Raw genomic sequence first — 138,091 nt, forward strand, 5'->3', positions numbered from 1 at the left:
GTGACAACCAGGATAATGCCTTCTCTCTTCAGAGCCAATGATATCCTCTCCCTGATGCTGTCCGGGAGTACCAAATGACATCTAATCTATCTTTCCTGCTGTCTTTCATTTATGCTGCTCACCCAACTCACCATGAGATTCCCCATACATTTCCTCCGGCCCTTATTAGAATTCTGGGAAGGATTTTTCTTGAATTTTCCTCTTGAAAATCATATAGTGGAAACATTCACACATCAGGAATAATTGCTAACATAACCACCTAGATTTGCTGTTTTATTGCCATTGTACATTTTGCAATTATCTTTTTCTCTCCTCTACTAGCCAAACCATGAGACCGCATGTGACATCAAACCGTAATTTCTATGGTTGCCATCATAAATTTGTGAAAGCAAATAATAGTTTGTCTTATGGAAGAAAATAACACAGCATGAAATTATAATAGCTTATCTTCATAGTCCTTGGGCAGCACACCGTTACTCTCTGATGGGTTGAAAGCTCTTTCTTTTGATAAAGCCTACTACTATCTGCCTTTTAACTCTCCTAGTGAGATATTTTAGTGAGAGAAATATCCAGAAACTATTTCCCAGCATATCTCTATACACGACAAATCCCTACTTATCCCCAGCACTCACTGGGGTTCAGCTTTGTTTCAGGAAGGAATATTACAGCCATCAGAAAGCACAGCATCTCCTAGTGCATATTTTCCTGGGGTTTGCTGAGCAGTACGTTCTCCATCTCCCTCTATTTTTCCCCACATTGCCTCCCATTAATTTGTGTGTCACTGGCAATAACCAGGTGGTGCCTGAGCAGCTCTGCCCTAGAGACCCAGCACAGTCTAGCCCAGAACATGCTCCTGCGCATGATCCAGCCCAGGCCAGCAGGCACTTGCCCAGATCCCAGGCACAGCTTCTGGCTCCTCACTGAATTGTTCTGGCAGGTTGACTCAGTCCAAACATTTTCTTTCTTTCTCCCTCCCACCACCCTCCTCACCCAGTTACAAACGAGCATTCGTGCACAGCTCAGAGAGAAACACCTTTTGCAGCTTCATAAAAATAAATGTCAGCCTGCCACTGAGTTAGGAAGTTCTGATGAGCTGTTGAAAAGCTGCCATCATACAGTATTAATTAATCCTGCCTGTGTTAAGATCTGCTATCCTACAAACTGTGTGCACGGGCAGGGGAATTGGTAATGACACCCATCCCCCTGAAACTGCCACAAGACTTTAAGAAATACTATGGCAAGACATACTGTTGAAATCTGGATAGCTGCACACAACTAATGTTGAAATGAGAATATCACTCAGCTCTGTCATTCTTGCTTGGTAAGGGTCTAAGTCCAAATCAAACACATAGTGGGACCTGTGCTGCTCCCCAGCCAAGTGAAAGGAGTGTTTTGGGTAGGATGCCACATACTTTTGGTCTGAAAGAAAACAACGCTTCTTATTCACTCAGCACAACTTCATTAGTAATGAGGACTGAGAGTGCAAGTGACAACCTCATAATTTGATTTGATTGCTTATTGTGTTAATTTGGTATGGAAGCACTTCGAAGCTTATTAATCTATTGATTCATTCTTACTTGAGAACATAATTTAATTATTGTGGGGTTTTGCATTTTTATTAGTTTTGTAAATAAACTAAGTAGTATGCTTGCTCCAATTTATTTTTGCTCTATTATTCCTTTTGATAAAAGATATTAAAAAGGCCACTGGGCTAGTTAGGTTCGACCACACCAAGGACCATCTTCTTAATACGGCAAAGGCAAGCCTAGCCATGTGGGTCTTCTTCCACACCCTCTGTACACAGCATATACAGCTGTACACCCTGTCCAGCAGCACTACTCACTGCCCAGTGTATCCTATTCATAAATCACAGCTGACTACTCCAAACGCATCACAGTCCTATTTTTGGATTTATGAGCCACATTGCTTGCAGCTGCATTAACCAACCTTGGCCAGTGTCCCCCTAAGCCTGTAATAGCCCCAAAATACGCTGTGGTTTTTCTAGATGGAGCTCTGCTTTCCATTCATACATACATAGGTACATGCACATACAGCCATATAAACTAGGACAACCTGAATTCATACAAGCAGGCAAGCTGTTGGTGTTATTGTCTGTATTTAGCACTGCTGCGCAGCTAAAGTGCTTAAACTGATGCAGGATAGCCATTTAACTTCCTGCTCTCCAAACACAAAGCAATTTTCACCATTGCCAAGATGATAATTTCTGAATTCTAATTCTAAAAGAATCTAATACCAGTTGCAAGATAACATTTCTTGGTATAAATTTGCTCTTTACGAGTCTCAAAAGAGGAGCGCTATGTAAGCTATAGAGTTCAGGGCTGCTTCATAAACTGGCCTAAATTTAAGTTTCTTTGCTTACAGCTAGATCAGCAACGCATTTCAAAGCACTGGTCAGGTTGTACCTAGGAAATGAATGATGAAAGATTTGACCTTTAAAAATGTGACCTCTTTGTATAACAAAAGTACAGCCACCTTTTCTTTCTCCCTGTTATGAAGGCCGACCTTCACCCACCTGGCTTTGCAGCATTGTCACCTTTGGTTTTGCCCAAGAGAATGAAGCATACTTTTCTCTGAAGCCCATTGATATTTTCTGATCATAGACACTGACAGTGAGTGATCAATTAGGTCAGCAGTTGAGTAAATAGCTGGAAATTACTCAGAAAACAGTGGAGAAAGGTCCCCTCAGTATTTTTTCTCAGGAGACAGAGATCCTGCTCAGCCAGGCTTGCAGCCCTTTCCTTTGTTTTTCAGCAAACATTTGAATTGACACTGTTTAAGGGGTTATTTGGAGGGAGGCTGTAGTTCATCAGTATTTGTACACAGGCACACACCGCAGGAACTAGTACCAGCCAGTTACTTACAACCCTTAGTGTGCAGGTGGGGGTGTTTGGGAGAACGTGAGGAAGCACAGGGAGACCAAGGAACAAAGCAGCCAACACTTTTAGCTCAGACCCCCATGGCTGATGGCTGGTAGCAGTGTGGAAGAGGAGGAATCCTTGATATGTGCTGAAGTCCTTGATCACAGACAAGGCATTTGTGGTCCATCCCAGAAGAACAGAATTAGGTGTCTGAGCAGCAGCTGGGCAGAAGGGTGAAGCTAAAGACTCCTTATGTGAGTGTATGGACATATGCAGCTAAAGACAAATCCTTATATGCACATACCCACTTTCATCTCTGGCCTGAAAGAGAACTGAAATGGACTTGTTTGGGTGGAAGAGGAAGACACTAATAACTGTTTAGTATGTGGTTCGAAATCTGACTGTTCAGTGAATGAAATGGACAGCTACCAGCTTTGCTGTCCAGAGATAAGCATGGAAAGAGAATTGGGCATCTTGACAAGATTTCTGCTGGAGCTGAATTCAAACTGCAAACTAATACATAATTCACAAACTCTTCAATCCTTATTACCCTCTTTGCTCTGTTGAATCAAGGTCCTCTGTTTTCTGGAGTTCAATTCTTCCTCTAACTGAGACATTTTATCTGAAGAGCAGTTCTCCAATTAAGGAGGAGGCAAGAAATTAATAAAAAGATTGGTATATATCATCACCCATGATTTGGAATAGCTCTGCAATCATTTGGGTCTGTAAAGCTTAGCTAATGTTTCTAATGTAATCTTCTGCCATGAGATTTAATTTACCTTGTACAAGCCATTTAGTAATCTAAACACAGATGTAGTACCAACAAATGTCTATTAAAACAGTATGTCCTGGTCCGATGGGGTTGATTTGTCCAATGCTAGATATTATGGCAACAATATACAGATTATTTTAGATAGATAGCCTCAGCTCTAAACTCCACTTAATTACAAGTTTGCTGTTCTCTTATTGTATTTTTTTTCCATTGAGCCATGTGTATTGTGAGCTCTCACATGAGCTTTCTGGTTACAAACAACTAATTTACAGTAAGTGGTTTTCTTAGTTATCTGTCAATTATGTTGCTATCTGGACATAGTGCCACACCAAGGACTGGACCTTCTTCTGTGGATTTGGACTGTCTGTCATCAATCTGAGAGCTTATGATTGACGTATAAGAAAGAATACTACTGAGGTTCAAAAATAATAGTATCATGTAGCAACAATTACCATTCAGTTATTTTAATTAAATTTTCCATGACATTCCCAGCATTCCTCCATGTGCTGTCCTTTGTGTGTGTTAGAAATTATATTGGACTTTTCACAAGTTAATACCAAATAACAGTGTCATGGTTGTCAGTTACTTTAAGCAGGATTATCTCTTAGGTAAGCTTAGTTTTCTTCTCAAGACTTGAATTACTGTGGTATCTCTCTTGGTCACATGGTCCTTGACTATAAAACTGATTAAAACTGTTTTCAGCCAAAATAACTTGCCATAAAAAATATCTTTCAGTAAAAAGCAACGGGAAAGCACCCAGTGGTTGAAGAGGAGAATGTAAATGGAATTGAAATGAAAAAGCTAAGACAGGAGGGTATTCAGCCAAGACATGACATTTTCTGTACCTGCTCTGTGATTTTCTTTCTTCTCCAACTTTCTCCAGATAGGAAAAAATGATACACCTGCCTGTTACCCAGGGAGATGAAATTATTCAATACAAAAATGAAATGCAGGGCTTTATGCATTCAGAACTAAGTCTCATTATTTAAATTCAAACTCTCATCTTCAAGAAAAACAACATGCAGTATTTCATCTACAGACTTCTTATTCCCGTGTTTTGAATTAATATTAACTATGATCAACTTTACTTTTGGAAGAAAAGAGTGAATACTAGTGTTGCACAGCCAGCTCCTAGATGTGTTCAGGTTCCAGAAGAGACCATGAGCATTTCAATTCTTTGTTCTACTGTGCCTAACTAGAGGAAACTCCTAAATGCCCAGACAAGCCTGGCACTGTATGGCCCTAAACTCTTGTTGTCATTTACCCTCAAGATTTAATTTCTTTCTGCCCTCCCTTTACTGCACTTTAAAATAAAGCAGGTATAAATAACTTGTTTTTAATAAATGTTGGTTACAAAATGCCCTGATCCCATCCTGCTTAGATTGTGTGAATAGCCTAGTGCTAGACTGTTCTGAACTTGACCCTCATTCTGCATCCAAATTCAATGATACAGACATTCATCAGCTTGATTTTGGCAGTGTTATACATGCCCTCTGAAACATTATTTTTGGCAGGCTCTCAAAGCATGAGTGACTTTCAGCATACAAATCTCACTGACTTGCTGCATAGTCTCCTTTGTGATCCTTGATCAGCATGAGCTCAAGACCTCGGCTGACTAGCATAAAACCAAAAATAGTGTGTTTGACAAAGCAAGGCTGAATAACAATTAAAATGCAACCTCAGTGATAACAGTTTTCATGTGCATCAGCTGTGACTGCTTTTTTCAGCCTCTGTTCAGGTGAACTGTTCAGTAGGAAGAAGGTGCACAAGAAGGACCTGCAGCTGGTCCCTCAATGAAGTAAATGTTGCTGTAAGTTGACTCGTCCCACCAAGAACTGTCTGGAGACAGTAACTGCAAAGAGCAATCACCTGAATCAGGGCCTTTTTGGTTAGAGAGAGGTAGTAAGGACTCTGCATATTTTTGTGAGCTTTGGAAAATTTTAGAAGCATTTCTATTCTTTTTGACTGTCTATAGTTGAATGTTAGCTAGCCCTGGGCTACCAACAGGGAAATGGCAGCACAGGACAGGACAGGAGCTGACCCTGACACTCAAATTCAATACTTAAGAACCAGCTATAAGGCTTTTTCTAAGATCACTGTATGTCACTTCATTAAGTTCTTAAAGCCTCTAGAGAGAAGGGCAAGGTGCTCTGGGATCCTTGTATGCAATGTGTGAGTGTCCCTGCAGCAGTTTCTTGGAAAAGTGGGAGGAAGTATTTGATTGCTGCAGTGCTTCATATAATCCAGTAACTGAATATCCATATGCAAAGGCATCTAGCCCACCCACAACTGCAGAGGTGTTGCGGGGATCTGCTCAACTCCACTAAGACATAATTGATACCACGGCACCCCAAACACCCTGCTTTAGAAACCCCTGCAGGAAAAAAAAACAAACCTGGAGGAGCAACCTGCACCCTGGCCTCATCCCTTATTCCCTCAGAAGGAAACCTTGGGACCAGAAGTGATTCAGCAGAAGATGATGCAGTGCAGAATTTATTTCCTTGGCAGAGACCCCACTGCAGGTCCACTAACACTGCTCTACAACACCTCTTTCATTGATAATGAGTAAAGCCAAAACCTTTACTCTCATGGAAAGGAGATACTAAACATGATCTTCAGTCTAAACAGAAGGAGATACTAAACAAAAATCTTCAGTCAGTTTATCATTCTCTTCTGAAGATAACATCCTAACATAGCAAGTAAGAATCATCCTTCATAACAGGAACACACACCTTCATTCTTTCAGCCATGCCAACCAGAGTCTCCGTATTTCTCAGGGTCTGAGAGTTGAATCCAACCCTCACCAGGACAGGTCTTTGTGCCCTTTTCATGAAGAAGAAACAAGTTCTCAGACTACAAGCCTGATTCCTCAGTCGGTTTTACATATTTCATGCCACTAAATAACTGTAGTGAAATCTTTGTTGTAAGCCAGTAAAAGCTATTTTGTGATAATGAGACATCAGGCTTTGTAAAACGTATCCAGAAATCAAACAAGTAAAACAGAGCAAACAGCTCTGGCCTATCAAGGTAATTTATATCCTGTTAACCAGGAAAAACCACCATTGCAGAAGAGACATCTGGAAGTGAAAATTAACTAAAACCAGCCTAATAACATAAACAAGAGAAAAACACAGTCTCCAGATCTGTGTAGCTGAGCCTGATGGATATCACAAGCTAGACTGCTAAGAGGGTTTATTTTTAAAAGAACGTAACAAATCAGAGAGAACATTTTCCATTTAAAGCTGTAAGTACTCGATTCAGAGATTTGTGAGGGCATAAAAGACACAAGCACAAAGGAAAAAAATCATCTGACAAAAGCTCTAGATGCACATTGGTCCCAGACCTAACTAAATAATAGTTTGAGAATCACTTTTGTTGTCAAGATTCACAACTACTATTATTTACAATCTGGTTTATGACCACCACCTGCAGATCTAACTGAATTTAAAAAATACATACTCACATAGACACGCATATATAGTCTGGAACAGCTACCTGAAAAAAAAAATAGTGTAGAATATGCATTTAAAAATGCCAATTAAATAAGTGAATTTTTCCCCTGTTGCAATATAGTCTTGCACCAAGGGCATTTGCTCCTGGGTAGTGAAGGAATTTCTGGGTTTGGTGCATTTCCTTTAAACGTGTGAGAAAGGCTGTGCATGCTCCTAAATGAAGAAAATCCAGCCACAGTTTTCACCTCATTGCTGACCTTGAAACCACTTTACTATTCTCTTGTATATCTAGCTATGAAATCTTCATCCAAACTGCACTGGACTCTGACATCTGTTTGATTCCCCTGCAGATCTGGCCAGAGCAGTTTTATGATCTGCCTTCATGTCTATAGTAGAGAATATTTTTATAAAGGGGACAAATGTTACTGCCTAAAAAACTGGGGGGATATTGGTTAATTTTTTACTTTCAGTGTTGGCAAAAATATCTTTATAGAGCTTTTATTTGCTCATACAACCTCCAAAACCCACCAAACCAAACATTTCCTAAAATAATGGTAAGCTAAGCAAAGCAGAAAGGATCAGGTTTTAGATTATATACCATTATATTTTATGCATCAGCAATATTGCTTGCCAAATTCAGAGTCCACAACATTTCTAAGCACAAATGTAATTTTCAAATCTGAGACTAGGTTTGCAGTGCTGACAGATGAAAATGCTCTCTTTCTTTACTTCGAAGTTGACCAAATTTGACAGAAAAATCTTCAAGAGAAAATAAATGTAGAACTCTCAATTTTATTTGATACTATTTTACTGACTACAGTAGTGCTCTGAATGCCAGTAGTGCTGTCGAGGTGTTATCCATGTGCCTTAGTACAGTTTCCAGGAGGATCTGCTCCAGGATCTCACTGGGCACTGTGGTGAGACTGACAGGCCTGTAGTCACCCAGATCTTCCTTTTTCCGCTTTTTAGAAATGGGGGTTGTTTTTCCCCTCTTCCAGTCAGTGGTAACTTCATCAGATTTCACAGCTTCTCAAATATGATAGATAGTGGCTTAGCCACTTCATCTGCCAGTTCCCTCAGGACTGCTGGTCCCATGGACTTGTACACCTTCATGCTCCTTAGATGGTCTCAAAGCTTTCTTCTTCAGTGAGCAATTCTGCATTCTCCCAGTCCCTGCCTTTGCTTTCTGCTACCTGGGTGGTGTGGCTGGAGCTCTTGCCAGTGAAGACAGAGGCAAAAATGTTTTTGGAACCTCAGCCCTCTCCATGTCCTGAGTAACCAGGTCTCCTAGAGAGGGCCCACTTTTTCCCTTGTCTTCCTTTTATCATCAGCCTTCTTTTTCTTGTTGCCCTTAACATCCCTGGACAGATTTAATCCTATCAGAGCTTTAGCTTTCCTAACTTGATCCCTTGGCTGCTCAGACAATTTCTCTGTATTCCTCACAGGCTACCTGTCCTTGCTTCCACCCTTTGTAGACTTCCTTTTTGTGTTTGAGTTTGTCCAGGAGCTCCCTGTTCATCCACTCAGGACTTCTTGACCCATCGTCAGCTGCTCATACATCCCCAGGCAGAGCTCCATGTACTCCAGATGGTCATTGACATAAAGGGCATCACCCCTTCCTTATCTCCCCTGCCTATCCTTCCTAAAACACCTATATTCTTCCATTCCAACACCTCAGTCACAACAGCCATCTGTGTTGGTTTTGGCTGGGCTAGAGTTAATTTTCTTCACAGTAGTTGGTATGGGGCTGTGTTTTGGATTTATGCTGAGAACAGTACTGATAATAAAAAGATGCTTTCATTATTGCTGAGTAGCACTTACACAGAGCCAAGGCCTTTCCTGTTTCTCACAGCATTCCACCAGTGAGCAGGCTGGGGGTGCACAAAAAGTTGGGAGGTGACACAGCCAGGAGAGCTGACCCAACTGACCCAAGGAATATCCTGCACCATATAGGGCCATGTTCAGCATATAAAGCTGGGGGAAGAAGAATAGAATGGGGGATGTTCAGAATGATGGTGTTTGTCTTCCCAAGTAGCCCTTATGCATGATGGAGTCCTGCTTTCCTGGCTGTTGGGTACTTAGCTGCTGACTGGATCTAATCAACAATACCATCCCACCACATCTATGTGATGCCAATGAGTTCATAGCCCTCTAACTCACCATTTTTATTCCTCATGCAACGTGTGTTTGCATAGAGGCATTTAAGTTGGGCCACCAGTGAAGCTGACTCGGTGGCTGGAGTGGCTGAAATTTCTTAGTGCTGCTCTTCAGGTGCTCTCCTGCTGACCTGCAATCCCTCTCCAGGCTCCGGGTGCTCGCATCAAACTGGTAGGAGTGGGATGGATTGAGGTTTCCCTCAGCCAGCAACTTTAGTTTAAAGCCCTCTTCACCAGCTTGGCAAGTTTATGATTAACTGCTATAAAACATTATCATATATAGATATTTTAAAAGGAAAGCCCTAGCACATCCTGTGTTAATTAAAAAGTCCAGTTGCAGCAGGCCCAGTGTGATGTGCTGGGGACAATGGCACACATGCAGTTCCTGCTTTCCTTGCCTAGTTGCTTCTTACTGGTGCTGCTATTAGTTCCAGCTGCACGGTGGGCTAAGCAGGCAGCTAACACAGCAAGGGCACAGGAGAGACTGTAAGGCAAAGATGAGTGGGGGTGATGATGTCCAAAAGTGGTAAGAGAGAGGGGAAGCTGCCTATAAGCAGTAGCCACCTTGGGGGCAGGATATTAGAAGGTGAAGTGGAAGAGGAACTCTCTAGGAGCAGCCAGGAAAGGAAGTAGCTGTGTGCTATCCAGCACTGCCCTATAAGGAGGAAGGGGAGAGCATGAAGCAAGACATCCTCGTGCCTTCCCTGTACACCTCCTTGCTCTTCTGCTGTCAACTCCTTTTTCCTGGAGCTCGTCCTTTTGCTCCTGCTGCTTGAGCATATGGTGCTTTTTCTTCCAGTGCCAGGGAGACTTTGTGAACAAGCTGCATATTCTTCTTGCATTTCTTGACCTGAGTCCATCTAGGTTGGATGATCTTGGAGCACAGGCATGGGCATGGCTGCAACATAGCTGCGGTGTAGCTTCGCCAGAGAGCATGGGTAGAGAGCCCAGCTTAAAATCACCTTCTGACAGGAGGGAAGCCATTCTCATCAAGGCTTCTCAAACACCTCTTTGACTCAAGTCGTGATGCCTGCACCCATTACCTAAGGTGACCCTGAGCCCAAGCAGCCAAGGCCCTAGGAAGGGCAGAAGGGCTCACTAGGGGCCTGGCAGGCAGTGCTTGTTATGGCTGGGAAGGCTGACACGGACTGAGTCTCTGACTGTTTGCTGCTCCTCCATTTAGAAGAACAGACCTCCTCACGCAATGGCTCAGGAAATCACAAGAAGGTGTCCTTAAAAATCAAGACTTCTGCCTAGACTGGCAGCGAGGTAGGCACAAGATATGCTTTAAGTATCAGTCATGTTTCTTTCATTGTTTTAAGATTTGTTATCGTTATACTTTATCTGTAATTAATTATCTTTAAATGTTATTGCTTTATACAGCTTAACTATTTGCCAAAATATGGTATTAAATTGCTGTTAAAATGGTAAAATTGTTGTTAAAATACATTGTTAAATTGTATAATTGTTAAAATTGCTGTTAAATTGTTGTAAAATTGTAAAATAGTCATTAAAATACGTATTAAATTTCTATCACTAGCATGCTGTTGTAAAATATATGGAAGTCCTCTTGTATTTTGAAAGCATGAAGAGGAATCATTGTTTGAAGGAGGAGAAGGAAACACAGGCACCACAATCAAGAGAAAACACTGGCTCAAAATTCATGCAGTGTACCTCAAAGTTCCTTTCACTGTATACATGGTTTCACTTTGCTCCTTGAGCAATGCTACTGATCAAAGACCTCTTGGGCTGATCATGGCTTCTCTGGGCTCTTCATATCATCTCTTGCACTCCTCTGCACTGTATAACGTAAGGGCTGTTCTGAGTTCTAAGGGTATCTTCTTTCATCCTCCCACTGGGAATCGGGTCCTGCCAGCTGCACCCTGCAGTTAGCGACAGAATTAGCAGCTCCCTGATGTGACCCTCTTCCTACAGTGCTTCACCTTCTCCTATGCTGTTGTATTACAGTAATGCAGTTATCACTTTCCATTGCAGTGAAAGCTCCACATGTTGACTTCCCCAGGAGCGCTCATGTTGGTCATAGTCCACCAACTGTCTCACATCTGAGCTCTTCCCACACCTCTGTCCAGAAGATGAGGATATTCAGGATTCCCTTTCCACTTAGATAGCTGCACAAGGCATAGGTTACGGTCTGTCTTCTTCTGGAACTAGGCCTGAGATGAATGCTTGAAAAGCAAGCCTCTGGGAAAATGAGGGTTTTCCAAAACTGGGGGGAAAACCACTGCAAATCTAAGCAGTTATAACTGTTCAGAGTGGTATCTGCTCCAAACAAAGGATGTAAACACTGTTGCTCAAGGGCTCTTATAGCTGACACAAATTATCCAGTGTCTGCAGCTGGGGCAACAGACTAGGAGCACCCCAGGCTAGAGGTCTGTTAGGGTTCCCCCCAGGTACCTATTGGTACAAGGTACGGGACCGCGCAGACCCTTCCAGGTGGCCAGGATGACTGGTCTCTTACCCTGGTCTTTTGATGGGCAGAGAATAAAGCATATTATACAGGCACTTCCATGTCAATCAGGAAACTGCATCTGTCACATAAGGGGATAGCTGTACCTGCTTAACAGAAAAACTGGAATTTGCTTGCTTGCCCCCACTTTTTATATGAACACTTAACAAACCTCTGATGACGACAGGTGTCTTTTGCCAATGCTAAGGAATAGGCCAGGATCCCCACCTCTGCCTGTATTTGCTTCAGGGCAGACTTTGGAGAAACAAATTGTGGCACAATCAAGAAAGAAAAAGGAGGAAAAGCCAAACAGTACTGAACGCTGTGGTGGTCAGATTTTAAGGTTGCAGCTCCGCCATGCTTCTTGGCAGAAGCTAAATAACAGAAAACCATGGGCGAGGCTGACCTCACAGATGCTTCTTAACGCCTCACATTGATCTTTACAGAAGAACAAATTATCAAATTACTCCCAAAGTAAATTACCTACTGACCTTGAGAAAATATCCAGGTATTCCAGGGACATCTGAACAGAATCTGGCACTGGTATTCAGAGCTACAAAGAAAGAAAACAAAAGAGATGCAGCAACGCTTCTCTTGAAATAATATAGATACGTTCTTTGTGTATTTTTCTGCTTTCTGACCTCTTTCCTTTTCCAGTTCCTCACTCCTTTCCCTGTAATTGCTGGTGATCTTAATTTGTCCTGTTCTGGTAGTTAGGAAGAAATGCATTTCTGTTCCAGTCCCTTCAGAGAGGACACATTGCATAGCTTTGGAGTAATCAGGAAAGTCATCACAAGCCATCAGAAATGCCTGCCTACAAAACAGCTAGGAACTTCCCCTTTAAATCAAGGTACTTCCTGAGAAATAGAAAAAGTTATGAAAAGTATGCTTGTATCGACATTACTGATAAAAGACAGATATTAAATGCCTGCTCTGAGAGAAAACAGGATGAAGAATACCACACACTCCCCCCTGTCTCCACATGGTTGATTGGCTTTTGGGAGGGAATGAATCAAGAACTTCATCGTCCCCATGGCAAGGAACAACCCAGGGACAAAAGAAGATCACAGCATGGCAGAGCCCTTTCATTATACTCTAATGATTAGCACTAAAACAATAGTTTAGTGGATAGATATATGCATGGCAAATGAATATATCTAGTTGCCATCTGGCTTCTGGGAGGACGGAGTGTAACCTTTACCTCAGTTTTGCTAATCTCTGTACCAGTTTTTATCTTGTATCTGGTTAGTCTGTGTTGTTAGAGGTGTAAAGCTCACTACTTTTACCACTTTTTTTGTCCTAAACCCTCTTCTTCTGGTTCTTATTCCCTTGACATCTCTTTTTGGCCTAACATAAGAGCACACATGTACTGAGCATCATTCATCAAGCATGCTGTGGTTTCCTATAAAGCATCCTAAGTCTTTCTTAAAAGGTCTGCGATATTTTCCTAGTATTACTACTTCTTCCTCTGTAAACATGTACTGCTTGCTTATCAGTTGGAGGTGGCACTATTCTCAATACTACAGAGTCATCTCACAAGCTCCTTTTCCTGAACTGCTGCTGAATATGTTTCATCCTAACTCATACCTGTTGCTGAACTACTGAAACTGGTGACTATATTTGTTCCCTTATGTCTGTGCTGCAGGAGACCAGGTCTTCTTCATCGGTTGTTGTAAATGGGCATATCTTGGTTGACTTTATCAGCACTACATTTGTCTCTTTACAGGGTTTCTTCTGACAAATCATTATCTCACATTGGCTGTGTACTCCCTGTGGCTCTCCTATATAAAGCCTGAGGCTTCCTTAGAAGACATAAAGCCTTCCTTCCTTAGAAGACATACACTGGGAGAAAGAAGTTGGTGTAGATTAATAAACCTGAATGCCCAATAAAGGTCAGCAGAGGTTTCAGCGTTTTCCTTCAATAGGACCACAGGGAATCCGTGGAAGGACAGAGTGGGCATGAAGAGAAGAAAGCACCACATTTCATTACACCTGCTATATATAAGGATGTGAGGCCTTATCACACTTGATACAGTGGCTCTTTACATCTTTACACCCCTTTCCCCAGAAAGTTCCCATTTAACCATCAAATAACCAATATCAGCTTCAGGTAAGGATGGAAGTCATCATTTTCACTTTCTGTAATATGATGATCTCCTGCTGTGGAGCTCCTTCTAGACTAATGCTCTCCAAACAGACTTAATAAGGAAGAGGATATTCCCTGTGCATTATGAAGATTGTGAGAAGAATCCCCTGAAAACTGCTGGTGTTTTAAGGAAATATTTTCCAAATAATACAGCTAGGCAGAAATGTCCTGTTTTGAGTAACTACAAGAATGTTCTCTCTGCAGGGAGATGTGAAGAGCAATTATGTTCCCAAATTTGCAAACATGGATTAGAGAACTGAAAATGTATTTTGCTTTAGAAAGACTTGGTTTGATTCTGTTCAAGAAATACGTGAATATCTGCACTCCTAAAACTGCAAAAATACGATGATTTTAAAAGGTAAATGTGTTTCCAATGCACACATGAAGGCTAGGAATTGTTCAGCATTTTAAGCCTAAAATGTTTGATGGCTTGGTGCTCTTGACATATTTTAATGGCATTGCTGTAACCAGGCAAGATTTATGTCCAGCTCCCTTCGGATATTCCCATTTTTAATCCAAAATTTGTACCTACTTCCAATGGAGTATGTATGATTGACTCTATGTCAAAAAGCAACTCAGTGTTCCTCAGCAGGAGACTGTAGGTTTGAGTGGAGATAACATGGAGTCTCCATTTCCCAGTTCTCAAAACATCATCCCTTCTAGGCACTGACATTACTGGAGGAACTGTATTTCCTAATGTAAACTTTTCTTGCACCTCTGTTTTCTCTTTGGTTCCCTGGTGCAAGTTCCCTGATGCAAAACCCTCTGAGATTTAACAACATTGTAGAGGGAGGCTTTGTAGGCATATATACAGTTTAAATCCCCAGCACACCCTTGTGAGAAGGCTCAGGGGTTGTCTCTCAAATTGGGCACTACAAGATGGAATTACCTGAAATCACATGCTTATGTCAAAAAATGTGAGTCTTTGTCAAAATCAGAATAGCCACACATGCTTCCTGTTGGTTGGATATTTAAATTCTGGTTGATACTACATTTTGTTTCATGCTTTATTAAAAACACCTGAAGGGGAGGGGAGGTAAAACCACTGCTACTGAAATAAATAGTTACTGTCCTGTTACTGGCTTGTGACAGCAGCATTTCTCTTTTCTATAGCTCATATGTGAGGGGCAGGAATGGAAGGCTCTCCTGCTCTTGCCTAGCTATTTTCTGTCAAATTCCTACTGTAAATTTTGTACAATAGATATTTATAACTGCTGTTAGTGCCAACATCATTTTTTGCAGTTACTGCACTTATTTACATTTTAATAGCCAAGTCAATAAAGATTTATCCACCTGCCATCTGAATTTTCCACAAAAGTGGTGAATGCTTAAAAAACCCAGTACCTCCTACAAAATACTCTCCCTCCAAGCATCCTTTAAATGCCTTTATCGTTTTGGGAAACAGTGGGCTATCCATTCAAATAACCAATTCTTACAGTTGTAAGTCAAACCCAGCAGAACCTTGCGGCAATCTTCATGACAAAACTTTTGCATATTACAAAAGCACTTGCTCAGGGACCATTTTTTCTCTTTGTGTTATTAAATGCTGTCCCTTGAATGGCAAAGCGTGGTTTATCACTTTGATATGTCTCAGCTGCACAAACTACATTGTTTCTGTAGCTTGAGGAGATAATTGACGTTGTTTCAATTTTAATGAAGTAAAAGGTATAGTTGGGAGCACTATATTATATAGGGGTGGTGGTGCAGGGAGGGACATGCTGTGCTCCAGTGTTTGTCCCTATGCACACATACCTTCCTCCAAAACATGAGCTTCAGAAAGCAAACCCTGATGGTACTCCCTCCATGCCTGCCCGTGGTCTTGGCACAGCAGTTCAGGCTGCCAAGGTACACGTGCACACTCATTCTGGCCGTGCTTTCTCTGAAGGCAGCCACCCCACAAGCCTTTTATCCCCACTCTGAGGAGGCTGGTGAGACCCATCACTTGCTGCCAGGGCTCCACAGGATCAGCTCCCTTTCTATTCCAAGACTAATACAGTTATTTCCCTGCTGTCCATCCCTCAGTGGATTATGTGGTGGGCTGGTAGATGCAGTGGCGATAACAAGGAGAAGGCTGTCTCTGCAGCTCTGTGCTCTCACCAAGGTGTGCTGCCATCAAGGCCAATCCGGGCCTGGCAGAGACGAGCCAGGTCTGTTCCAGATGAAGCTCAGGGGTCTCAAAGTCATACAGAAGTACAAGGTTTCTGATAACTTTAGGATGGGGTTCAGTGCCCGGATTAGTTTTAGGATGGAGCTCAGATCTGAGGCTGAGGTGAAGACAAGGTTAGGAACCAGGCTCCAGCAGCATCCCAGCTTTGTGACCTGCTCCTGTAAGGTAACATCAAAAAATCCTACTGCCTCAACGCAACCAGTAGGGCTGCCAAAGGGAGGCATGGCAGAGATCTGAAGAGGGATGCCGAGCCTCCCAAATGGATTCAGTGCAGAGCTCTGGCTCTTAGACACAGCCTGCCTCACTCGTATGATCTGGCTGCAATCAAAGCACCGTTAAACCTACATTTCTCGCACTTGCCACGGTCTCCACAGCCTTACAGCTTCAACACAAACAGATTTTCACCATGACACTGAATGACGTTTCCTCCCATACTGGCAATTCCCCATCCAGCTCCCACTCGCTGAGCAGGTCAAGGAACGCCTGCGAGCATCTCCACATGAAAACGGGGCTGCTGGTGTGGGTGTATTTCACTGCATCCCTCAGAACCTCAAGCTTTTCCCCACTCCTTGAACCACTTCAGCAAACCTCGGCCGCCCAACATTCCGCACCCCTCAAGGCTCCCCCCCAAACCCCTCAGTGGCGCACCGAGGGCAGCGCCCCCTGGCAGCAGGCGCAGCGGGCCGGGCCGAGCCCAGCGCTGAGCTCACCGCCCACCGCCCCTCCTCCCTGTTCCCTCCCTCCTCCTCCTCCTCCGGCGCCCAGCCCGCAGCCGGGATCTCAGTATTATGGCATCGAGGAGAATGGAGACCAAACCCGTGATAACGTGTCTGAAAACCCTCCTCATCATCTACTCCTTCGTCTTCTGGGTGAGTGCGGCGCGGCGCGGCGCGGCCACACATCCACCCACCGACCCACCGGCAGGGCCCGGCACCCCCGGGGCGGGCTGCGGGGGGCTCCGCCGCGGTGTCACCGGTGTGCTGTACGGGGACGTAGCTCTGATGAGGTCGGAGTATGTATGTGTATACACACACATATGTGTATATATATATGCACATACACGCATATGTATATAAATCAATTTTTCTGCCTCTTCTGGGGACGAGCAAATACTCCCCGCGGGGGAAAGTTGCGGGGGTCTCCCCGGCTGCCGCCGTGGTCGCCCTCCTCTCTGCCGCCTCTCAGGCCGGCTGGACCGGGAGCGCGGGTCCCCCGCATCCCCGTCGCGCCGCGGGGCCTCCCTCCCGGTCCCCCGAGGCTCGGTCCGGTCTCACCTGGGTGCTGGCTGCCGCCCGCTGTGTCCGCCGCGCTGCGTTTCGTAACCCGGCCCAGGCTCCCGTAACCCATGTTTATGACCCAGATGCATTAATTGAGTTGCAGCACTTGATGGAGGGGGAGCCGGGGGATTTCAGGAGACCCCCGAGGCTGGGGGATTCTGCAACGACCTGGTTACTCAGCAGATCCCGGGCATGAGCAGCGTCTGGTGGCGGCGGTCTGCAGCCTGGGGAGCTTTTCGTGGTACATGGTAACAGCGGCCGATAATGGCCCCACCGTGTACTGATAGAGACCATCATCTGCACATCATCGATAAAACGCGCTGGAGCGGATTTGGCGCTTCTAGCAAGCGATGCTGATTGTGCGTTACTGTTTTAATAGCTTGCCGTGAAAAGTGTCAGTGAAAGGGAGTTAACTCACATTTTCATCACTCTGCTTAAAAAAGCATTCTGAACACAGAATTGCTTATTCATGGCAATAATGTTTTACATCTTAACAGCTAACACAGGACTTTAACTGTTTCAACTGTAATTTCCTAAACTAAGCTTTTTGAAGCAGTGTAACCAAAAGTCATTTTGCTAATCCAGACTTATGGCAGTACCTTTACGTTATCAACCCTCCCAACATTGAACATATCCCCCTTCTTTTTTAATGATTTCGATGGTAACTGCAGCAGATGTGTCTGATGACTGAAATGAATATGAAGCCGGAATCATCTGTTGGGGTTTTTTGCTGGCAAATAGATCCTTTATGCTAGTCTCGAGGTAGGCTGCTAGGTTTATACACTTACCACAATTCCAGTATTTACCCTTTCCAGCCCTCTGTTCTCAACAGATCTATAAGAAACCTCTCTTCTTCCTGTGATTGATGAGCAACTGCAGGAGCTCTGGTGAATTCACGCAATCTTTTCAAATGGCGTCTTTTTAGAAAGTGACCGCTGTATCCTCTGCAGCCTGACTAAACAGAGGACTTAAATCAGCATGCCCGTCGAGCTAGCACATTGCACGAACACTAATCTCATTAAAAAAGAGAGAATTGTATGTGGAGCCAAGCAGCTGGCTAAGGGCATCTGCGCTGTAGGTTGTCATGATGCCAGGCCAGGTTGACAGCTGGGACCTCATAGGCTAAATAACACAGCTGAGCTCCAGTCTGGGCGACAGTGATACATCTGCGCCGCCGGGATGCTCTACTGCAAATTCTTTTCCTCTGAACTGTCTGTCAGGCTCCCCTGCATCCCAGTCTTCTCCAAGGGCATGGCCCAGTTAATGTGGCTCTTCCAGTTACTTAATACCTGACAGCAGTTAGGGTGTTTGTCTGTCCTCTTCATTGAGCCTGGAAAAGGAGGAAGAAATAAATATTTGGAGACAGAATCCTGCAACCATGCAAAAGAGAACAAATTTCTTTTAAATCATTCTTGCTGTTGCATCTGGTTTCCCAAGGCCCCAACCTAGGAAAACCTAGGCAGATCTCATTAGGAGAACACAACAGAGAGCTTGGTAAAGGTCCAGAGTAGTGAACAGCAGACCCTACATCTTCATCAGTGGGTCTTCCTTTCAGCACAGAAGAACAGAATCTATTTTCCATTTTCAGTCCCTTTCTGGGCTTTGAATCAACCCATTTCATATAAATTGGAGCAAGCTGCCCTGAGTAGAGTAGAAACATGGTGTGCCCTGGCCGTATCCTCATTTTCTTTATACAGGCAAGTTTGAGAGCTGAGGGATGCAGAGAGTTGTCTCTTACTTCCTTTCCCACCTTCCTCCCATTATTTTCTGGGGTACTCTTTGTACCCTTACAAGCTGCTGGCTCTGGAGTCACTGTAATTCAGATTGGGTCCCCATGAATCCGCAGAGCTGAAAATATGGGAAGGATTCAATAGGAGGAACTATTACATGCACCCATCTGAATACCAGGAGGAAACCATGCCAGTGCCACAACTGGCCGGTTTGTAGAATTTTATTCTGATGGCTTCCCATGTGTTTTGGAGAGGTTGTAAGCTGATTTCTGAAGGAGAAAACCCTGCATTGTTCAGCTGCAGTTTGTACGGGTTTTCTTCTAGCTGTGGGGAAGGAGTTGCGGTATAACCCAGGGAGGAAAGCCATCCTGTGACAGGAGGTATGTGGTAGAAATCTTTCAGATATATCTGGCCAGGTGGTTATGGATTGTGATGTGAAGGGACAGGGGGAGAAGACGCTTTTTTGAATCCAGTGGGCTGTTTTGAAACATCCAGAAGGACTTCTCTGTGTTTACTCTGTTTATTAAAGAGATAAAAGAAGACAATACAGACTGATTCTGTCATGTGTGATTATTTGTCAGGGTTAAATATGAATTGCATTTGTATCAATGAGTGAGATGTATGTAGATGAAGGCTTTTAGTAGAAGCATTAAATGAGACTCCACTGACTACATGGGAGCTGCAGGGCAGTAATGAAGAGACATGGTTCATTCAAATTTGATACTGTGTAGCCTGTTCTTTTCCAAATAGGTTTTATTTAACGGTATTTGTTATTTTGATAGCTTCCTCTCCTCCCCTTCACCATGCTTCCTGACTTCTTTCCGTAAATGTATCAACACGGTAAAAAAATTCCATAAACTGAGATAACAAGCTTTTTATGTACTCATATGTATTGTTATTCATAGTACACATTAAATGCCTAGGGTTACCACTTTTGGTCCTTAAGGGACATAGTAATAAAAATTCTACAGCCATTTTTTCCCTAATCAGAATTCTGTACTGAATGCATCTGGTTTGTAACTAGCAGATTAAAAAAGGCAATGGAAAGCACTGCTTGGCTGTTAGGTATTTTTATTTTTCTTCTTTTGGGCATCATAAATTGCTTGCATAGAAAATCAAGATATAATCTGTCTTGCTTTTAAGGGAAGATGAATTTTGGATTAGGATTCAAAGTGAATTTTTTGTAGAGGACTAAAACCTTTAAGCACCCTCAGTATCTTACATTTACCTACTTCTTAAGTGAACTTATGTCTTAAAATGTATGTATACTTAACATTTCACTGTAGGCTTTAAAATATATTTTGTTGTCACATTAACAGCCTGTCTCAATGTGTTTTGGAGGAGAGATTTAAGGATGCATGCAGTGGTCCTTAGAGTTATGGGGCTTCAGAAAGTGTGTTTCAACTTCCATGCGAAGCTTGTTGCCCCAAATAGGCACTGTAGCAAAGTGAGTAGCTTCTGATTTTAGACACTGTGGGACACTTGGCTCTCAAATAAATGCTTTGTGTGTGCTGTCCTGCTGGTATGGGTGTTTCTTGCTGTTAATTAATGTAATAAAAGCATATGAGTAGAATTTCCATTCAGATATATTTCAAAGGCGGGTTACTGATCTGAAGAATATCTTCCGACCAAGATCAATATTTTGGATGCTGAATTAGGTTCTTAGAACTTGGCTTGGTTTTTGCTATGTGATATAAACAGAACTAAGATACCTATTTGCAAGAGTAAGAGTTTAGTTTTCCAAGGTTTTATTGCTTGGAAAATGCACCTGTGCATTCTGGTATGACCCCATGGAGGTGAGCAGGTGGCAGGAGGGCCATGGACTAGAGTGCGGTGGAAGCACCACTTGGTTGTGAGGCCTCAGCCAGCACAGTTCTAAAACAGCTTGAAACTGCATGTTTCCATAGCATTGTTCTTTCAGCTATTTTCGCTGGTGGCTTGCATGAATGTGGGTGTGTGGAGGGCAGGGTGGTCAGAAGATGGTCCCATGAAGAACGACGGACTCAGGCCCCCCTCTGGTCAGTAGGCAAGGGCAGAGCTGGCGTTCGATTTGGAGGAGCATCTCCCGCATCTCCCTCTTTTCTCAGGCTTCCTCAAGCAGGACGTCACTGGTGGGGGACAGGCAGCTGCATTGCTCAAGCTGCAGCCATACAGCAGAGGTGGCATTCACCCACCATCTCAGGAGCTCATAAAGCCATTTTCTGGGAAATGCCTGAGACAAAGAGCAGTCGCAGTGGCCTGCTCTGTAACAGAAATTTATGGCTGAACTGCTGACCCATCTTCACATGCAGCCGTTTGAGCTGTACATTTTAATATGGGATTCAATTTTCATGTCCCTTTGAGTTACTGGTGCCATTAGTTAGCTTCATTATGGATGTCCAGCTGGGTTGCTGAAATTACTGTTTTTCTCCCCAGAACTTCTTTGCAGTGCTTCTGCACTGGTTTCAGCATGTGTCTGGTCTTTTTAATAACTTTTGCCATGCTTAAGTTTTTTCTTTTATTTTTCTTAAATATCTGATAGCAGATGGTTTTAAAGGAAGTATTTTGGAAATGGTTTAGCTCTCCCATGTGGCTTAGATTGCTTAATATTTTGGTAGTTCCATTGACTGCAAAGTCATCATTGCTATATTTTTAGAAATAAGTTTTACCATTTGCACATAGTTACCTGGAATCCAGAAATATTACACTCTCAAAAATAAACAATATCCTCATTATGCTGGATTTGGAGTGCTCCGTTGTTTAGGCACAAACTTCATGCAGTTGCCTCCTTAAGTCGGTTGTTTTCTGTTCTGTTTTTCATAATAACATACAAGGAAGATTAAAGATAACTGTGTTTTCTTGTGAGCGTAGCCCCAGGTGAATTCTGTTGGGTAATAAATAACTGGATTAAAAGGGGAAAAAAAAAAAAAAAAGAAGGCTAGATGATGTTTAAAATCACAGCTCCAGATTAAGCTTTCCCTTTTGGGGTACTTACCCAACTTGGCTTACTTTTGTGGGTTTTTTTATCTCATCTGTGATATAAACCCCCTTAATAACAGTCCTGATAGCAGAGAGCCATGCCACCATGCCAGCTCTGCTAAGTGCAAGTAAAGGAAGAAGGTAAAGCTGTGATTTTCCTATACTGTGAAAATCTTCCCTGTGAGGGTGTTGAGGCACTGGCACAGGTTTCCCAGAGAAGCTGTGGCTGCCCCATCCCTGGAAGTGTTCAAGGCCAGGTTGGGCAGGGCTTTGAGCAACCTGGTCTAGTGGAAGGTGTCCCTGACCATGGCAGGGGTTGGATCTAGGTGAGCTTGCAGATCCCTTCCAAACCAAACCATTCTACGATTCTGTAATATAAAGCAGTAATAGACTTTGCTGTTGCTCCTTCTTTTCTTGCTGCTTGTGTAACTATGCTTACATCTTGACAAGGTACCTGCTACACCTTGACCTTGGAATTTGTGTCTGGACAGTTCTCTAGTTTGGGGATGGAATCTTTTTCACTTTAACAGATCAGTTTGGACTGGTGAAGAGGGATAGTAGATGAAGTTATGTTTGGGAAGATGTAGGATGCATTCATAAACAAGCAATGGCAGAAGTCCTTGCTTTTTCGCGAGCGATGGGATAGGGCTGTGGAGGAGTACTGAGGTATGCATAGGAAACACTTCGGCTGTTCAGCCTTCACTCCTGCTCTAAGCAACCAGTTGTGTGGCCTAAACAGTGTAGCTACAAATTCTAGGGAAGGGTTAGTACTTTTCCATGGGAAAGGCAGTAAAGCCCTTTTTCTTAGGTGCTGGTTCATGCCAGCCTTGCTTGTCAGGGAAATGGAGGCAATTATTGTAGGTAAACCAAGGGAATTTAAAGTGGCTCCAAGAATCTGATTTCATCTCTGATTATGTGACTATTTATCAATTCCCTGTTCTGTCAGGGTGGTAAATTAGGCTGCCTAAATTAGTTGTCTCCATCTCTGGATTTTTCTCATCATTTCTTTGGTTGTTGCAACTGTCCTACAAATTTATGTGCCAGTGAGTTAATCGATGAATATCCAGAAAGGTTCTTTGTGCATGTGAGCTTGCAGAAACATCCTCAATCTTTCTCATCCTTTTAAAGTGCAGTGATACTTGTTACAGAAATGCTAGCTTTAAACTGCAATACCAAGTCTGTTCTACATCCACCAAATTGTGGATGAAAATCCTTTTGACCTCAATGTCTTCCAAACCTAGGGGACTGAATCTTCAGAATAAAACACAAGACTCCAGAGGTGACTAAAAGGAGGAGATGACAGTTACTCTAATGCCAGTTTTATTTGCGTGTTGTTATTTCTTTAAGCTCATCATTGTTAATTAGTATTTAATCATCCTTTGGAGAATAGATCCTTCACATCAGTAGAGCAGGCCTCTTTCCATCTTAGATCTCTTTCACTATGGTGGGCAGATGGCTTACATGTTCTGTCTTTATAACAGTTCTGGGTTATGAGAGGGAAACATTTAAATTTCTCTTGTACTAGAGGGACTCTGAAGCATGGCATGCTCATGTCTTACAGGATTAACGTTATTTCATAGCTGAGCTGGTTCTTTGAGCTCTGGGAGTAGGCCACAGGATTTTTAAGAGTGTAATAAAAGAATGGAAGCGATGCTGTTAATTTTTCTGTAATTTCCATGTGGTGCTTTGCAAGATATTTTCCAGATGTTCTTTTTTCATCTATAAGATTCTGGGGACAGTGCTAAAATCCTTCAAAGAAGGAGGCAGCTCTTCTTCCCTCTCAATTTCTCACTTTTCCCATCTCTGGGAATTGCCATGCCGAGTTCAGGTTGTGGCTGGTTACTGTGCAGTGCCCAAGGAGACCCCCGTCTGGAAACTAGGCTGGGTTCACCAGAAGGCAGCAGGACCTGCAGAGCTTCCTGGGCTGGGCAGAAGGCTGAAATTGTGTCTTGTGAACGTTTATTTCTCAGAGTTATTTGCTGTGAACTTTGAGAAAAGGTTGGATTTGGTTTGGGCTGTATGAGGATTTGGATGGATCAGGTTGAAATGTTCTTTTTTAGGTTTTTAGCAGACTTTTAAAGAGTTTATTTGCTAGGATAATGTGATGGTGTTAATAATGATGTAGTGGACTTAATCTGCAAGTCTGTGGGCCTTGAGGCTAGACCTAAGGAAAAGGTTGGCATGCTTATATGGTGCAGCAGAGATGAAGGAGAGAAGAGGAGTGGATTAAACCCTGGAAATATCATAGGAAGAAGACCACTTACATTTCCCTAAAACTGGGAAGTGATAGAAGCCCTGCTGTATGGCCCTTGCAACCACTGAGTGCCTTAATGACTTCAGATAGAAATGAGTGGCTCAGGCCTGCAGATACCATATGACTGAAATTATCAATGAAACTAACAAGATCTTCTGTCTTGTTCCTGACCAAGTTACATGTGCTGCTTCAGAGAATACAGTATATGGGAACACAAATTACACTGACCACCACCAGCAAAGTACATTTACAACTCACCCACAAGAAATTTCTAGCCCACAAGGAATTATTCGTTTTACGAGGACCTAAGCACATTCCCTGCAACTGAATTTCAGCTAGACCAGCGTGATTTCATCCTTTGGTAAGTTTTAAAAACATTTATCTTTAGAATGGAGTTTCCAGTGGGTTGGCCTCCATCTGGCAACAACTTTGAAGTGCTTAGAATAAATTACTTAGCATTTTTGGCAACAGAATGTGAAAAAGTGCTCATTTTGTATGTTTCTAAAAATAAATAGGAGCTATATCAAAATCTGAAGTTTTGGTAGTTTTCTTAGGGATGGAAACTGTTAGTGATTTGGGAAATCCTAAAAAAATGAAGTTTTCAAAGACACAAGGATTTCCTGATTATGCCAGGTAACGTCGTTTTTGTAGGTAGACTTGAAACTTAGGTGAGTTTATGCCATCATGGGTGGTGTCATGGCATATGTTGAATCAGTCCAATTAGGCAGAACCAAGGCTTGCCCTTCTGGAGATCTATGAAGTGTGTTGGCTTCAAAGTCATATCTGGGGCTTGTGGCCCACCCAGAGTTGAAAGCCTGTAACAGAGGTAGGGAACCTTGGGTCTGGGGCTCATGCAGTCTGCAAGGATGTATGCCTGGACTGGGCTTTTTATCCATGTTATAAGATAATGCAAAGGTGAGTGACTGCCTGGGGCTCTCCAAATGCTCTGCTCTGACCTCACCAAAGAAAATGTGAAGGACATTGTATACAGTTTATAGAAATGCATGCAGATTAATTCCAAAAGCTATCTGAGGTGGAAGGATTGCTGCAAATTTCCTCAGGTGAAGGGAAGAGGGGAAGATAACATTATTTCTATTGTGCTCCTTAATAGTCTGCTGGCCAAAGAATTTTCATTACAACTTGCAGTTGCCACCACTGTGTCAAAAGACAATCAAAACACCAGAAATCTATCAGGAAAGCTGTGGCTTTTATTCTTGTAAGAGTAGGTTAAGATAAAGGAGAAGACACTTTCCAGGTATGTATTAAGAGAAGAAAGGATGGAAACTCAATCCTCCGCTATACGCTACACTTCAATAGTGCTTAACATCTGACTGGCTTTAATAAGGCTTGTAGTGATAACATAATTAAGTGCATGTCACTTCTGTTTCTCCTTGAAAACAAAGAGGAAACAAAAATACAGATAGGTTGTTTACCCGCAGTGCTTCAATTCTGATGGCTGCATCTCATCATTGGGATCATTTTTACTGCTGCAGCTCCCCTGTGCTGGATGTAGGATGTGCGCACTGATTGCATATAGAGCGTGATTCAAATTGCCTGCAAAATAATGTTTTATAGGAAACCAGAAGCGGATACTATTGCATGTTTAGAGACTTTTTTTTTTTTTTTAACTTCCTCGTGGTTTCCAGGTCATTGATACTATGTTAGAAATTATTTTTTTGTGCAGCTGCATCTTTGTGTCAGTTGAAGCAGGCCCAGATTGCAGTTGCTAGTTAATACTGAGATCAGTGTATGCATTATCTGGGACTGAGTTTCTCTTTCCGGTAGACTGCTGAGTTAAATTATGCAGGTCAAATGACCTAGAGGCTTAAATTAATTTCTCTTGTCCCAGAGCAACTTGCAGGCCATCTATGCATCACCTGTGGACTTTAGGGGTCTTTTTGTATTCAAGCACAGTTTAAAAGGTCCTGAAGAAAGAACCAGGATCTCAAGATGTCAGGGAGCTGGCTGTCAGGAGTATTTCAATGTTCCTTCCTGGAACACACAAGTCATGCCCTAGTGTATTCCTTGCTGTCTGTTCTCATAAAACAGGGGATGGTGAGAAGGGATGGAGTCAGGACTTACTAATGGGAGGTCACACCTTTAAGACATCAAAGAAGAAGTAGTTTATGAGGATGGCATTATGGGTTTATTTTTGTCATGGCAGTAGGATTGGGGAAGCATACAGCCTTTCTAGGAGGCAGCAAGACCTTGCTGTATCTACTATGTTCAGGATCTTTGTGCAGCTTTCAGAGTGCCGGTGCAGAACTCTCACTGTCAGGATGGGGCAACTTTTCTCTTTGCCCATGGCCTTGTAGACAACTACTTTCTTTCTTAATTTATGGAAAATTACTCCTTTTTTTTTATTTTTCCCCTTTGGTCTCCCTGCTTCAAAGCAGTGTTTTTTGCTGAGCATCGTTCCAGCATGGAGAAATTGGATGAGGCTTTGAGCTACCTGGTCTAATGGAAGGTGTTCCTGCCCATGGGAGGAGGGTTTGAACTAGATGATCTTTAAGCTTCCTTCCAACCCAACCCATTGTATGGTTCCATGAAAGGACCACCCAGTGCCTTCTGTTCACTCACAGTCCTGAGCTCACCTACTCTTGGCCATGTTTACCAGCACACTCACTGGAAAGGCATGCCAGACAGGACCACTGGTCCTTGCTCCATCCAAGGTGGACCCTGCCATAGCCAGGGACCAGCCCTGGGGCAGCTGTGGGGTGGGAAGTCCCATGGAGCTCACCAGCCCATGAAATTACAAGCTGCAGGAGATGTGCTGGACCAAGCAGTGTGGTAAATAAACCAAGTGTTTCACCCAGCAATTGCATTATTTTCAACTGAAACCAGAAACAAAAATAAACCCTCCCACTTCCAGGAGGGTTGTGTTTTGTAAGCAATGGCTAGTTGCTTTCTGATGTGAAAGATGGCTGTACTTAAAATAGGTACCTCTGTGGGAGAGAGAATTTTCACCTAGTGAAATTGTGCAGAACAATATGGAAAAGTTGCCTCAGTTTCTGTGAGCTGGCAAGACACACATGGGATACTTATGCAGAGAAACAGAGAAATACAAAACAAACCCGGTCCCTGTAGGGAAACCTGAGCATGCTGCACCATAGCTATTTTTTAACAGAAGTATCAGATTTAGTGTTCCCTCCCCCCTCACTTGCTGGCCTCAGAGTGCCAGGGGACCAGACAGGATTAATCCGTGTACCCTGAAGAATATCCAGTATTAAAAGCAAGGAGCTGGGCTGTTTTGTACAACAGAGCAATCTCTTCAAGATGAAGGATATAACCAAGCCCCAACCACTTAGTTGATTTATTCTTTTAATTTCATGAGGTGCTTGGCTTTGCAGTTTCATGTTGGAGTTAAACCAAAATGACTTCCTATTTTTTCCAGCACCATCAAATATGTAAAGTACGTAAGATGGCAGACCTCTAAATCTGAAGGACATCAAGAAGAATTTCATGCTAAGTCTTTGCTCTTAGGCAATCTGTCATATATAATGATATAAAAATGAGAGCCACCTCATTAGTGAGAAACATTTAACCAGTTTTTCTTCTAGTACCATTCACCAGTTGATCAGTTGTGCACCCAAGTCCAAGTCTACGTGGCAGTAACATTAGCCTTTGGAAAGCATATTTTCTCTATATTGTATGTTAGTGCTACACTGGTAAGAAAAATGATATGATATAAAAAAGACATTTTAAGATTAATTAAATCAGCTGAGGTTGATGAGTACATATGGGTGGACTGAGTTTGCTCTGCTTAAAATCAGTGAGAATCATAGATGACCAGACTGTTTTATGCAGTCAGCTCATTGTGTTTTAAACTCACCTGTGCTTAATATTCAGGTTCAGTGAAACAGAAGGTTGTTCTGGTTTGGAACCCACAGAATTCCCATAGAGTTGTGATTGATAAGGTCTGTCACTCATTCTTGTGCTGGCTATCTCGGAAGAATAAACTTTTTTTCCCTTTCTCTGTCAAGACAGAAAACTTGTCAAGTTCTGCCTCCTATCTCTATACTTGCTTTGGTTGCCCTTCTGCTTTTGCAGCGCAACATCATTTCACAAGAAGATGGCTGCTCCTCCATGGTGGTGGTTCCATTACTCCAAAAGAGGTAGAATTACCTTTAAAATTTTGCAGCTGCTATAGACACAAAGCCTAAACTAAAGAACATGAGAGCAAAAGACCCACTATGTAGATGTGATTATGAGGTAGTGTGCTGTGGGATCACACGTGAGTCAGCTGGTGGATGAATGAATGCTGAGTATTATGGCCAGAATCAGAAGGCATGTCAGAGTGCACGTTGTTTGGATTAAATTCTGGAAAAAATGGGGCCTGGCTGTTTCCTGTATGTTAATATGGTGGGGTTTTTACATTGACAGTTGTGTATTGTGTTTTCTCTGTTCTTTAAATGCTGTTGTCCTTAAGAAGCATTGTGTAAATACTCATGGGAAAAAAAGATGTTTGGATTTATTTAACAGTGATAGTCCTTCAAAAGTAATAGTTGTCATGCCCATTTTATAGACAGGCACTGATGTAAGTCAAGCAATATGTCTAAGGAACAGCTGTGTCAAATTTGGCACAGCTGTTAATCAGTTATTTTAAGTCCCTGACTGTAATAACTACTACATTGTAGCACTCACATAGACATCTTACTTCAATTGCCGAAACAGCAAGCTGAAATAAAAATTGCATTTTACCTACTGTTAAGGTAGCTTGTAGAGTATGGGAGTATTTCTGTGAAGTCTAATGAATACTGCTGTTGGAAGGAGCAGCTGGCTTTATCTGAACCATGAAATTAGTAGACCATCATGTTCTTTATTCTGGAGTTGCATGCAGAATGCACTGGGAAAAGCATTTCAGGTTGCCCAATATGTTGCAAGAGGGATCAGAGCTACCAGTGCATGACAACTGGCCCCCAGGTGAGTGGGCTTTCACAGCTGGGAATGATCCAGGCAACTTTCCTGACTTCATAGATCAGGCAAGCCCTTTTGTGGGGGAAAAAATAACCCAAATCCCCTCATGCAGAGTATAAGAGGGCATAGGTTTCCTTCAAGGAAGTAGGTGCACATTTCTGTAGGTGGATATCCACCTCTGTTTTGAAAGATCATTTAGCTTGGGAGCAAGCATGTTGGCCTCAAAGGAGGGAAACTCGATGTGCCTGCTTAAGAATGTCTTCCTCATCCTCTTTGTGCTAAGTGTCAGTGATTTGTTATCTCCATAGTATATACCAAATGTGGCAGGCAAGACAGAGTTTAAATGCTGACCTCTAGAACAAGCTAGTTTTCTTACTTTTACTGTGCTTTGTGGTATGGAGAAGGATGTTGCTAACATGGAGCTCTGGTTAAACACTAGTATGCAGAATTTTGTGATTAGTGGATTCTGCCACATTTTCTAACTGAGGTTGTCAAGTGATCCTAGCAATTAGACTGACCTCTTAGCTAAAGAAGGATTTCTCTCTAATTTATTCGTGCAGTGGATTCTGTGACAGCTGCAAAGAGTTATTAGCAGTTTTCTTTGCTAAATTTTAATTGAACAGCTACAAAGTACAGTCTATGTGGGGATGGCAGCTCTCAGAAGTCTCTTTTAGCACAGGAAAAGTACACTAACATCTACCAGGGTGAGGTTGAGTTGTGCTGGAAAGAACAGAGTGGGCTTCCCAAGCTGCCATTTAAGGCTAGAATAAGTTGTGAGGATTTCAAGTCACTTAATAGAGGAAGCATCTAGTCTGGGGACTTCTTCAAGAAGAAGGGGCTTTGTTCATGCTGACAGCCTACACTGTAGCCCATAGTGTAGGTCTTTGCTCTCTATACACAGCCCAGTGAGGCCCTTCTGGAAGAAGTTAATGCTGCCTGCCCTTGGCTTTGTGTCAGTTAAATTAAGTGTTTTTACTAGCCATAGATTAAGCTGGTGTTGTTTGGTGGGTGTAGGTGGGGACAGCTCACGGGGAAAGAAGTGACCATTCACCAGCATCTTGAGTCTGAGTGGCTTTAAGTGAATGACAGACTGGTTTTCTTCTGATGGTCCCTGTGCAGTTTTATCCTAACTCTTGCAATGGCTATTACTCAGCTGATCAGGCTGCGAGCAGAGCAGAGGAATTTAGAGCAGTCACTGTTTTGTTCTTATCCTCTTGCATGATCTGATGAACAAGAGGGGAAAGGGCTCATCAGGGACTCAGCAAAATGTCATTAATTTCTCTGCCATTCCTGGACATTGCTACCTCAATAAAAGAGAATTTTCAGGTAAGCTACAGCATGATTTCTGTTTCCCACTTCTTCTCCATATGTGGTATCATGCAGAGACAGAGACTGGCCTGTGTGGCTCAGCTCATGTTTTGGTATCTTTTATCACCTTATATGGCGCCGTTTAAATTACACTTTTCAAATGGTAAATTACAAGTTCCTTAGGAAAGACTCCTTAATGCAATTTTGCTGGTAGTTCATTTCATCCTTTTAGTGTAAGTAGTATCAGTCTAGTAGCTAGTGGGGCTGCCTGCTAAGTAGTAACAGATGGCCCATGCTAGCTAGGACAGGAAAGATCATAGGGGTGGGAGCCAGTGTTATCTACGTATGTATTTTGGATTGCATTGTGAGTATTTCCCAGGAGGGAGCACAGCTGGCACTGGAATTGTGGAAACCTGATTTTTGGCATTCTTTATTCCAAGTCTTGGCATACTTGAAAATCAACATATGTGGTTCATGTTGGGATATATCAATGATATTGAAATTATACATCTTCTTGGATAAAATTGCTGCGCTTGCTGGTTTTCTGCCCTTTTTTGACTTATCCTCTAATCAAAAGCACTGTGTGAGAAAGTACACAGAAGACAGCAGCCCATTTCATGATGTAATCTTTCTTCCGTTTACACTTTAACACAGAATAGCTTTAAAATGTAGTAACTAATGCAAAACTAAAGAAAGAAAACCAGAATTAGTTGTAGACATTTCAGACCTGCTAGCTTTGCTCCTGCACTAAAATGTTTAGGCACCTTGATGGGCAGAAGGCTAAAGAGAAGAGTATACATCAGAAAATGGCTGCTTTGCAGAGTTCCTCTTCTAGAGCCATCTCTTATTAATGCCGGGCTGGCAGCATCCTCTGTACTCTGCCTTGGTGTTCATTTGTAGTAGTAGGCACATCTCTAAGAGAGAGGGAAAAAGCATGGATGAAGAAAGCTGTGATCTTAAACATAGTCTGTGGAGGTAAATCTTTGATTCTGGTAAGGTGGCTAAGGCTTAGGCACAACCGCTGAAGTTAGAATTTGCTTTGTGTACTGCATTATGTTGTTTGTTTGTCAAGGTGGCAGCAGGCAAAGGCCAAGAGACCCTAGATGCAGCTGTGTGATTGTGATTTGGTAGATCGGGCCTTTCAGAGGGCTCTTAATATACAGATTATGATCTGTCTCCTCTTGGCGCTAAGAAAACACATATCTGGGAGGCAGGAAACTGTCCCTTTTCACATTAATAAAAATGTGAAAAACTTCAAATTCCCTGTCAGACATGGGAAAATCTTTGTTTTGTGGTTTGTTGGGTTGTCTTGTTTATTTGTTTGGGGTTGGTTTGGGTTTTGTTGTGGTTTGGTTTTTTTATTATTTTGTTTTGTTGTGGGTTTTTTTGGTATTTTTTTGTATATGTTTTGTTTGTTTGTTTGTTTTTCTGTTGTTGTCCTAGGAGAGTGCAGTTTAGAAGATAACATTTCATTCAGTTCTCCCCCTGGCACAGTTTGAACTTAAATCCTTTACCTTCCCCCTGGATGGACAGACACTAAGCTGTCTTTGCTTCATGTAAGGTAACTAGAGCTTATGTGAACCATGGGACAATGTAATGTTTTGACTTCTTTTCTCAACAGTAGGGTGATAACCTGTAGTAGATAAAACACATTACAAGTGCCCAGAGAATGATGTGGAAGATTAACTAAGGTGATCTTGTCGGGCTGAGACTTTATCCTTGGGCATCTGAGCAAGGAGAAAACACTTCTCCTCAGCCTGACCTGGAAGCATTTGTCTCACAACTTGGCTTATTAAAGTTGCACTTTCCTAGTGCTGCATCACTGCAGTGACAGTAGTTTCTGCCGTCTTAACATCTGTCTTTTGAGCATAAGCAGAAAAAGTGGCAATGCGTTATGAAAAGATCCATGAGGCTGCCTCTGAATTGCTCTGGGAGAGAAGAGGAAATCAAGTAAGGCAGTGGAAACTGCTCCTCTCCCCTTGCTCCACATACACAGACACTTGAATCTGGAGTAAAGCCAAATTCTGCATGGGCTTACTTAGAAGCTTTTCTGGTCATACAAGAAATAGGGATAAATATCTCTTGCCAAATTAACACGGGACTTCTTATTTTGGAAACTGCCTTCCCTACATTTAAAGCATCTATTGCCTCATTTGGTATTAAAGTAAAATCATTGTTCCACTATGTGTTTGTGAACTCATTTTCTTCTGTAGAAAGTAATCTTCCTTGAAGCAGTCACTTCAGCTTAGAGAACTGAATAGCTTTCATGACTGTAGTGACCATACTGTCTTCTGCTGAGTTTCCAAGGAATGGCTGAGATACTTCAGAAATTTCTCTTCCTTCTGTATCTCCCCTCTTTCAGTTTAAAGCCATTACCTTGTCCTCTCACTACCTCCCGTTTTAAAAAAGTCCCTCTTCAGTTTTTTTGTAGGCCCCCTTTAGGTACAGGAAGGCAGCTGTAACATGTCCCCAGGGCCTTCTCTTCTCCAGGCTGAACAAGTCCAACTTTCTCAGCCTGAATTCGTAGGAGAGGTGCTCCAGCACTATATATATCTACTGATATACCTATTTTTCATTCTCAGGAGCAAATTATTCTATAATTTAACTAATAAATCAGAGGATTTTAAAAGCTTGTATGAGTTTTTGGTTTGCTTTGAGGTTTTTTTCCCAGTTTGTTCAGAATCCCTCAACTGGTGTTTGACTGCAGAGTTCTTACTGGGAGTTCAATTTTCCTTTTCAATTGGCCAGGTTTAGAACTCATACGAGTTTGTCCCTCCTGTAGGAGCTAGAATTGATGCAGGATATTTTCAGAGCATTGAACTTAGATGATCACTCCAGTCCCATGCCCTGCTTTTTACCAGTGATCTCATTTGTGGAGACATGACTAGAAATACATTTTTGGTCTTTCAGGGGAAGAAAAGTTTGAGTTTATCCCCTCTTTCACCAGAGGCCACAGAATACATGACTGTGCAAAACGTTCAAATGCACTTAAATGGACATGCTGTCCATCTGGCTCTCCTGTTCTCTGTTAGCTCTGTGATGGAGTGCTGTGGCATACTTTATGGAGAATGACAAAGGAGGTACTCCCTGCTTTTGTACCTAAGCTGTTGAAGGGATCAAAATATTTAATGTTAACTCTCCCTTGCATTTCCCTCCTTAAGCTCTGCTCTTAAGAAATGGCTCATTAATTTGTTAGAGGCCTGGTGAGCAAGGAGGGGGTGGAAAGCCACCAGCAAATGAATTTGTTCTGGGTCGGGTCTTCTCACAGCAGTCAGAAGCCTGTTCTGAGCCTGCTCTTTCCCTCCTTGTTCTGTTGGGGAGATTAGGAGCTGGATGATAAGGAAGTTGTTATTACACAACAAGTTACTGTTGTGTAATATACTAGCTTGGGGGCTGCTCACACGCTGGCTGCTATATATAAAATCTCATCTTGATAGACATGAGAAGTTACCTAAGAAATTGTGGTAAGGGCTGCATAGCTTACATAGATTCCAAATTTAACGACCTCCTTCTTCCCAAAACAAGAGTTTAAATGTAGTTCCCTTCTTTCCTTTTCAAAGATCTGTGGATAGATCACAAGTTGACGGACAAAAAAAATATTATTAATACTTTGACCTCATAATTCAGCCTTGCTGCTAGATAGTAATTGGCAGGTTCCCTTTGTGCGGGCTTGGCAAGCACTGCTAGAGGAAAAGACATTTCATTACCTGCTTAGGAAGGAGAATATTGGTGTCATAACACTATCCATTGCTGGCCTTTTCTCTGGCTCACTTGTGAGGGCTCTTACAATGAACCATGAACATTTTATGACTTTGAAACTGGCAAGAGAATCACAGGATGACTGTGAAGTGTAAAGGTTTGCATTTGGTTCCTGCGGTAAGAAGGGACTGTGGATTTTTACATTACTGATACATATTTCAAATTGGCAGAGGAAGTGAGGATGAGCCTTTGAGGCTTCCAGCTTCAGGAATAGAAAGATAAATGGTAAACAGTTTGTCCTGAAATGCCTAATGATAAAATGGTATTTGTATGGAAACCTAACCTAAGTAGTAGTAATAATAATAATAATAATAATAATAAACATCCTGGAAGTAATCCTGAAGTTCAAACTTTCCTCTGCTTCTGATGGTTTGAGCTTATGTTCTAGTAGAATAAGGAAGCAAAACATATATCCCATTCTTAATACTTCTTTATGGCTAACTAGAAGGTTCTCTCTGTCCCATCAGGTAGTCCCTTCCCAAACAGCTGCCACGAAGCTTCGCCAGGACTCAGCGCTGGTGTCAGCGGGGCACAAGAGATGGACCTGTAGCATTTGTCTTTTGATGTAAGGATAGCCACAAAGGTTCATATGTCAGACTGCTCCTTCATGGTGGCAGCTTACTTTGGGTTTTTCTGATGCCTCCTCTGGCAGTTACTATTTGCCTTGCACTTACTAGATGTGTATGTTTAAACAATCTTGCCACATCCCACAAATGTATCACCTTTGCAGCTGCTTGTTCTCTTTAGTTTTCTTTCATACTGGCTCCCATGATTTGGGATCCTTATGGAGAATGGCAGTGGATTTCTTTGGCTTTTATAATGACTATTTCTACTTTTGGTCATCACATGGCTAAGGCAGTGCTATTTCCCCACTGATATAATCCAGTTTCTCTTTCCTAGGTAATACGTAGCTTGTTTTTAAAGAATCCCCATTACTACCTCCCTTTAACCAAGTTCCTGATGTGGGTAGTGTGTTGGCATCTTCATTTAAAACCAAACACTTCATCCTCCCCCAGTTTAGTCTTCATCATGCATTTTAGACTTCCACCATCTTATGTACGAGTATATATATTTGTTCTAGTTCCCTATTTTCCCTTGTCTTTTTTAAATGGGGCAATTCATTCAGACTTTATCCCCTCTGCATTTTGCCAGCACCTGTACTGTCCCCAGCTTGAGGCTGCAGAGATTTTATGACCTGGTCCACAGGTAATGCATCATCCGTGCTTTTGCACTTCCCTGTTGCCTTTCATTTAAAAACTGCTGGTGAAATCATATTTCTCTCTCTCATTTTATTATTTCTCCCCCCACCCAGTTTAAAGGTTTAACATATGTTTTTGGTTTGGTTTAGATGAACCTGCCTTCCCCTTTCTGGGCTCCCTCTATCTGAAATTCTACCCAGCTTGTCAGTAGCCCAAATGCTGCTGGGGCTTTTGGGCTGTGGTACAGTTTGGAAGTCCCAGCACTCACTGCAGGCTGTTTTCCCTGTGATTTTACCCTTGTTCAGCAGTTTTGGAGAGTAATGTGTTTGGGGAGGATCTGCCTCTTTGGCGCTGCTAACACATGGAGGGGGCAACTGCACTACAGTGCCAGGGGTTGCAGCCATGGGGCAAGAGGGAGTTTATGCCAGTGCTGAATAGCATAACCACACTAAATCCGTCCTGTGCCAGCTGTATCTTGGATTTGCAATGCTTTCCCAGTGAGGCTGTGGTTATTTAGTGTGCATGCTCAGTACAGCCACCTGCCCTGCCCTTGGCACCTGCGCCCTGAGTGGCATTGCTTGCCCTCTCACTCAGGTCCTCTTCTGCCCTTGAGATGCATTGGTTTGGGTATTTTTCCTACATTCAGCAGCATACAGGGGGAACAAAAAAAGGCTGCACTGCATTAAAAAAGGGAGGGGAGGAGTGAGGTGAGGTGAAAAAATGGAAAATAAAAGTGTGAAGGGGACTGCAAAAGCATAAGCTTTGGTGCAGTGTGTGCTGACGCACTGCATAGCATCAGATGAGGCACCGGCATGCGCAGAGGTGTCAGGAGTGCAAACTGGGCTGTGAGTCCTACAGAGGTTTCTTGTCATGTCATTCACAGCTAACCCTCCTGGACAGTATGGTCTCTCCAAACAAATGGGTGAATCCTTACTTGCTGTGTGGCTATCGGCAGCACCATCCAGGTATTCCCCAGAGGTGGTGTTGCAGGCAGGCTGCCTGTGGTGTTTGCAGTGATTAAGTGTTTCCCCCCATGCCCAGGCAAGGCAAAGCTCGTTTTGAAAACAAATAAGTCAAGCCCAGTGCTGCATTGTGTTGTGCTCATGCATTATCCTCCAGTGGCAGGCAGGAATGCTGCAGGTCTCAGGGTGTCAGGCGGCTGCCAGGAAGCAGCAGCTTACCCTTCCCTATGGGGTGGGAGCAAGGAGACTGGCTGCGCTGGGCGTCCCTGCCCTTCACTCTTTAAGACCGTGATAGCATGCCTTTGGGGCAGGGGTTGTTCTTTCTTTCCTCTGGGCTTTTCTTCCTTCACACAGCTTCCTCCACCCACCAGGAATGAGTGTGGTTGTTAGTGCTGCTGGCTGCCTGTTTCTAGCTGTGTGAAATGTAGACACCAACAGCTGACAGAATTTGGTGTGCAGGCAAAGATATAAAAGCAGAAATAGTGGGCTGATGGAAAGAGAGGAGGGGACATATGGAGGAGGAAGGTAAAAGTTAATGGAGAAGAGAAGAGCAAAGGGAAACTGATGCTTGAGGCAACCAACCAGTCAATTGATGGCCGGTAATATAAGTGAATGGCTAGGTAGAATAAATCAGGCAGATGGAAGAGGAGATGAGGCTGGCAGGGCATGTTGTTTTATTGCCCTCTGCATTTGCTTTCTGGTACATTTCACTTTTGCTAAAGATGCCTGTGTCAGTAGCAGAGTGCCTATGTGGATGCAGTGATGGGCGGTATATTGGCATGACGGGAGTAGAGCTGTTCTGCATGTATGAAACACCAGATAACTCTAAAAGGCTGTAGGATTTGGTTTGTAGCCTTCATTGTGGAGCCAATTTCATACCTCTCTCTGCTCCCCCTTCAGTTCCCCATCCCTTGGGATGAGAAGATTCTGCCCAGCTGCCCCTGCTAATTTTTTGGGGGGGAGGGGGGCGTTGGTGAGGAGAGATATGGGATTGGGGACAGGCTGGTCTGTGGGATCAGTGGGTCTCAGAGGGATGCGTTGGGATAGAAGCAGCCCTGGGAATAAGTAGGGGAAGACATCCCTGTGCTGCCTTACATCATGCCATCATGGTATAAAACCCCTTTGTCTGCAGGTCAGTCTGTGCAGCAGAATCATAGAATCATACAATAATTAGGGTTGGAAAGGACCTTAAGATCATCTAGTTCCTGCCCCCTGCCATGGGCAAGGACACCTCCCACTAAACTCTGTCACCCAAGGCTCAATCCAACCTGGCCTTGAGCACTGCCAGGGATGGAGCATTCACAGCTTCATTGGGCAACCCATTCCAGGGCCTCACCACCCTTACAGTAAAGAACTTCTTCCTTATGTCTAATCTAAACTTCCCCTCTTTAAGTTTAAACCAGTTACCCCTTGTCCTATCACTACAGTCCCTAATGAAGAGTCCATCTCCAGCATCCTTATAGGCCCCCTTCAGATACTGGAAGGCTGCTATAGGGTCTCCATGCAGCCTTCTCTTCTCCAGGCTGAACAGCCCCAACTTTCTCAGCCTGTCTTCATACGGGAGGTGCTCCAGTCCCCTGATCATCCTCGTGGCCTCCTCTGGACTTGTTCCATCAGTTCCATGTCCTTTTTATGGTGAGGACACCAGAACTGCACACAATACTCCAGGTGAGGTCTCACGAGAGCAGAGTAGAGGGGCAGGATCACCTCCTTCGACCTGCTGGTCACGCTCCTTTTGATGCAGCCCAGGATATGGTTGGCTTTCTGGGCTGCAAGCACACAGTGAAGCCAGCTCATGTTCATTTTCTCATCGACCAGCACCCCCAAGTCCTTCTCCCTAGGGCTGCTCTGAATCTCTTCTCTGCCCAACCTGTAGCTGTGCCTGGGATTGCTCCGACCCAGGTGTAGGACCTTGCACTTGGCATGGTTAAACTTCATGAGGTTGGCATCAGCCCACCTCACAAGCGTGTCAAGGTCCCTCTGGATGCCATTCCTTCCCTCCAGTGTACCAACCGAACCACACAGCTTGGTGTCATCGGCAAACTTGCTGAGGGTGCACTCAATCCCACTGTCCATGTCAGCGACAAAGATGTTGAACAAGACCGGTCCCAGCACTGATCCCTGAGGGACACCACTCGTTACTGGTCTCCAGCTGGACATTGAACTATTGACCACAACTCTTTGTGTGCGGCCATCCAGCCAGTTCTTTATTCACCGAGTGGTCCATCCATCCAATTGATGTCTCTCCAATTCAGAGACAAGGATGTTGTGTGGGACAGTGTCAAATGCTTTACACAAGTCCAAGTAGATGATGTCAGCTGTTCTACCCCTGTCCATCAGTTCCATAGCCCCATCATAGAAGGCCAGCAAATTGGTCAGGCAGGATTTCCCCTTAGTGAAGCCATGTTGGCTGTCACCAAGCACCTTGTTGATTTTCATGTGCCTTAGCATGCCTTCCAGGAGAATCTGCTCCAAGATTTTTCCAGGCACAGAGGTGAGACTGACTGGTCTGTAGTTCCCTGGGTCTTCCATTTTCCCCTTCTTGAAAATGGGGGTTATATTTCCCTTCTTCCAGTCATCAGGAAAAATCAGGGAAGAATCAGGGAGCTGACGGGGAGGGAGGGAAGCAGCAGGCTGTGGAGGGTGGGGGAGGGAAACTTCTGGTCAGGGTGTTACAAAACTCCAGTCAGCCCCTTTCCTAAATAGCTTTGTAGTGTTGTGGCTCTTGGAGGCATCGAGATTCATGGTGCTACAACCAAAAGCTATGGTGCCAATAGCATTGGCCAGTAGCAGTGTAAATGTGCAGGCAGAGCCCACTACAATGGCACCTGTGCCTGGAATCAAGCCCTGCACCTTTGGACTGTATTTTAAAGCTGCATTTTGTATCTTGGCTGTTAGGAAAAGGGAGCACATATCAAGGATACTGAGAAAACATCTCTGGCTGCAAAGACTTGTGTCACCTTCTGGGGGACTTGTCACAACGCCAGCTACAGCAACATCTTTGTCCGTCAGTCATGTTTCTGTTAGTAAGTCTAAACACTGAAACCCCAAGTGTGCCAGGAGGCACATTTAATATGCTTCTGGGCGGGCGGACACACACGACAGTGTCTCTTGTTTACAGGAGCAAATGATTAGATCTTTGCCAGACCATGCCCATTGCAGAGTTGCTTAAACAGATGTTTCTGGTGATAGTAAGGGACAGAATATGTTGAGGACGCCCAATAATAGTGAAGCTGGGCTTATGGTGGGCCAGCCTGTACTGACAGCAGAGGACTGCTTCAGAACATTTGTACTAATAAACTTTCTTTGTGCTATGCTTGTCTATCTGCTTTGTTCCCTTAAATGATGGCACATTTGTGGATAATTTCCTCTGCTGGTAAGCTACCCCCATCAAGTTGAAAGTTGTCTATTTTTAAAATGCCAGCTGCCTCTCACATAAAAAAGCCACTTCTGATGTACCGTTGCTTGCAATGCATTATTCAAAGTCCTTTTTAGACTCTCTCAGATAAAGAGCTTCATTAATATTTCAGCAGTCGCTGTGATTCTCTCCAAGGGGGCTCCATTCCTTTTCTCACTTGACACCCCTGTATTTTTGGGTGTAGCCAAGATGCTTGGATTTTGAGTTACCTTTGGTAGAGTGAGCTCATAATTTTCTGGAGGAAGTGAATCTTAAGAGAAAATTTGACCTTGAAATTGGTGCTAAGCAGATACCTGGAATACCCAGCCTCTTACACAGCCCTGGGAAACTGGAGCGGTTTGGGCTGGAGGGGCTACTTTTGTACAGTGAATGTCAACTGTTGTGCTCTGTCCATCACAGGGACTGATCTTTCTAGCTGTCTCTGCTAGCTTAGAGGGGAAACAAGAAAGGAGATTGGAAAAGGAGAATCAGAACAGGTTGGATTTTTTTGCTATAAGTAAAGATTTACTTAATAAGGTTTTCTTATTTAAATATTAGCTGCATTTGCATTGATTTCCAAACCATGCTGAGGGCTGTTTTCTTCCTTCTGTTAGGTACAAAATCTGTGGTAAGGCTGGGTTTGTGCAAATGTGCATAGTGATTTCCTCACTTGGGGTGGTGGTGGAAAATCAGTACCAGGCAGGTCTGGAAAAATTGCTTTTGGTTCTAAAGAAGAAAGGCTGAGACAAGAAGCACCAACCATTCTGCACTTGCTGCATAACAGCGGTTTTCTCAATTCATAGGGATTCTACTCCTTTCCATGCGATGCCACGATAAAAGATTCCATTGGCTTGATTGTGCATGACAGGTTTTGATGCTGGGAGATGGAGATCTAGTGATAGCTCTAGAGAGCTACATAATAATTTTAAAAGGTAGTTTCTTAATACATCAAGCAATTAAGTGTTTGAAGGGAAGACAAGCGTTCAAAGCTGTTGCTCAGCCATGAAACCAGAGCAAGAGTGATGATGCTTGCTAAAAATCAGTGCTGCAGTCGCCTGGGTGCACCAGAGCTATGGGCTGGAGTCTCCCCTGCAAATGGAGGCAGCACAGGGAGGGATGATGAAGAGATTGATCTAAGTAGAGTAGGGACCAGCAGCTGGTAAATAAAGCAACCACAAGCATCAAGGGGATTCAGGCAGTGGGTAACTGGACACTGTGTTGCCTGCCCATGGAGTGCCTGGTTTGCATGTGGGGCACTTCCTGCCCTGTAAGGCCTCCTGTCGGGACAGAGTGTAAGTGGAAGTCTGTGGCTTTGCTTCCAAAATACTGGAAGTGCTGTGAGCTGCAGTGGTTGAGCACCCAGAAACATGAATTCTTCTTTGCTGTTGAAGAAAATGATTCTGACCAGACTTGTTAAGGATGGTTTAATATTTCTCTTCTAAGTCAGCAGTAAAGTGATATTCTGGGCAAGAAATAAGTTTTAGGTTTTGAGGGTTTTGGTGGTTTTTTTTCTGTCGCTGCTGCTGTGCTTAAACCATAGTTCGTATTTGGTTATTCTATTGAGGGTGAAATAAAATTAACTTTTAGTTTTGTGAAGTAAATAATAATTTTAAAAAGTCCTGAACATGCTCTCCAAAAATGTGCGGGGGGGGGGGGCGGAGTGAGCGTTATTCCCTCAGGAGGGAAATAACAGTTGCTGCTCTCAGGAAACAAAGATTTCCCCCTCACCACCACCTTCACTGTAATCATTCATGACTTTCCCAGTGTAATTTGTTTAACATTTGGAAAAGGAGCCTAGCTTACAAGCTGTTCAGAAGGTACAGGAGAGAATGCTGCATGGTGCTGGGGAGATGGATGGGATACCAAAGCAACTCTGACCATAATACCGTGTCTTGGTGGGAAAGGTGGTGGGGTTGGCAGCAGACAATTCCATCAGCCTGGTAGGTCATGCAGACCCTGTGGGCTTGTGCTGCACAGTTGAGCATCTGAGCTGCAGGATGCTGGGTGGAGGGGTGCAAGCTTCAGTATTGATGTGTTGTTAATGGCAGACAGGGTGCACCCCTGCAGGCAGCACCTGAAGAGCGACCCCAGCATGTGGTAGCTGCACAGAGGCTGGCTGGCACAGCAGCTATCTGTGGGTACAGAGCTGGAGAAGGATGTGTGCCGCCTCTCCATCGCAGCCCCTTTGGCGCCTGCAGGAGATTATCATGTCACGCGCTTACAGGCTGACCTTAATCTTCCTAATACGAGATCGCCCTCCCTGAGAGGGACAATGAACAGCCCAGATTTTCCTGCTGATGGTAATGCAGTGACCAAACCCATAGCTTCAGGGAGGAAGTGTTCACAGGGTGCTGAGATGGTACTGAGATGTGGAGGATGGAAAGAGTGCCCTGGGGAAAACAGAGGAGAGGCGGGACTGTTTCCTACTTTCCTTGATGAGTGTCCACCAGGGCATTTGGGGTTAGCATTGTCTGATGAGAAGTTCCACCTTCTCAGGTTGATTTTCCTGGCCAAGAAACCTTTTCCCTATTACACTAGGACTCCCCAAGGCACTTCAGCTGGCTGCAGCTTGCTTTTTCAAATCACTGGAGTTCTCTGCTTTTTGTTCCATGTCCCAGGAGAGAGAGGAAGTGTCTCCCTCCTTTGTGTTCTGGCCTTGCTGCTGCTGCCTTTCCTTCAGCAAACTGGTAATTACAATTAAATGTCTGTTACCAGTCCCTGCTGTAAGTGTGTAAGAAGTGGCTTGCTTTTGCAACGGCTACAGAAGGGTCCCGGCCCAAGGGATTTGTCTGACCAGTGTTTGGAGCTGTTGCTCTCATCTGAAGTTAACACTCATTATTTTACCTGACTAGTGGCTGCTGGAGAAATTGGGGCCATTGTTTCTGAGGACCAGCAGGTGTAAGAGCAGATGCTCAAACAAAATAGATGGGTGCTTGGTTCCATCCGATCTTGCAAATGGCTTAGCTTGGAAAGCATGAGTGAAATTTGTTGTAAAAGCTCTTAAAATTTGCTATTAGTAAGTCTTTTTTTCAACATAGGAGGCGAGAGCTGTGTGCAGGAGAGGGGGGAAAGCCAATGACTAAAAAGCAGAACACGAGTTCAAAGCATCTGGAGAGATGTTTGATCTAGTGCCTTAGTGGATCAGTTAGCACATGAAGAAGCCTTTTCGTAGCTTTAGCCACTTCTTCTCAAAGTTGTGTGTTTTCTGGAAATGTCCTTCAACAGTCAGTATTGGTGCTTGTTAACTCCACACAGATTTGGAAGTTTTAGATTTTTATAAAGGGACAAAGGTGTTAAGATTCTTGTGGTGAGATACATTGATCTCTTACTCCTGTCCATTTTCCTTTCCTTCTTCCGAGTTAGTTCTGAAGAAAGTCTCCAAGATTCTGTTGCTCAGTCCCTCTCCCAGTGGGAGGAAGACTTTCTGCAAGCCTCCCGACTCTTATTTGCTCAGAAAGGGACCAGGAGATGTACAGAAAAGCTGGTTTGGTTGGTGGACAGCCAACAAACACTCACACAAATTGGTGCTACTGATAGAGTGAGCCACTGCTAGAAGTGACTCAGAGGAGTTGGCTAATGCATCCTGCAGCCACAAAGAAGTGTACAGAGCAAAATGTTGTTGTCAGCAGAACATCCGATGGTGCAGTAGGTAAACTTGTTTTTAATGGAAACTGGTAAGTGAGGCTTGGAAAAGTGTCAGGTGTAGCCGTCTAGGTAGAAATTGAATGCAGTATTCTTGGACTCTTGTAAGACTGTAATGCTTATTTAAGAGAGTAGAAAGTTAATTTGTTAATTAAATGTTCTGTCAGCTTGCTTCTCAGTGCCAGCTTGTCTGAGTCACCACTTATCAGCCCAGCCCTCCTTCCTACAAGTGTCACAAGCTTAAATTTTTACCACAGCCTAATCTACATGTACTGGAAACTGAACTCTGCTCATTTAAACCTATGCAAATGTAACTGTTGCCTGTAGCATACCCAGTGTGGTTAAAATTACCTCTTTTGTGGGAAGCATGTCAGAATTGTTGAGTTTGCTTGGATTTTCTTCTGGGAACAAGCATTGTACTGCTGATGGTACTGCATAAATGCTGTTGGGTTGTATCAGTGGACAGGCAGATAAGGAGAGTATCATAGAATCATAGAATGGTTAGAGTTGGAAAGGACCTTACGATCATCTAGTTCCAACTCCCCTGCCATGGGCAGGGGCACCACTAGTGTCCCAAGACACTAGACCATATCTATCCTAAACTTCCCCTGTTTATGTTTTAACCCGTTACCCCTTGTCCTATCACTAAAGTCCCTAATGATGAGTCCCTCTCCAGTACCTTATAGGCCCCCTTCAGATACTGGAAGGCTGCTATGAGGTCTCTACACAGCCTTCTCCAGGCTGAGCACCATGGTTTGGCGTGTCTGTAGGAGCACTAAGGAACTGAACCGCTGCTGTGCAAAGTGGAGAGATAGCATACTGCAAGTGCCTATAGCACAGTGTCTACATTTGCTGCTGGGTTATTGTGTCCTTGCCCTGGAGCTGTGGGTTTTGTCAGACATCAGTGCAGTTCAGTGCAGCTGCAGCCTCTTCACAGCCAAGTGTTTGGTGGAGGTCCCAGCAGGGCAGGCTTAAGGGAGACTCAAGAATGTACTTCAGAGCAATGAGAAAAAACATGAAGCACCTGTTGTGCTGCCTCCTGCCTGGACAAATGTCTGCTCTTAAATCTGGCTCTTTGGGAGGCTGCCACTTTGGATCTGAGCTCTCCCAGCTCCAGGATACCTGCGAGAGGGAGCTTTTGCTCAGAGTGCTGGCATTGCTCCTTGCTTGTGCAGGGGATAAAGAGGGAGGCCTTTTGATTCTGAAGCTGCACAAGGCGAGAGGCTTTTGCAGAAGGATGCTGAGAAGACCCTTCCCTTCTGATGCCCATCCTGGTGGGAACTGGGAGGCTTAGTGCCATCCAGAGGTGTCAGCACTGCTGCAGGCAGGACCTTGTCCACTGCTCTTGCCAGCTCTTGGACTCTTGCAGAAGCGAAGCCCTGCTCATTTGCCTTTTTGATAGCAGGTGAGGTGCTAAGCAAGTATGTGCACTGCTGATTTACAGCCCTTACAAGAGCATCTGCAAAAGACTGCACATAATTTTGTTAAACTCTTCATAGTTGCCTCAATAAAAGAGTCAACTGTTGCAAGGTTCTTCAAAACAAGAAAGTGAGGCTTTCCGGCTGGCTTTTCAGCAATGCCTTAAAGGGCATGTTTCACCAGTGCAGCACAAAATGGCTCTTTCTGGCTAAGTACAGTGACAGTGCTATTACTACATAGTAAATTAGGTCTTGGGCCTGAAATTAGCTATCTGGGCTCTTTAACACTATTAATAGGAGAGATTCAAAGGCTCCTTTCCCCTTTTTCTGCATTTTATCTCCCTCACTCTCCTTTTCTTGCTTTTAGATCTGAAATAATTTAAAATTGCCCCAGATGGACATTCTGGGCACAATTATCTGAAACTTCCTAAACGTGGGCAGCATAAAGAATATCTCCTTGTGCTTCTGCTCATTTGTCTAGTGGGAGTGAAGAGTGAAATTCTTGGCCAGGCTTTGCCAACACTGTCCTGTGTCTGTTTATTTTGTGTCTTGTGGAATCTTCACCTTCCACATGTGCCTTGTGCTCATGAGGGGACAGCTCACCATCCTGGCTGAGCTGAGGTCTCATACTGAGATGGGCTGGGAAAGCCAGTTCACCTGTCGCTATACCAAGGACTCTGCAAGCTGGTCGGCTGTGCAGAGATCTTGAATGAACTGCCTTGTACCTTCTCTCAGCAGCACCTCTCAGCCTACAGTGGCCAGAAAGAGCTGGCTGTGACACTGTGCAGGGCAAGGCTCATTTTCCGTGGCTGTATCAGATGTTGGGTTTTATGGTCTTTTTTTGGCTCCTGCCCTCCTCTGGATGCTCAACTGAGAGCAGTGTTTGCTTGGGGGCGTGTTCTGTATCTGTTTCTCACCTTCTTCTATAACAAGTTTCTTCATTTTGCGAGCATGTGTTGCTCGTTAGCAATTCCAGTTAACCTAGAGAGCCTCGGACACTGATTGTGCGACTGCTGATGTCTCTGTGTTTTGCTGGTTCTCCGGAGAACCACTAATTGCAGTGGATGATTTTCTCCAGGCATTGAGCTCATCTGTTGAGATGACGGCAGTGCCACTGTACAGGCTCCTGCCTACAGCACTTTGCATCACATGCCTTTTGGAAAATGTGGTTCCTTGATTGTGGTGGTAGGGGACTGACTGCCTTCGAAAGCTGCATGAATGTCTAGCTGGAAAGTACAATTTACCCTCAGTGCTCTTTTCTGCAAAACCATACTCCCTAGAATAATTTGTCCTCATATGACTAGTGCCGTTAACTTTAATGGCTTGCATAATCAAACTGTCACATTATCCTGTCCCTCACTGTATTTTACTTTGCTTCTTGTTCTCATCCAAGCCTCCAAGGAACAGTTTGTGCTGTTTTGGCTGAGGACAGACCCGTGCTGGTTGACACTGAAATGCACAGACACCACTCCTCCTGGCCATTTGGCCACCTTGGAAGCAAAGATAGTGGGTTTATTAATTTGCCCTAAACATGTTTTACATTATAAATAATGTCAGAGTTTGTGTTTCTGTTTCAGGCACTGTCAGCGTCAGTAAGAAATAAGGATTGAGACCAGTAAAGGATTTGCAATGCGCACCCAGCACTGGGGAATAACGTGAGCGCTGGCCTTAGTCCAGGAGAAATGTGACCCAGTAAACTTCTTAAGAGACTGTTCAATCGCTCTCTTTATTATGCAGGAGCATGCAGGCTGTATACAGGATGAACAGCATTTTCTCAACTGCTGCCAAAGGAAACATTTTCTATGCTGTGTATAGTCATTTTCTCCACTTTGGTGTCTTGACTGGCAGCAGAAGAGAGCTGCTTCTCACCTTTTCATGGAGGTTATTTGTAATGGTGCAGCTTAACTGAAGCGAGGCACAGAGGACCCTTCACAAGCAGTTTGCTTCCTTCAAACCTAAGCACAACTCAGTTGGTCCATGTATTTGCTGAGGAATCCACCACCTTGCTGTTGCCATAAAGATCAGGAGCAAAATAATATAGGAAAAAGTTATTTTGGAAGAAAAGCACCATAGACAGTGGGTAGCTGGATGGGAACAACAGTGTGGTTGCTTGGCTGTGGGTGAGGTGAGATGGCCTGGCACCCGGGGGCTGTGGCCTCCTCTTGTAGCTGTGGGCTGTAGCATGCAACTCCTGCAGGCTCCCTCACCAATGCTCCTTGGCTCCCACCACCTCCTGGGTGACAGGGGCAGCACTCAGACACCCCTGATCATACTTTACTTCCACTTGTGACTTACCCATCCTTACCATCCCCTGCCAGCATGCAACAGCAGGAGGAGGAGGAGACCTTCCTCTGTTTCCCCAGACACTCAGGCTGCTTACAGAAGGATGTGAGGCTTCCTCCTCCACAGCAGCACTGTGGTGACCAAGCACAGGCCTTGAGCCGCTGGACATGAGCGGCCTGCAGCGGGTCAAGCCATTGCACAGGGCTGTAGGATGTGTGGGGTGGCGTTCCCCACTATACACTGGCACACTCATTAAGTAATTCCTTTCACTCCCTTTCATTGCAGTTGCTCTACAGCAGATGATCCAGCGTTGGCTGCTATGTGTGAAAAGTGCTGTCTCTGAGAATCAGTGTTACTGCTTGACACCTGCAATGATGAAGCAACCAAACAAAAATCCTCAGTAATGTCAGGAATAGCGCACTGTCTCCAGGTGTTTTTTTTTAACGCCTCTAGGCTTTTCGCTAGCTTTTGCCCTTCCCAGTGGTTTATTACTTTCCCAAAATAGGTTTCCTAGGAAAAAAATTTCCATTAGATTCATTCTGAAGCCAGAGTGACAGGCTGTTTATTTATTTAATTGGTTTTATGTTCCAACCAACACATTAATCTTCTCTGTGTTTGATTTTTGAGCAAGCAAAGCTAAGAGAAGGGGGAATGAATACCAGAGATGTGGGGGTTTCTTTTTCATGTTTTATCAGTGCTTTCTTTAAATAACAAGCATAATTAAGCATACTTTTCTCATTGCAGCCTCTATAAATGTGGTGCCTAAAGAACATGAATTGGGCATGAGCGTAGTTTACTGTCCCTGTGCAGCCCATCATTTGCTTTAGAAAAATAATTCTCACGTTTACTTATTTTTTTATCTCAATATATTTATCTTTTGCAACTTAGCACATTGACTCTTAATGATTTTCCTGGCATTCTGACAGCCTGAGCTTCCCCAGTACTTGATCTTATTTTTCTGCGAAGCTTCTAAAACTGCATTAGAGGTTTTTTCTTACTTTTTAAATCTAAATTTATTTTTTATGCTTTGTAGGCCACAGTGTTCACAGTTGTATGTACACCCCATCTGCACACAAAATGAGAATGAAATATGCAGGGTTCATTAGTCAGATGTGGTGAATGGCTTGAAATGTTTAATTAAAGAGAAAACACAAAAGGCCCAGTGAATCAGATGTTCACAGAGTAATAGAGGTGGGGGGAAAAGCTTTATGAGTAGTAATGCTGTTTGAAATGTGGGCTCCCTTTTTTGCTCACAGTTAGTTCCCACTCACATCTTTCTGTAAGAATGATCAGCCAATAAAACATATGACATCCCCAACTTTTTATTTCTCATGGAAATTCTGCTGTGTTGATTCTCTTGCCTTGAAGGTAAACTTTTGGTCCTCAGTCTGTTTTTGTAGAGTCCAGGCATTTCTGGACTCTACAATGTACCTTTGTTTAGGACTGAAATGCCCAAATCTTTCCCAGCAATGGCAAGGCCCTTTTGTTTTAGAACTGAAGCTTTGAAAAGTCTACTCTCCCTTAGGAAAAGTCTATTCCCACTTACTTTTTATGAACTAGCTTTCATAGCCAAACTTGCGATACCCTTGCTAGTCAGCACTTGCAAGATCAAAACAAGTACAGAGATAGAAAGTGCTTTATTTCTCTTGCTGTTGCTGTAAAATGTTGGTGTATTTTTAAACCTTTCCTGACGATTCATGCGTCTTTGTGAGCTTCTCATCAGTAAAGAAGCTGAACAGAATAGAGGTTATTTCAGCTAATTACAGGGTGACATTATGGCTTGAAATGAAGGATAAGGAATGAACAAGCACTTTTGAGTGCTCTGCCCATATTCCATTTTGTGCAGGCATGCTAATAGCTGTATCGGTTAGTATATTTTTAAGGCTGTGTTCAGTCTTAATAGGGTGATGTTTGTCTGTGGGCCTCCCTCTTATTCTGTTTGCAGCCAGTGTATTTCTGACAATGCCTGCACTGTCTCTGTGCCGTGAGTCAAATGGACGACTTGTAAAGGGAACTGAGATGTTATACTGGCTTGTCACTGATGCTCTTCATTTGTATGCTGCTCAGGGGGCCAAGCCACTGAGGAAGAGACGTGCCAGAATGCTTTCCTTACAGGAGTCTCTGCCCTCTTTAATTTTCCCTTGCACTACTTAACCTCATGATCCATTCTTTTTCAAGGTGTAGCTGTTTCTGCATCACAGAGCTTGGCTTTAGATGATGAAATAGGTAGGATGCACAGTACCTATAAACCAGTCAGTTGTTTTGAGCTGTTTTATTTTTTGCTGTGAAACACAGCATTAGGAAACAGAAAACTGCATTGAGAACATCTGGTGCCTGCCCTCTTCCTGGCTGCGCAGGGGGATTCATGTGTGCAGAGGAATGAGAAGTATAATGTGGGTGCATATAATGGCCTGTGCAGAGCTGCTTCTGAGCAGCTTCAGCTTTTCAGGGAATGGCACATGCTTTTGGAAACTCATGAATGAAAAGGTCCCAAACTGCTGTTCTTCTAAATTAAAAGAGTTAATTTTGCTCTGAATCCAAGTGGCTGCATATTTGAGACTTGTTTTGCTAGTACAGTATGTTTCTCCTAAAATGATGCAGTGATGCATTCTCAGTGGTGATGAGGTAATGTGTAGATCAAGTGCGGAGTCCTTGCCTGCTCTGCTGCTTACAATAGTGGCAGCCCACAGGGCAAAGGAAAGACATTTTAACAATATGATGTTATTTTGCTTCTGAATTCTTGAATACCTGCTTGTGAAAAGTCTTCTGGCTTTGTTCTGTGGTTTCCTGGAAAGTGAAGGGTACTTTTTTACATGCTGTCATCCTAGCTTTAACTGCAGCAGTTTCAAAGTCTGTTATGTGATGCTCCCGTTTTTGGAACTGCTGGTGCAGTATGCAGCCATTGTGGGAGAGACTAGCCGCCCTTAGGTAATACCTTTGTGGAGCAGGGTCCAGGCAACCACACTGGCAGGGGCCAGGCAACTGCTGCTGATCTCCCAGCAGCCTGTGATTAGTGTAAAGTTTAATGACACCAACTTTCTGCAATGCAAGTCATCCCCACCGGTGAGAGAAAGGTCTGACTGTTTCAGTCTTATCTCCAGCCTGTGCTGCTGTCCACATGCTGGTGTGATTTTTCTCTCCTCTGTCCTTCCTGCAGCTCCCTTTGTGCCCCCTGCCCTTGAAGACTCCTGTGTAAAAGCCAGATCAAACAGACACCCTGGAAGGAAAATGCAGAGCAGAGGAAAGGCAATTTTGGTGAGGGTTGCAGGTCACACGTCAGGTCAAATCAGTCCCCAGTGGAGACAGCAAAAAAAATGTAACGTTGCAAAAGTAAGTGCAGTTTGCTGAGGCAAAGTCCATGGTTGGTTTTGATTGCTTCTGGGTCATCTGCATGGCTACCTGCAAACCCTCTCTGCACTTAAACTCATCTGGTGCCAAACTCTTTCAAGTGAGGAGAATGAAGATTAGGAGCAGGTTGCTGGACGTTGGCCAGGGCAGTATCTGAATGTTTGTGTGAGCCACGTTGGGAACAGTACAAAGTTGCTCCTACCTTGGTATCCCAGGGAACGCCATGACAAGAATGAAGATGCCCATTTCTTGTACTGTACTATTAATTTTCTTTGAAGCTCTCATTGTCTGCCTTCCTGCTCTGGAAGGTGTAGATCTAATTCTAGACTTAGACAATCACAGGTCAAGGCAAGGTCAGTAAAAACTCCTAAGTATATTCCTAAAAAACCCTGGTTTTACAGTCCCACTTCCCTGGTCCTTTCAATGTGTACCTGGGAGCATTCTTCCAGAGTCTCACCAGCTTTTGATATACTGGGTGCTTCAGGGTACTGATTATGTTGCTGCCGGTATTAGGAAGAGAGAAATTTCTTCTTGAAATGCATTTTGGACGAAAACTCTGTAACCAAAATAAAGTCCAAACAAATGCAGCAAATAAATGTATCCCATACCCACACTGAACAGACACATGTGGAGGCCCATGTCTTCCCAGGCTGTGAATGAATATAAGTGGTTCCTAATTTCAAAACAAAGGTGGCTATAAGGGGAAAAATAAACGCTGTTACGATTAGAAAACTATTCATTTATTGTATCCTAGCAGGGATGCAGATCCTATGTGCAAATCTTGAATAATGATGCAATATTCTCACCAACTACTACCCTGTAACTTTCATTGCCTCTTTGCATCATGACAATAAGCGAAATCCTGTTGCTCTTTTCCTTCATCAGTGATGGATGCAGGAAAAGAAACTTAAAGGAAGCCACATCAATGCAGGTGGGCAAGGTAAAAATAGTGGGTGTCTTTGGTCCCTGATTCATTTGGAACTGAGTATCAGAAAGAGATGTCACAGCATCCTCAAAACAGAGTAGGGTGATCTGTTGAGGTCCCAAAACACTGTTGTTTCCACGCACTATAGATTTATTCTTGTACTGAAAGTCACCGTGTCAGTGGAATTTTCTTACATAGTTAGGAGGAAGATCATCACCTTCAACCCTGAGAGAAAATTAATTTCTTCAGCAGCAATTCCCGTTTTTGTGTGCACTGCATACCAAGGGGATGAGGAATATTCATGGATTTTATGTGCCTAAGCAGAACACAGTCTGCAACTGGAAATGTCACTTCTTGTAAAGTAATTTTATGTGCTGGTGGTTTGATGTTTTTCATTATAAATTTTCATTTGAAATTAAATTCTTCTTGGCCCCTCTGCTTATTGGGATTTGGGTTGATGGGCAATTTCTCGCAAATCTGTGCATCATCTCTGTTATGCGTCTTCCTTTTCTGCTTCTCCCAACATGCAAATTAATGGTGAGAAGAGAGCATGACTCAAATTGTTATTTGTTAGGCCTTCTGGTTTTCTGTCATAGGAATTTTGCTATTTCAAAGCTAAATCTTTCAACCACAACTAAGCATGTGCAAAACTGATAAACAGGTAAAGCGATCACACTGCTTCATGAGTCCCAGTAATAGACCAACAGATGTGGTCTGTGGTAGTGGCTAAGCAAAGTCTGTGAATTAACTACATTTCAGTCAAGTGAAGTGTAGCTTGGGGTTGCTCTGAGACAAATGTTTGAGTAAAAGGTCAGCTCTGTTCTGCAACATTTTCAGCAGGCTTGGAAGACATGTTGGAACTAAATAGGCAGCTTTCCCCAGAATGCTCTCCTGAACTGCAAGTTTTCAAGACCCTTAAAGGTGATCTCACCGCTTCTTTCTAGTACTTCAACTTCTGACTAGACTGAGCCTCTGATGCAGATGTCAGCATGTTCATAATTACTATGGCAATGTCCTTGAGTGCAACATCTCCAGTCAGATAAATCTGTACAAGTTGAGTATAGCAAAGTGCTGTTTCAACCCTACTATCGGTTTCTTCTGGCTGATTTAACATTTGTTCCCAAAGTCAATTCCAGTACAATAATTTTTTTCCCTTTTTTCTTCTTTTTCTTTCCCTTTCTCTATTCCTCTCTCCTGAAGCCATTTCAGGGAAGAGAAGTCACATAAATTGTATTAGGATCTGAAAGACACAGCTGAATATTCATTCAGTTATTTTCCAGTTGATACTCTGTGTCATTTTTGGCAGAAATCTTTTCCACAGCCTCACCTATGGCAGGAGAAGAGATACCTGAATTCACTTTGTTTGGGATGTTTGCATTTAAAAGTTTGCCTTTCTTCCCCTCTAGAGCTAGCTGAGCTGTCTGCCTGGCTACAGAAATCCTGCTGTAATATATCTGTTGGCATTATTACACTGAAACCCAGGAAAGTGTCTTTGTGTTTTTGTGATAATGTTCTTCTGTTATGAAGAAATTTTGCCAGAGTCAACCCATCTTCTATTGCCATATGAAGTTTCAGAATAATAACATCTGCTGACTCCCAAATATTTGGACTTCTCTAAGTAGAAGAAATTATCTCTGTGCTCCACAGTAGGGGGATTGTGTATGCCTTCCTCACCCTCCTGGCCCTAAGGGGGCTGGAATGAATGCTGCGGTATAAGAAAGCAACTGCTGATCTCTTGTACCATGTGAAAGACCCATGAGCTGTGGGACTGCACTGCCCTGGCTTTGTAATGTTTTCCAGAGAGGCCATGCCCCACCAGGAGAAAATGCAGTGAAAATGAGCAGACCCCAAACCTGAAACGTAATCTGAAACATTATGTTTTTCTTACTTGCAAGAAGCTAGGCCTGATGGTTCAGTGAGGATATAACATGAACTGTAACTCCTTCGCTCGTACCCTAAGTTATGTTTTGGGGGCTGGGGGAAAGGCTCTAGAGCTAGGGCTAAAGGCATAACTAAAACTATGCTGACATCCCATACAAACTAACAGCAGTAATAACTCCGAAGCATATTGGGATGCTGTGCTCCATTATGTAGTAAAGGGTATAGCCAAAATCTTTTGATAAGGCTAAAATCCATCTAAGACATCAGGTACCAGTGCTGTAGAGCATCTTCTCTTTGTGGCTGGCTGCAGTTATCAGGGAATAACTAGTATAAGCCTGGGTTTCTGGGTAAGGTGCAGTGTACACAAGTAGATATTGTGGTGCATACATACGGTTCTTACTGCACTATTTGTACAATAAATGTGGTGATTTGTACATCCCATGTGGTTCTTACTGTACTATTTGTACAATAAATGTGGTGATTCCAGGCAGGCCCTGAGATAGCCAGCCAGCACAGAGTACACGCCTATCACAGTTTGCCTTATCCCAAAGTAGGCTCTGACCATAAGCATTTCTTTCCATTGACTCTACTGGGGGATGAGAGTGCTATGTAGCTGAAATTTCTCTTGTTCTGCTAAACGTCTGTCAGTTGAATCCTGTCCTTAGTAAAAGGCATTTCCCTCTCATGATGTTGACTAGATAGCACAGACCATTTGGTTTTTTTTCCTTAATTTTTCGTATTCATGAGGTACTAGATGCATGTAAACTTCACTGGGGTTTGTTGTAGCTCTTACAGTTATAGTGTTATTGTAGCTCCTAGTGCTTACAGTTGTAAAGCTAAGATTCATAGAAAACTAGGAAAAAAATGGGTTTAAGGGGGAATGCCAGGAGGTTATCAAGTTCTTATCCCTGCTCCTGGCTATGATCAGCAATACTTCAGTCATTCATCACTGGCATTAATCTACCCTGTGTTTGGAGAACTCTGCACAAAAGCTATTACTGTGCTTTATTGTCTTTATATTTAGTTTTTATAATGTTTGAACTGAGTCATTCTTGCTCCAGTTTCAGCCCATTATTCCTTATCTGCCGTGGTTATGGAGAACAGATTATTCTATTTACTTTAGTAGCATGTTTCTATGTACATAGAAATCCATTATCACCCTGCCCATAGCATTTTCTTCTCTAGATGAAAACAACACAGTTTTCTTTAACCTCTCCTGACAAGTCGTATTTTCTAGATATCTTTCTTGTTCTTTGACCTCTCTTCATCTGGTCCCCATATGGTTTTTTTTTTAAATCACTTGATGCAGGAGATAGTACTGGGGCACTAGGAAGCAGAGCAGGGCAGAAGGATGACCTACATTGTAGGTGATGTATGCTCCTGTTTATACATCCCAGTGTGTTCAGTTTTTGTAACAGTATGACTTCACTGAGTCACTCACCTTACACTCTGCTCTGTTCCAAATCTTCCTCTGAAGAGCTGTTGTCAGAACACTTTTCCCCAACCTCTATTTGTACAGTTGGTTGTTTCTGGGTATGTGAAATAATGGTACTCTTAGCCATGTTGAATTTCAAAGCATGCCTTCGAATGATGAAATAATCTCATATAATCTTGTCTTCAGACATAATTGCTTTCCCTCCAGACTTGTGTGCTGCAAATTTTAATAAGCATGTCCTTTACTTATTCCTCTCCTTTACTAATGTCGGTGTGGACTAGAACCAAGAGCAAGAGAAAAAGGGGTAACTTGCCATGTCTTTCTGATTTTACAGTGGCCCATTAATGACACTTGTATGAGTCCTCCATTTGTTGCATTAAGACTGTTCTTCCTTGATTGCTTACAAGAATGTCTGTGGATTCAGCATCCAAAGCAGTGTGGCTTTAGGGGTTAAAAAAAAAAAAAAGCAAAAATATTTTTGTACAGAGGGATTTGGAGCTTTCCTGTGGAAGTGAAAACTCATGGGATGCTGATGTACTAGCTTTCTCTTCAGTTTGACTACAGTCAAGTTGCAGCAGTGAATAGCTGTGCAAAATGATGTTGACGTAAGTACAGGCTCCTCACTTGAAAATCTTAATTTCACATAAAAATCGTGCAGTGAAACATAAATTAATCATAAATGTAAGCATTTTGGAAGCTGCTAAATAGCAAATACTGGTATGGTTACAATCCTGGCTCTGAATGTTCACAAACATGCAACTAGATGCTGACATTTGGGAACATTTTTTGGCCAGGTTGGATGGGGCTTTGAGCAACCTGGTCTAGTGGAAGGTGGGGGGCCCCCATGGCAGGGAGCTGGAACTAGATGATTTTTAAGGTCCCTTCCAACCATAACCATTCTGCAATTGTATGGTTCAATGAACATTGGCATTGCAAGTGCCCACGTTAAATGTCCCCATAGACTTGAAAGCTGATACATTTCATAGACTGAAGGTAAATGTAGGTCCAAATACTATATATCCCCAAATCCCTTGCCAATGCGTGGGGTTTACAGGAAGTACTTTTCGTAGTGGTTTTGCACTTCTTTATGCATGTCTTAGATGCGACAGCTGGTGAGAATGGAGATAGCGTGTATGGCACTGACAAATGCTCAAGCTGAAATAATCCTGAAAAAGAGAGTCCTTGTGCCACTTTGTCTTTGGGTTTCTGATGATAATAGCAGATGTCTGCAGGGATGGAAGATGCAGGCTCCTGCTGTGAAAGACTGTAATAATGAGAAGCATTTGATGAGCTCGCTCTGTTTCATTCATACTAATGAGTTGATACTTTAAGGATACAAGTAATTACAGCAACTTTGATCAGATTTAGTTTAGGTGCAACTGGAACTGATTCCAAGAGAGGCAGCTTGTGTGGACTGAAAAGTAACTAAGATGTGATACAGCTGGGAGCATAATCTTCCTGTCTTTATTTCTCATTCCTTCTCCATCTCTGTTTCCCCATCTACTTAGCACTGATTTTATGTGAAGTATCTCCTTAGAATTTACTTGCTCTGCAGTCTTTAAATTTTAAGGTTATATGGCATCATTTTGGCTGCATGATTATCCGAAGTATAGGGAAAGCAGTTTGGTTGTCATGGATGAGTCTCACACTGTTGTTCTGGCAGAGTTGAACAGAAAAACCACCTGCTTATTGCTGCAAACTGTGTGTGCCTGATTGCCTGTTTCTGGCTGCTCTGGAAGAAACATGGGTGTCCTGTACAGGATGAGAAATGCAGTGGCTGGGGCTATTGCTGTGTTCACAACAGCTGATTGGGGCTGGTGGACTGGAACACTTCCAGGGAAAGGGTACTGATACCAAAGTATCTTCACACATTGCTGCTAATCATGGGAAGGAAAATGCCTGAGGGAAGGACAAAACCGTGTAAACAACTCTGAGATGGAAAGACATACAGCAGCCCTTTTGGTTGCTTTGACCAAGGGTAGACCAGCAGGAGGTCTGTAGCAGTTGCTTCCTCCAGGTCAAGGAAAATATTTTAGGAGCAAACTCCCCTTGCTTTATTTTGCTTTTCATTCTTGTGAAACATTGGGGATTGAAGAATAAAATGGGCAGCAGTTATTGTTTTATGGCCAGTGCCCCTAGGAAGTGGGTGCAGCCTGGTAGCTGTGCTTGTTGCCGTCCTATGGAAACTGCAGGCAAGGGAACGCTGCAGGCAGAAGGTGCTCTGCCATCTCCGAGCTCTGGCTCCACTTTCTGTGAATGATCCCCCACATCTGTAGTGAGTTGACATAACATCCCTTTCCCCTGCTGTAAGGTCTTGCCATGAGTTTTCTTCATCAAGGACTGGGTATCACTGTGCTACCTGCTGTCAGCCAAGCATGACTGCTGGGACAGGAGGCTGGAGGAGCAGAAATGGGCCACTGCTTGGGGAGGGCAGACCGGTCCTTGCATGCCAGTCAGCAATTAAATGGTCACTGTGAAATGGAGGCGGGCAGGAGTAGGTAATTTTTGGAGAGCTGCTGGTGAATGTGTCAGGGAGCTGTGTACCTTCACACTGCCCTGGCAGCAGCGGCAGCCCTGGCGTGAGAACCGTGCTATAATTAGCTGGTGGCAATCAGCAGCAGCTTGCTTCTGTCACAGGGGTTCAGACCATCTGAAGCAGTAAATAGGCAGAGCTGTGGGGATTTTCCTTTAATGACTGTAAGTATTTTCCCAGTGCCAAAACCAGCTGGCTTTATTTACCTGGATTTCAGACTAGTTTGTGGCTTTATTTTTGTAATTCAGCAGTAGATTGGTCTTTGCTTTCCCTGCGTAAATTGCAGGAGATGTGTTGAAGCATTAAGAGGCCTTATTGATGTTTTGGTGCAGCCCCTTCAATTTATGGTAATCTTTCAGCTAATTAAAAGACTTCACTGATTGGAATATATGCAGATCCCTTTCTGAAGATGGTCTCAGTGCATTCCTTTAACCCATGCCTTACCGTGTTAGTCTGCTCTGCTTGAACCACTTGGGAATCATAGAATGGTTTGGTTGGAAGGGACCTTCAAGCTCACCTAGTTCCAACTGCCCTGCCATGGGCAGGGACACCTTCCACTAGACCAGGTTGCTCAAAGCCCTGTCCAACCTGGCCTTGAACACTTCCAGGGATGGGGCAACCACAGCTTCTCTGGGCAACCTGTGCCAGTGCCTCAACACCCTCACAGGGAAGAATTTTTTCCTAGTATAGGAACCTGTACGAGGCTGGAAGCTCCTTTTTCACGGAAGGCATTTTCTTTATGTAATAAGATCCTGAGTCATTTTGAGCTAAGATTTCTTTCAGCACTGGTGGATGGGCAAAACTGTGTACCCACCAACTCTTTGACTTGCACCATTTACCTGAGCCTGTTTTCTGGAGAAGAGATCATGACAGTGTACGCCACCAAATGTTTTTGCAGGAGCTAAAGCTAGGGGAGGAGTATACTGCATCCTATTCACTCTTTATTTACAACATGGCAGTCCAGCACATCAGAATTTGTACCCCAAAGACATGGGTCTTTGTGGGTGCAGTTAACTTGGATGGTTTGGTACCTGCCTGTCATGGTTTAAGCCCAGCCAGCAGCTATGTACCACACAGCCAGTCTCTCACTCCTTCCTGGAGGAGAATCAGAAAAAAAGTAAAATTCAGAGGTTGAGATAAGAACAGTTTAATTAAATTATGACAATAATGATGAAAGGAAAAAAAGAACAATAAAGCCCAATAAACACAAGTGACACACAATACAATTGCTCATCACCCACTGACTGATGCCCATCCCATCCCTGGGCAGCTGCCTGACAAGTCCCCCCAGTTTCTATACTGCATGTGACATTCTATGGTACAGAGTATCCCTTTGGCCAGTTTGGGTCAGCTGTCCTGGCTGTGCATCCTCCCAGCTTCTTGTGCCCCGCCTCACTGGCAGAGCATGGGACAGTAAGAAGTCCTTGATTTAGAGTAAGAACTACTTAGCAACACCTAAGACATTAGTGTGTTATCAACATTATTCTCAGACTAAATCTGTAACCAGTTACTAGGAAGAAAATTAACTCTATCCCAGCTGAAACTAGGACATTGCCTCATCTGACAGGTTTTCCATTTCCACTATTTTGTCCTGCGGTGGTAGGAAATCTGCTTCCCCTCTCTGGAAATGTTCATCACACTTAACGGTTGTGGGTTTTTTGTTGCTGGCATGTCATCCATGTCATCCTACAGCTCTAGCACTTCTCTGGGAATTTTAAACAACATGACTCTGGGAAAGAAAATGAGGTCTCACATCTTCTTGGTGAGCAGGGTAGGATCCAGAAGTCTGCATCGTATCAGATGGAGCAAGACTGATTTCGACCCAATTCTATCAAACTCAAATGCTGACAGCAAGAGCCTGAAACATGAACTCCTTTTGCAGTCTGCAGTTGCAGGGTGCGATTGGCTTGCCCTGCATTTGGTAATAGAGCTGGACAAAGAGCATCTGGAGGTTTACAGGGTACTACTGAACTCTGGGGGCTTTTATTTCAGGGTAAGTTTTTTCAGTCTGTCAAAGTGCTCAGGTTTGCTTTTCACCAAATTTGGGTTGTTCCCAATGGCCCTCCTTTGCGGCTGTCACCAGCCCTTAGTGCACAGCTGTCCAGGCTTTGCCTTTAATTCCAGTTATTGGTCTGCATGGAGTTTCATCTAATGGCTGCGTGTTTCGTACAGCCTCCAACCTTCTTACACAAGGGTAAGGCCATTTATATGAAAAAGCACAGAGAGGGCTCATCAGGCTGGTGCCTGGATCTCTGTGGTGGGACTCTGAACCATTAATCTCTCCTGTGCTTGCTGATGTGTGTCTGGAAGCCTGAAATGGCATCATGAGGCTTCAAAGCCGATGATGTCAGATAACTTACCAGTCTTATCTTTCGAAGTCAAATGTTTTTTCTTCAAATCCTTACATATGTTATAATCCTGAACACCCTGTTTGTTCCCATCTCTTCCCTTTGTCTGCTCTCTTTCATGAATTATTCCCAGTTCATAAATAAATAAGGGCACAAGTACATTTTGGGAGATTTTGCAAGTGCTGTTTAGAGAATAAATTTGTTCAGTACAAAAAATAGCTCTAAAAAACATTTGCCATCAGATAACAACACTGTAATCCTAAGCACCTGCATCACACCCAGGTTGCTGTAACCCAAAGGAATTTTTAGGAGGAAGTACTGCTTGCAGTGTATGATACTAGAAGTGTCTGCTGCCTGGCATATTGTGGAACTAAACGTACAACCTTAGTGGCTGTATTTATAGCATTCAACAGCCAGATACACCACAACAAGCAGAACTGCTCTTTAGTGTCATGGGAATTCCCTAGTGTTATGGCTCAACAGAAGGATGGAGCCTTCTTCTCACTGAGACATTTGGTACTCAGACTCTCTGAAGCAATTTTCATTAGACTGTACCATGTGCCTTGTGTAAGGAGTGTTTTATGCTGAGGCTGGCACAAACCAAATTTGTTGATGCTCTGTTTATCATGTACTCCATACCACGCTGTGTTCAGATAGCAAAGGAAAGCATTGCTGCACTCATCACCTGGGAGGGGGATTAGGAGGGGAAGGAGAGCATCCACTGTAGCTGGAACTGTTGCCCATGTATCTGCTGCTCACATAACCAATAATCTCCTATGTTCAGCAGGAAGCATCTGGAACAAAGTGTTATCCACACAGTTCCCCTGCTGACATCCAGTGTTCCAGTTTCCATCTGCTCATAGGTTTCTAGGGCATTAGCTGTGTACCCAGCTGCTGGTCCTCTCACATATGTTTCAGGTCCAGGGCTGGGCTTCATAAGGAGTTGCCCAGTATCTCCATCCTAAGGGCTGGCAAACGACCCTTTCAAAACGCAGCTTCTTAGATTTTTGCACTTGGATGCAGATGTGTATTCATAGTAGGTTCATCTTGTGCAATGTATAAAATGATACATGTGGAATTTCTAGAAAAATAATTATTTTGCTTTTCAGGCTTCTGTCTCCTCAGCTGATGTGCATTCCCAGCCCTGTTTCAGTCCCTGAACATCTTCAAGTGTTAGACATGTTTTTCAGTCATTCAACCTGCCATAGAATTTTTTTCTTTTCTGGACTTCCAAATTTCTCTGCTTGAAGCCAGTCAAAGGTGCCATATAAACAGCCATAGCTTTAATCACATCCTTAGGCTGCTCCTGAACAAGGTTTGCAGTGCAAGAGAAGAGGGAATTTTCCTTTCCCCTGGGACTTGTAGCACTTCCAGCTTAACTTGGAAAGGACACAAGATAGACATTTTTAACATTCTTACTCTCTCTTTACAAGAAAGTGCAAGTATTTTACATCCTGTATGAGACTTCAGCATCCCCCAAGCCTTGTAACCATCAAATTGAAATGATAAAAAAAAAGTTGTAGTAGGACTTGGAAAGCCATCTGATGTGTTTCTAGCAAGGTGACATATGGAGTATGCAGGGCAGTGGAGTGTAAGGTAGCTTATTTTTAGCATTTCTGCCTTGCCAATCAAACCCAATTGCGGCTTTACCACCTGTCTACAATCCATGGTTTCAGACTCACACTGCAATTACCTTGTATGCCCTCCTTCCCCATCACATATTGCAATTCATATCCTCAGACTCTGCTGCAGAGTGACTTAAAGGCAAACTTCAAATTTGGCAGGAAGAATGTGACTCCTACAAGAGTCTCTAATGCATCCTTCTGTATTATATTCATCACTGACAGGGGATTGGGGAGGGTGGGGATCTGAATAAATTGTGTAAAATTTGCTGCCAACAGCATCATAATTAAAAGAGAGGAGATAACAGTATATGTAATAATATTGTTACATGTGCACAAAGCAGGGCTGATCTTAATGTTCGAAGTTGGGTATTTCTAAACCGTGTGCCTTTAAGACCTACATAAAGCTGTTACATTACCTTAGGGTTTTTCTTTTGAATTTCCAGCTTCAGAAAACCCAAGCTTGCTTTATTTTTTTTTTTCCTTCCCTTCCTTCCAGACAGCACTCTCAAAACCTGGGGGTGTTTATTTGAAAGAAGACTCAGTGCATGTAAGATATGACTGTGTGATAAGACATGCTGCAGTAAATAGGGGCAGATTCATGTGGACATCACTGTCACAGAGATGGCACGGTTGAGCTGACTTTGTTACCTCCTCTTTGTAGCGCCCGGTTTTTTATTTAGGACAGTTACAGCTACTTTTTCTCTGTTGGTCTCTGACATCTGGTGGCAGCACCAGGTAATGCAGTTAATTTGCTTAAAATCCTGCCAAGAGGGTAGCTCAGACATTAGCTTTTGAAGCTTCAGTAACTTTGCTGGAAAAGAAACTAACTTGGCTCTTGGTAATGTATTTTGGTGTGCTTTTAACCTGGGTAGGAATTGCTTAAGTCTAGGGATGGGCTTCATGAGGAGCTGTCCAGTAGAAGCAGTCTTCTGAAGGATGGGATTTGAGTAGTCCAGACACTCCCAATAAATATGTCAATTATAGAATAGTTTGGGTTGGAAGGGATCTTAAAGGTCACCTAGTTCCAACCTCTGCCACGGGCAGAGATGCCTTCCATTAAATCAGGTTGCTCAAAGCCCTGCTGAACCTGGCCTTGACCACTGCCAGGGATGGGGCAGCCACAGTTTCTCTGGGCAACCTGTGCCATTGTTTCACCACCCTCACAATTAAGAATTTGTTCCTAATATCTAATCTGAATCTACCCTCTTTCAGCTTAAAGCCCTTCCCCCTTGTCCTGTCACTACCTGCCTTTGTAAAAAGTCCCTCTCCATCTTTCTTGTAGGCCCCTTCAGGTACTGGCAGCTGCTTCAACATCACCCCTGAGCCTTCTTTTCCAGGCTGAGCTAACCCCAACTTTCTCAGCCTGTCTTCATAGGAGAAGTGCTCCATATATATATATATAATTTTAAACTAAATGGTAAGCTTCCATTAACATGGTGCATTTTGATTTAAAATGTTACCAGTAAAATTCCACTAAGAACTGTTTTGATACTTGAGAGCATAAGGTTGATGATGGCAGTACTGGAAAAGGGGTGAAAGGCACTGGCTGGCTTTTTGGTATTTTCTTGCTCCAACAATTAATTCCCCAAATGAGTTTGAGTTTGCTGGTTAGCTCCAAGAAAATAGCCAAGTCTAGAAACAAGATTACACTGTCATTCTTAGCTAGAAAGTAACATATTTTTGCTTTTGCTAGAAATGACTGAGTGCTCCCCTTCTTTCCCTTTCCCTCTACTCTCCTCTACCCCTTCCTTCTTTCCCCTTTTGCCCCTTTCCCCTTTCTCCTTTTCCCCCTTTGTCTTTCTTTTTCTTTTTCTCTTTTCCTTTCCTCCCCTTCTTAAGTGCTGAGTAGAGACAAAAATGAGGATAAAACCAGCAAAATGGGCGGTAGATGCACATGCGTGTGTGGCAGGTTCTGCAATATACAATCTCACTGCAGTTCCAGCACAGGGACTTGAGGTTTGTGTTTGGCTGCCAAGAGGGTGTCAGTGAACCTCCCCCTGATACTTGCATGCTGTGTCACTAACCAATAATGTGGTTTCAGTGTGAAGAATAGCTGCTGGAATAGGTGGGTAAAAAGTTGTTAATAGGAAGGGCAGCTTCCTTGGTAATGCTTTGTTTTCTGTTAACAGGTTCCCCTTTTAATACTTGTTTCTTCCTTCTTGCCGGGTGAGAATAGTGTGACCTCTCAGTGGGGATGGTGCCTCTAGACTAAGCATCTCATCTTGAATGGCAGCTGCATGTTGCCTCTCTTGCTCTGGCTGGTGGAGCCAGGCTGTGACCAAAAGGACTGAGAGCTCCAGAGAAAGATGTCAGGGTATAAAAAGCAAGTAATATCAGGATACCTTGAGCTTATTGTCCCCATCCTTTGTGGTTAGCTTTGAAAAGTTTTAACAGGAATTACACCACAGAAGGGGGCCCAAATTAGTACTTCCTGCTTTGTCCTATCACTGGTAAGACCATGAATTTAATCCATTATTTTAGAAGTATTTCACACAGGAACTTTGGTGATAACATCCATAGAGCCTTTTTCTAGCTAGATTGTTACAGAGATATTTCATCCTTGTTCATAGTGTCAGTATGCCGTCTCATGTTGTAGGAAAAAAAGCCCCTAAAAATTAAAACCTGCGTTTTACAAGGATGCTTAGTAGAGTTATACCCAAGTCCATTATAACTTATTTGGTAAATTATCTACCATATGTGTTTTCCCATTGTGAAAGACAGCTAGACCTGATTAGATGTTTAAACGCTCAGATGTTTTGAATGAGGAATCGAGAAGAAGCTCCTGGTTGGCAGCCGAGGCAGCAAAAAGGATAATATGAGCCTGTGAACTGCTGCTAAATCTCCCCAGCAGTAAACTGCAGGCTGCAATCTCTTGCATTCAAGGTGACTTAAACTTAACCTACATAGCAGTAATTTCCTGCTCACCAGTGAATAAGTGATCATATGAAAGTCTTTGTGGGGAAGGAGCAAGTGCATAGATTTTGGGGTTTCACTGACCCCAAAGGAGTCTTGGCCTACCTCCTGCCTTGAAGAGTGGTGTCCCCTTCATATCAACTACTATCTCCTCTGTGTAGCAAAGAGTAGTTTCTGATCTCCTTCCTGTCAGCTGGAATTTGTGTGATTGTGAAATAAACTTGGTGCACTGAAATGTTGGCTTTCATGTAGTGCATGGCCTCAAAATTCTTCTGCAGTGAAGCCCGCACCTGATCAAAGGGGTTGTTCCAGGGAACTTCAGTGTTGTGTAGCACCCCTGGAGTGTTTTCACCTCTCGTTTCTCTACAAAAATGCTGGTTTCTTGTACTTTAGCTGCATTTGCTGCAGTTTAGCAATTGGATCGAAGTAGTGACAGGACAGCTTTAGGCTGTCATACACAGCTTATGAGTTGGGAGCCAGTAGCATGACCTATTTGTAAAAACGTTCCAGCTTGCTTTTAGCATCTCTCTGGGGAAAATGAGCTCAGGAGCCTGCCACCACTGAGCCAAGAGGGGTTTGCAGTTGCTTCCTTTTGTAGAGAAAATTTCTCTTCATTGAAAGATAAAATTTTGATTTAAAACCTTCATTTAACATTTGGGAAAGATTTCCTCCTGTCGAGTTATAATTGTTCAAACAGGTCAAGGTTGAGATCCAGATGATCGTGAATCACTTCCCCTTTAAAGGCAAATATTTTCCTCCGTGGCCTGAGGGTCTGAAATCAAGTCTGACAAGGCAGGCAGACCAGCATTTGGCTTTTCCACACTGCCTCCGTCACACTTTTCTCCACCTGGAGAGCAGTGCTTACCTTGCACTGCAGTTGTGGGGTTAATTAATCCCTCTAATTGCACAGTGTTCTGAACATGCCCCAACAAAATGCTGTTACTTTCATTGCCTGGAGGCTCTGTGCAGCCTTCTGTGACAACAGGGCCTGGGAGCCCAATGGATGGGCAGAGAGAGGCCCCTCTACCTGACAAGCAGTCAGGGCCACCCGATGTGGTGCCTCCTGAGGTCTGCCTTCCTCACCTCCCAGCCACCCCAAAGGGAGGGAAGCACCATCCCTGCCACAGGAGGTACCCGATCAGTGAGTTGGACACAGGCTTACCAGGGCTTATGGTACTTCTGGGCTGTTTTCTGTGCCCTGTGGCTGGAGCAGACTGATGGAGGAGCAGCCTGCTCTGGTGATGAGGCTGCCATGGGAAAGTCTTCTTCAACAAGACTGGCTTGCAGGTTGCTGTGCATCTAGCACTGACTGCTAGAAATTTGGACCTTAATGTAAGAGCCAAATGGTTGTATTATCTCTTGGTGTTTGGAACACAAGAGGGGATTTGGCCTTTGCTTAGAAAATGTCAGACCGCCACAGGATGATATCCTACATCATATGCAAATGTCTGAGGACAGAATGGTCACTTAGCCATCTTAAAGGTGGATTATTAACTTTATCTGTAATCCCCTAGGCATTTAAGGTCATAAACCAAATGACTGGTGCTGTCTTTAGAGGGCAACAGGGTTTCTGTACCTTTTTGGCGAAGGGCTGTCTCATGTACTTGACATATAGCCAAGCTCACCAAGACTATGGGCCACTGGCTTTGAGCAGCATTGTCTAGTGGAAGGTGTCCATGTCCATATCCAACCCAAGGGGACTGGAACTGGATGATCTTACAACACAAACCTTGAATTTTCTTTGTTAAATAGCTGACTGTATTGTTTTAGAGGGTAGTGTTGGTTCACAGTAGAACAGGGGCCAGTTAAAGGTACAACAAGGATATTGACCAGTTGTAGTTACAGAAATAAGCGTTTGCATACAGTGATTGATTTTCTTTATCTCTCGTCTTCCAAAATAGATGCACTAGTAAACCATATAGGGTTTCACAGATGGGCTGTAAAATATCAATAGAAACATTGTGGTGGTGTTGCTGTTTCATTTCCTTCCGTCTCTTAATTTGCTGCCTTACTTTGTTGCTCCTCTTTTTTTTGTCTTCTCAGTTTTTTATTTCCTCTATTCCTTGTTGGCAAAGTTATTTCCAAGTGGAACTGGCTGCCAGCATGGTGATGCATATGCAGTATAGAATCATAGAATGCTTTGGGTTGTAAGGGGCCTTAAAGATCATCTAGTTCCAACCCCCTTGGGATGGACATGGACATGGGCACCTTACACTAGAAGATTGTTCAAAGCCAGTGGACCATAGTCTTGGTGAGCTTGGCTATATGGAAGCTGCAGAAAATGCAGTCCACCCAATGGACAAGGGATAAGGTAAGGGATAAGGACAAGGTAAGACAGAAGACAGAATTTAGTGTGCTGTCATCATGGCAGTGGATCCTTTTCCAGAGATATATTCAGGACACTTGGATGCCAGTGGGAGGAAGCAGAGTATAAGAGAACACAGAGAGGAAAAGGCCTCCAGAAAAACATTTGAGTTACTAATCATGTGTCAGGAAAGGATGACAATGCTGCATGGACAGTGATGGCTGTGGTGACCTGCTGGAGGCTTTTCCTTGCAAGGAGGAGGAGGACTATGAAAAGGGCACCTTTCTTAAGTTATCTAAGCTGAAAAGCTGTTGCAGAGGTGTAGCTTTGAGAAAATTCAGCTCAGGCATGAGAAAGGAGCTGTGGGAAAGGTTTGAATTACTCCTAAGAAGAAGAAAAGCAGCACATGATCAGAGCTATAATAATCCATCCAGGAATACCACATTGCACTGGCATGTTTCTGGTGTGAATGCCAGTCTGCTCTTGAACATGCTTACTACACATTTTCTGAAAAGATGTATTTCGAGCCTATCAGAACTGCATCTCACCCATCTTTATTTTGTCAAGTCTATGCTGTATTAAGTATTCCTGGTAAATGGAGGATTTATTGGTGACTTACAGCCATGGGAACTGTGGTGTGAGACCGGTATGTTTACTGGAAAATCAGTGCTTGGAGCTGACAGACTCGGCCCAAATCTCACATTGGAGAGATGTCAGTGTGGTGTGAAGTACAGATCACTGTCATTTCCATCTTTCTCCACGGGCTTTGTCATAATGTAAAAGGCTTATAGATGGCATTTGATATAAAGCAGCATATGTAAGAGGGTGAAGGATAATGACTGATTAGCAGCACAACTAACTGCCTATGTATGTGTCACTTCAACATATACCGACCTGCCTCCTTAATTTAAAGCTTTTTGCCCTTTGCTTTCCTCCTGCCATGGGCTACATTACACAGAATAACCCAAAGCTTTCCTGAGGGCACTCCCTTAGTCATCAGGCTCCTCTTGGCCACCCCTGGAGCTATATTATACCTTCTTGACAGTATCCCTCCTGCTAGTTACTCTGGCATGAGCTCCTCCTCCATAAAAAAATGAACACAATTACCTTGGGTCATGTTCATTCTGCTAATGTGCTTTGCTGCAATACGAAGAATGATTGTCACTTGAGATAGCTGGAGAAGGAAATGAGGAATTTATTCATTTATTCAGCACAGTAGAAATCATATTGCTTTCTCTTCCAGGGAGCCAGCAGGTACTAGTTGTTGGTGTGAGGCTAAGGATTGCATGGTATCGGAGACATGGCTGTGATCCACATGCATGCTGTGCCCTCATCATTCATTGCATGCTCCTGCCTCCCTCTTTCTCCCAAAAGTGAGAAAATAGAGGCTGTTGTTTCTTGTTCTCTGGCTGATGGAAGAACAGCCTTAACACTCCTCTTCCTATGCATTGTGTCCTCACTGGTAAAAACTGATGTAGGGCCTTTCTTCTTCCCTAATCCTCTAATCCTCTGTGGACAGTGGGTTACCTTTCCCTTGGCTTTCTCTTTAACATGCTGCTTTTCCTTGGCTTCTTTGGCATATCTGCCCATGCAGTTTGTGCTGTGGGAGCAATACTCAGCCAAGCGGTGGTGGCACTGAATCCTTGCCATGGAACACTAGCCCTCCGTGACCCAAGCGAGGCTGCAACCCCAGCTTCCTACCTTCAGCCATCCAGTGTAGTTCCATACCTACGGAGTTTATCATGTGCTCGCTCGACCCACCAAGGCCTGATTTAAGTCCCTGGTTTCCAGGATATGAGGCCTTGATCAGATCTGTTCGTCCTGGGGACTATATATGACCTGAAGAAGGCAACTCCTTGCAAGAGAAGCAGCCCAACTGCAGCTCCACAGTGTCCAGCATAGTGGCCCTGGTCGTTTTGGCCCTCACCTGGGTCTCATCTGTCTGTGCCTTGTTTTGTTCCTGGTGGCCATCAGTGTTGGAGATAACGAGATGTGCTGGAGTAGTAGGTACACACTCTTGTAGGTGTTGCCTGGCATAGCTGCAACCTCTCTCCTGCTGCCCTATTTCTGCCTGCCTCCTCGTCAAACAAGACAGACTGTCAAGAAACAAGGCTTTTGCGGTTAGCAAATGTGCTGCTTTTGTCTTGTTTTCTTCTTCCCAGGAGGGCAGGGGGGAGAGGAGAGGGAAGAGGCAGAGAGTGGAGAAGCAAACTGGTAGGCTATCTGTGGTGCTACCAGCAGGATGGGCAATTTTTGGTGGGAACATTTTCTCCCACTACCCCTGTGCCACCCAGAGGTGCTTGTGGGGAAAAATCACAATTCCCTTAGAAGCTGGCCTGGGAACAGAGGATGGGAAACATACCTTAGTTTACAGATCAGGGTCCAGAACCAAGGCAGGAGCTCAAACCACTTGAAGACTCATCTGGGGTTTCACAGCATACAGAGCATTTCAGCGAAATGTACGAGGTTTTGTATGGGGTGAAGGGAACATCTTTGTGTTTAGTTTTGATCAAATTATTTTTAGAAGCAGGTGCTCAATTACATAGAGTATCCCTGAGTGTTGCCCTGCTACATGACGCCAGTCATTAGAAATGTTTGGTTTTTGTTGTCTTTCACCTCCAAATCAAAATAAAAAGAATAAATTTCATCAGAGCTTCCACTCAACATTTACTGCTCTCTCTCAGGACCTCTCAAACTCTTAAAGTTGATTCAGAACTGAGTATTAATAATTGCATTGTGTTAATTTATTTTTAACTTGACTCTAAGCCTGAAAGCAACCAAGCATAAAAAGTATTTAATAGCTGAGAAACTTAGAGGAGCAGAACACAGAGCCCAGTGCTGTCAACATCCTTTAGCAAAAAAGATTAAGTGCTGCTGTCGTCATTTAAGCTTGAGGTGGGGAGAGAGTAGGAGGGAACAGGAGAAGGGAGAGGGGACATGTCTGATCCACTTAATGTAAAGTATAAATTGATGTCATTTTAATATTCTTCTCATAAGATTTACCACTTCACATGTAAATACCAGGCAGCAATGTGGCTATGTTGGATTTTCTATTCATATGAAGAATGTGTTCATCTACTGGAACTTAACTGATCACACTGAGTTAAAGGGAGGATAATAAAAAGCTATGGAGTGAATAATGGAAGGATTTAAAAATGAGGCATGGGGGGCAGAAGATAGAATACATCGTAATTTTGGAGGTAAAAATACAGTTGAGATTAACAGTGTATTTTCTGGACATCTGGCTGATCTAAAGTCTGTCTGACAATTATCTTGTAATTGTTAAACCTGCCGCCTTTATGTATGGGGTTAGGTCTGTTAAAATATGTATGTAAAAAGCAGAATGGTTATTGATTCTGTGCAGCATAATTTGTGTGGGTCTCTGTTCAGAGTCAAATGGGTTATATTTCTACCTTAGTTCATGTGCTTTTGGTTCTTGGTCTGCTTTTTCTCAAAAATAATGTCAAAAGAGAGCATCTGTGAGAAGCTTGGTGATAGGAAAGAGTTTAAGATTAAAAAGTTACCATTTTTAGAGGAACCGATTTAGAAGGGAAAAATGGATGACTTATTAGTTACTAAAAATACATCTTCTGAGCAATTGTATGCAAATTAGCATCTAATAATGCTGCATCTGTATTTAGTCCTTTTAACTATTACAGATTTTTAATTACAGACTCTTTTGTCTTCACGCCAATTAATTTGCAATCCTAATCTCTGTTCTTAAAAATGGTTTGCAGGAGCATTGCTGACATCCTCACTACTATTTGTAAAGAAAGAAAACTACCAGGGAAAACACAATATCAGCTCCCATAGAAACACTCAAGCATTTCATTAGCAGTTGTAAGCTGGAGAGACAATAAGGAAGGCTTTATTAGGCAAGAGGTGGTAAATGGAAAATTGGCAGCAGAAAATCAAAGGTTAATCATGAATAGCCCCTCACAACTGCGACATCATCGTGTTGTTCATGTGTTTGCATTTCCATCATGCCCTGATCACAAGTGTAGAATGCCACATAATAAATAAATAAATAAATAAATAACCCAACCTTCAGGAGCAAGAACAAACAATACAATGGCTCCACACCAACAAAAACTGTTTGGAAGCCATCTGCTCAGCATCAGCCCAGCACCAGCCAGTGCACTGTGAGCAGGAAGTACAGTTCATTCCTCAAGGCTTGATGGTCAAAATGTCACTGATTTTATGTTCTTTGCAGACTGTACTTAATGTGATCTTTTCCTTACAGGAACTGTCTCTGCTGGTGTTTCTAGTTACACATCTATATTAAAAATCCACTCTATATATATTGTGTCTATATGAAAATGCTGATGGTAGGGAACTGAGATACCAAATATTTTTGCATGTTATTCTAAGATGGAGTAAATGAAAAAAAGGAACATATGTCAAGGGATGTAGGAAAAGAGACAATGCAGGCAAGAGAGTGTTCAGAAAATGTGATGTTTGCATAAAGACAAGTTTCTAACGGTGTTTAGTTTCATAAAGGTGCAGATGAGTTCTGGGATTTTCAGATGGTCTGGTTGGTGGGCTGCTGTGCAGTCTGGAAATTGGGTGCCTATTTTCTACTGCATTATCCCTTGTAAATATCTTGGTGTGTATGAAAATGTCCCTTTTTACATGCTGGGCTTCTTACAACTTCTGGTAATCTGGTTTATAGTACTTGCAAAAGCTGCTGTCTCTCTATTTTATCCTTTGTCCTGTGATGATGCCCATTCTTAGGCTCGGTCTTCATGGTTTAGCAGTGTTGACAGCCAAGTGTCAACGCTGGGGTTTTGGACTGAGAGATTGACGAAGGCAATAGAGGATGTGGGAGCTCATGTTCTATGATAGCTCTGGTTTAGTGCATAATTACTTAAAATCTGTTAAAGTAAGCGGCCTGTAGTCTACCAAGTGCCTCTGTGGATGGAGACTTCTGAGCCTTTATTTTAGTGTTTCTGCAGTGTCAGCCAGGCATTATTTTGTAGGTGTGGGTGTACTTGTGCTTGGAGCAGCTAAACACTTGCTTAGATGTAAAAAAGGAAAAGTGAGATCTGAAAACTCTGTTAAAGTATCATAGAATCATAGAATGCTCTGGATTGGAAAGGACCTTAAAAATCAGAGTTCCAACCTCGCTGCCACAGAGAGGGACACCTTCCACTAGACCAGTTTGCCCCATCCAACTTGGCACTGAACACTTCAAGGGGCGGAAGAAATGCTGGGTGGATTTAGACAGAACCCAGATGCTTGATGTTTCAGAGCAGGGGGATGAAATTTTAGCAAGCATTGTTAAGTTGGAAGATAAAATGTATAAACCAGAGTGAGATCTTTCCCACAAAAACACCCATGCTTTTCATTCCAGCCAGCTCTAATGTAAACTGGCTGTTTAGCCAGTTTTATGCATGATCCACATAGTCACATGGGTCATGCATTTGAAGAGTTAAGAGCATGACTGGAAACTCTCTTGTACTTTCACTGTTGTGTGACTCATGCTGCTGCTGGAGGAACCCATGGGGCTGCTGGGAAACTGTGGTTTTCTGCAGCAGTCATAATGGTTGTGGAGGCTCCCTGCAGGCACCAGTGGTGCTGGTGTGGAGTCACACACTGGGGTTTGAGAAGCTTCAGTATCCTGATGAAGATGTTAAAGAAGAAATATGAAGACCTTGCTTTTTCACACCACCTTTGCTCCCTTTCTAGGTTTTGCTGCCAGGAAATGCAAATGTTAGACTTATTGTCCAAGTAGTGTTGTGGGCATTTGCTGCTGTCCGTCTTGAAAACAGGATTACCAGGGGCTCCTAGGCAGCACGGACCACTTCAAGCTTTAGACCACTTCTCAGCTGAGGTTCTTCTTTGTGCTGAGTGCAGGTCAGCCAGAGCAGAAGTCTCTTGCAGAGAGATGGGATCTGGGGGCAGCTGGCCAGGTTAAAAGACTCATTATTGGTATGTTTGAACACTGAAAAAGATCTGACATGAATATGGATTCTGTGGTACGTAGGTATTTTTGTAAATGTAGAAATGTGGGATGGAAAGCACCTCCTGGAGGAAAGAACCTGACTCTGCTACCAGTAGATGCTACATTGTCTGATGCCTTCGTGTATTGACCAAACTCTCTCTCAGAGCTAGCTGGCTGCTGTCTCCAAAAGTCCTGTTGAAAGGTTATTCAGAAACTCATTTTTAGGAAGGGTTAAGCCACCTCATTTTACCCTTAGACAATATGGATGTGCTTTCGTACCCATGCAGTTGCCTGGGAGAAAAAGGGAAGCAAGCTGAGCCCAAAGACAGTTGGACTTGTTCTCAGGTATTGGTGTGTTCAGCAGAGCAAATCACATTCTTCTGTTCTTTCATCATGCAGTAGGCTTATCAGAGGTGGAAGAACTGAGCATTTATTCTCTAGATCTTCCATGTTATCATTATGCCATACTTGAACAGGGAAAGCCAGAAACACACTCTACTCCAGAGGAGATTTCATCAATACTGGAATACCCTATTTCCATGCGCCTACTGGAAGTACCTCATTTGCACAACCATTTTTCACACCTGCGTTGCATTGGCTTCTGAGCAGTTGGTACAGGTCTGTCATCTGTAATTCCCAATGACTCAGACCAGCATATGGCAGAGAGCCCTATTCATATGCTGAGGATATTACAAATGGAATCGTGTTCCTTCTGGTTTTGTGTGAAACGCCTTCATTTCCTCCAGTGTCCTCTGTGTGACAGTGTTGGCCAGTTTCATCACCAATAAACTTTCCTTAGGATATCCCTAATTTTTTGTGACACTTAAGTCAGCTCCAATGCTTCCAGAATTCCTCTAATAACTCCTATTGGCAAAGGTTATGGCAGCTTCCCCTTTGTTTCCATCTCCTTTATCATCAGACTGTTTCTGTACAGCTTTTCTTTATGTTTTCTGCATCAGTGCTCTGTCAGCAGGTTTGCTGAAGGGAACTTAGATGGTTCCAGCAGTATGGTTGTGTAAAAAGTGAGTCAGCTTTTCAGAAGGAGTTATTTGGGTTAATTTACAATAATTAAAGTTACTGTAACATCAGTAACTTCAGTGAGACATACTGCATGGCTTTATCCCACTTCCCACTTACCTCTGTGCCTTCATTTGATAGAGCAAGTGAGGCAAGATAGGAAAAAAAAAAAAAAAAGTTAGAAAAGGACATCTGTTAAATTAATAAACCTTTTTTTTTCCTCATTTAGCAGCAGTAGAGCAGGGAGTGCTGCTGAAGATGTGCACTACTGATCTTGATTTGAAAATTAATGCTGGTTTTAAGTTTTGAAAGCAACATTTTTGTAATGTTCTTGCATTTTAATGGGGCATTAGGAGTCAAGACAACACCTTGCTGATAGCTTGCTACCCGGTGCCAGCCATTTCCAAAGGAGGAGGCAATGGCTCACACCCAGTGGTGTGTCTGATCATAGATGCTTCAAGAATTTGGTTCTTTTCAGCAGGTGAGGCTTGGGTTTCCATATCTGTAGGCACTTGGATGGTGAAAACAATAATCAGCATTTTCAAATAGATTTTATTTCTTCTTACATTTCCTTTCTTAAACAGTGCAATTCCTGTAATGATGCAGCAGGGGCATATTATGTTGAAGTTAAAATATCCATTTGAATGAGAAAATGTTTTCTTCAACGTATCTTCACTGTCTAAATGTGTTCAATGTGTAAATATCTGTAAATGTATTTCAGAAGCCATTTAAAGATCTGACTTTATCAGCAAATTTGATCCAAGTATGTTTTGCTTACTTTGTCAGTTTAGCAGGAAGGGGAATTTGGCTGTGTTTGAGTAGTCCCATTGGGGGAGAGGATAAAGTAAGGCCATTTTTTCATCGTAGTTTGAGCATTGCTTTGCTTTGAGGAATACTTTCAAGTATTCTTTATATGGTCTAAGAGAGTAAGTAACAGAGTGCAGTGGAAAAGAGCCATTCTGTTCTACTGTTCTGTACCCAGGAGATCATCAGTGCCATTTGAATGACACTGCATGGAGGGAGGGGATCCAGAGGCACTAAAAGTTCTGGCAGCTTCCCCCTGTTTTTTGTTGGCTTCTCTTTGTGTTGGGCTGGCTTTTGGAAGAGAGCAAGCCTGCTTCTGGGCTGTGAAGCCCAAGCGCCTGGCAGCCATGCCTAGAAGGGGATGTCCAAGCACCTATGAGGAGTATGAAACACATAGAGCAAAATAGCAGACAAAGATGGAAAAGGATGAGCGAAAGATGGCAGATCCTCCTTAAAACAGTTTTGCTTATTTTTCACTGGTAGATGAAGAAATATACCAAAGCTGCTCCTGCTTGTCATCCTAGATAAAGAGTGAGCATCAGCTACAGCCACACAGGATGGCAAATTCAGGAGCTACATCCTTGCCTGCAGCCAGTCACAGTACAGTCCTAGTGACAGCTGCTGGCAGGGTGTAGCAAGAGCTGGTGATGTAAAATAGGAGAGCTTGGTAAATACATGTAAGAGAGTAATCAACAAGGAATTTGTATGGCTCATGCTCAGCCTTTTAATGCCTTCTGTTTTCTCTCATTAGTAGGTGGCTTCCCAAATTGGAACCTTTAAAGATCATAGATGAGGCTTGAACAAGACTGACTGGCGACAATGCAAACATGAATTTCACAACAACCAGTCAAATGAAATAAAACAGAACTATGTGTGTAATGATGGCAGCATTAGCTTGCCTTACTGCTATTATGAATGCTAGTAAGATAAATATTGAATATCTGTAAATAAACTATTATTATGCTAGCATGAAACCTCCATTCAAACTGTAATTCTTTTTGAGGAAGAGGCGATGGTTTTCTTTAATCTTTTCACATGCGCTCTACACTGAACCATTTCCTTTAATTGCTGTTCTAAAATATATAACAGGGTTTTTTATGCCAACTTTTTATATTTATCTTTTTACTTTCCATTAATTGCAGTACTTCCATTCAAGCTTGAAAATTAAATCGCTTTCTCAACATATTTCTTCTCTGCTGTATGTAAACATGGGCTTTTTTTATTAGCCTTGTTTCCAGTGAAGCTGAAAGTGCACAAGCACTCAATGCATGGAGAGGCTTTTGCCAGTCTTAGTTACAGATGCTTTTAAGGAAACTCAGAGGAGCTGCCACACAGAACAAAGCTCATGTCTTTCTCATACTGCGGGGAATTTATCTCATGTTTGGGGAACTGAGGAGCAGCACCAAGAGCCAGTGGGGTGCCTGCTCACCTCTGCCTTTCCAGTGGCTGCTCTGAGCAGCACAGCAAGGCTTGGCAAGTCAGAGTCTGAAACAGTGTGTGCCAGCACTAGAGATCATGATAAAGTTCTCCTGTCGTTTAAACAACCCATCTACTCCATTTATCTGCTTTGATTGCAGATTCAGTTAGTAAGCATGTTAATGGTATATCAAAACCTGATTAGAGCTGATGAGATGAATAAGAACAAAGAAGTGTTAAAGTATTTAAAAATTAATCATCTTTCATAACAATAAGATATGCAAAGTCCCGTACAGTCTGTCCCGTCTGTCCCATCTGTCATATAAGACATCTCTGTAGTTGTTCCAAGAAAAGAAAACTGGAAGGAGAAAGGGGCAAGTGAGCCACATGTATTATATGTAGAAATCTGTTTGATTAAATAAATAAGAAGAATCCATACCTTCTGCAAATCTCACACTGCATCTCAAATAGTAGGAGCTATTTTGGATATTTGTATCAGAAGCTTTTAGGTATTTTACTGCTTTCAACAAAGGCATTTTACAGGCCAGATGGAGGTATGTCAGTTGGTGCGTGGTCTGCAGATGGACTCTGCAGCGGTTGCCTCCTGAGGTTCTTCTGAAGGGCCTCACTTCAGCTTAGCCACGGGTCACAAGGGCGCTAGTCCCTGAGCTCCCATAGGAGCTGTGGTGAAGCTTCAGGGTGGAATGAGGGAATCCTGCACGTGCCTTACGACTTCTGAATCCACACCAGAACGTAGGATGAGTTTAAGTGGTGGGAGACCTATGGTTAAAAAGCTTTCCTGTTGGCCTGACTGTCCTTGTCCTGGTGGAGAATAGAGTTGCAGCTTAGTTTGTGTCTCAAAGGACCGTTAAAGTACCAGCAGCATAGTCACATGTGTGTTATCAGCAATCTGTTGGTGTCACTTGGTATTACGATTATCTGGTATTTTCTACAATCTTTTGAGAAATAAAAATAAAAAAAAAAAGAAAAAAGAAATAACACCACAGAACTTCACAACTTCAAACATCTGGGTTTAAATTTTTAAAGTTTTGTTCCTGCCCTTGCTGACTTCTTTTGGTTTTGTTTCAGCTGGAATTTAGCAGTTTGAGTGCAAGGCTAGATAAAAACACATTTTTTACATGAAAACGCATACAGTCATACACACACTCCAGAAGTGTCAGTATTTTCATCAAGCAACTCTAAAGCGTAGCAAAAAGCAACTTACATGTGAGGGGATATGCTTCCATTTTCAGACACGTATGCAAGTGCAATACCCACAAACAGGCACTCCTGTACCACGACCATTGAAACAACAGTATGTATGTATGTGTAGAAGTATAGACCACAATTCAGTTGTTTCTTCTAATGTAACCCAGGGACATTTGATGAAGGGTTACAGGTCATAAACTATTTTGAAATAGTATTTATAAGCTCTGGTGTGTCGGATGTGAGTGGTGATAGTATTGAGTTTTGATTCTTGAAAATATATTTATCTTTTTAAGATGGTGTACTACAAAGCCAGCTCACTGATGCATTGTGCTAAATGGTAGGAGCATGGTAGGGAATTGTAGCCTCTCTTCTGCTGACCATCAAAGCTGCCATGTGGTCACTTGCTTCTTTCTACCAGTCTGGCTTGCGGAGCAGTCATCTTTTTTTCCGCTGAGGGTAAGCATACTCTGATCATATAGCTTCACACGCACAATGGGGCATCACCTCCTTGAACATCCAACTTGCTTGTGGATAAAGATGTTGTATCCCTGTTAAAGCTGCAAAGAAGGGAGTCTGTGGTCACTGTAGCTGGCACTTGGCCTCACACAGAGGGCCCCTGACATCCACATGGTTGTTTCAGGGGTGATTTATCTGTAGGCAGGTGCTGATTCTAAGGATTGTACATTCTAAAAAAGCACACTTAACACGTTTCCAAAACCTTGTAGAAGTTGTGAGCTGGCTGCACATGGTGCCTGTCTGCTGTGTGGGCCCTGGAGGAACTGACAAATCTGAATTTCATCTGCCTCCTTCCTCCTCCTTTTAGCTGTTAGGAAGATAAGATTTGAGAGAACAGCCTTGGTTATTAAATCCATCTCCCAGCAATGTAGGAGAGTGAACAGAGCATCTGCACACCATGGTCTATGGGAATGCCTTCCTGTTGGGATTTAGGGCAGAAATTTCCTTTCTCTCTCTAAAAAAGCATGTGAGTGTTTAAAGTGACTTCTGACTTTGACTTTGGCTTCTTTAGTAGGAGAAGCACATGAAGAAACAGAGCCATACAGTAATAAGAACCAGAGCATTATGAAAAACTGTGGTGTAGACACAGAGCCAGAGTGTTGGACCTTGAGTAGCACAGAACTGTTATTTCAGGCTGGAACAAACTATACTTTTGCTCTCCTTAGCCTTGTTTTGTTACCTTTTTTTGCTTCCTTGGCTGTGTTGCTACCTGTATTTGTGAGGCGGGGCAGTAGCCAAGGTGTGGGTGAGAGGAAATACAGATGGTTATAGAGAACATCATTGGTTTTGAAGGACTGACTTGGGTATGCTGAAACAAGAACACTTGCTTCCTCATGATGGCCCACGTGAGCTGTACAGCAGCATAGTGAGTATCCGCCATATGTTCACTGGTTGCCGAAGGCAGGACTGTATATACAGGAGAAGTTCACTGCAACACAGTGCCTGGAAGATCTGGAGAGGAATACGTGGCTCATGCAAAAGGAGAAAAGGAAAGAACCAAAAATCTCAATTATGAAAGAAGCAGCAGTCACACAGTAGAAATAGCAGCTCTCAGCTCATTCCAAGTATCATTAGGAGAATGTAAATAACCAGTGATTTTCCATAAAATGGGCTCAGTACATTAGGGGTTTGGTTGCTGTGATAAAATCCTTTTTAAACTTTAAACAAAGCACTTATCAGATCATTACATGTGCTCCCAAGATGATTTTTTTGCATGGACTGAACTGAAATGAATGCTGCAGCTGATGGCCTTCTTGTCAGCAGTGGCCTGGCATTGCAGCGGTGGAGGCTGCAGCCTCCCCAGCCCCCTGCTTCCCCTTCACAGGTTCCAGCCAGGTAGCGATTGGACCCCCTCCTGATGGTGAAGGGATGAAAGCTGCCCAGCTGTCACCTGTTGCAGGCAGTGGTTGTGCTGCCAGCTTCACCTCCTTCCCTCTTCCAAGAGGAGGAAGCTGCTCTCAACCTCTTTACTCTCATTTCCACCCCAAACATATTTGTGGCCAGCAAGTGCACACTTGGTTGCCAGTGCAATTGTCCTATGGCTTAAGTAGCTCTCTCTTGCCCTTGCTGTGTAATCTCCTTACAGGCAGGTTCATATCCCCTTACCCACCTTTATCCACTTCATGCAAGTCTTTGAAAGCCACGCGTCTCACCTCCTGCTAGACAGGCTCTCCATTGCTTTGTTATCCTGGGAGTCTGTCTTTGAACCTGTTGCAGTATCACCTCACCTTTCCTGAACGGGGATAACCAGATTTACACCCGTGGCAGATTGCATTACAGCACTGCAGATGGATCTCACAGGTGCCTTGTGCAGTGGCAGCCCATGTGTAGCCTCTTCTGAAAGTAATTTGCCTTTGGAGATACATCACTAGGTTGCCCGTGCCTTTTTCTCTGTGTATGTGCCATGAGTGATTCCTCATAGGCACTGCGGTCAGCTAGGATTCAGAAATGCTTTTCCTCCACTATTATTTACAACTTTAGGAGCTTGAAACTTCTGGCATTACTCCCAGCAACACGACCTTGTATTTGGTACTATTGAATTTCATTGCATATCTGTTATTGCACATTTCAAAGCCGTATTCTGCTATTTCTGAAGGTTATTTGGTGCATAGACACTTGAATACAAAGTGGTTCTGAGAGTGTTTTACACCACTGGTATTATGTGCAGTGACTAATGAGTTTGTAAATAATTTTTTCATTGTTTTCGAGTTTTCTTACTGTTAAATCTTAACTTTGTACGACCAGATAAACAAACTGATAGCTCTGCTTTTCCTCCAATTCCCACAGCCAGCAAAATGAGAAATCGCTCTGGGTCTTGTGCTGCTGTGGATTGAATTACTGCATCTCATTATGTTCAGAAGGAAGCTATGTAAGATCAGCAAAGTCATAATTACAGAAACATAATAGCCATGTGGACAGGGGCATAATGATGCCTAGTTAAGGGTGGGATTGCACTCATACAGCTCCGCATCTGCCCAAGAGTTTGTGTGTGCCCAACAGGCCTGGTTGCTACCTTTGCCCTCTGGGCACACTGCTGGTGATGGTGCAGTGGAAGATCCTTTTTATATGGGCTGACTGTGTGTGTCTGTTGGATGTGAAAGTTCCCTGGAGGAGCTTCCTCTCCTAAACTGCATTGCGGCAACTGCCCTTTAGAGTTGTTCTGACAACTTTTATGGTGTCTGCTGTCATCCAACACTTGTGCTACTGCAAAAAAAAAAGTATGTTTTTTTCTGTACATGTGGCTCAGGATGCACACACTGTACTTTTTTCCTCTCCAGAGATGGATGAACTGCACCACATGGTCCCTGTGTGCTCACTGCATGCTGTTTTGTGTTTTATTCCTGTTGAGAGATGAAGTTCTGATGATACACTTGGGTTTAAGGTGGTGTAGTACAATGCTGTAGTGTGTTGCTACATGTCTGAAGACTGTTACACATGGAGGTAGGAATTCCTGCACTGACTGAGCTGCTGACACTACCAAAACACCTTTGTCAGAGACTCACTCAAAACTGGTTTCTACCCTGGTCAATTCTAAGGTACAAATGCACTGAACTCTGGATTATTCTTGTGCCAGCCTGTGCTTTGAATGTAGTGTTAGTCTGATGGCCGTGAATAGCACTAGAGGATGTTTTTCAGGGTGTTTCATTTTCTTCCTTTACATTCTTCACGCAGAGATTATAGAAGTTTAGGTTTTGCATGGATTTATTAGGAGGCAAGCAATCAACAAGAGCATGTAAGAGACAATAAAGGATTTAAATAGGGGATACTCCTGTTTCAAAACATCTAATCTTGATTATCTTGCATTTTTGATTTTTTGAAGTCTTATATCTCAGTAAAATTGGAGAACTGTTTTAAAATTTGAGGCCAGACTATATTATACCATGTAAACAACATTTGTGTCATCTTTGTGTATTGCTACTTCATGGATTTGCAAGTGTGAGAATGAGGGACAGCTGCTGCATTTAAGCTGCCAAAAACTTTCATGTCCCACAGGTAAATATTCTCTGGCTATATCAGTTTGCTGATGATCAGTTAGTTCCTTCTAGTCTGCTATATATAGTTATATAACTATATATAGTAGACAGTTCCTTCTATTCTGGTGTATATAGTACTATATATAGTAGCTATATATAGTAGACTTTCAAAACAACCACTATTTCTCTGGTTAGGAGTGTGCTTTCTCATTGATATTGAACTGAATGTACACATGTTTAAAGTTATTCTTGTTGAAGACTTGGCAATTTTCGGTACTATGTTAGTCACTGCAAGATAGATTTTGACATTTTTAAAAGCATGGAAATTCAGTGAGGAAGGAAAGACATCTCTAAAAGAGAGACATCTGGAATAAAATAAGCTTAGCCTGCATTAAGTATTTTTTAAACAAGCAAGTATACAGAAAAAAAGACCATATGGTGGCCACAGATTACAGATGTGAAAAGAGACTCATGACTTTGACAAGGACCTGCTGGTTTGTTTAACCAAGCAAAAGTGAAGGTTTTAATCATCTGAAGGGATAGAGATTGGTCTGTATCCACCTTGACAAGCTGTTGACTTGTGATGCTGCACCACCAGTGCCATCCCATGTGCTCACAAGCAGGGCAGGGCAAGGTCCCATCAGCTCCTAGTCAGAGCTTTTGTCATGTACAGGAACACCTTCTCTGCTTTCCCATTCATTAGCCTTTTGCTGAAATTCAATTGCAGTGTAGTAAACACTCCTTGAACACTGTGAGTTTGGTTGTCATAGAATCATAGAATAGTTTGGGTTAGAAGCGACCTTCAGAGCTCATCTAGAACAACTCCCCTGCCACGAGCAGGGACATCTTGAACTGGATGGATAAGCCATATCCAGACTTTGGGTAACAAAGGTATACCTTCGGCCAAATATCAGACAGACTAGGCCTTCTTCAGGACAAATACATGGTAGAGGAAAAAAGATATTCTGAATAAGAATTGAGGAAAGAGAAGCTAAGCTGCAGATGAGATTTCAGCCATGCCGGTGCAGCATTTGTAGAGCACTTTGGAGGTGTGTTGCCCAGATGCCTGCTGCAAAGATGCTGCCTCACTGCTGCATCAGGTCTGTGTGGTTAGCCTCCGTTGTCATCATGTGCCTCTTTGAAGGGGATGGAGACAGGGAATGTGAAATACCCATTAGTGCAATATCAAGCTTGAGCAGTGTTCTCAATCCTGGCTTTGTGCCTTAGACACCTGAGGTTCCTGCTCCATGCCACAGCTCTACAGAGCTCTGGCTGCTGAGCAGGTCAAAGCTGAAGTGGTCCAACCGCTCTCTGTAAACAGCCCATGCCTCTGCAAGCTCTGTCAAAAGCAGACTTGCCCCCAACCCTAGTTTTTGTTCTGGTGGCCAGGGACCACTGTGCAATTTCTTCACAAGTGACCTCAACTGACATACATAGGAGCCATGGCACATGCAGATAATCCGTACTGGGGAAGTGGGAATGGCCGTAGGGCTCTAAGACATGCTCCACAAGGTAACAATGGATGCTGAAGGCACCTCTTTTCTCTAATTACATACCTTAGCTTGCAGAGTGGGATGCCGCTTTTGATGTCTCCAAACTGTAAGTTCTTTTTCCTTAGACATTCAGTCGTGCATATTTAAAGCTACATTTCAAGAAATTAGGTCTGAAAATTCCCAGTAGAGATGCATTTTTGCATTCTGTTTTTATCCAAAAATGACCACATTTCTGTCTGCAGCTGACTTGAAAGATACATCAATTAATAGAGCCGCTGGTGACTAAACTGTAAAACCAGAATATTTTCTCTCATTTAATGACATGTCTTACATAAAAATAAGCATAAGCCTCATACAAAGAATTGAACTGTACTAAGATTTCCAGGTATTTTTCTGTAAGTGCAAGGTGTAATAAAGCCGAGTTTTCACCATAAGAATATAACCTTTTACTATTACCATTCATTATGTGTATGGTCTTCATGTGGACATCAGGCCCCAAACGTAATTATTCTTCCTGAATCTTCCTACAAGAGGCATGTAGTTAATTACTCTCTTATAGGAAAAATCTATAAGAATAGGTATTTGCTACTGTATTAGCAAGAAATTATTAGTTTTGAGCCATACTACAAGGGTATTTTCAAGCCCTTGTGTTGTGTCCCCACGCACACTGCAGTCTTTGTTAGTGCTTTTAGGACTTCTTGGGCCATATCTAATTCTTCATCCTGCAGCAAACAGAATGACTCTAATGTTTTCTTCCCTGCTGTTCATTAAATGATCACTGGCCTCTTCTGGTTTCAAGGAGAAGGTTGCAGTCACTTATCTGATTTTTAACCTGGTTTCCCTACAGAATCAGTTACACAGCCCTGCTTGTCATTTCTACCCTAGCCTGCATGGAAAGAGTTATTAAACCTTGCTGTATTAGTGCATGGATGGGTGGGGGTGCTGGGAAAACCTGGGTTGTATATAAAATGTTTAGTTCCTATCATAGATCATTTAACTGTACTTTCTTGTAGTTGATATAGGCACTGTTAAGGCTAAATGTGCACATTGTTTTCTTCAGAGTTGGTGGTGAGTAGCCAGATTAGCTCCATGATAGCTTCATATTCACCTTAGCATCTATCTGTCAGTATTTTACTTTCTTTCCATAGTTTTCTTCTGCCAACCCTACAGTTTGACCTCTGAAGACATCGATCTGGTGGCAGATCACTCAGAACAACTGTTCATATACTTGTAATAGTGTCCCAGAAAGGAAAAGCAATGAACTTTCAAAATAGTTCTGAAAAGAAAATAGGATAATAGTCCACTCGGAAGTAGCTATGCAAGAGCAGGTTGTTAAGCTTGACATCAGTGTGTCTAATCAAAATCTCCTCCACTGTGTTTCAGGGCAAATCTGGTGGCTGTCCCCTAACACTGGTGTAGTAGATACTCAGCTCTGACCTGGCGGTGACATGAGAGCAGAGGCAGCATCCCCATTGCGTAGCACATTGCTTGTGCTGGTATCCCTGATGACAGTTCCTGCAGGGAGAGCAGAGGCCAGTAGTTTTAATACATAGGAATTGCAGTTTCAGATGGAAACAGCAAGCTAGGGTGGATAATCAATCTTGTGACAGCAGCTAGTACTAGATGGATGCTGAGCAGCAGGGATCATAACTCAAATAGATTGCTGGGATGAAGGGATGCAGCAAGGCCAGTGAACATCCTGCACATGCAACAGGAAAATGCAACCCTGAGCCCAAGGGTTGCAGCCTACCCAGGTGAGACAGGCAATGATCATAGAGAGGAATGTAATCTAACAAATTAATCATACAGATTTTTTTTCTTTAAATTCTTCTAGCTGGATTTTCTGAGGAAGAAATTATTTAGATGGGAAGCTGTGGCCAGAAAAGAGAGGAAGAGGAAGGGAGGGCCTGAAGTAGCATAGCAGGGAGACAATTGTCATGCCAGGTACTAGGGGATGTATTAAGAAATGGTGAAGCCAGGGACTGCAAAGTGCTAGAGCAGTTATGTACCAGAGTGGCCATTGAAGGTGTCTTCTCCTAACACAGTGACCTTTACAGACTGTCTTTCCATTGGCAAATGGTGCAGAAATGGCTATTAGTTGGCTTGCAATTTTTTTCTTAAGTAGAGTCTTCACTGACTAGAGTGGATTTAAAAAATAGGGAAGTTTTACCAGAAACATCAGAATTTCTTTTTCAAGCATCTTCATTTTTAATGGAAATGCTGGCAGCACTGTTGGTGACTGCACCTTTGGTGATGGTTTTATGTTCGACTTCTTTCTGTCAATGGCCTTAGTTTTTTCCAAAAGGGAGATAAGGACACGAAAGAGTTGCTGTCTTCCGAAGGCACAGCTCATGGCATCTTCATTTCTCATTCGCTCCAGCAGAGGTCGATCCTGTGCAGAAGGTAACCCAAGCTGGTTTTGAAGTTGTAGTCAAGATCCCTAGATGTGAGCACAGAGAATTCAGCTATGTTGCTGGCTTACATGCATCTCCTTGTTGCATCATATCTTTTCTTATTGCTTTTCTCCTGCCTGTGAAGAACTGGCAGGGAAACTCAAAGGAGGATTTATGTTTGATTCAGTCGCCTGCCTGCCTGATGAGAGCCCAGTGGCTGAGGCAGGAGAAGATTCAAAGCCAGCCACTCCCTTTGCTTGGCAGGCTGTAAAGCAAGAACATTTTGAATGTGATCCCTTGCCTATTTTGGGAAAGTTATAAAATTTTCAGAGGTAGGTCAGTTATTTTTAAGCCGCTCTGGACATGCTTTTAACGTAGGAGTCATTCTGGATGCTGTCAAGGTCGATCGTTTTCTTAGTGAGAAAGTTTACCTCCATTCGGAATTGTGTGGTAGATCTACTTAGCTGTGTGCCTTAGTCCTCTCTCATTTCCTCACAGCCTGTTAAACCTATCACTAGACCTGTCAGCTTCAGCCAAGATGGATTGCATTAGTTCTTGTCTGCCCTGCCCTGGCTTCATCCATTTTATGTACAGACTCTTTCTCTAGCTGTTTGAAGAGAAGATTGCAGTAGAGGTGTGCAGAAACAGTGTGCCTTCACCAAAATGCAGAGAGGCTGGCGTTTGAAAAAGGAAGTATTGAAACTGAAAAGCTGAAAATACCAGCAACATGGGCATTTGCTTTGCATCTGACTCTTTGCTGCCACTTCGGATCAATTTTTAAGTTGCACACATTTTACACTTATTTAGCAAGGTTGCAAATATGAAATGGAATAGAAAAGTGACTACTAAAATGAGATCCTGATTAATGAATCTGCCCTCCTGCATCTCAGTACTGTGGATAAAGAACCAGTCCAGGGAAATGCTGAGCTCTTCCCACTGCTTTTGGAAGCAGTAGGGATTGCTCTGTGCTCTGTATCAATCAGGACTGGGTTCCAAGTTTTATTTTGTCATAGCTTAGGGATCAAAACAGCGGACATCTGTAATGAAGAGGAGGACTTGAATTATGTAGACATATAAACTAGCAATTACTGCTGCACATTTATCTTCACCTCTGTAACTGATAAACTTTTAAGTGTTCCATATGGAAGCCCTGTGTATATATGAGTTCCTCTGCATATGAGCCTCTTGAATCTTGAATATAGAAGCTTTCATGTCTCCTCTCTCAGTTTAGGGCAGCAGCAACCTTTTTACCATGCTGTCAGTGCCCTGTGAGATGTGGGGTGTGGAGAAAACAGACTCAATTAGGATGTTGTATGCATTCAGTTTAAAGGAGTACATAGTGATTTTCTGCCTAATTCAAACAGTATTAAAGAGAGTGCACTTTCAAAGTTATTCTTTGAATCCTCTTCTCTTATGTATGTATTTTGCTGCTGTTACCCAGAAGGAGGGGCTGTTCATCATTTAATCTTTGACATGGCACTATTAAAAGAAGTAATTCTTAGACATTTTTCCATTGCTCTTTATTTCAAAACTGCCTGTGTTTAGCATTAGGTCTGATTTCAGCAATGCCCAGTATTATCAGAGTATCACTCTCCCTGCCTCCTATAAAGCTGCAGCACATACCCTTGTATTAACACTGTTGGCCATATCTTTGTCTGTGTGTCTCTTAAAAGCATATGGTTTATTGGACAAGTGAAGTTAGACCTATCATTCAGTTCAGTCGTATTTCTGCCTGCCTGCAGCATGTTAACTTCTTCACCACATCCAATCAGCTTCAGAACAGGGGGCAATACTGGAGATAGGTAAGATCGGAAACATCTGTACTGCTGCTGAAGGAGGGCAAAAGAGGCAGAAAGCCTGTCTTTGACCAAAATCAGTGATTGGTAATGTGATACTATACTTGAGGAGAGGTAGGAACAAGGCATGGAGAGATGCTTTGTTGGGCCATGCACAGCCTTGCTGTCCTACTGACAAGCCCCAGTTCCTTCAGTTGTGAGAGTAAATGGGTGATTGGGGTGAGATGACCCTGGCTAGGCACCATGTACTCACCAAAAGCTGCTCTATCACTGCCTTCCTTAACTGGACAGGAGAGAGAAAATATAACAAAAGGCTTGTGGGTCAAGGTAATGTCAGGAAGAAGTCACTCAGCAATTACCATCAAGGACAAAACAGTCTAACTTTTGGAAATTAATTTATTATCCACCAAATCAGAGTTTGATGCACAGTGATACACAGAGTAGATGTGAGATACGCAGAGATGTTAGCTGGGAAGAAGCAGGGGACCATAACAGTGCTTGGGAGGCCATTGAGGTTTGGGCACAATGCACATGGCCAGGGCAAGGGGTAGAGCTGGTTGCGAGGGGGAAGGGGTCCCAGATATATATTTTTTGATGTCCAAACGTGCCAATTCATCCAGATTAAAGCACTGCATGGGAACATGTTGATGGAGTTTTTCTTAGAGAATCACCAGATGGCATACCTGCTTTATTTCCTGCCATCTCATCGGTCCAGGGTTTCTGGGGTGTGTTTGCTGAGCCCGAGTTCAGACGCAGTGAAATGTGAGACCAGCTAGCACTGTGGAGTCTTTACAATCCTTGCCCTGCTTGGATATCTGCTATGTTGTTTTGGTTTTTTAACCTTTAAAAAGTTTGACCTGAATGAAGGGCAGACCTAATAATGTTTTATTGAATGCTGTATCTTGGGTTTCCTGATTGAGGAAACATGATATGAGGGGCTTCCAGCTCAGAGAATGTTTGTAAGGAAGACATGATCTACCTTTGATGAAATCCAGGATGAAATAGCTTTCTAATAATGTTGAAAGCTGGAGAAAGAGCGCAGAAAAAAGAAATGGAAACTGCAGGTGGGTTGGTTGGGTTTTTTTTACTTTTCTTGTCCCCAAAAGAAACAGTGATTCAAGAGTGATGGTCTTGAAAGGTCAGTGCAGTGACAGTGTGTCAAAGGGTGTCTTACTTTGCCCATCTTCCCTCACTTTGGCGTGTCTCAGCCCATGGGCCTGGAGCAGGCACCAGTAATTTGCAAACCTTTGCTCTGCTGAGACTGACTGACTTTTCACACCCAGGGGCAAGCAGAAGATGTCTGTGCTCCCCAGTCTGGTGCATGCTGTGCTGGCAGGGGACACGAGTAGCCTGGGGGTCTCAGCCTGTGTCCCCCATGTCGGGAAGGGTTGCCCTGGTGTTGGAGCAGCATTTCAGCAATGCTGGCAGTCACCAAAGCAAAGCAAGAACTTCTTTGGTGGTGGCTGGGGTGTGGGGATGGGGAGTGTTTCAGGCAGGGCATGAGACTTTCATGACCAGGATGTTTCCTTGATGGATGGACTCCAAGGCCAGGGACTGTCCCATCAGCAGCCATATGCAAGGCTGAAAGAGGTGAAATGAAGTGTTTTGGCCCAGAAACGTGCAGAAAGGGAGCATTCATCACAACACTGTGAGAGGCAGGACAGTCTGCAAGCATTGAAAACAGCTAACAGCCACAATAAATCACTTGCAAGCCTGTTCATGGACACAAACCCCATCTGAGTTTCTGGGGTTTGTATGGCAGTAGGAATTGGCCCTAAGCATGGATAAACCAGGACTGCCCTGGATGCTGTCATGCATCTGTCTCTAATGGTGTTATCTGTTTCAGAATGGATGCATGCTTTGACTGTTTTGTACAGGTGTGGGCTGTTACTACTTAAACCAAGGTTTGTATAAAGTCCAAGGAAAACTTCAGAGCCCTTTTCTGAATCAAAGTATTGGGTATGTTTGTGACAGGCCTTAAAACCTGATAGTTTGGGGTTTTTTACTCTTTAGCTTTCCCTTAACCACACTAGAGGACAGGACAGCACAAAAAGCTGGATAACCTCATCAAGTAATAATCACAGCTTCTGTTTTTCTCTCCATTCTGTGAGTTTTACATCTGTGAGCACTGAGAGTGTGTTTCACCTGCCTGGCTCTAACTGTGTGCAGTGTAAGTGGCTCTGTCTTGGGCTCCCCCATCATCTGTGGGCAAGATCTCCCATGTCAGGGGTCCCAGCAATGACAGCAAGTGAAAGAAGCAGAGACAGACCCTTCACTAGCCTCTGGACAAGGGGATGGTGTGGTACAGGACAGCTGGTAAATACTGGAGAAGGCTGAGCTGTCGGGGCAGCCCTTCCCTGTGCATCCTTCCTTCTATCAGCTGCCTTTCTGCGTATCAGACTCTGAGCCTGAAATCATTAAAAACACAGCAACCCACAAAGTCAGAGGTGCTTGAGGGAGTGGGCAAAAGCCAGGGTTGGCTTCAGCTCATTGTGGTTGTTGCAGCTGGTGTTGCATAAAATGGAGCCGAGGCTCAGAGAGGCGGTCCTGATGCATCAGCCCCTCAGGAGCTGTGGGGAGAAGAGGGTCCCAGCCCTTCAAAGAGCAGCTACTGTTGGTTCCCCCACAGTTCCTTACATTTGGGCATGATCTCTTCTGCAGTCACTTTTCTGAAGCAAACCTTGTCTTTTCTTTTTTTTCCTTTGCTAATGCTTGTTTTTCTGTACCACTCCAGATGTCTCATACGGGGCATCATAGGCTCTGTGGTTGCCAGTTCTTTTCTCCTGGGTCTGTTGAAGATCTTGAGTGAGGCTGTGCCTCCCTTTCAGCACAGGCTGTAGTTGTCATACCATTTCCAAGACAAATCTTCATTTCTGGAGGGCCCACAAGAAGAGCAGACTTTGCTGTAGAAGTCTGCCAATAGAGTGGGACTGCTCTCTTGCTCCATGGGTGCTGACTGTTGCAGATAAATAAAGCTGCTCTGGAAGGTGAATCTTGGCTCAGAGGGGCTTTAAAAGTCAAAAGGCTTGTGGTGACTCTCCTCTGACTGCCAGGATTATTTTGTATGTGTCCAGGAGGAGATGTATTGATCATTTCCATCTATCTATCTGCCAGTGTTTATCTTGATGGTTTCCTTATGGAAAATAAGGAAATCCTCATGGTCTGAATGGAAACATTACAGTGGAAAGGCAGCAGGGATGACTGGGGAGAGACTGTGGATTGCAGGAGGTGCCCTGGATTTCCTTAGACCTTTCAGATGCAGATGGACCCACATCACCTAGCTCTTGCACCTATTGGGCCTGACCCACAGGTCATGCTGGACACAGAATTAGGCTGGAGTGATGGTTTTAGGAATTGCTTGATTAATCAGAGATCCATACAGAGCTCATTTCCACAGCCTGTTGGGGCAAGAGATAGAGTAGAAGATGCGTGTAATGATGGTGAGTGGCAGGAGCAGTACGTGTTCCTGCTGCCTTGTTTTTAGGCCAGCACTATCTCAGTCTGCTGTCTGCCCTTATCCCTCCTGCTTTTAAAGAAAACAAACCTGAACCCCAAACCAAACCAGGGACCAAACAAGATTGTTCCCTTGATTGCGTGAGGGAACAGAGAGAGAGGGAGAAAAAGCATGTCTCAAAAATAAAGAATCGAGGTTTGCCCTTGGGTGGAGGTGGGCATTATTCATACCACAGCATGCTCTCTGCTAAATAAAGGTCATGGAAAGGTTTGCAGAGGAGTCTTCTGTTTTCTCCTCTTCACGAGCAGAATTCCAGCTGGCGCTGCTGCAACCTGAGGTGCATCTGCAGCGTGTCTTTGTGGGAACGTTCCATCCCCTTTGCACAGTGCCAAGCTTGCTGGGGGTTTAGACCTCCCAACTGAACTGAGGGATTTCCATAAATCCATTTTAAATCAGAGCTCTATTAAGAAGCAGAAGGGGAATAAACTGCCAAGAGGCTTTGTTCCTCTTTTTCAAAGTCTGTGTGCACCATAAATTGGATAGGGCCCCCTGAGATGGGAGGAAACTAAACTCTTAAAACACATAGTAAAGGGTTAGTAATTGTTTCAAACAGCTGACTAAAAATGCTTTTTATTGCCATGCTTGAGTTCTCTTTCAGATGTGAAGCTGCTTGTTCCCTTTGGCAGCGAAGGCTGCTTTTACGCCTCCCTGGGGACAGTGGTAAAACTTTCAGCAGCTCAGGCACAGAAACCAGCCCTTTGTCGAAGTGGAGGCGAGAAACCAGAAGTTGTTCTGTGGGTTTCCGAGTCCCCCACAGCTCACTTTCAGACTATGCTGGTTAATGTGCGCCCTCTGAAAAAGCTTTTGTCAGAGAGAAGGACAGAGGTGAAGATAGTGTTGTGTGGGGATGGGATCAGACTCAGCGGAGGTGTTTCATGCCTGTGGGTAGGTAAGCTGCTGCTGGTATTTTTGATGTTCAAGAGCAAGGAATCAGCACTTTTCACTCAGTTGCATTGTGAGATGGACATGAGCTGGATTTATTCCTATTGCCACCGCAGGCAGGAGAGCAGAAATCTCTACAAATCCTGTCCCAGGGGTGTGACAGAAATGACTACGCTTGCCATGGGTGGTCAGGGGAGGAAGGGAAGGCTTAGGGGTGGAGACAGAGGGATATGCTGGGTTTCCCAGGTAGTGCTACACTCTGGTTTGCTTGGAGTGGGAGCCAGGTGGGGACATGTCTTCCCCACAGCTCTGGGAGGTATGGGAGAAGGAAGGGTGAGAAGGAAGGGAAGAAGGAAGGGAAGTGCTTTTGTCTACCTCGCCTCCTCTCCTCCTGTTTCTCTCTTTATTCTTTCTTTTTTATTGTTTCTTCTTTTCCCTGCATCTCTCTCACTGTATCTTTCTTCAGAGCATCTAGTTTGTACCCTCCCTCTTCCTGGTATTTTTCTTAGGTGTTTCTGATTACTCAGCACCTCTGCTGAATGCAGTAGGAAGGTTTGGGGGAATTCAGGAAGCATTTGCAGAGCTGGCACTCAGGGCTGGCCCTTCATGTCTCACCTTTGGTCACGCCATGGGAATGAGTTATGCGTGTACAGTCTTGAAGCAGGCATGTCAGCATCAGGTGATGATCAGCAGATGGTACAGGCGTCACTCACTCCTATTGTGGCCACTGCTCGGTGTCAGGGTACAGTACGCCACAGCTTCCCTCATGTCCCTGCTGCTGTGGAAGCTTGTGTGTCCTATCTGCCTTGTGGCATGTCAGCCTCTGCTTGTGCACCATGGTGCTCCGAGGGCCCACTGGTGTCCTCCCACCCTGTACAGTCAGGGAGGTCACTTGTATAGCCTCGGGAAAGCTCACTTGCCAGAGCAATGCACTGCAAGGGATGCTGGTATTCCTGAAACTTTAGCATGAAGAAGGATGGGATGTCAAGCAGCAGGATTTTGTGGTTCAGGCAGTTTTTGTGGCAAAACCTGGGAGGTGTGAGGTGGCAGCAGTTATTGTTGGCTTTTGTTAAGAGTTATGGAGTTGGTCCCTTTTCTCAGTGTGCTGTAGGAACAGAGATCCTGTTCCTGCAGATGGTACACTGCATCCTCCTTTGGCAGTCGTCAGCTTTGCAGTGATTAGTCCTAGATGTGTCCTCCAGTGGCAGTCTTAATGCATCTTCAGTTGCTGGAAATTAATTTTCTCTGTCCCTCCCTCTGGAGTTAGTAAAAATCCTGAGGCTTCCTTCTGCCAACACAACAGCACTGATAAATCTCTTCAGGATCACTGCACACTGAATTTGAATGCTTTCCCTGTTAGCTCCTGACAGCCTTCTCCTCTTCCTTGCAGATCACAGGTGTTATCCTGCTCGCAGTTGGCGTTTGGGGCAAGCTCACCCTTGGCACGTACATCTCTCTCATTGCTGAGAACTCCACCAATGCCCCCTATGTGCTCATTGGAACAGGTACCACCATCATTGTCTTTGGGCTTTTCGGCTGCTTTGCCACTTGTCGTGGCAGCCCATGGATGCTGAAACTGGTAAGTATGCCAAAGTGCCTTAAGCAAGAGGGGAAGAGATTTTGTTGATGTAGTAGGATTCCCCCCCACCCCCTGCCAAGCTTCAGCAGATGTTAACATGGGTTTTTAGGCACATAAGCTAGATTTTATTGATCTTAATGTTCAACATGTGTGTCATTTGGACAAAGAAGGGAAAAAAAATCTTTGCCAAAACCAGTCATTGATTGAGTATGAAGAATTTCACTACCACAGGGTGTGCAGGCCCATGCGTTGCTGGGAGAAGGGCAAAATGCTGCTGATGAATTACTCTGTGAGTAATTCTACAATCAGCCTGGTTTTCTGTGAGCAAGATAGGTATATTTATAATCTTAAAAATGGCCAAAGCATCATAAATATGAAGTTCATTTAAAGTATATTTAAAGGGTTCATTTTAATACTCTAGTGTAAAATCTACAGAAAAATAGTTGGTATCTTCTGAAAGCATACCAGCCTTTCTTTTTTTCCTAATTATTCAGTAGAATAAAAGCCAACCTCATAAAACAAAGCTCTGTATGATATGTTTGTCCTCATCTCAAAAGCAGCATGAATGTTAGGTACACTAAGCACAGGTACAGCAGCTGTCTCTCGGACCAGTTTAACTTTTCTCTAAGTTTCTCTCTTCTGAGTTTTCCAGCCTACATTAAAAGGGAAAATAACTAGAGGTTAAACAAGCCTCTATGGTAAACTGTGTTTCTGAGAATATTCAGGAGCAAAAGCCTACACGTGTAATGATTTGAAGGGTGGAAATAGTACTTGTGAAATACTGAGATAGTGGAAAAGGGCTGGACAGTACAATGCAGCTCCTGTTACAGTATTCTGGGGCTGATTTTCTAAGGAGATGGAACCATTCTTCTCCAATTTGAACTGGATTTTTAGAAAAGGACATCTTAAATAGAGTTCATTTTTTCAACTGATGGCACAGCACGGGAGAGGTACAGCTGCAGATACATGCTGGTGGCCAGTCAGCATGTACCTAACACTGTCGCAGGTACATCGCTGCTTTCTCTTGCTGTCAGGGCACTTGTAGAGGCTTGTCAGAGCTACTGCAGTCCAGATGGGAAAGGGATAAAGGTGAATGATTATATAAATCCATAGGAAATCAGGCTCTGGTAGTTGCTCTCTAAGTGACGTAACTTTTTTCAAGGTAGGACACTAACAGTGGCATGTGCTGTTTGAAGCACATGGTTTTATTTTCATTGTACACATAAGAAATACTTATATATTTAAAATCTTTCTTTCTCTCCTGAACAGAATGCAGGCAGTAATTTGACAGCTGCCTTAATTTGAGGAAATTATTTTTCTACTTCTGCCTTCACTGTTGTTCTCCTTTCCCCAGTGACCTTCCATTAAAAAATACCCCTTTTCCCACTAAATCCTGCTGGGACTGAATTTCATTCAAAATGTTTCCTTTTAGACTGGCATTTAGCACATGGAGAAAAAAAGGTAATTTTCCTTCCAGAAGATTAAGCCCCAACTTCAAATTTTGCCATTCTACCTTGCATTGTTTTCTTTACCTTCTTTATTTCTGCTTAGGTGTATTTTTAATAGTTTGTGAGTGTCTATACTGAAAGTACTTGTTTTCAAGGTTTATTTAGCTCTGAATCCAAATGCTGCTCCTGAAGCCAAACATGGGCCTTGGCTCAGCAAAGTATTTGAGGCATCTGTCTAGTATTATTGTGAGAATATTTCTGGAGAAGTCAGTGGTGCAGTTCATTTATTGGAGAAACTTCAGGAATTGGGCAGCAAATCCCAGTCTAGCAGTAAGACAGATAAACATGAAGCGAAACGCTTGGAGAAGCCTATTTACTTTAGCGGAGTGCCATGCAAACATGAAGGGTCAGCTCGTATTCCTTACTGCACCACCAAAACCTGAGTGACTTGGATCCATATCTGGCATGTGAGTGTGTTTTAATTTACCTGAGAACACTAGTAAATGTGGGAGCAGAAATGTCAGAAAAGCCAGCAATTAAACACTACATATCATTTGTGAGTTGTATGAACACATATTCAGGCAATAACCTATGTATGGTCTCTAAAAGACCTTTGGTTTGTTAACATTTTTCATGGGTGTCTAGAGCAGAAATGTAAATTTTATGTGATAACTGAGCAGTACAACTGTGCTGAGACAAAAGCCTGTCGTGTTCTGACTTCTCCTGCCTCCTTCCTTTTCAGTATGCCATGTTCTTGTCCCTGGTGTTCCTGGCTGAGCTAGTGGCTGGCATTTCAGGGTTTGTGTTTCGCCATGAGGTAGGTGGAAATGTGCTGAGTTGACACATGGCAGTGTCTCCCTGGGCAGGAGCTGCTGAGAAGTTCTCTGAAGCGTGGAGAATGTGTAGGTCGCTGAGCTCGGCAGCTCCATACTCATCTCTAGGGATGCAGCTGTTGTGCAACAATAACATGTACAGCTCTTAAAAACTGATGCGATTCCAAATGAAGGGATTTAGCCAAAGCTCTTGGCCTCAGCTGCCTGATAATTTACTCTGGAACTATCGTTTTCTGTGTGTCCATCATGTAAGATCTTCTTTACTCCTTTACATATGCTGAGGGCTGCAAAATAGATTAAATACTTTCTTATACAGCTTCTTCAGCCAGGCAAGTACTTGTTTATATAAGGCAGAGAGCACTTCTGCATCAGATCAGACCCAATGTTTTGTAAATCTTCTTCTTTTGTTGAGGGCGGGGAGAGAGTGGGATGGGATTTTGTTTCTATCCTGAGAATAAGGAGAGATTAGAAATAGAGTGAGGTAGGAAACGGGGACAGGAAGAAGCTTTAAAAAACCATGATGGTCTAGATTTGTAGTACCACTTGTGCTTTATCCACTGTAATCAGGTCTATCGCTGGCTTTAAGTCCATGGGCCTACATGCCATTAGTGCTGAACCAGAACAACCTCAAGAGACCCTCTTTGTCTCTTGTCTTTGTATTATCTGGTTTTCTGGCCTCTTCACATGAGATTTCTATTGCTATAGGCTTTTCTGATGTCCACCCTTGCGAGTGGTGGATAGATTTTAATTCGGTCCTGAAATACCGGTCCATCTGCTAAGGATTGAAATTTCATCTGGCGTAACCTGTAGCAACCTCAGTGTCAGACTTTGGAAAAGGCAGTCTCTTGTAAAGGTCATAGACATGTGGGTTGCCCAAATCATTGGATACCCAGCTCCTTATCACCCACTGCCTTTACCAGTGAAGTGCCTGACCTTCTCCAGCTGAGAAACCTTTCATTCCTTACCCAAATGTCTGATGCTGGGGACAAGGGCTGCCATCTACTTCGGGGATTTGTGTCTTCTTTTGGTGCCATTGGCTTTTGTAACCAAGGCATTTGCAAAGGCTTCGGCTCCTACTAGGCATCCATGAGCGGAGAGCAGCACACAGTCTCCTTCAGACTTAGTGCTGAAACAGAGTTTTGGGGGAAAAAACATCAAATGATATCTTTCTTGTAGGTTAAGTAATTTTCTGTATTTTTTTAATTTAGTTTAAAATAAAAGTACCCCAGCAAGCAGCTACATTAAAAAAACAAAAACAAACAAACGAAAAACAAACATAAAATTACTTTATCTATAAGAAACTTAACCTGTAAGAACTATGTCTGATAGACCCCACTTGAAAAATAGCATGAATGACTCCTAAGAGCTAAGAGGGAGCTCTGCCAGCTCTGAAAACACACTTAAAAACAAGTGGGAAGGGTTAGTTTGGGTGCCTTGTTAGGTTTGGAAATGCATTTGCTTCTTGTGAAAACTACTTCAGGTTTCAGCTTTTCATTGCTCAAGTGGACTTTTTTTTTCTCATCCTCATAGATCAAGGATACTTTCCTTAGGACATATACCGAAGCAATCCAGAATTACAACAAGAATGATGAGCGGAGCCATGCAGTGGATAACGTACAGGAAAGTGTAAGTCTAAAGCTGGATATTAAAAATTAATAGAGCAAAGCATACATTGAGATTTGATCACAGAACATGAAGTGTGGGTAGCTCAATCTGCAAGCTGTATACTGCAAGCAAAATTAGAGGCTGGCAAAACTGATCTAAAGAAAGAGTAGTTCAGCTGGTATGTTTGCCCAAGTTTCAATGAACAAGCTATCTAATGAAGGCAGGGCCTGTCCCACTTGCTTGTTGTTGGTCCCTGATCTTGAATTATGTTTAGAGGCCAGTTTTATCCCTTAAGAACACACCTTGTTCTTAATGGAATCTGTGAAAAGGATTAAGAAATGTAGATTTGTGCTGGATGAGACAGGTTTCTATAATTTAGCATCCTGTATCACTGATAAACTGCAGCAGTTCACAAGTACAGTAAGAAGCTAGCAAAGGAGACCTAGTAAGCTAAGGGGAGAAAGAGAGTGTATTTTCTCCAGAGGAAAAGGGGGTGGAAAAATGTGCTGCTGAGGTTGGAGATGCCAACCACAAGGAACCAAGCCCGCCAACTACAACACAGAGCAAATTCCTATTTAAATTCCTACTGGAAACCATACTATAGCAAGAAGCTCACAATACATTCTATGAGCCAATTTGCTTTTCATGTGATTATAACTTACTGAATGGCTGAAATTGCAGTGTAATTGTATTGATGACTTCTAGATATTCTTTAGAAATTACATCTATAATGTTGGACCCCTCTGCATATTTGAAACTGCCCCTAACCTGTCTTCTCTTAGCAGATTACTACACTGCTCTAAACTGAGTATATTCTGCTGTTAAATTGCTTGTTTGCCTAATGTTAACATGTATTTTGAACTTCTGATTCCTTGGAGTTGCTTAAACTACAGTTTTAAATAATTGTTCAGTGTTTCTGTCATAGCAAAATGTTCATTTCATTTATTTTTACAGGAACTGCATTTATAAGCCCTTTTCATGCAGAAAATTCAATGCATAGTGCATATCTTTGAGTGACTGTCTTCTAGCTTAGTATCTAGAGCAGAATATCCTTCCCAACTTAGTTGTTTTCAGCTGATTATGAAATCACTCTGTGAACATATGGTCTCCTTCTATTCATGGCTCTGTGAGTTTTCCTAGAAATTATTTTGGTGAGTTAGAGAGGCTTGCTTCACCTTAGCAATTTGTGTTAGTTTGTCCCTGCATGTGTTACATGTAGTTCTGCGTAATGCTTTGAAGTTTTTAAGGCCACCTTTCTTGACTGCATTGTGAGGCTCTGTCTTGAATTTCCAGGATCATCTTTAATTAAATAAACAAGCAAAGGAAACAAAACCAAAACCCAACAGACCTTCAAAGAACAGCTCTGCTCATAAAATACCTTTTTTTCCTGGGAGGTTTTCTGATCCAATCTTCTGTAAATGACATTTGTGATGTTTTGTAATAAATGAGGCAGGGGCTTGTATCTTCTTTCCAAAACTGGAGGCAACACATCTTTATTTTGATTATAAGCTTATTAAGTGGACAATGACAATTCTATCCTAGTTTTAATCCTGGTTTGCTTGTTTGTTTGAATCTGCATCTTATTCCTCTTAGCTGAGCTGCTGTGGCATTCAGAGCTACACCAACTGGAGCACCAGCCCTTACTTCTTCAAGTACGGCATCCCTACAAGCTGTTGCATGAACTCCAGTGACTGTAACACTCAGGATCTGCGCAACATGACCGTGGCTGCCACTAAAGTAAACCAGAAGGTATCAGTAACATTGTGCTAGAAGCAGTTGTTATGAAACTACCCAGTACACGAGTGGAGCATAGGGCTGCTTACAGTTGCATTTGTTTTCAAATAGCTGATTGATAACTTGTGTTTTGGGCTGGAATTATGGTAAGGAGCTTTCAAATTCTTTAAGCTGGCCTTACTCAAATGACCAGGTGAGCAACATTTCTGATGAGAAGGGATTTGTTTCCTCACCACAACACTGCACACAGACGCAGCACTGGCCAGGCAGAGGACCAGGAGTGCTTTGTGTGCTCAACTGCCCTTGAGGGTTAGGTTGGTCAGCACTTCTCTGCTCCTCTCTCACTCCTGCTGAATGCTGTGGGGTTTTGCTGAGGACAAAGATGTAGCTGGGTGAAGGGAAGGACAGGGTTTACTCTTGTTTGTGTTCAAACAGTAATTTCAGTGCTAGAGAAAAAACATGGATGACTGGCAACAGGCGTGGTGGTTGGGTGGTACATTTACAGTGACTTAAAATCTTTGAACATGTGCTGCTGCAAGCATAGCACAGCCAAAGTGACTCCTCTCGTGCAGTCACCAGAAGGAGCATTTGAGAAAAGGACAGAATAGGGTTGGGAAAGCAGGTTTGAGAAAACAGGAAGAAAAAGAATAATTGGAGAATTAAAATACAGAAAACACAAAGAAAGGAAGAATAAAGAGAAAACAATGCATCATGTATAGTAGACACTGCACTGCAGAAATACAACTCAAGTTATTGCTTTAAGTGTTAGTGCATCATCAATTATTTCTTTCTCACTTGAGATTTGCAAGAGGCAAGAGTTTGTTGGTAAAGGAATGATACTGTGGCCAAATCACTGTGCTAAATTGCAGCACAGCTTACTAAGACTTTAGGATTATTTTGTTTTCTGTTTTTGTTTTCAGGCTTGAATTTAAAAAAATAAATAAAAGTCCTAATAGGTAACAGGCAAAGTGTGGAAATGCCTTTCTGCCTTCTGTTTCTGTCTTTTTCACCTCAGTCATCTGTGAGTCAGGAGGTTGGAGTGGTAGCTGAGCACAGCCTGAAACATCTTCCTTTGAAAACAAGTCAAGTGGACAACATTTTCTAGCATGTATTTAAATAAGGTGCCAGAGGACTGTTTTCCACTAAGTTTTTCTTTTCTGCAATAGTTTAATCAGAGCCACTTGTTCCAGGCATGTGGAACATTAGTGGTGTCCATCTGTTAACAAACTCACAGTCACCACCAACAAAATAATCTTGCTGGATTGCATGAGCATGGAGGATGAGCCACTCCATTCAGTTGCGCCATGTGAACTTGTAGTAACTTTCTGGTTTTAGAAGTGGGCAGAAGGTGAGAGGCAGAACAGTGTGGATCTCGGGGATCTACAGTACAACCAGCATTCACAGCAGGCAGAGTGCCTCCTGGGCCGCCCATCCTCATACCCTGCTTCTGCTCACCTTCCCAGTAGGAACACTTTCTAGTGGGACTGGTACTTTACCAGCAGGTCCCAGCTTTTCAGTTTGGGATGTCCATGCACTCTGAACCTTTCCTGGCTACATAACTGAGCAGGTGCCATTTGTCCCCCCGCTACACACACAGAAATCCCTGTCCACTTGTGAGTTCCTCTGAGCAAATGATGTCTGCTGAATTGTGAGAAACAGCTGAGGGTTGAACGAGCTTATGCTAGTCCATGGCTGATAGATCACTTTCAACCATGCTTGCTCCTTGCTTCCCTGTCAAATGCACGAGTCATGTGACAAAAAAGGACTGATGATTCCTCAGGAAGCAGTTGACTTAATTACTTGATTAATTACTACTTAGGGGAAGTTTGGATGCCCTGTGATACAGTGTCCCATTTTCTGAAAGAGACAGCCATTTGTAATCAAAGGTTGTAAAGACTTCTGTTTAGCACTTGTGAGATCTCAGAGTTGTCCCAAACATTTAAACAAGGTGGGATGTTTCTGAAAGGGGCATGAGAATAAAAAGGAAGCAGGATGAAATGTTGTGTGACAATTTGCTTTGACTTCCAGTAGGAAGCAAATATCATTGCCTCTGACACAAGTCCACTGCTCATCTTGGAAACAGGAACTTTGCTCTCTGAGAATAAGGAAAAGATGTATTGCCTGTGTTGTGGAAGACACTTGTTACCATTCCTGTGAACGGGTATATTTGGAATATACATCTCTTTTGGTGAATCTTGCAAAACTGTCAGTAAGGCAAATTCTCTATGAGCTAATCAAATTACTAGCTCTTTATGAAGACCAATGATGAATTATCCAAAGAGGATTATACTGATGATCTAATGCCTGGACTAAAAGACAAGATTCTTGGTTTTTCTTTGCCAATTCTGCCACAGACTTGCTTAGTGACCTTGAGTAAATCATTTAGTCTGTTTCTTCATCTCAGATGAGACTAATTCCTAACTTGAAGGGCTGTCATTAGGATTAGCTAATTAACGTTCATATAGTGCTTTTAATCTTCAGAGCCCATTACCAACAAACCTCAAGAATTACTTCTCTCTAAAATCTTAATAAAGGAACAGATGCGTGGAGTCAAGAATTATTGGATACTTGCTAAATTGTTACTTCTGTCCTCTGGATCAGCACCCAGATGTGTGCACATGGTATTTCACATACTTCTCTACTGTATATGCAGCTCTTGGGTGCTTCTTGGACTCTCACTCTGTGCACAGAAAGAATTGAGCAATTAAGCCATATTTATGCAATGTAATTCAGGAAAGAGACTATTGTGAGTTGGAAAAACAGTCTTCAAATGAGGAGAGTGATCAAAACTCTCGCATGTTTTTTTAACGAGATATTCTGTCTCCCTCCAATTACCATTAGACGCTGCATCTCTTGAAGGCTGTTGAACAGAACAGATCTCAGAATTACTGGGGAAACATTAAGCTGTGTCAGACAGGCTGAAAGTGCTCCTTGAGAAACCTAATCTCATTTCATAACACACATAAGTATAGTTGCTTGATGTGTTAAATAAGCAGGCTTGAATCTGACATACTGTACACTCTTGTAAGATGCAATAAAGGATAAACATGTATACTTTCAACATTTCAGAAATGAATTACATCTGTGCTGGTCCTCAGCTACTATTAGGTTTACCACTTCATTACTCTCAGGATTAAATAAAATGTCTTCTTATATTATAAGAGGTTAAAGAAATGATACAATTTAGTTCACAAATGGCCTGTCTCTAACAAAGGACATTGTCCTTCTCACTGTTATTTCTCACAAGCATTTAATGCTTTGAGGTCATGTAAAGAGTTCCTTGCAAAAGTAAAGGGTATATGGATGGAAGAACAACATGGTGGCACTTCTCTTACAGAACAGGAGTCTAAACTGGAAAAAGGAACTCCCTGTTATGTCTGTTTATTCCAGCTTCTGATAAAGTGGATAAAGTTACAGCATTGTATAAAATGCCTTAGGACTGCCCTTAAGATGGGAGTGGTGATGGTCATTTGAGGAAGCATGACAAAAGGGGCTAAGAGATGGCTTTGGACTGAGTGGGCAGATGGGTTAATAATGAAAGAAAAAACAGATGTCATCTTTCTTCTTTTTCTTCAAGTATTGCATCCCTTGCTTAGGTTCATTTAGGCACCACAACCGAGGAAATCTAATTTCAAATGTTTTCCTGAGGGGCCGCAAATTGTCATACTGAGGGGAGCAGCTCAAAAAGCCTATCCAAGAGAAGGGCAGAAACGTGTATGAATCTGCTGGCCCCAGAGTGGGCTGTGAATTGAGGGACAAAGAATCAAGTCAGCTGTTGGAGTCGGCGTCTGAGCTAAAGAGAGAAAATTGGGTTTGGGAAGCAGGACAAGGAATTTATTGTCCAAGGGCAAATGAATGAAGAAACTTCCTACAAACCCCTTGGTAACTTTGTTACATGGTTTAAAGTCATATACTGCTCAATACCTTGCCTGGTGTCCTTTGACAGGTGAAGGCAAGAAGAATGCCTCACTGGATGCCTGAAGCATGCTTGTATTAAATACCTGGAGTATTAAGAAATCTGCATCATTTATTCATTTTTGACACCCTTGCTGTATTATAACATTACCCTATGGTTTGGTTTCAGGTCAAAGCTATTTTAATGTTTTTTAAAACAGTGTGAACTGACTTTCTTTACTAAGACCTATAAAAATGAGTGTGATCTCACAATTAGCTTTTAAAAGTACTGAAATAACATTTGTTTCTAAAAAGGACCGGTGTTGCCACCACTTTCCATCATTCACTGAGAACTGCTATTAAATAAAAAGGTGACACTGTTGGAAATTACAGCAGAAATACTGTCTAGTCCAAGTCCATTTAAAATGAGATATTTGTAATGTATGAGTTCGTGGCAGGGAAGGTCGATACAAGGAATGATTATGTTTGTTTTCTAGGGCTGTTATGACTTGGTGACCAGTTTTATGGAGACGAATATGGGAATCATAGCTGGAGTGGCTTTTGGGATTGCGTTCTCACAGGTAGGTGCATAAATGCTTCCCTTCCCCCTGCTTTGTCCCCTCTCTTTTTTTCTTTCCCTGGACTTCAAGGAAGGAAGCATTATGGAAAGGGACTGAACTCAGCATGCTCATTAGTCCCGAGGTCATCTGTTCATTGATTTTCTTTTTTTCAACTTAAATGAAGTTTCTCCTTGGGAATATCAGTTACGGTTGAGCTAATGACTAGCTCAAGGAAAACAACTTGTCCCTCCACTGGGTCAAATAGAGGTTAACCCAATAAAACATTGGCTTAAATGGAGCATAAACAGCTAAGAAGACAAATAGCTTATCCATTGTATGGATAGGCTTCTACCTTCTAAGCATTCTTATTTTGTCTTAAAGGAGTCTAGAGTTCAAATAAGAGTGTACCTTCAGCCCCCCCCCCCCATCCTGGACCTGGAGCCTAGAGGGAGCACTTGCTTTTGATGGCGGGTAGTTTTATATTTTTTCCCCTTTTAGCACAGAACACTGAGGTGAGATCTGCCCAAATTAGATTATTAAACCAATTCCCTGCCTGGTCCAAAAGGAGTTTGTCATGGGAGGTACAAGAGAAGGCTAAGAAGGTGTTTGCCTCTCCCTGATATTCAAACTGTCTTTTCTTAGACAGGAGCTGGAGAAACCACAGGTCTGGTCAGAACCTTCTGGTCAAGAAGGGGAGGGTAAACACCCTTCAATGAGATGCTCGTTTACTTTAGTTATTTGCATGTGGTGGCAAAGACTCGCCTTTGAAACATGCAAAAAGAGGAGGGAGGGAAACACACCAATGGGCCAATGCAAAAGTGTTTGCAAAACTGTTCAGCAAAGCACGTGGCAACATCTATGATGCCTAAATCGCTTCTACCTGAGAGGCAATCTGCCTTCTCTCTGCAGAGAGTACATCGTACAACTGCAAATATTATATTCAAAAACTATCCTGCAACTTTTATTTGTTTCATTCACACAATATTAAAAATTTGGGTCCTGAGGCAACACTGAAAATAGTAATGTGTCTGTGGAATGACTTATGTTTATCCAGTGGTTTGAAAAGATGAGGTGCTAGGAAAAATTATTTGACTTCTTAAACCTCATGAATTCAGTTAGCAAGCGGTAGGTTTACACTGTGATGTGCTGGAAACAGGCAATTTGCCAGTGTTGTTGCTGGTCATAGGCAAGTCAAGTAATGGGAGGGCTGTGGTTGCCCTTTTGCCCCTGCTGCCCCATGGCATCAGCCTGTGCTTGGCTGTACAGTGTTTTAGTTACATCTCTCTGAGTTTAATTTTCTCAGCAGTTACAGTGGCCTCCAGGATTTTTCAGAAGAACTGTCCCCAAGCCATATGGAAAATGGGCACCACATCTTCTCAGTCAGTGTATGCACAACTTGAAGGAGCCCAAAGTTAAAACTTTGGGCTTGGATGAGCTCGCTGCCTTGCCTTGGGGGTATCTGGAAACCTGATGCCTTATAGCCTATATGTTAGATGTGAGAAGCCCGTGATTTGCCCTGTCAGCCTGTTTCATGTGGGTGTTCATCATACCACCAGCCACCCAGAGCATTGGAGTCAGGACTTCAAGATCCAGAAGCGGTGAAACTACCAGTCTGGAGCTGTTGGTGCATAGATCAGGGGGAATTTGGGGGTTTTGTTTAATAAGCTGTTCTAGTTTTTGTTGAATGGTCATGGCTGTCTTGATACTCTTCTCCACTGTGGTTATGACTTGAGTACTGCTATAGGACTCTGAGCTGTTACTTCAGTTCAATTTCTAGACAGCCAGAAGGCTATAAAACATCTTTTAAAGTGCCTCGTGTGAAACTATCCAGAAGAAAAATGGGATGAGTGGGATTTTATAGTTCATATGCTGCTGGGGCAAATGCCTCAGTCAGGACCAATACTACCTGAAAGCCTTTAATCAGTGTCTTGTACGTGTGCTAGGCAAAGCATCAACTTATTTGCCCAAACATTGTTTGCAGCTGGAAGGGAGACTGTAGGAAGAGTGCAGCTGAAACTGTTAGTACTTTGGCATGTGTCTGGATGCTTACTCTAGGTCATTGGCTGCTTGTGAGCTCCATGCAGGAAGGTGGGTAAGCAGTACGGGCATAGGGTGACCTGTGCAATGGGAGCCCTTTGCACAAGGCGAGACCAGCATGACGGGCTGCAGGCAGCACACGGGGGAAGGTGCTGTGCTTCTGTGGCTCCAAGTGCAAACTGAGGCATGTTCTGAAGTGGTGTTGGCAGCTTGCACTGTCTGATGGCACCGTGCACCCTGCTGCCAGCTGGGGATGTCACTCCCCTGCCTAAGCACAGGGCTCTGGCACTCCGAGTAGACACCCAGCTGCTTGGGGTGTTTGCAAATGTGTAAAAGGGCAAAGAGAGGAGATACAGGCGAGACAAGTGCGGCTCTCCTGGGCTGTGAAGAATAGGAGGTGGCCAGTTATAATTTAGTGCTTAATCTGTTTTGCTGGACACAATTAGGGGTGGCATTTACAGATTGATTTCAGGTTAAAGGTAGCTGGCAGTCATGCCAGGCAGCGCTCCAGCTGTAGGCAAGATTTTGCTGTTCCTCCTGAGAATAGATTTACTCTAAATAAAAGACAAATTAGATCATGTTGCTCTTCTACAGTAAAGCATGCTCAAGGGCCTTTCCTTCATGTGATTTGTTAGGTGTTGACTAGCATGGGGAATGTGCTGGTTCCCGGAAATAGGGAAAGTTGGTGTACTGGCACTGCACATCTTACAGGCCTGGCACACACCTCCCAGGCAGAGTCAGAGCTTTAAAAACCTGCTGCATTGCTGACATTGTCTGTGCTGTTCCTCGGGTTTGAAATAGTAATAATAAAATACAATTTGGTTGGTTTTGGACTCAGATGCTAATGCTGACTTCCAGCTGGAATAATTTCAGTTTAGCAGGTGCTCTTCAGAGCAGCAAAATGATCGCTGCCTTGTGCCCAACAGAGAATACAATTATGAAAGCATCACGGATGATAAAGAGTTTTGCCTAGATAAAACTGTAGCGCAGGCACTGGCTTAAGGGATGCAAGAGACAGAGTCTGAATGGGTTTACAGATTGTGGTTGCGGTAAAGACTCTGAGTACGGGAGTCTCAGTATAATGTTAAGGCCAAATTTTTACCTCTTCTAGAAGGACACAAAGCAAGGTGCTCTCCACATGCTCAAAACAGGTTGTGGGGCATGCAGGGTTCCCATCATTCAAAGATACGTTCTCATGTGGCTGTAGTCCCTCTTTACAGTGCAATATCCAGCTGCCCTCATTACTGTCAGCATTAATGTGTGTAGCTCTGCCTGACAGTGGAAGCAGTTCTGGTGCAGACATCACCCACTGTGTCTGCTGCAACTCCTGAGACTTGGCCCTAGCACAGGATTACACCTCTGTCACCCCTTGCACCAGGGTTAGGAAGTGGAATCCATATTGAGATCCAATATGTGACCTGAAATCTAGTATAAGACTAGGTAGCTTCTAAATCAGGGCATTCAGCCTGCTTTTAAAGGTGACTCTGTGCCCTTTTGAGATGCCCAGAACAGTTCTGGTGGATGCTGAAACAGGAGAGGGAGTGAATTTCTGGCAAATGAAGTGTGGCCTGAGCAGGAATGTGACATCTTAGAGACAGAAAACAGTTTATCTGGTACCCTTGCTTGGTCTTGCTCTGGGGTGATGCCAACCCAAATCAAGCAATTGGCTGGTAGAGAAGATGTATACTTTGATGATCATGTTAACAGGGAGCACTGATATTCTTGGGGAAAGGACACACAATTCCAAGCATGAACTAGAAGGAGCCAGTTTGGAGGAGCACCCAGCCGGGCATTATCTATGCATGTTCTGCAGGGTCTGCAGGAGCTCCATTGCTGCCAAACAATTGTGATCCCCCTTCTCAAGCTCTGCTCCCTTGCAATGCACTTTGCCAACAGCAGAACGGGACCGGCAGAGGTGGTGCCTTCTGGGCATGGGCAAGGCAGCTGGAGCCGCTCTGATAACCCTTACTTGGAGCCCCGGCTGTGGAAGGCTGATTGGTTTACAGAAACAGCCCTCTCACCGCACCCCAATTGCCAGGGAAGAGCTGTAACAACCTGGATATGCTCATGAGTTAATTAATTGACCAATCCAAATGAGAAAAGCAAGGATGAATTATTTATAGAACATTAAAGCTGTTGGCATATGCAGGAAAAGCTAACAAACTGCGATAGGCAAAATGTTGAAATGACTGAGTGCTATTGACGACTGGAAGCCAGGGATCTGTTTTCAATAATCTGAGTGACAGCCAAGGGAATAATGAAAGACCTTTTTTTGATTTATTTTCAGATTGATAGCACTCATTTCTCTGGTGCTGCATCATTTGTAAAGAAAGCATAACCACTCTGGGGCAGTAGGAAGCTTTTTCCCAGCACACTGTTAATAAAGCTAAAGGGGCTGCCAGCTCTTGGTGGTGGCAGGCGACCCAGGTGAAGCCTGCAAGGGAAATGCAGCCAGTAGCATGCTGATACTTAAGCATGCTGACAGCTTATCCATCCACAGGCAGTGACAACGGGATGGAAAAGTAGCAAAAAGGCATGCTGCCTATCAAATAAATATCCTCTGATCAAAGTCAAACGGCACATCTGACAAAAGACGGGAGATTTTAATACTGTTTTTCTTATTAGAGCAGTCCTTGAAACAGGGCATAAATGTGTTGGAGGATCAGCCAGAAAGGGTCCAGTAATAGCTCCAGTAATAGCTCCAGAAATCTTTGCTTGCCAGGGCCTCTCTTTGCTCTGCATTCATTTAATTTAACTTATATTCTCTTCTACTTCTGTTCTTGTCTGGCACAGTTGATTGGGATGCTGCTGGCATGCTGTCTGTCCCGGTTTATTACTGCTAACCAGTACGAGATGGTGTAACAAGGTGAGCTTTGCCCACTTTCCATGCAGTACATATGCTTTATACACCCTGGTGTACTAGCCAGGTTGTGCTGCTTCTGTTGAAGATAGGAGGCAGGTTTTAGATGCTCAGCATTTCCATTGAGAATTAAGTCCTCCCGTGGGTTTCTTTGCTTTGGGATTTTCACCCTAATAGTCTGTCTGGTGGTGGAAAAAAAAAAAAAAGGAGGAAATGTAGTGTTGAATGTCTTATCATTTTAGTTTCCTTCTTGAAAAGAGAGGGCGCAATACCTACCATGAACACCGTTAGCATCCAAAGCAACCTCCTTCTTTATCTTTACTCCCCACCCTGCTCTCTAGTCTTTCAGAAGTGAGAAGTCCATAGCCTGTCTGAAGACCAGGAGCTGCAGCATTGGAGAAAGACTGAAATGAATGTTATAGCACACACTGTCTCTCGCACGCACGCACACCCACACCCCACGAGCAAGCACGTGCGCGCGCACACTCGCACCCCACCTCCTGAACTCTGTCCCATGCGTAGTGTAACCATTCTGTGAAGTACCGCGGTGCCACCGAGAGCAGCCGGGTCCCCTCGGCCTCCAGACCCAGACACCATCCCTGCGGCTCGGCGTAGGACGGCACCGTATGTCTGTTCTTGGTCACACAGTAGTTGCATCGTAAGTTAACAAAGGTAATTCATTAACAGCAGTGATCGGGCTGTGCATGTAGTGACTGGAGGGCGTAATAAGCCTTTCACCATGGTTAATAAGTGTTGCACACGTTCATATAAACCAATATATGAAATATATATTCTTTTGGTTTTATCTTAATTTCTTGTTTTGTTTATTGCTTTACTAAGGTTTTCATCCTTTCCCTCTTCCCTGCGCCTGGCCCCCCTCCCCCAAAAACAAAGGAATCAGTAACATAACATAAAGATACTTGAAAATGATGTTAAAATGTTGTGCTTGAAGGGAACCGTTATTCCTGATGTTCTTCTACATCTTTGATTCTTACTCAGTGTTGTATGCCTAGTGCGTATCCCGGTAGGCTTTGTCTAGTGCATTTTGCCTCTGAACCTGATCCTGTGTAATACTGTTATTAAGCTGTGTTGTTGCTTACTGTGAAGGCAGGAATTTTGCTCCCTTTATTTTTATTAGGTAGTTATGAACTAATTGAACTGTGCTGTACTGCGGCCTTCAGATTTTTTTCCTGTTCTTTCTTTTTCTTTCTTTTTGCATTGAGGTTGCAGCTACCAAATACATCATTGAATCCAATCGAAATAAAACCACACACATGCAAAAACAAAAAAAACACAAAAAAAAACCCAACAGGCATATGAAATATTTTTGGGGGAAAGCAAAAGTTTAAAACCTTTTTAAAAAAATGAGACTTTTTTAATAATGCCTCTGTCTAGCATGCCAACGAGAATGCATTGATATTGTGAGTATTTGTGATATACGTATTAATAAATGGAACCATTACAGATTTCTAGCTGCTTCCTTTTTGTTCTTTAGTCATAACAAAACTCTTTGGAGGGGAGAGTGAACATGAAACGCAAATGCACAGCTTGGAGTGACATGTCTTTATGCATATTTTAACAACTAACTTGCTTGTGACAGGAAAACGTTACTACCCTGGGAAAAAGAAAAAAAGAGAAAGAGCTGGAATTGTTTCAGAACTCCTAGAAAAACCTTCTACAGCTGGTTTCACCACGTGGCAAACACATACCCTCTGTATTGCAGGTTTGCTTCTTGTGACTGATAATGATCTGCAGTGTTTAATTATCCCGTCCTTAGAGCTGAGTGTGATTTTGGCCTTGAGAATTTCTCTCTGATTTTGGTGAGGGAGAGAAGAGGGATTTGGGGCCGAGGGGGTGGGTAATGGTAAGTCAGGCACTCACCTCTTTCTCATTTGAATACATGAAGTGTTGAAGCTCTCATAAAAAGCCCCTGAAAATTTAAACCTGGAAGTTTTGGACCAACCCCTTACATTTGCAACAAACAAGACTGGAGGAGGGAAGACCTGTAGCCTTCTTGCTGGGGAGCTGCTGCACAGTGCCTGTGTCCACACAGCCCATACAGCTGCCTGAGCCCCAGACCATCCTGCATCCATCTGTTCATCCATCCATCTGTGGCACCCACCTAGTTACTGCAGCCCTCTGCCCCAGCGATGCTGCCCTGTGTGGTGCCTCCAACATCAGCTCCTAATGAGCCTTTGCGTGGTGCTGGTGCAGTTGGTGTGCTTTCCCCCACAACTATAAAAGGCCTCGCACAGGCAAAAACCTGCTGGCATATGCCAAGGTGGCATGTCTTAAAATCCCTGGTGATATCTTTGGCTTTATTTGGCCATCTTGAAAAACAGGGAATGCCAAGACAGGCCCTGCATAAATGCTGGGCAGTTTGTGTGTGCTTTGCTAGGGACAAATCCACTCGGCTCAGGCTGCAGTGCTCACATTTGCAGTCCCTTCTGAGGGGACAGTTGCAGACACTCACTTGGTTGCTGGGCTACACGATGCTGGAACGATGCCCTTCTCCCTCAGGCACAGGAAGTTCACAGGGGATGTTTTTCCACACCAGAAAGAGCTGGTCCACCAGTTTCCCTCCCCTGTTCATCCCCGGGCAGGTCTCACCTACCCCACAGAGGGAAGGGAGAGGGGTGAGGCTGCCACCTACTCCCTCTGGAGCCACCAGCAACCTTCCGGAGTGGAAAAGCTCCAGCCTCTCCTTTGCTTGCTTGCTTTCTTTCTTTCTTTTTTTTGTCTTTTTCCCGAAAGAAAGCATTGTTTGTGCCAAGACTTCTTTCTTTTGAAGATGCTGATGTTGGGTGACAGGTCAGTAGGCCCCCAAACTGCTCCAGCTCGCCCATCCCCATTCACTAAAGCATGTGCTCAACTTTAAGGCATAAGTGCTGGATTAAGTCCATTCAGCAAAGCCTTTCAGTACATGCTCAATTGTTTCCCTGAGCCCAGCAGCACTCCAGCTTCTATGAGGTAGGTGTGTTAATTGGGCTCTTGACAGCTTCTGTGGAGAGGATCAGGCTGGTAAGGGCCTGCCAAGGGCTTCCCCAGTGAAATCCCCCTGGCTTAGGCTGTGTGTGCGTGTGGGGGGGTTGCTGCCTGGAGCCATGGCATCCCTTGTGCTCAGCACAGCATTCTCCTGCTTCCTCTCTCCTTGAGGGAGAAGTGAGGCAGTGGAAAGGCAATGAAGCCGGAGCTGTCACATGTGGGTTACTGTCAGCAAGCACAGATATACAGGATTTTCCTTCCAGAGGTAAAGCTGCCACAGGGTACACCAGGGGTGTGTGCCTCAGGGGCTGCGGTCCACTCTCTGGCATGAACTGTATCAGTGGGGACCAGCCCCTGCTGCGCTGGGCTGGCCCAGGCTGCTGGATCCCTTCCCAAGCAACTTTTGTTCACTGCAATCACTGTAGCAGAGCTGGGCAAAAGAAGGGTGGGCAGGCTTGTGAGTCAAAGCAGGTGATGGGGTGACTGGATAAGTCCCAGGAGGGGTGCGAAGAGGGCACGGTTGAGGAGCAAGGAGAGTGGGAGATGGAGCTGGACTGTGGGAGGAGGAAGTATGGGCTCTGAGACCACCTTGTTTTGGTCCCAGTAAGCTGCTAGCTCAGTTTGGCTGCAAGGTGGATCAGTGACCTTAGCTGGCATGTGCATCCCATCCTGAGCTGCCTCTCAGGTCTTGCTTTAGCTGTGGAGGACAGCCCTAAGCACTGCTGAGAAGATAATACACTGCTGTGAAGGTGATTGTTCATGGTAGCATCAAAGTGTGGAGCAGGGGGCTATGCTGGAGGGCCTGGCTGGGTGAGCATCACTGGGGAGGAGACTGGCTTCGCAGGACTGCTTCTGGAATTTTGGCCTGTTGCTCCTCAGAGGACCCAGCGCAGGGGCTAAAATGATCTGTCTTCTGTGTCTCATCCCCTGTACTGCACTGGCTCATTACTCTTTAAGATAACTCTAACTTTAGCAAATCAATTTGCTGCCAGCTGAGCCCCCTGCATAAAATACTTGGCATCCTACTGGAGGGGCAGGATTGAGATGTCAGACATCTACCAGGGCTGAGTTAGGGCTGCTTCAGTATGAACCTGTACAATAAAGATAGAAATTGTCATGATTTGACATATGAGTGACACTTCTGCTTTTTTGTAAGTGGAAGTGTTCTGGTCCCCAAACTTGTGAAATCCAGTCAACTTCTTGCAAGCTGCTTCCACCATCTTGGCCTAATTCTGAAGGAAAAATCTGATGCTTTTGCTTTTTGCCAGTCATTGCACCTGCTCCTTCTGCAGCCAGGGAACGCGTTACTCAAAGGATGTCTCCTTTTTGTCTGGCATGACCAGAGCTATTTGGTACACGTGAGCCTATTACAAGCAAGCTCCTCAAGCTCTAGAGTCTGTTCTGCTCCATTGTAACCACAGTGTGGCTATTTTTGGTCTCTGCTGAAGCTACCTATAGGTGACACCAACTGCTTATTTTAGATCGTGGTCCTTCTGTGTCATCAGTAACTGGTGGGTGTATACACACACACGTGGAAGATCCCTGGTGTGCTATAGAACACATTACAGTACAATACATTGTCCTAATGTAACTGTACATTCCCAATGCAACTACCAAATCACCAGAATGCTGTTTTTCATTCACCATGCTCAAATAACACAGTTTTGGCCAAGACTTTCAGAAGCAGTAGATGACAGGCACACCTTTGAGGTATTTCCAAAATGCTCTAGTGCCAAGTGATTTGCCTTTTGGGAATCCAGCCTTTTCAAACTTCTCAGGGCACTCAGAATTGAAGTAAATTTTGAAAGCCCTATCTGTTCCTAAAATGGACATTATTAATCTTTTTTAAATTGCAGTTATTTCCAGAGGGGAAGCAAGGACAGCTTTCTGACTTGCATGGCTGAAACCATGGCTTGTGTGCTTTTTCTTCTTGAGTAAAGAATCAGAAAACATGAAGTGAGAGAAGGCTGATGCCCAGAAGAACACTGGGGTGGGCTAGGGGGTGAAAAAACAAGCAAAAAAAACATATAAATTTTTCTGTTTTTTTCAGTCGAAAAAGTTTGAAATAAGATGTATTTCAACCTGAAATATGTGTTCAACGTGGTGGTGCAGCATCTCCAGCTCCAAGCTGAGCAGGCTCAGTAGCTCAGGCCTGCAGTAGGTGGGTCTGCAGAACAGTCTGGAGGGGACTGCTGCCTGCCAGGACACCTCTTATGTCCTCCTGATGATGAGAGCAGCCTTCTGTGGAAGCCTTTGGGGATCAGACTTATACAAACTACCATGGTGTACATGCAATGAAATTCATGGGCAGCATCAATCAGTGGCATTACCACCTAGCTTTGCTAGAGTGGACTAACACTGGTAGTTTCCTACTCTAGGCTTACTGTGCTCCTGTGGGATTCACTTTGAATGTCGTGTTTGTAAGTTATTGTTTGTTCAAAGGAACTGGTTACTGCTTATTTTGATTATTTGGTATCTTCAGCCCTTCAGTTGTTTCTAATTAAAAGCAAACAAAAAATTGCTCAGCATTTTCTACATCGTGGAGTTCAGTGTGACCCAGATGAATGAGCCCTTCTCCCAAGTATAGGAACTGGTACATTAAGCCCAAGGGTTATGTGCTGCTCCATTTACCTTCATACCATCCTGTTAGTTACAGGGTCAGGGACTGCCCCCTTCAGTCGAGGTGGAATTCAGCCCTGCAGTGAACCGGCCCTAGCCCTGTCTTCTGCCTCTGCCTCACCGGCACCAACAGCCTGCCAAAATCAATGTTGTGCCTTGGGAGAGTACAGAAAACAGGGCTCCATCTGCTCTGTGGAGGCAGTGTGAAGGATGAGACTCGGAAAACCCTGGCCAGCACCACAGCAAGCTGAACTGAGCTTAGATTGGCATAGTCCACCGCTCTTTGTAATGGTGGGGTTTCCTCCAGTGCTTATCTGGATAGCCTAGATGTTCCCTCTTGTTTGGATGATGCATTTTAAGTACTACAATGTGGAAGGGAAATCAAAAAGCCAATCAAAATCATTTCTATGAGACCCATTCAATAAAAAAGTTATTGGCAATTAGCACAGGGTTTTTTTTATAAAAAAAAGTAATTAGCTCTCCTGCCCTGAGAATTAATGAATGCTTTTCATTACACCCCAAGGGGTAGCCAACCCAATAATAATACACTTCAGATGAATGCTGGTCTAAAACAATATTGTTTGACAATGCAGGCAGCAGGATAGTCACAAACAGGAGGCAGTCCTGCTCTGATGAATGCTGGAGCTGGTTGCTTCAAAATGAAAGGCCATTAATAATTTGCTTGGATTAGTGCAATAGACTCGACTTACTCATTAAGGAGAAGAAGCAAAGCCTTCAAAAAGACTAGTGCCTCATTTGTCCCTGGGTGCAAAGCTTAGGATGCTGCTGGAGATGCACTAGTGCTGGCTACTGCCTTTTGCTGAATGTGTCCAGAGAGCTTGACAGGGTGGAATGTGACTTGGCTGTTGAATGTGTGGCTGTCTGGATGTGGTGATTTCACTGCCTGGGGGGATGTTTGGCAGCTGAGTGGCAGAGGGTTGTGTCCCACTGTTGTCTCCCCTTCACTCCTTTACCTATTGACACCACAGGGGTGGTGCCAAGTGACAGCATCCTTTTCCCTATTGCTCTGATTTGATTGTTGGCATTTTCAGCAAGATATGCATTGGTACAGATACAAAAGTCACACTGACTTCTATTTTCAGCGGCTGTTCTGCTCTGACAGCCCATCTGACTGGTTCTTCTCTGGATGGGAAGCACGGCACAAGGCGGTGCTCTCTGTCAGAGGAATACCTTCATAGACTAAGCAGATGATAAGTTCCCTCTGCCCCGGGACCATCCTTGCCAATCCCATCTGGAGAGGGTCCAGAGGAGGGCCACAAAAATGATAAGTGGGCTGGAGCACCTCTCCCATGAGGACAAGGATGAGACACCTGGGCTTGTTCAGCCAGAAGAACAGAAGGCTCCAGGGAGACCTCATTGAGGCCTTTCAGTTCTTGAAAGGGGGGGTTGGACTAGATGGATTTTGAAGGTCCTTTCCAAGCCAAACTATTATATGATTCTGTGATTCACTGACCCACATGTGGCCCTTGCTCAGCCTGGGTCTGGTGGGGGTCCCATGCTGCCACTGCTGACTGGCGGGCTGCTGCAATAGCTTCCTGCAGCCAGGCTTTAAAAGCTTCCCCATTACATTTACAGACCCGAGGATTCAAGTGAAAATCTGTATCTTCCCCTTCAAGCTCAGCTGTCAAATCAGGATGAGGCTGGGGAGCTTGGCTCTCAGGGCTTTCCCCATGGAGAGACAGTATGTAATGGGAAGTCTAATTAAGGAGGCCAGCAGCTAATTTACATGCTGCAAGTAAAAGCTTCTTTGCCTACTTCTCCCTCTGCTATCTCACACTTACTTGACCGGGAGCCATTCCTACACCAAGGCAAAAAGTTGACTCCAGCCTCTCCTCCTTTCCCGCCCTCCCTGCACTCTCCTAGGGAGTAGTGGATCTTCCACCCCATGGTGAGGACAAGGACTGCTGGGAGACGATGCTGCAGCCAGATGGGGCAACATGGGTTCACTGGGGGCAAGAGTGGCAGCTGGCTATGGAGCCAACACAAACTTTAATAGCCAGATTTACCTAATGCCTCTGTGGTGGCCACATCTCTGCTGCTGCTCTATACTGCATGCAGCGAGACAGAACACTCAGATGAGCAGTAAATGCAATGCCTGTTAAAGCTGCATTGTGGTACTGCCTGGAGGCAGTAGTGCGGTATCAGAGCATCATCTCACTGGATATGTCAAAGAAATACGGTCATGCTGTAGAGCTAAGGCTGTAGGTGTAAGAAAAGGAACAAACAGGGGCAGAAAATAAGAAGAGAATTAGGTGTCATGCAAGCTATTGGGATCAGTGTAGTGAGCACAGGGCTGCGTTACAGTTATTTAGGCAATCTCGATTTTGGCATTTCATAGAATATGGATGCCAAATTTCACAGCTGTAAGATGCTTTGAGCACACATTTGTTCTGCTGTAACTACTTAAATTCAGGAAAAAAGTACATGGGGGAAAACAGTTTTTGGATGCGGAACCCTTGCCATCCTCTGAGGTACCCTTAGCCGGGCTGCAAACCATGCATCAGCCCCCTTGCTGAGCACTGATCGCTCACTGCTGGCCTGGGCTGCAGAGAGTGACAGAGCACCCATCCCCTGGGTAGGCTAATTCCTATGCTGCATTATGATTTTAGTACAAAGGGAAAGAAAAGGTCCCTCAGTTTAATACAACATAGAGTTTTATTCCCCCTTTTTTTTTGCTGGAATGGTTGGCAGAGCTCTGGGGAAAGTTTTACAAGGGGAGGAAAGAATAAATCCAATCTAGATGTTTTCAGAAGTTCAGCTAGCCATGATGAGCTTTGAAATACGTATCACTGAACTGCCACATTTAAAATATCTGTGCTCAAGGATTACATTTTTTGGAAATATAATGGTGGTTTAATGTGCTTGTATTTTCATTTTTTAGAGATTTGCCCTTTCTTTTGGTTAATTTTTGCTTTTTTCAATAAACAAATGGATGAAGACTTGGTGTGATCATCCTATAGAACCAAGGAAAATCAAGCCTAGGTCTCTTGTGGATTCATACAGCCCACTGGAGTGTGTATTTTCCATCAGTCATTTTCTTTTAATATCAGGAAATTTTTGCAGGAATGGTTGAAGCTTGGAAAAGAAACTATTCTTTAACATCATTATAGCCACAGTGCCATGAAAACACTAGCTGCTAGTATCTGCAGCTAGAACAGGTCAGATTCGGAGACATAAAGGCTTGAAAACAGGTGGAGTTACTGGGTGAGTATATTTTGGTTGGGTTGGAGCTGTGACCCAATACACAGGTGCACTTACTGAAGTGGGAGATGCTCATAAACCCTCCCTATAAACTACCTGCCTTGGAAAACTCCCATTAATACAGCACTTAAGGAACCTATATCCCAGGTAGTCACAGCAAATGTAAAGCCTGAGTGGCTATTACCTACAGGCTGCCCCATCGCAGCCCCATCGCAGCCAGTGGCAGCCTGCAGGGTAGTCACTGTCTTTCCCAGGATGCAACAGGGTAGCACATCCAGCACCTCCTCTTCCCCATGGCATACTGGGTGCTTTCTTTGAGGTTTGGGATGTCAGAGAGGGACTCTTCATCAGGGACTGCAGTGACAGGACAAGGGGCAATGGGTTTAAACTTAAACAGGAGAATTTCAGGTTAGATGTAAGGAAGAAGTTCTTTATTGTGAGGGTGGTGAGACACTGGAATAGGTTGCTCAAATAACTGGTAAATGCTCCATCCTTGGCGGTGTTCAAGGCCAGGCTGGACAGAGCCTTGGGTGACATGGTTTAGTGTGAGGTGCCCCTGCCCTTGGCAGGGGGTTTGGAACTAAATGATCTTAAGGTCCTTTCCAGCCCTAAGTATTCTATGATTCTATGATTTCCAGTAGCAGCCGTCCTCTGCTTGTTCTGGACCGCAAGCCAAGGGGATGCTGAGTTTCGCAAGCTCTGTGCCTGAGCACTGGATTGTTGCATCCTTGGGTGCAAGCACGGAGCCATTGGGCAGCAATATGACATTGCTTCTCCTGCACACCTACACGAGAGATGGGGAGACCTCATTTCAGGCCTGCAAGCTCTGACAGTGTCCCTTTCAGCACTATTGCAGTTGCACCTGTTACACCACTGTTCTTTATCCCCACTTACTGTATTGTGGCACTGGCACTGGTGTTGCAATGACAGCTGACAGATGCCCTGCCTTTGCAGATCCCCTCCTGTCAGGTTGCAGGTGCTTGCTAATCAGATACCGTTGCTGTTTCGGTTGCACTCATGTTTGTCTCTACTAAATGACAAGCAGTAGCTTGTACTCTGCTTTCTGGTGCTTCCCTTTCAAGCTTCACAGTTGTACTTGGCATTTCACCTCTGGAGCACATCAAGGTTGCTCTCAGTGCTTTGTGAGATGGTGGTGGTTCAGTCACAGGGAAGGATGCACAGTGCCACTTCTGGCCACCCCATGGCCCTCATCAGCCTTTCACAAAGGCAGCTCTGAAACCAGTGGGAAACAAAGGGCAGTCACCTGAAACTGGTCCCAGTTTGGTTTCTGCTGAGCAATCTGCCATGTCCACTGCAGGAAAGCAAGTTACATGGGATGCCAAGTATTTGTGGGTCCACTCCCTTCATCCCAGAAGAGCCTTTAGTTAAGAGCCAGGGAGATAAATGCAGGAAGAGAGAAACCCCCACTATCCTGCAGTGGTTGTTTCTGTAAATCTACCTCTTACTAATGAGCCCACGTATAAACGAGGTACTGCTGAAACAGTTAAGACACTATAGTGATCAAGGGGACTCGACCCAAAGCCAAAACCACAGGTTTCTCATTACACAGTCACGACCACAGGCACAAGACTGCAGTTTAACATATTGCTTCTGTTAAATCAGCTTGTTCACCAGTGTCTGAAGACCAGAGCAACTCCAGTCTCTCCCAGGAAGAGCTCTGCCCATCACACCATCCAGCCATGGCTCCTTAAGGGCTCTTGCTGCAGGACCTGAGCTTTCACGCAGCTCAGGTGCTTGGGAGAAGACTGCCTGATCAAGGAAGTGAACAATTAATATATTGCCCTCATGCCTCAGATCAGAGCAAATAATCTTGCTAATAATACAATTTCCCACTTTGTCACAGGTAAAGGATGTCTCATTTAATGCAAGCCAGAAGAGTCTGTGTGGTGTGAGGCTCAGTCTCTGCACACAGAGGTAATCTCCAGTGAAGCGTGAAGCCCAGCAGCAAATCTGGATTGACTGTATTCCCCAGTGGATTATTGTATAGCACCAGTTTTCCAGCTGACTTCCACAGAGCCTTGAGCATAGAGCTGGGAAGCGGATCCAGAATACAGCCAGACTAGAGCATGGTGACTTGGAGGGCTACTGGCTGTACAAATTAGCTCGGCTTGCTTTAGAAATCTTACCACAGACCAGCCACCAGATTAAATATAGGGAACTGGAAGGGTACCGTGGCAAACAATTCAGATAAAGGCCCGCCTGTTGTTGGGAAAACTGGGAAACAACACAGTCAGTGGTACTTTTTGTTTGATTTTGGTGGTGGTGAGAGCTGCAAAGCTGAGAGTGAGGGCAGAAAGGGAAGAACATGACTTGAGAGGTGACACATTTACACAAATGATCTACCAACGATCAATGTTCTGCATAAGAACTCAGAAAGAAGAAAAAAATCCTACATATTTAAAACAGCCATAAATAATTAGCCCTGTTAATCTGGCGTATGTAAACTCCATAACTCCAAACTTGCCAGCTCACAACACATCTTTACTTATCACCCTATGGGCATGCAGAATGTCTCCTTGTTGGACTATAAGAATAGAGATACTTGTCATGTGCACAAAGATCATACTGGGCAAAAGCCACGCACCCACAACAGAAATGAACAAAGGCAACCGTAACATGATGTCAAGAAAGTGTTAAGAAGCGCGTGGCTGAGGTAAGTACATACAAAATCCAAGGAAAAGGAGGAAAAGACAGATTGGATGCATACTTGGAAGAGCTTCCAACTAGAAACAATCACAAAAAGGCTCCCTTGTGCCTCTGTTCCCAAGCCAAAAGTCAAAACACTGCACTGCACCAGCTACCAAGGAGGAGAAAAATGACTGCTACTGCTGAACCCAGGACACCATGGGAAAAGCTGGAAGGTGATGGTAGAATGTGAAGCATCTTTACAGGAAAGATAGGAGCAAATTCAAGTGCAGTGAGAAGACAATCTGCTAGCTTTTAAGGTAAAAACGTATGGTGGACATTTCCAGATTGGGTACCTGTCACTAAATCCACTAAAGTCAATGAACTTGACAAAGAGAAGTGGTAGGTCATGAGACTGCATGCACCTGAGCAGTTAGGCCTGAGATCAGAAGGGCGCACATCACCAAAAGCTACAACAGTAACCAGCAAAAAGCCTTCCCAGGAGCAAGGGGACTAACTGTATCTTTACAAAAGGCATAGGGCTGACACCCAGGGACATACATGTATGTAATGGAAAAGACGAGCCCTGTTCTCGTCACCACCTGCAATGTTTCACAAACCTGAAATTAAGGGATTACAAGAAGCATTGCAGAAGAGTAGTGAGATAGCATAGCTTGTAGCATATGAACCAAGGCTCTGTAACAGTGGAGGAGAGGAAGCGGCACAGGACAGGTACCAGGTCTTACCTTGACCCTTAGGCAAGATCATGGACTGTAGGAAGACACCCAATTCTTCTCAAATCAGCTATTTGGCAGGGTAATTATCAGGATACTCTAAACCAGAGCTCTGGCTGGTTGTGAAGGTCACAGAACCATAGAATCATAGAATGGTTTGGGTAGAAGGGACCTTAAAGATCATCTAATTCCAACCCTCTGCCATGGGTGGTGGGCAGGTGAAGAGGTCAGCCGTGGAGAGCCTGTGGCCCTCCTGCCAAGGGACAGGGACCCCTGTGAATTGGTGTAGCTTGATGCAGTCCTCCTGAAGATCCAGCATGCACAACAGGCACCACAGCTGTTGAAATAACCTTCCGGAGTGCTTTGAGAGCCAGAAACACTTCACAGAGTTATTGTAGGCACAAGGGAGCTGCAGGAATGAAAGCACCCATTGATATGTGCCATGCAGGGGCAGGCAGTGCTCAGAATCCCAAATCAAGGAGGGTGTTGAGGCAGCCAAGAAGATACAACCCAAATCTCAGCAGAGCCAGGTGTCAATCCTGGACAATTTAATTATGTCTGGAGAACCCAACCTCAAAGGCGGTAAAGCCTGCCGAGTATAAGCAACAGTGAGCAAGCTGACAATGAAAGGGTAAACAAGGAAATTTAGAAATTGCAAAGGAGGCTGAAGTAGGTCAGTGTTCACACCCAGCACTGCAGCTCAAGCCACTTACTAAAGAAACTGCATTGCTTAGGTACAGAATGACAAATAGAGTGGTAGATACAGAGCAAGGGTGAGAGCAAGGACCTGGAGCATTTACCAGCATTGCCATTCAGTATTTCCTTCTCCTTCACCCACTACAATAAGGCTCATGCTACAGGCCAAAATGTAGCTGTAAATAAATAATAGGACTTTCCCAAGCAATGGCAGTGGCTGTAAAATATTCCATGGTCTCTGCTTTCCTTCACAATAGACACGAGTGTCTATTTCACTAGGATGGCCATGTTTTTACTCTTAAACTATATTCCATCAAACAGTGTGACATTTGTTGATGTGCAGCACAGACTCTTAACATGCTTAGTGAAGCTGAGATGATGATCAAGTGTCTCTGCTTTTGGAAAGCTGCTAAACTGAAAACAAGAGTCATTGAAAGAGAATATGATGTTCACAGGGAGAGCTCAAGAAAGGAGAGGCAGCGTGTCACCCCAGAAATACAGGCTTGAGTAGCTGTAACCTGTAGTGAGTTTCGCAGGAGGCACAGCAAAGATGGGGAACCAGTTTGGAAAGACATGCAAGGCCATGTAGGTTACTGCTGGGTTTTGATGGTCGTCCCCTCACTCTGTAGCATCCTAGTAGAAATTGCTCCTAAACTACTGTATTGCCACAGAAAAGGAGCAGGCAGGGAGTAGCACCCTGGAAAATAACTGTGAGTGTCTTTGGAAGTAGGTTGAAAGTTTGGAAGAAGAATAATGTCAATTCAAAATAGCAGCCAGTGTGCCACCCGGTAATTGTCAGTGTGCTCAGCTTGACGAGACACAGTCAAATGATTTGTAGAAAGCAGAAGCCTCCCACCTGAGCACAATAAAGCCTGATGTGATGTATCTCCATCAAAAACAAGAGAATGGGAAAAGAAACTCAGCCAGAGGAAATACTGTAATCAGCAACAAACCCTCAAAGTAAAAGACGGTGTAGTCAATCCCTCTGCATATTCCCAACATGAACATTCAGTCATTTAGGAAGTATTCATGGAAAGCATGGGCACAGTATTTCCCACGATGCTGCAAAGGGAAGTGTGCGAAAGCACTTTGCAATGACTCCACTCACTGAAATGGAAAGAAAACAGCCTGAAGTCCCAGGATGGGCAGTGAGAAGGACCTCTGTGTCTATCCTGAAAGGCAGTCAAGTGGGGGCTCTTCCCCATGAGGCAGATGATTGAGGAGGTCAGATCAGTGGTGTCAAATCCCTGCTGTTCCTCATGGCATCCCAAGTACTCAAGCAACACTCATGCCCAAGTATCCCAGTAATGCTCCCAAGTAAATAACTCATATCTCAAGCATAGGAGAGCTGTGTTGTTAACTAAACCATTGACAGACTTTCAATGTAAGGCTGTGACTCCTGGATACCCACAGCTTTTTTAGGTCTAATCTGCTCCCAGTGATCAGTAGCTGGGATTTTATCACAGGCTGAGAATCATTGTCCTTCCTAACTACCAAAATCTGACTTCTGAAAGGGCCTCCATCTGTTTCCCATATTTCTTTAATTTACTAAGTTGTGCCATATCCCCATCTGGCAATTGGCTGGAGTTTGTTATGTTTTGTTTTGTTTTGTTTTGTTTTCTCCCCTTGAGTTATTCAAGGAGACGCAGAGCTGGCTGAGTATATTAGATCATTATATGTCTCTTACTTTAAGAGTTGCTGGCTTTATTTGAATAGGGATTAGCAAGATTAAGAATGTTTTCTTTAAATGACTGTAGTAGCCTACAATTTTCAAATGGTAATTTTTCCCATTATATTGATTTGTAGCTGAAGGAGTTTGATGAGTTTCACCACAGTATGCAGAAAGCAGTTAAACATTGTTTCTGTGAAAACCAACAGTTTTAGAATTTTGTTCAAGACTGTGAAACAACAGCTGCACAAATCCCATTGAAATTCAATGAAAATTGACCTCTTACCCCTGTAAGTTGCTTGAAAAGCTCATTTATAGAACTTCCAGAAGTAGCTTTACACACAATTAGTATTTCCTACCAAACATTCTTCATACAACTTCACATACTGCTATTTTGGGAGAAAAAAAAAAAAGAAAAGAACAGAAAAGAAAAGAAAAGGAAGAACATTGCTAACACAGTGTTACTGATGTGGAAAAGTGTTTCAGGCCTTCTGAAAACTGCTTCAGCCCTTTTCTTATCTGTATTTGTCTCCCTGACGTCCTACACCTCAGTTCAGCTATCTCTGGTGCTTGCATCAACAAAGAATGAAACCTCAGTCTAGTTTATCCTTCTATCATCTCAATTCCACCTCCAGCCTCATCCCTTATTTTACCTTATGCTCTTCCAAAAAGTAACTGAGCTTCTGCAGTTCTTAGGAGCATTAAAGAAGCCATACAAGTTTCCTTTATCAGAGGGGAATGTTTGGATGGAGAGCTGGCTAGTCAGGATCCCACTCACATTGCTCCACATCAGCTTCATGCTCAGCACTTCGCAGCTGGCATAACACCAGCAGCTGGATATGAGGTTGCCCCAGCATCTCCAAGATGTCCTTGTGTCTAACTCAGGAAGATGGGCATGGATTATATCATTAACATGCTTTGATATAAACCAAAGGAAAGTTGTGCCACTCCTTTCTCCCTCTAATGCTTGTCAAGCTCATCCAGATGTGGACTCCTATACAAGCCAACTACACTTCGCTGTTGATGCCCATCCGTCAGGCTTTAGCAGTGCTTGGCATTGACCGTCTGACAGAGACCAGGTCAGTGAGCAAGCATTGACTGCATATAGCCCCTTTCCACACTTGCTGGCATACCAGTAAGGTAACACAGCCTTTAACACCTTGTTTCTGCAGTGGCATTATCTGTGTGTTTCCAGACAAGGCCTAAGCTGGGCTGTCAGAAAGAAAACCTTAATTATTTGCTGCCTGTCTCCTGCACAAGCTTCTGCATGAAAACCATGGGGTTTTATTCTTCTTGCTGGAGGGAACGGGATGGGGGGAAATGAAGTGCTCAGAAATCCTTTTCTTTCCCAATCATGCTGTGTCTGTCCAATTTAGTCATTCTCTGTGTACACTCACTGTGAGAAAAATAGTAACAGTAACAACAACAATAATAATAATACCTTAATGAAATACTGTAAAGGGAAATTAATTAGTAATCATTACAGTACCCTTTCTGTGTGTTCACTAAACTGCAGAGGAAGCACTCATGTCTGTGTGCTCATGGCAGGTGAGTAATGGGAGCTCAGCCTCCTCTCAATATATAACTACCACAAACTTCAGAATTTGTAAGGAGAAAAACATAAAGCATTCAGTAGGGTTTTCTTTCTCTCTGACTCTTTGTATATATATCCTCACATATGTGGAGACTCCATAGCTAATATTTCTGTAATATTTGTAATACAAACATAACCCATCCTGCCCCAAAAGATAAATTGAATTGCAGCTCAGCAGCAATGCTTTCAAAGGCTCTCTTCTCTGCCTTTGAACACACCTTTGGCACTCAAGTCCTTGAAAGAGGGGTACTCACAAGTTTGGGTCTGAGGCTTTATCTGATGTGTGCTCTGTCTTTTAGGATCAATATGATCGCGTGTCACTGCACTCATAAAATCAGCTCTGCTGTGTTTATGCCTTTATTGCACAACTGATTCCAACTCAGCTCCTTGTATTGACAGGAGATTGGCATTGTTGGCATTGGGGTGACTTATCTACAATAATGCTCACAGTTTGCCTAGTCTAGCCAAGAAAACACTCATCTACTGTTTTGAGTCCTGGCTTCCTTGCTTTAGTATGAAGAAACTCTGACATTTTATGTTGGAGCAAGAATCTATCCTAATGTCTTTGTCTAAAATTCCCTCTCCCTCCACTGACATGCAATGTGTTTCAATCCATGTGATTGCCTTTGTCCTATTCGAGGAAGGACTGGACTTCAGCAACACTGCAAAAACGTAATGCATTTTGAGAGAATTACACTAAAAGCAGAAGAAATAAGCTTGAAAAGCACTTTGAGATGTAAGCAATTACATAAAAGGTCGGCCATTATTGTTACTGCTTTATTAGCCGTTATTGTTGATAATGATGCAAATGCTTGCCTGGCTTCAAAAAGGTCATCCTTTCTGCTGTGATCCAATCCCATTTTGAGGACTAAACTTTTTATCCCTCCAACTCTGTGTTGATTAACTTTGAGTCTGCTCAGGAAGCAAGACTAATTAATTCCATTGGATTTTCAGTCCAGGTAACCTCAACAGTTTTTAAACTCATAGACCAATTTAACCAAATGTGACAGAGCGCCAAAGATGTCCAAGGCAGAAATTTCCTGTGGGCAGGAAGGTGGATGGAAGAGACCTTATTAATGTTCCCAGCTGAGGGAAAGGGTACAGTGTGAGCATAACTGCTATTATGCAATAGAAAGTCCTTTTAGGTGCTCAGCCTTAAGCCATGAATCTGTAGAAAACCAGGTCTCACTGGATCTTGTCTTCAAACACTTCTTTGTTATTCTCTCTTGATAGCAAACCCAATAACCTCCTAAGTAAAGATTTGAATTGTAGATGACAATATAGCCTGTGCTAGCATGTAAAATTAAACCTTGGTATTATTCATAGCTCACCAAGCCTACAGGGTGTGGTATGGCTTTACTTGAAAGCTGCCAAGTTTTCCTTGTGGTGGTACATCTGCTGCCCTGTTTTCTTGAGTAGCGAGAGAGGTGTTCTGAATACAGATGGTTAGTTTATTAATGTTCTCTTCTCTCTTTCTGAGTATCTCCCAGTCCTCAGCTCAAATCAGTTTCTTTCTGCCTTGCCCTCCCAGTCCTCAGCTCAAATCAGTTTCTTTCTGCTTTGCCCCATCATCATCTACTGTTTAACATGCTTGGCACACGGTTTATGCTCTTGCCTGTTACCCAAACAATGCTAACTACCCCCTATGACAAGTTCTTCTGCCTGTGAAGACATATGTGTTGGATTCAACTGCAGAAGGAAGTTTTACATAACAAAACCAGAAATAATTTCTTAAACTCCTCTGGAAATTGGTTACCAACAAAGAGATTTTTTTTTCTCTAAAGGTGTAGTATTCAAAGTCCAGATCAGTCCCTTACCCCCATATCCCTCCCCTCCCTGCTGACTTCAGTTCATGAAGTGTGAGACATTTTAGTTCTGTGTGCTGGGAACTGATTGTGGAGCAGCCAAACTCACTTGTCTCTGCCCTCTCCATTTCAGAGGTGACTAAAATTTGCTGAAATTAACACCTAAAAGTAAAAGGTTCAGCAAATATTAATTTGTATTTTATAGGAAACTAGGTTGGACTGCATTTTTTCGTACCTAGTTATAGTCTTAAAAATGTCACAGCCCTGAAGTTTGTAGACAGAGCGCACTCTAAACATAGAGGGGAGAATGATTTCAGAAAGTAATTTCACACATGTGTGTAACCCCTGTGTGTCTACTCCGAAAGACTTAGGAAAGTGTTTCTGTGCTTCCAGTCAACCAGCTAAAATCCCTTTAACTCCAGGACTCCCACAATAAACTGCTTGTACATCCTTTAAGGACACCCTACGTTCACTGCAATTATTCACCAGACAGTTTAGAAGAATGAATAAATGTGAGAAAATCATGACCTCCTCACGGACGATTACCAGGGGAGGGGGAGGGCCTGCAGAATTGATCAGACTCATTACTCACTGTCACTGAAAGCAATTCACCTGGCTCTGCTCCCAAGCCTGCCCGTGTAAATCACATCCCTCACAACCCAAAGGAGCCTCATTTGCCAAACAAGTTGAGCTGCGGCAGCAGTGCTTGGATAATGGCTTCGGCTCTGTCACAGTTTCAGCTCTAAATCAGGACATCCAAACGACACTAAATGTCTACTTTTAGGGGATACCTAATTTGCAAGGGAAGGGTTTCCCAGACATCCATAGTGTGGTCACTGGCAATTTATCCCCCACACGTTGCCATCAGCAACATGAGATACCACTTCTTTGAGCCCAGGGTTATTCAGCCATTGTTGCACATAAACTAATGATGAAAATTAATATACATTAAAAAAAAAAAAAAGAAAAAAAGAAAAAAGGCTGAAGTTCCTGTAATTCTAACGGGGCCGTAGCACTGGGTTTCCTTCAGAGCCTGGCCACGCAGCGATGGGCTTTTGCAATCTGGACACGCGGCACTAGATGGCAAAACAGCGCCAGTTTTGGCAGCGCAGCCCGGGCTGGTGCTTCCCGGTCCGCACGAGCCCCCAAACCCAGGCCCTTGTGGGTGCAGCCCGCCCTTTGGCATCCCGCAGAAAGTGTCTGGGCATCCCTCTGTCCGGTCTCCTGACCTCCTCCCGCCTTCAAACCACAGCAGTATCCTACGACCACAGAGATCGTGCCTAACAGCTTGGGTGCAGCTCTTGAATGCCATCAGGGAGGAGACCATGAAGTCTGCTATGGATGTATAGGTCACTATTTTTCTTCCTGCTGCTGGCATTAGTGGTTTGCTCTGCAGTTGCCCTCAGACAAGGGGTAATGGGTTCAAACTTAAACAGGGGAAGTTTAGATTGGATATAAGGAGGAAATTCTTTCCTGTTAGGGTGGTGAGGCACTGGAATAGGTTGCCCAGGGACGTTGTGAATGCTCCATCCCTGGCAGTGTTCAAGACCAGGATGGAGCCTTGGGTGATATGGTTTAGTGTGAGGTGTCCCTGCCCATGGCAGGGGGGTTGCACCTAGATGATCTTAGGGTCCTTTCCAACCCTAACGATTCTATGATTCTATGATCCTGTGCAAGATGAGCCGTCCTCACTCTGAAAGATTACCCAGCAACTGGGTGTAAAACTTTCCTCATCTACTTATTGAACAAAAAGAGATTTACATTTAATAGTTTCACGAGGAAACACATCTCCTTTCAATTTTATGTCAGTCTATGCATTGTCTGGTTTACTATGTGAGGGAAGCTACCACCTATGCAGTCAAGCAGCAAGATATATTTATTAGGAGTCTGTTCTCCCATTTCCTTGCGTGCAGACGGTATCTATTTATGCTAAAAGATGTTACACAGGGAAAGGTGAAGTCTCCAGGATCCAGTTTTGGATCAAATAACTAAAATCTTTGAGGTCTAAGTCAAAAACACTGATCTCTGGGCAGGCTAGTAAGTTACCTTTATACTTTTTGTAAGGCAGTTAAGGTTATGGTCATGTCAATAAACTCACCCTCACGACTTCAACACTATAGCTTATCCCATTTTAGGGATAACCTCTGTTCCTACACCATATCTACTGTTGGACCCAAAAAGTCTATAAGTTGGAGACTGTAGCTTTTACAGCTTCATCTGAAGGTGGCACCCAAACTGCTCTGCTCTTTGAATGCTTGAGAATGCAAAGAGCTGACAGCAGAATGCTGCTCCTCTACCCTACAAAAGCAGGTCACTGTGTCTTGCTTTTATACGCTGAAAGAGAGTGTATAAGGCTCTGGATTCTAATGGTCATGATGTGACCCCCTTGGAGATGTCTAACGTGTGGACCCCTTCCTTGGGAATGGGTGAGCCCATATTGCTGAAGCATGACTTCCAAAACAGAGTTTTCACTCAGAAGGTTTAGCAGAAGCTTTGAGCGATACCCCTCCCTTTAATTTTTCTTCTCCATTCTTGCAATATTCAATCCCTCTTCCCTGCCTACCAGTCTCAAAATGACCTTCCCCTAGGAAGCTCAGCGTAACTGTTCAGCAAATGACAGGGCCCTACTGAGTCCTAAACTTTGCACAAGGGGATAAAAAGGCAGCAATAAGCCTGAGAGGGCAGTGCACACACACTAACTGAAAGGTGTTTTCTCTTCAGAGCTGAAAGAAGCTATGACAGTTGCCAAGTCTAGATTATTTCTACCTCTGGGACAGGACAGAGCTAACATGACTAACATAACTTGCTTTTTGCTGGTGTGGTCTTTTAGCAAGTAAGATGTATTATGCTTATCCTTGGCTATTTAAATAACACTGTCTCGCACTATTATGAACCAACATATAATATGAATGAAGAAAAAAAAAAGAATCTATGGATCATGAAGCAAGTGGAAATGAATAATCAATTTTTATCAATATTATTGTGGGTAAGACCAATAACTCTGAATGAGTTATGAAACTCTCTTCTCTGAGCAGATGTGTCTTTCCTTTCCAGTCTAATTTCAGTCCAGAAATAACAGAAAATAGTGTTGAATTAAACAGATTAAAACAAAACAAAGATGTGTTTTCATTGTCTATCATATTTACCTTTAAATGTAGGAATGCAAAATTCCCACAGGTGGGCTGGCTGCAGGAGGCACAATAACGATGGACGAGAAAAGCCTTACAGCTTTACAAACATGGGTTCAAATCAAGCTTAAGTAAGTGACAAGCTACAGCAAAAACTCTCCACAACAGCATCTTGGTGCTTAAAGGGACCCTATCAGCTGAAAGATAATGTTTCTGCTGGAGAGCATTTGCAGTGTTATTTATAACAATTCTGATTACCGAGCCAGTTGAGATTACTTGTGCTGAAAGATATCAGGGAGTAAATTTACCTCTCCTCATTTTGGGAGATATGTTTATTTTGTACTTTTGGCAGTGCTTTCTGACAGACCTCTGCCCCAAATCTCCTTTCCAGTTACATGGACATGATGATTGTGTGCAGGTCAGCCTGTGGGGGAAGAGATGATCTTTTTCTGCCTCGCTGTGCACGTGAGTAATTTTGTGTCATTCAGATCTCACCTTTGGTTAAGGTCTGGTACATGCAGAAGTGAAAAACCTGGTCTTTGGTTCATAACGGTCAAGGATAGATTGCACGAGGCACTGAGAAAGAGAGAAGAGCTTAATGCAAAATAAAATACAATTGTTGGGCTGTAAAATCTCCCTAGAGGCCTCACAGTCATGGGTACTCCCTGGAACTCTTCATAACTTCATTTTGAAAAACACAAGATATAAAATGGAGAGAGAACACATAAACAGTGTGGGATAGATCATGGTGCAGAGGTCCCTGATCTAGTCCCAGGCAAGCTGGCACATCTGTACAATGTAGTGCAGTGCCATGCCAAGACAAGAGCTAGCACCCCAAAAGCAGTCAAGCCCTCCTACCGCAGTGGCTTGCACCATAACATCAAGGGTGAAGCTCCGGGCTGATTCAGCTGTGTTGCTCCCCATTGCAGAGTCTAACCAAGGAGGAGGGTCCTTGCGATCTGCTCCTGCAAGAAGGCCTCAACAGGTTCTTGATGCAAATGCGGTGGCCAAGGTATGTGTTATGTTGCAGCTGAGAGTAAATAAGGAGTCAGGGTGTGCCTTGCCTGAGGGGTAGCATGAGTACAGCTGTAAGTGAGGCATGCTCACAACTCCACCATGAGCTTGCAAGATCAGACCTTAAGGACCCTATTTCAAAACACCTCAGTGTCTACCATCATGTCATAAGTCATGTCCAAGGGTCTTGGGAACAAGCACAGGGCGCTCTATTTAAAGCCTGACCTTCACTGCAACTGCCTAATGCCTGAATCTCTGGCACAAGGTGACTGGCTCCGGACCGTAACAGGAGTCAATAAGCCAGTGTTAAAATGCAAGAGTAGAGTTTGTTGCTCCCACATTGCTATTTCATCTTTCTGACCCTGGCTCCCTGTGAACCTCTCCTCCTACCATTTAAAGACACAACAGGACTCAGTGGAATGGGGGACTAGTGTCAGAAATTCAGAATCACTAAAAGTGAATTTGAATGATTTTGTGGTTCTAGGTTAACAAACTGCTTACCATCACAGAACTTAATGATGCATTGCTCTGGTTGCTATAGTGGACCTGTTTTTGTAGCCATCTATGTAAAATGCGCAGTTCAGAACGATTCTCATTAGCCCGACATTTCCAGATCCACATTTTTAATTAAACAGTATTTTCTTTTCTTTTGTTTCTTAAATGGGCATGCAGTGTTGTTTAAATCTGAAGGACCTCCATGACTGGAACATCTCGAGACTTCACAGCTGCAAAGCTCCACTCATGCTGCAGAGAGGAAAATAAGAGAATATTGAAAGAGCATAACTTAAACCAGGCAAGCTCTCTGCACAATTACATGGAAAAAAACATCCATTTGAAGTCTCTCCATAGCTACCCGGCTTCAACATTATCTGAAGATTATGTTCATCCCTAATTTAGTGAGGCTATTTATCAGTTTAGGGGAGGAACGGAGCAAAACCCTGTCCATTGATCCTGGGAGAACTAAGATGGGTATAAAAAAAATGCTGCTGGTACACTCTCCAGCATAGGATGGAGTAGTAGTATGTGGTACGTACCTTCTTATGCATGCAAGGACATTGGATTCCTAATGCTGTTATGAAAATGACCTTAAGGCACATGCAATAATATATTTTATAGATATATATATTCTGGTAGTTTCCTTGATGCTGTGGAAATACAATACCTAGTGATGGAAAAGACCCCTTTAGGTGCCTCAGGCTGCTGAACGCTGTACGTGTCTCCTCTGAACCTACCATTTACCCTAGTTTGAGGCAAGGAACGTAGTTCAGGGTCTTTTACTACCTTTCCTAGGTGCAACGCAGGCACAGTGAGCACAGGGAGACTGCTGAGCTACCTTTCAGTAGTATCCTTCTGCTTGGAAGCTGAAGAGGATCTGGCTTTTGTTCTGAACCCCACCCAGCCCTTCACCACACAGGAGTGATGGGGGAGCATGGTGGCTTGTCTGTCCGCTCCCATTTCTTCCTGCAGGCACCACACTATATATCCCACATGAGCCTGACCACAGCTTTCAGAAACATCCAATAAATCAACAGTTAAAAGGGAAGAGTAGACATGGGGAGCAGGTGCTTATTATCTGTGCATCTCTGGAGAAGAATAACGCACAGTGTATTTCCATGCCCATTTGAAATGGAATACGACCATGACCCTGCAAGTGGCTCTGCTTGAATTGTTCCTGGCATCATGTTTTACTCCTAATATTTTCATTGTCTGCCTCCATCAGTTTTACCTCCCACTGTAGCATTAATTTTGTATGTGAATATGGAGGCTGTGCTTTAAATAATACAGCATATGCTTTCTATTTGTCACGTAGAATAATATTTTTTTGGCTGATTTATGTTCCACCTGGACAAAATTATTTTTTATGATGGGTTTATTTCATTTGCTCCCACATCCCCAAATGGGAGGAAAAAAATGAGGAATCTTGTAAACCACCAATAATGACGGACACAGAAATCTGCTTTGAAATACAATTTTAATGCAAAACCAGATTCTCTCCAGCCATGTAAATGAAAAAATGCTGTTGTAATAATTTCAAGCTTGCAAACACATGGTACTACTGGAGAGAGTAATCTTCAGGTGCTTGTATCATCCCTTACACAATGCTGGGAGTATGGAGAAATTCACTGACAGCTATACGCTATTGCAGTAGAACAAAATTACACATATGGCTGGAGCATGGATTTCATTTAGCTCTTTTCAGAACTTCAACAAGAAACAAAGCAAGGACAAAACCCAGTGGTCTTTCGATTTGCAGATTTGCCACAGAACATCATAGTCTAAACTGCCAAATCTACCTCATTTCCAGTTCTCACAAGGCCTGCGGAAGAAGATGTTACTTGCCATTGGAACAAGTTAGTATCAAACAGATAATTCGAGTTTCAATATCTATAATAAAAAAGTATGATGTACCTTGTTTTGTGTTTTACAGCCCTGGAAAAGACTGGCAGTATTTTGATGTCAATCTTTCACCTACAGAAATTCTCATTATGAACAGATTTATTATTAAAACAAAACAGCCGTATGCAATCCTCAGCACAACTTTCTTCTAATTTTGACTCCCAGCTTTTGGTGCTTCAGTAAAGCAACTAAATATTAACCATACAAATCCATAATAATCATAGCAGTCAGAAAGCTCTCATTCTATTTTTGGTTGTTATAGTTCATCTTTAACCATGCAACATCTGCCAGCCAAACCCACATTCCAATAGGAGTGCATATAATAAGGACATATAACGCCTCCATGTCAACTCTAAACTGCAGAGCTGGGGAAAGTGGGATTTCTTTCAGAGCAGCTCCCGTTTTAATACTGAATATAACAAGAAGAGGTAGGACTTGCACAGGAAAACCCTGCTGCTTCTAGTCCCACCCCATAACTCCCCAACAGATGGTAGAAATCATATCTAATGTCTCCCCCTTGGCACCTTCTGGCAGCAACCATATTTGTTCCCATGCAGGCCCTCTCCTCCCCACAAAAAGCTCTGCTCCAGCCCCTCATCCTACCAAGCTCCACCAGCTAGCATGGAAAGCTCCAGTGAAGGTGGGCCACCTTTGTTCTGCTCCTTCTTTTCTTTCTGAGTGCTGAGAGCTCAACAGCAAGCTAGGCACTGAAAATCCGGTCACTGGTTTAACAAGAGGAAATATAATCTATAGGATGAACGTGTACAGTATTTGTTTCACCATCATGCAAGACCCAGGCCTTTCAGACAAAACCAGAGCTCCCGTTCTTCCACAAACTCTTCTGGATGAAGGCAGCTCCTGAAGGAATTGTAAGCCTGCACATCGGGAAGGAAAACAGTATAAAAAAGCTACAGTAGATGGTGCTAGACAGGTGCAGAAGACACGAGCTAGTCATCTGAGGATACCTTCAAGATTTACCCCTAAGCTAAGCGGTTTAGAAAATGTGCAATTTAGATTTATCAGTTCAGAAGGGAGATTCAGATAAAAACAGTGGACCTGGTGAGATTAGTAAATGCAGAACCCCATGCTGAGATGATGCTCACCTTACTACATGTGCTGACGAAGGGGACATAGGGCATGGGCACCACCCCAGCTGCACCCCAACAGTCACATGGAAGCAAGGTGCAGTGGGGCAATGGGAAGAGAAGAAGCGAGTCACAGAGACTTTCCTTCACCCAGGAACTTCTCCCAGGAGGCTTAGGTGGCACCCTTCCCACATGTTGGGATATGGAGCAGAGAAGCAGCAGGAACGCTGCAGGTTTTGGTCAGAGTGGGCAGAGCAGGTCGGTATTTCTTCATGTCAGCCCCGGCGTATCAAACCAGTAATGTCACAGAAAGGTGGTCCTGTGTATTTAATTTTATCAAGCGGAAGAACTCTGATATATGCTGCGTTCAGCTCACCGCTCCTGTGCAGATTTACTCAGCGTTTTAGCATGCATGCTGCCTCGCTGACAGAGATTAAAGGCTCTCCTCAGAGCCCCAGGTATTATGCTCAAATATATAAATCAGGGCTTAATATATAATATTTATCCATAAAAATATATCATGGTGGCATTCATTTGGCTATCTGCATATTAAATACAGTTACAGAAAGTCACGAGTTTACTGAGGATTATTTTGCTATGCCAGTAAAGTCTCCTGCCATCCTAACAGGTATTATTTTCTGCCCCAAAGAGGAAGGGGCAGATTCTGCTAAGGCTGTTCATGACCCCACATGTGCCCCAGCCACGTAGTGCTGCGCCAGGAACCTGCTCCCAGACCAGCCCGCAGCTCCGGCTCACCAGCACCGGCCAGGCAGGACAGGGATCACAGTGGAGATGACACAGCGAGCTTCTAAAGGAGAAAATTGCATGATGTATCACCACTCAGGAGCACCCACCAGAGAGCTGTTTAGAGTGAGATTACAGTCTCGGAGGAGACACTCATGCCTCTCGGTCACAGGGTTACTACGATGATGCAGTTGCAAGCTTGTATGTGGGAAGAAGGAGGGATTTAAATGATGGCCAGAAAGACAAGCTGGATCAAACCTCCACAAACTCTGTGCAGATTAACACAGATTCCTGAGTTTCATGCTCTGAGGTACTTGAAATTGGCCAAATTAATTCTTTTCCCTTGAACAAAAGAAGGAAAATTCGAGAGGCTGAAGTTTAAACTTTGGCTGCAAGTTTACAAGCAGCATTTTAGACTGAAGCAATACAAAGCTCCCCAAAATAAAAGAGTTTTTGCAGTCCAAAGGTCTTGATTCTACTCACACCAGTTCTATACTAGCATGGCTATATGGATTTCTCTGCAACAGCTGCTGACTTACAGAGACACAAGGGAGAGAAAGTCGGGCTCAGTCACAGTCTCTCCCCTTCATCCTCTTCATATTCAAAGTCTTTTTTTTTTTTTCCCCTTGTAAATTCCTATTACTAACACAGGAAGAAAAAAAATCCCTGGGATCCCTGGCGCATCCTCGGAGTGGCTGCAGCCTCATCGTAGGTGACTAGACAACCACCACTGTGCCACATAATGAGGAGCACGCATGCTGCACTGGGAGATACTAATGAGGGAGCTACAGCCCCCTTAGCCCTCTCCAGTAAATCCGTGTCTGCAAGCCATGTTTTATTTATCAGGCTTATTATGGCAGCACTAAGGAGTCATTTGAAAAGGGCCGCTGTTGTCCCAGGCACTGCATAGTGCCTGCTCCGACGAGCTTCCAGGGGAGATGGATGAGGCTGGCAAAAGGTAGGGGAGAGGGATGCTACACACATAACATGTGAACAATGTTGTGGCAGCATTTATCCCATCGGCCCCTATTTGGGTGGGGGGTCAGCCTGTTTTGAGCTCCTCGTGTTAGCTGAGCACTTCTTGGGAGGGATCCCAGGTCCTGGCGAACAGATTGAAGCTGAACTTGCAATGATTTCCAGGAATGCTGCTAAGGAAGTGAGGGTTTTGCAGGCCTGGAGAGACTTGAGTGCAACCTGCAGAGCCCAGAGACTCAGAGAGGCTTCACAGGAGCCTCTTGAGACGGTCACCTCCCTGTCCAGCACTCCTCTCTGCTCCTGCTTCCAGCAAAGATCCTGTTGGACTCCCATGCTTTCACCATGAACACGAAACACTGCTGCTCTGCACCAAGGCATGCCGCTGCAGCGCCCTGGTTGTGCTGCTGCTGGCAGTGTGCGGTCTCGCTCAGATCTGCATGTGTGCCAGAGGGAAAGGGGATTTACGATCCCTGCCCCCTTCTCCAAACATCTTCCTGACCCCTCTGCACACCTTCCCAGGGGATTCTCTCCACTTTGGAGAATCACCCCTCTCACAGAGGACCAATATAAAGAGGAGTAAAAGGTGGCTAAACGAAAGATAGAAGAGAGATGAATAAATCTTTGTAAAACATATACTGCAGGTCTCAGCAGGACTCTGACAAATTGGTCTGCATTCCTTTAACATATTAGATTTCCACTTAGCCTGCTCATTAGCAAGTTAAGCTACAAGGGCTGATTACATGAAACTTATGAAGAGGCATCAATTAAGACGATAAATTCACATAACATTCCTTCTGGATGAGAAATGACGGGTTTCCTTGGTTCAGCGTTTGGTACAACTGGACTCAGTTTCAGAAAGAGAAAGAAGAGAGAAGTGTTAAATGCATGCATCTGTACTGCCACCCAAAATGATGGAAGCAGTTCACAAGTTTGAAGAAAAATGTATGTCAGATAGGAATAGAAGGAAAGAACTCTCAGTTTCCAAGGCTGAACTCTAATCTGCCATGTCACATCGACAACAAATTAAAAGAGGAAGTGAAATTCCCAAGAGATGTTGCTCTTACAAGGCCGGCCCAAATGGTGTTCCCAGGCTGCGGAATGCAACACTAAATATTTGCACATATTTATCACTTTTCGCCCACACAATATCTCATCTTATTTTGCAAACACTGTGCAGCAGAACAACTTTCTAACCGCCAAAGTGTAGCCATCGCTGGTCTGCAATGTGCCGGTGGCACCTATTTTGTGCCAGCATGCGTCCTGGGAAAACTGTTAACAAAGGCGGTTTGTTATCCTGTTGCCACCAAAGAGAGAATTTAGATAGGCCTTGCAGATGGTATGCAAACCCACACGAGCTGACAGAATCATCTGTCTTTTCTTGGAAAATACTGAGCAGCTGCTGATGTCGCAGGAGGAGACGGGCCACCAGCAGTATTGTTTCTGCAGTGAGCCTTTGTAGAACCAGCCTTAGTGATACTGCAACTTAATACTGACGTATATCTAAGTTAACTAGCTAATACTAGTAATAGCTCTGTAACGGTAGCAGATAAATAGTAATAGCGATAGTTCACCCCTGATACTCTTCAGGAGTCAGCCACAGAAAGAAGGCCCTCATCCAGAAAGTGCTGAACACCACCAGCCCTCATTCATTTCAGGGAAAATGAAAGGGGTTTAGCTAATATAGTAACATAAATGTGACTCCTCCTTTCCTGAGTAGCAGCACCAAATCTATTCAAGTGGAAAGTCATTTTTACCCCCACACTGCTGGGTTCATAGTCAGTAGCACTCCATCCGTTGAGGTGCTAGATGAGGACTTCCGTCATTTTGGTTTCCTTACCCAGGATCATGTGCTAGGTGAAGGTGAACGGTTACCCCTTCCTGGCCTGGCAGATAGCAAATATGCATGCTTCCTTATTGCTCAGGACACGAGATAAGGGGTTTCCAGCTGATTCCACTTCCAGGCACTGCAAGGCCACGATAACCTGATCATTCTGAAGAGGAAATATTCTAAACAAATGCTGCTTGCACATAAAAGTTTGTGCCTCAATTAGGATCATCTTAAGAGGAGGGGGAGAAGGGAAAGTGCTGTTCCTTTTGTGAGCACAGCCATTGCAATTCCACACCATCCGAGTTTGAAATACATGCTCCTTTATTTCGTTCCAACCAAAGAGCAATCAAACCTACTCAGGCTTGTGTTAATGATATACATTATACATACCAGAGACATTTACACTGCATATCAAAATCGATCAGAACATAAGGAAGTTAAAAAAAAAAAAAAAAAAAAAAAAGACGATTGCCTTATGCTGTGAAGTTTGACTCGAGCATGATCTCTCCCGGCCTAATGGCTCAGACACATGCCAGCACAGGCTCCCATTCTGCATTAGCGCTGCACTGAAATGAGGTAACATTCACAGTCAGAGGTGGGAGCAGACCATACAAAAGGACATTTTGGGAAGAGGGCAGGAGGGGGTGAAATTACGTTATGCTCAGGTCGTAACTTGTGTAGTATCATCACATTGAAGACACAAACGCTTCCTCGTCCAGTGCTTTTGCTACAGCCACATGCTTCCCATGACTTCAGGCTGCAGCTCCAGGCTGCTTTATTTCTGCCACATTCTTCTCCTCCCCCAGGAGTATGTTGTAACCACAGGTAAAGTCTTCAGGTTTCATTTGTTCATTTGTTTGTTGTTTTTTTTTTTTTAATCTGGACAGGAGAATTGGATAATGAACTAATTCTTGTTCCTCAAGATTTATGTCTTTTTCCAATTTATTGAATGTTCTGCACACACTGTATTTCAATTAAAGGCAGCAAAATTGTTAATGGTGTATTAATGACACACTACGTCTATATAAAGACACAAATATGTGTTGTGGCCAATTTTCTGGCCTGGTGAGATGACTATTTTTTTCCCCCATAGTTCATTATCTGCGAACAGATGATAACTTTTTACCATCCGGTATCTCTTGCTACTGCTTCACCACAAGCACTGGCAGCGCCCGCGCTGCTCACGGAGGGCGCCCGGCCGCGCTCACGCAGCCGGTTTGTGTCCCAGTGCTCAGAGAACAGGCCTGCTCCTCCCTTCGCGCTGCGGTCTGACCCCAGGAGGCTGAAGCAGCCGGGGAGCGGACAGACAGGCGGCGGAAGCGCACCGTCAGCCAGCCCGGGAGGGACGGCAGGCCAAACCGCGGGCATGCACTGGAGAAGCGCAGGCGGAGCAGGCTCCGTGCCTCCCTGCAGCGCTAACACGGCGGCCCGGCGCCTCCCAGCGCCCCACAGGCCGCGGCCGCGGGCTCCCCCCCCGGCGCCGCGCA

The 138,091-nt window shown here is 43.6% G+C and overlaps 1 protein-coding gene across 1 annotated transcript; it reads left to right on the forward strand.

The window, feature by feature from the left end:
* The first annotated feature begins 16,761 nt into the window (after nt 1-16,761).
* Nucleotides 16,762-108,929, forward strand: TSPAN7 (tetraspanin 7). Its single transcript, XM_062624099.1, has 8 exons — nt 16,762-16,908; nt 92,304-92,492; nt 94,683-94,757; nt 96,304-96,399; nt 97,972-98,127; nt 102,504-102,587; nt 107,397-107,469; nt 107,805-108,929. Exons 1-7 carry the CDS (start codon nt 16,828-16,830, stop codon nt 107,463-107,465), a joined length of 750 nt encoding a protein of 249 aa, XP_062480083.1. The 5' UTR covers nt 16,762-16,827; the 3' UTR covers nt 107,466-107,469; nt 107,805-108,929.
* The last annotated feature ends 29,162 nt before the right edge of the window (nt 108,930-138,091 follow it).

Source organism: Pezoporus occidentalis, unplaced genomic scaffold (assembly GCF_034315485.1).
Source record: "Pezoporus occidentalis ecotype Australia unplaced genomic scaffold, CSIRO_AGI_Poc_V1 ctg261, whole genome shotgun sequence".
Lineage (NCBI taxonomy): Eukaryota > Metazoa > Chordata > Aves > Psittaciformes > Psittacidae > Pezoporus > Pezoporus occidentalis.

Coding starts and splice junctions, on each gene's coding strand:
- TSPAN7 (XM_062624099.1), top strand. CDS start 16,828: ATGGCATCGAGGAGAATGGAGACCAAACCCGTGATAACGTGTCTGAAA. Junction 92,493..94,682: donor GCCCATGGATGCTGAAACTG/GTAAGTATGCCA, acceptor CTTCCTTTTCAG/TATGCCATGTTCTTGTCCCT. Junction 102,588..107,396: donor TTGGGATTGCGTTCTCACAG/GTAGGTGCATAA, acceptor TGTCTGGCACAG/TTGATTGGGATGCTGCTGGC.